The sequence below is a fragment of the Labeo rohita genome, chromosome 17, assembly GCF_022985175.1.
Source record: "Labeo rohita strain BAU-BD-2019 chromosome 17, IGBB_LRoh.1.0, whole genome shotgun sequence".
Lineage (NCBI taxonomy): Eukaryota > Metazoa > Chordata > Actinopteri > Cypriniformes > Cyprinidae > Labeo > Labeo rohita.
Window position 1 is genome coordinate 7,855,320 of NC_066885.1, and position 144,179 is coordinate 7,999,498.

The following is a 144,179-nucleotide window of genomic DNA, read 5'->3' on the forward strand; positions in this document are numbered from 1 at the left end:
TAATAATTACTAATATTATGCATTTTATTTTATCGTTAGAATTTTTACATTATTAAAAATATATTAATAAAATATTACAAGTATAAATTATTTTTATTATTGTACATTACATGCACCATCATAGTTTATGCAATATCAAAATTATGGAAAGCATCTGAAATTTATATGCATGTTTCTTTCAGCAAAAAGTAAATAAATAAATAAATAAATAAATATTATTCAAAAATTATAATTATAAAATTGTTATAATTATAATATAATTTTAAAATTAATATTAGTAATAATTACTATTATTATGTGCTTTAATAATATAAATTTATAATTGGAATTATAAAAATTTTAGAATTACAAAAATAAAACTATTTTAAGATTTTTAATATTATTATGCACCGTCATAGTTAATGCAATATCAGAATTATGGAAACCATCTGAAATCTACATGGATGATTTAGCATGTTTCAGCAATAAATAAATAAAGCATTAAGAAATTCTAATTTTAAATTTAATATTAGTAATAATTGCTATTATTATGTACTTTAATTATAAATAATTTTTAAATTATTATAAATCTAATTATAAAATATAAAAAAAACAATTATTTTAAGATTTTTACTATTATACATTATATGCACCATCATAGTTTATGCAATATCAGAATTATGGAAACTATCTGAAATCTATACGCATGATTCAATATCTTCCAGCAAAAATTCTGAGATGTTTGAACATGGGATTTTTTGCAAACCACCAAGGTACACTTTGTGATGTTTTGCACTAAATATTTTCTTTTCTGACACAAAATGTTTAGGTTTTTTTTTCTTTTCTTTTCACCCGGCCTGTGCAGGATTCTGGAATATTTCTAGCTGGAAAAGTCTGGCTTTCAGTATTACTGATCTGATAGTGTGTTTAATGAAGCAGAAAAAAATTCCCCAACTCCTGGCTCAGTTAATTCCCTGTAGACACAATTCAGACGTCAATCACCCTGGAAATCCCCCACCCTCGGTGAAGCTCCGCCCTTTTCTTCAGTCTCTTTTAACGCTCCTGAAAGTCTCACAGTCCACAAGAGCTATACACAGACTTCCGATACAAACATGGAGCTTTACCGAGGCAGCAACGCCAACCAAATGGATTATAACGATGATGGCCGCGGACCCAAATCTGGGAAAATGTTTGCGAACAACGACGACCGTTTAGACAGCGGTTTGGATTCGCTTAAAGAGGAAGAATTCACGGACGTGGAGACTCAATTCTGTCGGATGAGTGTGGCCGAGGACGAACCCTGGAGGAAAGTGCTCACCGAAGACGGAGACACGTAAGTGCGCTGAGATTTTTAAAAACAATATTATGCAGCGCATGCAAAGCATTTATGTGCATTTGCTTTTTTTTTTTTTTTAAAAAAATAAAAATAAACGGCATAATATATAATGCACGAAAACTACTTTTAGGTTGCAGAGAAGTGTTTATTTATTTATTTATTTAGACCCCATTGTTGTTTTACGCAAGTTATTAGTGCAATGCAAAAAAGTCCTTCGGCACATTTAAGTAATTTTGAATCATAAAAAGACTAGAATAGCTACTTTTAGTTTGTAAAAAAAAAAATAAATAATAATTTGATGTTTAATGTTTAATTAATTTAGGTATTTGTTTTTATAAAATGCTTATTGTACTGCAAAAGAAACTTAAAATAAAATCAAAGGTTACGATTGTTCTTGAGCACATTTAAAGTCCTGCTCATTCCATTCACGAAGCGTACTGCGCATGCGCAGACACCCTACAGTCATAATGGGCTTTATGTAAACAGAAACGCTGCATCAGTACGGACTGTTCTCTGGCGCTGCCTCAAAGTGGGCGGGGCTTCGCAGGTCTCTGGCCTGGCGTCAATGTGGGCAGGGCCCTGCGAACTCGGAAAGTCCCGGGCTGCGCGCCACAGTCAGACGCGCAAGAGCTGCGCATGTCCCTACTAGGAAAAATACTGTGCTTTGCACACCAAAAAAAGTTGTTTTATCACCACAAATGATTTACAGTTGCATAACAATGTTTACTTTCTATTTTAAAGGTATCTACATCTTGCTGTTATACATGAAGCCAAAGAAGCTGCACTGAAAATAATCAATTTGTCCTATGGTGCCCCCTTCCTCAACATCCAAAACAACCAGAGACAGGTACATCATGATTAGTTTTGTACAAACGATCACATTTTAACTCTATTTATGACTATTTAGCTCATACTAAATCACTCTCTTCTCTTCAGACTGCTTTGCATTTGGCCGTCATCACAGACCAGCCTCTTATAGTGGAGCAGTTACTTAAAGCCGGCTGTGATGCGACTTTAGTGGATGACCATGGAAATACTGCCCTCCATATCGCCTGCAGAAAAGGTTCTCTGGCCTGCTTCGGCCTCCTAACGCACGGCTGCCGGCAGCAGCTTCCAGCCATCCTCCAGACACCTAACTATAATGGTAAGCTGGTGTTTACCATGCTAATTTGCTTCCAGTGATCTTCTGTGATTTTCATCAACGTTTTTGGTCTGATTTGAACCTGTGTTTACTCTCCAGGTCAGAAATGCATACACGTGGTCGCCATCCAAGGCTACCTGTCGTTGTTAGAAAGCCTCATCCAGCTTGGCGCAGAAATTGACGCACAGGTAAGAATGAGTTGTTTTTTCAAGTAAAGCTAAATTATTTGTACGTCAACCGCATTGGCTAAAATGCTTGTTTATGTCTTTAGGAGCAGTGTAATGGACGAACCGCTCTCCACTTAGCAGTCGACCTCCAGAACTTTGAGCTGGTTAAACTTCTAATCAGCAAAGGCGCTGATGTTCACAGCTTCACGTACGGCGGTCACACGCCTTATCACCTGACCTATGGCCGAGCCAACACAGAAATCCAAAAAGTCCTGTATGAGCTCACAGCACCACACCTAAGGGAACTTCCAGATAGTGAGTCAGAAGATAGCGACGAGGATTATGAAGAACAATGTATATCTGGTGATGATGATGATGATGATAATGTAAGCATTCCTTTTCTTATGTTCACTCAGATTCAAATAGTAAGCGTGTTTATGTGATCCTAATGTCATTTTTGTTTTCATTTCACAGATATATGATGATATTAAAATGATGGGGCAGGCGTAGAAGGACTTGTGGTGAATGGAGAAAGAGATTGATGTTCTCACTCAAGGTGCCCAGGAACGAGTCCGCGGTGGAGCCCGCAGGGTCTCAGGGGTCTCGGGTGGCTCGCGGCTCACCGGCGGCGCAAGTACAAGACAGATGTAAAAGGTGTCCCGGAAACGAAGGGTGTATTAGAGCAACACTGGAGAGAGTCCGACTAAAGTGTACCGTCGGCTCTCGATGATGGACCGTACTGTCAGCTGAATGACTGGCTGTGTTTCTGTTGTACTGTGATGTAAAATATTGTGTATACAGACAGATTTATTTTTATATTAACGTGTACATGTGTATATAAAAGATTGAAACTTGCTTTGTTGTTTTGTGGAAAGATATAACATTTTAAATTAAAAATTTCAACTTGATTTTGTCTCTTTCCTTGGAAATGCATGAGAACAAGAGAAATGAGGAAGTTAAATATCCTTTTGTGTCACTGAGGAGAAGTGTTTGCAACTGAAGAACTTGTACTCTGTTTTCCGTCAGCTGAGTTCACTGGAATTTCCTGAGCAGGAAGGGCCATTGAGATAAAATTGGCAATTCTGAAAGTTCCCCTACTTCCTGAATTCCCAAAATAAGGAACGTTGTGGATTACACAACGCTGCTTTATGCAGAATTTTGTCAGGGATGTACCCACATGGAACTTTTTGAGTTTTGAAATACATTCCTAGAAAGTGTCTCCCAGGCTGATGTTCTTGGGAAAGGGTGTAGTGTTTGTTAGCGTTTGGCATGTTATTTGAACTCTGATCTGATTATATTAAGGCAAACTTCAACATTATTAGCGTTTGCAATTTAAAGTCACATTTAAACCACCAATGTGAAGTGAAACTCCTTGAAAATTTCCTCAAACTTTCATATTCAAGTCATGCAGTTCAACTCACTGTCACGCTTTGCTTTCGTCTTGCGCTTTACAGTAAAGGAGAGCCGAGAAGTGTATGTGGTTTTCTCGATTTGAATACAAACCTGAGATGTTTAAAGGGAATCCACCTTCAGCTTAACCCTGCTTATTTCCGAACGTGAATCCGGACTGCACGCCTTTCTGATTTTGAGATACCGTTGTGTGTCTTCAGTCCCTGAGACACCTCTTGAAAAGTTCCATGCAAATGATGTAGTCATAGCGCTCGCTTTTACTGAGCCCTGAGGAGTCTGGTTAGGACACGTAGGGCTCTTGACGGCTCCTGTAACTGCAGGAGAATACTTATATGATTCAGCCAGATCCGAGAAATGACAGCAGGCCGGCACTTGGAAAATCCGACTTTTTTTTTTTTTGCTCTCTCTATGAAGCACTACAACTATGCAAATACTTTGTCTAGAGGGGATTCTTAAAGTGAGAGTTTTGGAAATGCTATTTACTTCTTGAAAAGAGTGTAAGAAAACACTCACTGCTTCCCATAAATGGAGACTGAAAGACCCTTCCTGATGATTGAAAAGATAAACTAGTGATATTTTATTGGCGCCAATTGGAATGTACTGTAAAAAGCAGGAAATTGATTCAGGCAGCAACACATTTCCTCGTAAAAGGTGACAACATGCAATATAATATGGTGACATAATTTCAAGTTAAAGTTTAATGATTTTAAATAACACCAGCTTGAAGTGCTAATATATATATAATATATATAATACCAGTCAAAAGTACTATTTAAAATAACCGTTTTCTATTTGAATATATTTTAAAATGTAGCTCATTTGTGTCATTTCAAAGGTACATTTTCAGCATCATTACTCTAGTCTTCAGTGTCACATGATCCTTCAGAAATCATTCTAATATGCTGATTTGCTGTTCAAGAAACATTTATTATTATTATTAATATTATTATCAATATTTGAAACACTCGAGTACATTTTTTTCAGGATTCTTTGATGAACGTAAAGATCCAAAGATCAGGATTTATCTGAAAGTCAGTATAATTTTTTAATATAGAAATTAATATTTACTATTTAGCAAGGATGGTCTAAATTGATCAAAGGTGATAAAGACATTTCTAATGTTACAAAATTTCTATATCAGATAATATTTCTCAAAGAAACCTGAAAAAAAAAAAAAAAAAAAACTCAGCTGTTTTCAACATAATAATAATAATAATAATAATAATAATAATAATAATAATAAATGTTTTTTGAGCAGCAAATCAGAATATTAGAATGATTTCTGAAGAATCATGTGACTGGAGTAATGATGCTTAAAATCACAAGAATAAATTACTTTTTAAAATATATTCAAATAGAAAACAGTTATTTTCAATAGCAGAAATATTCCAAAATTGTACTGCTGTGTTGCTGTACTTTGGATCAAATAAAGGCATGGTGAGCAGAAGAGACTTCTTTAAAAAACATTAAAAATCTTAACTTTTGACTGGTAGTGTGTGTATATATAAGAATTTTAAACTATTTTGTTAAACTGAGAGGTAAAAAATTTAAGCAATAAACACTGAAGGTTTAGCATCATTTCTTAATGCAATTTGTAAATTAAAAAAAAAAAAAAAAAGCATTTTCATTACACATTACAAATTTCTGAATTAAAGAAAGGAAGAACTGAAAAGACATTTTCCAAAACATTATTTTTTTATTGTACTGTTGCAAGAAAAAGCTACATAAACAGCAAAAAACATCAGTTGACCTGAATATTGATGACATGATTGTGATTCTCAGACTTTTTTTTGTCACAGGGTAAGACTCGTGCAGATCTTCTCAATCCCGTTCAGTAAGAGCCATGAGGTGGGTATCAATCTCCGACTCTGACAAAATTCTGAAAAATATAGAAATATACATAACTACCAAAATGAACATCATAAATGTACTCAATCATTTTACATAGCAAAAGGTATAAGAACCATGTGGTTTGAAATACATAGACTACTGTTAAAAAGTCTGGGTTTGGTAAGATTTTTTAAATGTTTTGTTTTTAAAAATGTAAAAAGTATTTTATATATTTTAAAATGTAAGCTATTCCTGTGATGGCAAAGCTGAATTTTCAGCATCAGTACTCCAGTCTTCATTCTAATCATTCTAATATGCTGATTTGGTGCTAAAAAAAGTCTCTGATGACTACAAAGACCTTTTGTAACATTCTAAATGCATTTACTGCCACTTTTGATCAGTTTCATTTGCCTAAAATTCCTATGACTCTGAACGTTTGAATTGTACTGTATGTAGATAATATGAAAGTACCAGCCTGCAGTATTAGTTACTGCTAGCACCGAGTGGGGATTTTTCACCGTTTATCAACTACGGTTTGGTGGTTGACAGACAGGACATATGTAAATGCTATGTAATGATATGTAAATATTACATCCTGTTCTATGTGCAGTGTACAAACTCACCTGAACTTGGGCTCCTCTGTGGTAACAACCCCTATCTCCAGCTCTGAAGGCTTGAAGTCGATAGCCAGAACGGTAGACAGGCAACTTATCGCAGTCTGAAAAAATAAAAGGTGCACAAAAAACTCAATGTAGAAGGATACAACCACAACAAAGGGTATTAATTCCATTTGGGGTGAACGTATCATACCTCTACTGTTTGGTCAAAGGTCCAATCCAATTTCTTCTTCACCTTTTTCTCCAAGAAGCTGGTGGCTTCTGTTTGTTTCACCCCTGCAGCAGTGGCCTTGAAGCCGCAGTAGTAACCTGCAGGATCGCATTTGTAGACCTGCGGCCCTAGCTCCTCATCCACGCCAACCACAATCATACCTGACGGGTTTTAACAACACATTATATTGACATTGCCATCCATATTGTTAAGTCATAAACATATGATTTAACAATAACATTCCTTAGTATGGAATTCTGGTATGTTCTGAATGACCTACTATGCTTTTCTTACTAGGCATGCGGTATGCTTACAATGCAATGCGTGTGTAATTTTTGCATGCTTAAAATACATGGATTTCTTACTAAATCTGTCATAATCTGAAGTATGAGAATACTACATTTAATACTCCATTGCACAATGCAATGATGATCTTAGGTTGCTATCTACTTCAAGAAATATTTCTAATTATCAATTTTAAAAACAGCTGTGCTGCTTTTTGTGGAAACCATGCTATTGTTTATCCAGGATTCTTTAATGAACAGAAAAATTCAAACATTTATTTGAAAGAAATATTTTGTAACTTTCTTACTGTCTTCATCAATGCAATGCATCCTTGCTAAAAATTGCACTGACCGCAAACATATGAATGTAGATAGTATGACAGTACCAACCTAGTAGTGGTAACAGGTGGTACCAAGTGGGAATTTTTTTATAGTTCACATATAGATTATGGTTTGGTGGCTGACATACAGGACATATGTAAATAAATATATGTAAATGCTATGTAATGATATGTAAAAGGTATATTGCACAATGCAATATGTTAGACTTGATATTCGATATTATCTATTTCTAGGCTCATTATTTAATTGAAGTATTAAAAGTTTGGGTGTTTTACACACACATATTAGATTAAACATAGCAAAAACTGATATTTGAGATTGCTGTAAGCTCATATGATAATATTTTAACATACCACACTTTAAATATTTATTGTTGCATGCTACAGATTGTTTCACAATCTACATTATATAATGTGTAATAAGTAGTTAATGAGTTGAATCAACATTAAGCAGACTTTAGCTTAATACTTACATTTTATGAATTTTGCAAACTTGACACTGTTATTGAACTAAACTGAATCAACATTGAACTAAACTGAGCTGAAAAATGACATTAACTTCTGAAAAGTTGAATCTAATTAATTTATAATTGATGTGAAAGTAACAGTCACTGAACTTAACTGAATCTACATTGAACTGACTAAAGCTGAATATTTCTACTATTTGTCTTCTGTTGAGCCGCTTTGAGCTGAATTGAATTTATTTCATAATTAATGAACTTTGCCACCTTAACACTGTTATTTTCCAAAACTGAGCTGAATTATGACACTATTGTCTTCTGTAAAGCTACTTTGAGTTGAAATTGGATATTTAATAAATCAATGAAATTTGCAAGTTACATGGTCGTGTAAAAGTCAAGTTTTTGGACAGTATGATTTTAAAAAGTCTCTTTTGCTCACCAAGCCTGCATTTATTTGTACAGCAAAAACAGTAAAATTTTGAAATATTTTACTATGTAAAATAGCTCTTTTCTATTGGAATATATTTTAAAATGTAATTTATTTCTGTGATTTCAAAGCTAAATTTTAAGCATCATTACTCCAGTCGCATGGGGTCCTTCAGAAATCATTTTAATATTCTGATTTGCTGCTCAAAAACTATTATTATGTTGAAAACAGCTTAGTAGAATTTATTCAAATTTCTTTGTTGAATAGAAAGTTCAGAAGAACAGCATTTATCTAAAACAGAAATCTTTTGTAACATTATAAATGTCTTTATCATCATTTTTGATTAATTTAAAGCATCCTTGCTAAATAAAAGTATTAATTTCTATCATTCCTTCATTTCCCTTCATTCATTCCTATCATATTTCAGATACATGCTGATCTTTGAATCTTTTTATTCATCAAAGAATCTTGAAAAAAAAAAAATGTACTCAACTATTTTAAATACTGATAATAATAAAAAATAAAAAATGTTTCTTGAACAGCAAATCAGCATATTAGAATGATTTCTGAAGGATCATGTGACCATGAAGACTGGAGCAATGATGCTGAAAATTTAGCTTTAATCACAAGAATACATTTGATTTTAAAATATATTCAAGAAAGCAGTTATTTTAAATAGTAAAAATATTGCACAATATTACTGCTTTTGCTGTATTTTGGATCAAATAAATGCTGGCTTGGTGAGCAGAAGAGACTTCTTAAAAAAAATAAAATAATTAGAAACTTTATATATAAACTTACATATATAAACTTTTGACTGGTAGTGTACTTTATATTGTATAACCCTCTATACACATAAATGTGGCTTGATTCCATTCAGAACACACAGCCCTCAATCAGACCACATTCTGATACTTACAGCATCCCAGTGGCCTCATCTCTGCGTTTTGTGTGTACACCTGTGAGATGTCAGCAATGCGCTTGCACAGCATGTCTACTGGGATCTCATAGCCGTATTTATACTTCCAGTTAGCAGCTTCGTATCGCGCCCTCTGCACCTGCGACCTGCTGTCAGCTTCACAGAGAAACATAATACATCACATGTGGTGTAAAATAATACATAGTTTTACATTTCACCATACAAAAGAGCTGAAGATGATATTCTAAAATTCACTTAAGCTGGACAATAGCTGTGTGCAGAGGTGAGTTTACCTGTCATGCCAGACATCACACAGCCAATGTTTTCTGTTATTCTGAATAAATGGGTGACAGTGGACGCATCAAGAAGCTTATCCTGGGTGATAAAAAGAGGAAGACTTAATAAGAGCATTCACAAACATCGCTCACACAACTGCAATTAAGTCACTGAAACATTTATATGCATAAATTAAATACAAATTCAGTTTATATTTAGGAGCGTGGCTGACAAATAGTAAAAAAACTTACTGGAACTTTCTTTTGAGTAATAACAACCGCACAGTCTTTCCCTCGAACAGCTACTGATGTAAGACCTCCCTGATTAATGGCCTTGAATGCATATTCTGTGAAAAATAAAATGAACATGTTAACTATAATAGTAAATATTTAATAAAATGCATGGCAGAAAAAACTTTTTTATATTTTATTATTAGCATTTTATTAATAAACGAGAGAAATGTAACCATACATAAACATATAACATATTTTCCAATTCAAATATATATATACTTTCAAAATTATTCCAAATATATATACTTATAAGTGCAATATAGAATATATATGGGTGAGAATAATTCTAAAAATGTACTGACTTGTACAAGACAGAACCTGGATTTAGAATAAGCTGCTTAAGTGAAACGTGAACAAAATTATATAAATCTCTGCATGCATAATATTCATAATTATAAACATGAAACCGAAAGTGCTTTTATCCATACTGATATAAACAATGAGTTGAGAAGAATCTATCATGTAACCAAAATCTGATTCATACGATAACAAATTAATGTTTTAAAACGCTAATTAATTTTAGCAAAATACTCCGCTTATATTTTTTTTGCATCCATTTTAACTAAATGAATGTTAAATGCTGCAATAAACACATTAGTCTGAGCAAGAGACAGTGCAGAATGGTCCTGGTGCAAAATGACTGGGCATTTATTCTTTCGATTTAATAAAGATACACTTTCTTCGATACGCACCGACTTGATAGAGTCTCCCCTCAGGAGAAAAGATGGTGATGTGTCGATCAAACCCCGCGCTCGAGCCTCGGGACATAATGCGACAGAATTACTGTTTAATATTGAAGTTTGTAAACAGATCTAACCACACAGCTCTGCTGTACACCGGAAATGATAGCACCGGCTCCAGCATTCATATCCGGGTGAGATGGCGTGACGCGTCGCACTCAAACAGGCCCAAGCTTGGTAAAAGCACTTGTTGCAAACAAAAATAGTTTTATTTAGATATAGTCGATGTTTGTATATTAGGAATCTTTTGCAAAGAGAATAATATTTACAAAGAGCAGTTAATTACATTGTTTTTTTTAGTATAGTTTTACACAATTCATATATTTAATTTTATGAACCTTTTTGTTCCCTTAAGAGTGGGCGTGGCCATTCATCCGCGTCCAGATATTTTTAGCTGTACAAAACAGCTCGTTTTGCTGCTTGATATTGCAAATATATGTCTTACCATATTGTTTTAATGTATTATCTACATTTAAACACTGGTTTATAGCCCAAACAGTTTTACAGTTTACTGTACGTTGTTATTAAGTTGGCTTGAAAAAGCCAACTTACTGATATTGTATTTAAACTTCTTCTTCTTCTGAGACCCTTTTTTAAAACGTATCTCCTCCTAGAGCTTTTAAGCTACAGCCACCAAACTCGGCCCAGACCTGCAGACTGGTCTGACTCGGGTTGCTATATCTTTATCTTTTTCGTAAACCAGACTGTCAAAACCACCAAAAAATCCCATAGACTTACATTGATGGAATGTTCAAATGAGCCAACTCCAACTGTCAAAATTCAAATGTAAACTCCAAGAATCCTTTGAGACTATGAAGCTTCACTAATCCATTTAGACTCATTCAAACTCATCTAATATTTCTAATCTATTTAAATCATGTTAGCAGTATGCTAATCATGCTAATTATGCCAGCAACATTCTAGTAACATGTTAATCATGCTAGAAACATGCTAGTAACATGTTAAACATGCTAGAATCATGCTAGTAACATGCTAATCATGGTAACTACATGATAGTAACACCTTAGCGACCACCCCGGGTACCCTAGCAACCGCCTAGCAACACCTTAGCAACCACCCCTGAGTACCCTAGCAACCGCCTAGCAACAACTTAGTAACCATCCCTGGAAGCATAGCAACCGCATAGCAACACCCTAGCAACCACCCTGAGTACGTTAGCAACCGCCTAACAACACCTTAGCAACCACCCCAGGTAGCAACTTAAATAGCAACCACCCTGAGTACTCTAGCAACCACTTAACAACACCTCAGCAACCAGCCTGAGTACCCTAGCAACCGCCTAGCAACTGCCCTGGATACCCTAGCAACCACATAGCAACACCCTAGCAACCACACTGAGTACCCTAGAAACTGCCTAGCAACACCTTAGCAACCACCCCGGGTACCCTAGCTACCACATAATAACACTCTAGCAACCACCCTGAGTACCCTAGCAACACCTTAGCAACACCTTGGCAACCGCCCTAGCAACCACCCTGGACACCCTAGCAACCACATAGCAACACCCTATCAACCACCCTGAGTAACCTAGCAACCACACAGCAACACCATATCTATCTGTTTTTCTAATAGACTGTATTGCCTTTAAAACATTCAGACTTTAATCTTTCAAACTATTTTAAACTGAAAACTATTTTAAACTGAAAACAGTCAAACTTAAAACTTTTAAAACTTTCTGGCTAGGCTTTTTCAAGCCAACTTAAAGTTTGTCTACGAACTTTACTATCTAGTTCTTCTTGTTATTTCCCTACAGTGGGTGGCGAATGAACCAGAAGTCTCACCCATAGGCTTTCTTCCGCATTAAAAAGTAATGCTCATTTTAAAGAAATACGACAGATGGATTTAGAGGCTTTTGCATCTGAGCTCTTCAAATATTAACCCTTAATGGAGTAGTTAAATAAGTAAAAAAAAAAAAAAAAAGTAAACCTTCTACTTCTAAATGCAGAACTGGTTTAGTCAGTGTTTGAAATCTTACACAGAACAGCCATTTGTGAACAGACATTTCATCTTTGGTCCAACGAGATGTAAAATTTGTGACGCTCCGAATTTGTGCTGCTAACTCACAATAATCCAAGCAAACACTTTACATAATGGCAATATCTTTTATGAGTGTTTTAAGGACTGCTCATGTATACATCTAATATTTTACTAGGATAAGTAAAGAGCACCAAAGAGCATGTTTAATTACTCTTAATTTGCCACCTCCTGTCAGTTATGAAAACACCCAAAAAACACTGCAAATTGTCAGTTAAAATCTGCCTTCATAATATAGCTGAACCTTGCCTTAATGAATTGTCACAACTTTTTAAATTTATTTATATTAAAAAACCTGAAATAGGTTAATGGCACAAGTATTCATACCCTTAGCTGAAGCATCTTTATAGCGTCAAGTTTTTTTTGGGTATGATGCGACAAGCTTTGCACATCAGCATTTGGCAATTATCTGCCATTCTTCTCCTCACGTCTTCACATCTCAAGTTCTGTCAGGTTGGATGGGGGCAGACGAACAGTTTCAGGTTTCTCCAGAAATATTTAAATGCGTTCAAGCCAAGGCCCAGACAATTCTTCATAATATAGCTGAACCTTGCCTTGATGTTGTGACAATTCTTGAGTATCCTGGTTTGATAGTGCATTAACTAGAAACCGACATGGTTAACTTATGCTAGTGAAAAAAAAGCATTTATGCAAATGGACTCACAGCCTTATAGTTATAGATATAGCTCTTGTGACTTAAAAATATGGGCCTCAGAGGATGTTTTTTTTTACATGATTATAAAAAAAGCAGTCAACATTACATCCCCTGCAACTGTACCTGTTATAAAATAACATAGAAGTAGATGTGCAATAAAAGAAACAGAAGTGGATAGCGGGTTTTACATTTTTTTTACACTTTAAATTTTATTTAAAAATTATATATATATATATATATATATATATTTTAATTTTTAAAATTTTATATTAATTTTATAGTATATTTTCAATATACAGTGCCTTGTGAAAGTATCCATACCACTTCATTTTTTAATTTTATGTTGCTGCCTTATGTTAAACTGCTTTAATAACTTTTTTTCCACATCAATCTACACTCCATATACCATAATGACAAAGCAGAAACAGAACTGTCACAACTTCGTAAATGTATTAATAATAGAAAACCTGAAATAAGTTAATGGCATAAGTATTTATACCCTTAGCCAAAGCACTTTCAGAGCCTCAAGGCTTTTTGGGTATGATGTCACAAGCTTTGCACATCAGCATTTGGCAATTATCTGCCATTCTTCTCCTCCCGTCTTCACATCTCAAGCTCTGTCAGTTTGGATGGGGGCAGACGAACAATTTCAGGTTTCTCCAGAAATATTTAAATGCGTTCAAGCCAAGGCCCAGACAATTCTTCATAATATAGCTGAACCTTGCCTTAATGTTGTGACAGTTTTTGAGTATCCTGGTTTGATAATGCATTAACTAGAAACCGACATGGCTAACCTATGCTAGTGAAAAATAAGCATTGATGCAAATGGACTCACAGCCTTATAGTTATAGATATAGCTCTTGTGACTTAAAAATATGGGCCTCAGAGGATGTTTTTTTGATGATTATAAAAAAACAGTCAACATTACATCACCTGCAACTGTACCTGTTATAAAATAATATAAAAGTAGATGTGCAATAAAAGAAACAAAAATGGATAGCATTTATTTTTTTGTTTTTACATTTTTTTACACTTTAAATTTTATTTAAAAATTATATATACATACATCATTTTAGATTATTTTCATTTTAATTTTTAAAATTTTATATTAATTATATAGTATATTTTCAATACATAGTGCCTTGTTCCTTCATTTTTTCACATTTTATGTTGCTGCCTTATGTTAAACTGCTTTAATAACTTTTTTTTCCACATCAGTCTACACCATAATGACAAAGCAGAAACAGAATTGTCACAACTTTGTAAATTTAATAATAATAGAAAACCTGAAATAAGTTAATGGCATAAGTATTTATACCCTTAGCCGAAGCAGTTTCACAGCCTCAAGACCTTCTGGGTATGATGCGACAAGCTTTGCACATCAGCATTTGGCAATTATCTGCCATTCTTCACATCACGTCTTCACCTCTCAAGTTCTGTCAGGCTGGATAGGGGCAGACGGACATTTTTAGGTTTCTCCATAAATATTTGCTTGCGTTCAAGCCCAGGCCCAGACAATTCTTCATAATATAGCTGAAACTTGCCTTAATGTTGTGACAATTCTTGAGTATCCTGGTTTGATAATGCAACTAGAAACCGACATGGCTAACCTATGCTAGTGAAAAATAAGCATTTATGCAAATGGACTCACAGCCTTATAGTTATAGATATAGCTCTTGTGACTTAAAAATATGGGCCTCAGAGGATGTTTTTTTACATGATTATAAAAAAAGCAGTAAATATTACATCACCTGCAACTGTACCTATTATAAAATAATATAAAAGTAGACGTGCAATAAAAGAAACAGAAATGGATAGCGGTTTTTAAATTTTTTTACACTTTGAATTTTATTTAAAAATCATATATATATATATATATATATATATATATTATTTTAGATTATTTTAAGTTGAATTTTTTACATTTTATATTAGTTTTATAGTATATTTTCAATATAAAGTGCCTTGTGAAAGTATTCATACCACATTTTTTTTACATTTTATGTTGCTGTCTTATGTTAAATTGCTTTAATAATTTTTTTCCACATCAGTCTACACTCCATATATGGGTATGATGCGACAAGCTTTGCACATCAGCATTTGGCAATTATCTGCCATTCTTCACATCATGTCTTCACTTCTCAAGCTCTGTCAGGATAGGGGCAGACGGACATTTTCAGGTTACTCCAGAAGTATTTGATTGCATTCAAGTCCTAGTCCTAGTTGTTTCAAACTTCTTCCATTATGAGTAACGGAGACTACATGATTCTGTGAATCTACCACCGATGTGTGCCTTGATGCAATCCTGACTCTGAGCTGTATAGGCAGTTTTTTAACCTCAGTGCTTTTGCCCTGATATGTATTTTTAGCTGTTAGACCTTTCACTGAGAGGTGTGTTCCTTTACAAATCATACCCATTCAACTGAATTTGCCACAGGTTAACTCCACTCAAAGTGCAATAACATTTACAAGCAATACGAATGCTTCTGAGCTAAATTTTAACTGTCCCAGATATACTTATGCAATGGAATCATTTTAAGTTTTTTTATTTTTAATTAAGTTGCAATGATGTTAAAAACCATTTTTTTGCTTTGCCATTATGATATATGGAGTGTAGATTGATGTAAAAAAAAAAGTACGGTTATGAATACTTTTGCAAGGCACTGTATAAATATATATATAGACGAGGTAGAAGAAACACAATTGGACATTTTGCAAAGCATTATTTATTTGACATTTCTCAGCCAGCACACTAGTACCAACTCCAGCCTCAATGTTCTTGAGTGAGGCAGAGCCATTTTTGAGGAACTTCATATGTGGCTCTATCTCCTCTATTCTCATCATACGGAATGTGCCAGGAGCTGCCAGAGGTCTGAACGATGGTGTCATAAGCCGAGATCCTCTGAAAAACACAAAGCAAAGCCAACAGTCATCCTAACACTCCTTGATTATATAAGATCTCTCCATTTCTAAACCTACCTGAAACCGAACTCTTTTTCCTGGGACGTAATGACTGATCACCAACTGATGGCCACGTTGCCACTTGAAGAAGAGGCGTCTGGTTGCACTGTCTGGCAAGCAGGCTTTGTGATCTCTCATCAGATCACGACTAAGAAAGTTGCAGTGAACGCCAGAGTGCAAAGCAGCGTACAGCAGAAACGGGTCATCCTCAGATCTGTGGCAGCCATCCAAAAATATCAACACACTCTATCAAAAATACCTTTCATACTTGGTGAATGAAATCATTGTGGGTTTATATTGACTTACGCAGAAAGGGGAAGTGTTCAGTACATGCGTCACTAACACACTTGACTGTTACAACTGTTGCAAAACATAGTGAAGCCTCAATTGTATCAGGATAACTATACAGGCAGCATGTCTTTACATCATTTTATACACACACATACACACTCTCTACTCTCCACTCTCCACTCTCTAGTGTGGGGCCCTATGATTTCAGTCATAAAAATTTTTACTTAGAATGTAGAATTAGAATTTACTGTATAATACAGAATCTCATGGAAGTTTTCACATTTTGGATGAATAAATTAAAGGAAGGTCAGTACACTTGAATCAAAAACGCAATATGGACTAGCGTATCACGCAAAAATACAATTTAAATATGAATCCTACATGTCCTGATTGCCTCTGTGTGAATGAATGGCACAGACACACTTTTTCATTTACTACACACATACTGAAGTGTGTACAGAGTACATGAACACATGAAAATAATCTCTAGAACTGCTCTGATAGTCACTTCATGGGCATTTAACTGTTACTTTTGATAAAGTATCAGAACTAAACTAATTCGGAAAATTCGAAAAAAATTCGGAAAAAAAAATAAAATGAAATGGAATTTGGGAAAAAATTAAAAAGATTTCACAGGGCCTTACAAATGTTAGGATTTTGTAATGTAAAGCTACAGTATTAAAATGGTGAAATATTACAATTTAATAATTGTTTTCTGTTTGAATATATTTTAGTTGTAATTTATTCCTGTGATATTAAAGCTGAATTTTCAGCATCATTACTCTTGTATTGAGTGTCACACAATCCTTCAGAAATCGTGAAACTGTGATGACTTTTTTCAGAATTCACTAATGAGAATTTTTCAGATTTATATCATCTGAAAGCTGAATAATCGCCTTTAAAGTTCTCCAAATGAAGTTCTTAGCAATGCATATTAGTAATCAAAATTTTTTGATATATTTACGGTAGGAAATTTACAAAATATCTACATGGAACATGAGCTTTACTTAATATCCTAATGATTTTTGGCATAAAAGAAAAATCAATAGTTTTGACCAATACAATGTATTGTTGGCTATTGCTACAAATATGCCCGTGCACCAGGGTCACATATATGATACTCTAATTAGCATAAAAATAGGAAAAATATCCCAGATTGAACTGTTTTCATTCATAACAATCTTGGATAAATTGTTCACTGAGTTTGTTGCAATGCATTATGGGATTTTTGTCTCCACAAAGCACAGAATTTAACCAAAAAAGTAATTAATTGCTTCAATTGTACCTGCGATCCCTTAAAATGCTGTCTACGTAGGTAGCTCACTAGGTTTTGGAACAGCGTGTACAGTATGTGATTGAGGAAAGAACGGTCATACTAACATGTTCTCGGTGAAGAAACAGTGGGCTTTCTGCTTGATCTTGTTCATGTTTTGTCTGTCCCAGTTCCGGGAAGGTTGTAGCATGTGCTTCCTGCCAAGGACCAGGATGTTCAGACCTTGCTGTTCCAGCTCCAATACAACTGCCAGCAACTGCGGAGATAATTCACATTCTAGGTGACCTTTTATAATTTCTACTTAGATATTAGATATGAATGAGGTCATTCATGCTTTTTTCATGAATGAGAGACCTCAGTTCATTCAGGATGTTCTCTATGAAGTGAGCTGCAGCTTGTGACTTTTTTGGAGGAATTTCCCTTGGCATTACAGATGAATTTGGGACCTTTAGCAGGTCAGCTGTAGGGAAATTATTCTTGCTCACATTGTTTTAACCTACTTGTGTACCACCCACTCACATACATATGAGGGGGGAGTTTCCTGATTACACAGGAAGTTGTTTTTTCCAGTACCCCCCATACAAAGTGAAGACAGTAAAGGTTACAATGGCATGCTAAATATATCCAAGGGTCTTTGTATGCAAATGTTTAAATTTAACACCACGCACTTGCATGAACTATTCATGAGATAGGCGTAATTATTTTCAATATAGTTTGTAGGATTTTTTTTTTACTCTTACTTACAGGAGTTGCAAAATTCTATTGTAGCCTGCACCAGGAAGTTATGACTAATGAACATTTCATTTTTAGATGGATTTTTTTTAAAATACTGACAATATGTAAATTAGTAGACAAGCTAAAACAGTAGTGCATAATAATAATACATTTTTAAGTAAATCTATGTTTAATATTAATTATTAAATTAAATGATAAAACAATAAAAAAATTAAAGTTCTTTAAATTAAGATTCCTTTCCCAGCAAAAAAATAATGTACTTCATACATTGACTAACATTAACCTCAGAACCATTTAGTTAGAAAACAATGCAATTATTAAGAAAAGCAATTATTATAAAAATACATGTAAAGAGTGTATATATATATATATATATATATATATATATTTATATATAAACGGGTATTAACAGTATGTATACAGTTGAGGTCAAAAGTTTACATACACCTTGCAGAATCTAAAAACTGTGAATTATTTTACCAAAATAAGAGGGATCATACAAAATGCATGTTACATTTTATTTAGTACTGACCTGACCTGAATAAGGTATTCAGGTCCCACAAATTCTTTGGTTTTTCAGCATTTTGTGTATTTGAACCCTTTTTAACAATGACTGTATGCTTTTGAGATCCATCTTTTCATGCTGACGACGACTGAGGGACTCATATGCAACTATCACAGAAGGTTCAAACGCTCACTGATGCTCCAGAAGGAAACACAATGAATTAAGAGCTGGGGGAAAAATCAGGGAAAATTCAACTTATTTTGTCTTCTGGGAAACATGTCAGTATTAAGTAAGTTCTGTAGCTTCCGAAGGGCAGTACTAAATGAAAAAAAAAAAAAAAAAAAAAGATATTTAGGCAAAATAAGAAAAATCTTCATTCTGTTCAAAAGTTTTCACCCCCTGGCTCTTAATACATTGTTTTCCTTCTGGAGCATCAGTGAGCGTTTTAACCTTCTCTGATAGTTGCATATGAGTCCCTTAGTTGTCCTCAGTGTGAAAAGATGGATCCCAAAATCATACAGTCATTGTTGGAAAGGGTTCAAATACACAAATGTGCTGAAAAACCAAAGAATTTGTGGGACCTGAAGGATTTTTCTGAAGAACAGCGAGCAGTTTAACTAAAAAAAAACACAGCTGTGGATCATTCAGGCAACAACACATTATTAAGAATCAAGCGTCTGTAAACTTTTGAATGGGGTCATTTTTATAAATTCAACTGTATGTAAATGTCTTTTATGTGAAATATCTTATTCAGGTCAGTGCATTTTGAATGATCCCTCTTATTTTGGTAAAATAATTAACATTTTGCAGATTCTGCAAGGTGTACGTAAACTTATGACTTGCATATATATACACACACATGCACGTATAACTTTACTGCAGTAACCAACGGCATTGTATTTTACTTCCTAAATATATTTCTCACTCAAATTTAGATTACCGTAATGTCATTTACAGTTTGAATATGCAAAGTGAGTCCCGGTGAATTCCAGTTTATCTTGTATCCCTCATTTTGCTATTTCAGACATGAGGAAGTGCTAAATGTGGAATCGCAGGTGTGATCATTTTTTGCTTATTCATGATAAGGAAGTATACAATGAGCCACAGATGGGCCGCGTTACTTTGGAAAGCACCGTACACACCATACACCGTAGCGCCCTGTTTTACAACCTAACCTAACCTTAACCTCTCCCTTTGCTTAAGAATTTCTAGATAAAGCCATCCACTTCCTTCCAGCATGTTAGTCTTGCAAATTTACAGTCACTTTCTTGCATACAGTCTGCTTACTTAACCTGTAAACAAACTATATAGGCCTACTATGGCCATAAGTTCACTCAGGCCTTCATTTTCACACAGTGTGCAGACAAATCTGGTTAATACTAGCATGTCAGTGAATGCGCCAGTTAGCGAGGAAGTGGGGTAAATGTTACCACCAAAAATAAACTTGACCACAAAAGGCACATGTCTGACTTAAAATACAGGGTTAGTCATAGCAATATGAGTGTAAATCCCCTGCCTCGGTGTACAATTGCTATGGGGTGCGTCTGTGTTAATAATGTGTGACTGTGTGACGTGCAGATGGAAGCCATGGATGAGTGGGCAGAAAGCAAAAGGATCGGATCGAAGGTCAATGGAGTTTGTGTTGCATCATAATTTGTAGCTTAATGTCAATTATTAGATGTTCTCATATCTGTTGAAGCAAGATGCTACAGGAAGAAACATTGTTGTTGTTGTTGTTATTTTGGTTTATTTTGCTTCCATAACTTGTCTTCTTTCAGTCGAGTGGAAAGAAGACATGCCAAATACACATTTAAAGGGAAAGTTCACCCCAAAAAAGGAAAATTCTGTCATTAATTATCCACGTCAAGACCTTTGTTCATCTTTGGATCACAAATTAAGATATTTTTGATGTAATCCTAGAGCTTTCTGACCCTGCAGTGACAGCAATGCAACTGACACTTTCAAGGCCCAGAAAGGTAGTAAGGACATCGGAGGAAAAGAATTGTTGAATAAAGTGCACAAAAAAATGTCCTTACTACCTTTCTGAGTCTTGAACATGTCAGTTGCATTGCTGTCTATGCAGGGTCAGAAAGCTCTCGGATTTCATCAAAAATATCTTAATTTGTGATCCAAAGATGAACAAAGGTCTTACGGGTTTGTAACAACATGAGAGTGAGTAATTAATGACAGAAATTTCATTTTTGGGTGAACTATCCCTTTAAAAGTAGCCAAACTATTGACAGTAGCCATTGACTTACATAGTATGGATAAAAATACTATGCAAGTCAATGGCTACCGTCAAATGTTTGGTTACCAATGTTCTTCAAATATCTTCTTTTGATTTTACTTAATTTTTACTAATTTTAATTTCTGGGTCAGCTTTTCTGTTGCTCAAATGGTCCTAGGCCATTGAAAAGTCATTGGTTTTCAGATTAACAAGCGGTTGAGGGCGTGTTAGGTGGGTGTGGGTACTTATCTAAAAATATTAGCCTATTTGTTGGCAAAAAATCCCTTTGGTACTGTTATAATGGAGCACAACCAAATATAAAGCCACTTCTGTCTGGGACTGACACCATCTTGTAGGAGGGCTGATGCGTAACACATTCTGTGTAACATTACATGGACACTGAACTTTCCCTAATTTTTCGTTTGAGTAACTGTGGGTTTCATGGGTTTTGGGGTCTTTCAGGTTGGAAACTATGAGAAATTGGGGCTGTTCCCTAAACCTGTTCTGGTGCACTAAAAATAACTTTGCTTAGGCTCGCCCCCTGGTGGAACCTCTGCTACTCAATGTCTTTTTTTAACTTTAAAATGCCTACTGGTTGAATACTCTAGCATGAAGGTGAATAAACATATTTTGAGCTATTCTTTTCACCTTTAGAGCTTTAAATCAGAGTAGGTTGACTGTCTAGTCAGATTAGTGATTTAAAAGGTCAGAAAACAAACCTGCCCCTTCTTGGAACGTCCAAGCAGTTAAGTTACCATCACTCACCGTCTCAGAGTGGGTGGCCTTGGGTGTTGTGTTAGCCACATTAAGACCGTCAATGACAATATCAAAGGGAGGTCTCTGCTTCACGAAACTCTTAAAGATGTTAAGCTCCTGTACAGAACACAAACAAGTGGTTATTCTCAAAATCGTCAAATGGTGGTATTTAATTGGTGTAGACAATATGCATTGCAAAAAAAAAAATGTAGATATAGCCAAACATTGCAATATTTCCATGTTGTTTGTTCTGATGCTAAAACTTATCAGACTTTGAAACAACAGGCATGCACTCTTGTAACCATTCTTTCGTTTTTTCAACTAGAGAAACAGACGGTTGTTTAGATAGACGGGGGTCTATGTATATTTCCTCACTTTGGTGTTGTGCAGCACATTGCACAAGAGAAAAGCTACCGGTGTTGCTCAAGACAAGGAGGATAGCTAAAAACATTACAGTTGGTTCATAAAACAGACAGTAATATCAAACCAGTGTTGTTACTGTTAACAACAACCATTAAAAATCATTAAAATATCTGAAATAAAACAAATATAAGATGACAAACTGAAACTCAAATGGAAATTAGAAATGTTGTCTGGACAACTAACTAAAATAAAATACGTTTTAAGCACATTCAATAACATTTAAACATGCTGAAGTACTAAAATTACAACTAAATTTAAAAATAAATGAAATACAAAATAAAATACTAAAATAAAAAAGGGGAAATGCATGCTTAGTTCAAAGCTAAAATTTCAGCTTCATTACCCCAATTATTATAATTATTTTTTGGGGGGGAGAAATTATAGAAATTAATACTTTTATTTAGCAAGGGTGCTTTAAATTGATCAAAAGTGATGATAAATGCATTTATAATGTTACAAAGGATTTCTATTTCAGTTAAATGCTGTTCTTCTGAACTTTATATTCATCAAAGAAACCTGAAAAAATAATATTAAATGTATAATAATAATAATAATAATAATAATAATAATGTTTTTGAGCAGCAAATCAGAACATTAATGATTTCTGAAGGATCATGTAAATGATGATAAAAATTCAGCTTTTAAATCACAGGAATAAATTACATTTTCAATGTATTCAAACAGAAAACAGTTATTTTAAATAGTAAAAATATTTCAACATTTTATTTTATAATAAAGTTTATAATTAAATCTAAATAATTAAAAAAAAACTAATACAAATGATAAAATACATAAAATGATTAAACATTTTTAAAAGTTAATTCAAAATAATATTGCGGTAACACTTTACAATAAAATGTAATTTGTTAACATTAATGTATTAAATAACATGAACAAACGATCAATACATTTATTATATTATTTATTAATGTTTTGTAATATTAGTTAATAAAAATACAGTCGTTCACTGTTTCTTCAAGTAAGTTTACAGTGCATGTTAACTAATGTTAACAAACACAAATTGTGATTTTAATAATGCATTTGTAAATGCTGAAATTAACAAGATTAATAAATGCTGTAGAAGTATTGTTTATTCTTACTTCATGTTAACTATTGTACTTAACTAATGAAACTTATTGTGAAGTGTTATCATAAACCAGATAAAGGAGGACTGCATTCACTAATTTAATTTCTGTAACAGCTGAGGAATCGTCTGTTTGAGAAACAATCATATTTTTTGCATTTCCGTTTGGTGATGCTAGCAGCACAGAAATTGCACATTTCACCTTTAAACTCAAGATTGTTTCTGGAAAATCATGAGGCCTGATGGGTGACATTTATAGCAAACAGATATGTCATTGTATGTGATCCTGCCTGAAACTCTACATATCAGATTAAGTCAAGAGCTGAGATATGTGCAGTCATGAATGTACAGGAAGTATAAGAGCAAAGCAAGCAACTGTGAGATAAAGCGGTGTGTTAAAAGATAGTCTGACAAGTACCAGCCAAGAACTGAACATATTGTGTTCTTTCTGTCAGAGCATTGTTCAAAAACAACTTTGCTTTCTACCAATTCTATTAATTAATCCCTGGACAGTTAAAAAAAATGCTTGAATTTTCCTATCTGTCTTGTTACAGGCATACAGTACAATAGAGCTTCAAACAGAACTTGACCACACCTGGCTCACCTTCAAAAGCATTATCAGGTTGTGTTTAGCTGAATAACACAAGAACATGAAGGCTGCTAGAATTCCAGGGCTAGAAAAAACAGCAAGAACTTCCTTGTTCTTTGTTGTCGTTCAAGAAGAGGTTAAAATACCTCCCGAATTGTCCTTGACACAACATGTAAACAAAACAAGGGAATTTCCAGCTGGATTGGGGCCAGGTCACTCCCTCACCTGTCTGTCCTCGAGCCTCAGCGCTGCACATGGCTTTTGATTTATTAACTTTAAGTCATGCACACTCATGCCTAGAGCTCATCCAAGGTGAACAAAGTACACCAAAAACTAAGTTAATATGCATATACCCTGATAAAGTATTACATAAGTAGTAGCCAAACATTAACTTAGTTTAAAAATAGTAATAATTATATATATAGACAGAAAGATTTGTAATGGTTTTTTAAAGAAGTTTTTTCTGTTCACCAAGCCTGCACTTATTTGATCCTAAGTACAGCAAAAGCAGTAATATTGTGAAATATTTTTACTATTTAAAATAACTGCATTCTAATTTAATGTATTTTAAAATTTAATTTATTACTGTGATCAAAGCTAAATTTTCAGCATCATTACCCCAGTCTTCAGTGTCACGTGATCCTTTATCTAAAAATAAAAGTCTTTTCTTTTACACTATACTATTCAAAAGCTTGGAGTCAATATTTTTTGGGGGAAAGAAATGATAGAAATGAATATTTTTATTTAGCAAGGGTGCTTTAAATTGATCAAAAGTGATGATAAAAGCATTTATAATGTTAAAGGATTTCAGGCAAATGCTGTTTTTTTTAACATTCTATTCATCAAAGAAACCTGAAAAAATACTACTAGCAAAACATAATAATAATAATAAATGTTTACTGAGCAGCAAATCAGAATATTAGAATGATTTGTGAACGATCATGTGACTGGAGTAATGATGCTAAAAATTCAGCTTTGAAATCACAGGAATAAATTACATTTTAAAATATATTTAAATAGCAAAACAGTTCTTTTAAATAGAAACATTTTTCAGCATTTTACCATTTTTGCTGTACTTTGAATCAAATAAATGCAGGCTTGGTAGAAGAAGAGACTTCTTTAAAAAAAAAAAAAAAAAAAAAAAAATTGACTGCTAGTGTATATATAAATGAACATTGCATATTATTATTTAAAGTGCTCCTATTATGCCATTTTAAAGGTTGCTAATATTGCTTTATGAGACTCCCAAAACAGATTTACATGTATGCAAAGTCAAAAAACACTTTAGTTTTCTCCAAAAATAGATTTAATTTTACCTCATTTCTAAATTATCCGTAAACGACGCGTGCAAAGCAGTTCGAAGAATCAGTCTTTCTCATTTTGAACGAATCTTTAATGTGACTCACGAAGAACGAGTCGTCTCGGGGAGTGATTCGTTCAGTCGTGCATGCGCAACATCCTATTAGGTTCTGGACTGGAATTAGTTCACCTGTTTCGAGTCTTCTGGTTTTTCGAGTCATTTGTTCATCTTATGGGGCTGTCACGTGACACTGATTCTGCTAAATTTAACGAAATGACTCAAAAAAACATTTGTTCATTTTGTTGAACGAGTCGGTAAAATGATCCGAACTTCCCATCACTACTACGAATCATGTCTAAGGTCATTGTCTGTGTTCTTCGGCTAAAAAAGGTAGAGTACGGTAAAAAAACTCCACCTTATTTTCTCCTATAACTTCAGAATCCTCCGACATCGTTGCACCTTTTTGTTTGTAAACAACGTTTGACTTACTTGCACTTTCTTAGTCGTTGCGCATTCGCTTTGTAAACACTGGGTCTGTAGTTCCTACGTTCCGCGTGACCTTTCGACGTGATTCAATAGTACGTCAAGAACGTGCATGCCAGAACCTGTGCTACACGAGCTTTTGTGCTTAAAAAGTATACACATTTTTATTTTCCGAAAAAAAATGACAGATCGTTTCGCTAAATAAGACCCTTCTTTCTCAGCTGGGATCATTTAGAGTCCTTTGAAGCTGCATTTAAACTACATTTTGGAAGTTCAAATTTGGGGGCACAATTGAAGTCCATTATATGAAAAAATGATATGCTTTCCTCAAAAAACGTAATTTCTTTACGACTTTATAATGTACGTGTAAATTTCCATGTGACGTAAAACACATGGAAATTTTACTCTGTTTATGGGCGGGCAAGTTGTTCGCCACGTAGAATGTGGGCGGACACTATGCAAATGTGTTACTTTGTGACGTATAGCCATAACAGAAAAAGATTCAAATTCCTTACGACTTGTTCAGGCGATTGTGAGCCGACTCTTTTTTTATAGACAGTAACTTTATGTATCGTGCACTTTCGGCTTCACAACTCACATACAGCTACATGACACACTGCATGAAAGATCATATCTGAAAAGGCATGATAGGAGCACTTTAAAATATTAATTATTAACTCAAGATTTGCTCTGACCGGATCATTACATCAGTGAGTGATCTGAGTTCTGAAACTAAAACTAATAAAAATGGTTTCCGTTAACTGAAATAAAATAAAACACAAAAACTACATATACAAATATTAGAACTTAAAATCCTAAATGAAAAGTCGAAATGTCGTTCTGGCAACTTACTGAAATAAAATAAGTTGAAGTACTAAAATTACTAAAACTACTTAAATTACTAAAAATTACTAAAACTACTGAAATGATTGCTACTACTGAAAACAAATTGCAAGTAGCAGTAAACTAACATCAAATTGTGAAGTAAACTAACACTGAATCTTATCCATCGAATTCACAAATGAATCATTCTGCAGAATCCGTAAACCAGTTCAACAGGCATATCGATTGAAAAGAATGATTCATCTTAAAATGGAAATGACATGTCGTTTTCATTTTCTTCACTTCTAAATAACATGCAATAGTACATTTGTACTAAAATATAGTGGAGGAAAAGTACATTTATTATGCATTGAAATGCAATCAAACTAATTTATTTCCAAAATTAAAATTCTCCAATAAATTAAAGATATTTAAGCAATGAAGTTTTGTCATGGAGGAAAAAATACTTGTATAATTGTGTTGAGTGAACTGCAAACTTCTGCATGTTCTTCCTCAAAGTTGCGGAAACAACAACAACAATGTGGTAAAGTCCGACAGCTAAATACACAATCCTCTGTTTAATACACACAAAGCTGTGTTTGTCAAAACCACAGGTATTCCTGGACTGTCAGGTGTCTGGAAACCAGCGGTTTCAGTTCTGCCAGAAGCGTGAGAATTTTTCCTTCTAAAACTCCAATTTCCACTCCTACAAAGCACTAATATTCAAAAATAGAAGATTGCAACCCACAGATGAAAACAAGACATCAAGTGCAGCTATTTTGCATGCTAAAAATCCTGTTAAGTGTGTGTTAAGTAGCAAGTCTGTGCTACTGGGTGAGAGGATGCATGACTGGGGGAGGGGTGAGAGCCACGGACCGCAAGAAGGGGGAAGGGGAGCTGGATATTTGGGGAATTCCTTTTTGGTTTTGGTGGGGGTTAGCGGTTGGCGATCAGTTGTTTAACTCTTAAAAAATCTTGCAGCATTGGGTAGCGTTAGTACTCTCAGCAAGGAAAGAAATAAATCCAAACATGCAATTTCACCTGGTTTTCACTATATGCATGCAATAAGACGGGCTAGCATTGTAAATGTACTGTATGTACTGTGTTTTGGTTTCGCTCTGCATCCTCTCATGGCCATGGAGAGGTTATGTTGAGTGGGAACAGGAACACCGGGGAATCCCCAATGGTGTGGAGAGGTCACGTGCATGTGGTACCAGCTCGCCGTGCAGAACTCTGTGTACCTAATGGGTGTGTTGGGAATACGCACGTTCAAAACACATTCAAGTTTAATCCAGATTTGACAGTAATCACAGGCTAGTTGTTTCTTTTTGGAATATACACAATGGCCCATAAAAATCAAAACATGCTCCTTCAGCCTCAAGTGATTATTAACACCATGTACAATTACAAGCTTTTGCTTGAATCGTTTAAAACAAATGAGTAGCATTTGTAAATCCTCAAAAGTACCTGCTCCGTTTTGTTCAAAGCATGCATGAAATTCCAATAAAATGAAAGGCAGCCATGCAAAAATGGACTGAGAACAAAAACATTAGATGAAGTAGAGTATGTGAAAACCACACAGTGCCCCACGGCAAACATTAATGAAAAGGCATCTGCAAGTCTTGTACTTTTCCTTATTACAAGCTTGCTGTTTTTGAAACGGGAAAAACAGGCTCCCCCAAGCTCACGCTTGACCTGAAAAACTGCAGGCCACTAATTGTAAGGAAACTAAAAAAGGGGCTTTTTCACTAATGGTTGATATGCTCATGTGCATATTATATTTGGGTTTCTGAATTGGTTAATAACAATATAGTGCATTAACCAAACACCTTGGCCACATTTAAAGTCCAATGACAATTTAAAGTGTGAAAAATGTTTTTTTTTTTTTAAACAACTTTTTAGGATTTATATATAACTTAAAGAAATACTTATATATATATTTTTTTAAATATATTAAATTTTTTAAATATTAAGAATTAAATAAGGATATATATATATATATATATATACACACACACACACACACACACGTTTGTTTTTGTGAATTGTGGGGACTTTCCATAGACTTCTATAGTTTTTATACTGACAAAACAATATCGTTTATCCCCTAACCCAACCCTAACCCTAAACCTACCCCTTACAGAAAACACATTTTCATCGTTACACTTTTAGATAAACATCATTTACTATTTTTAATAATTTTTTAACATTGTGGGGACCGCAGGCCGGTCCCCACAATGTCAAAAATTTCAGGTTTTACTATCCTTGTGGGGACATTTGGTCCCCACAATGTAGCAAGAACAAGTACACACACACACACACACATATATACATACAAATGTGTGTTACAATTCCAAATTACATTACAAAAAATTGTAGTTAGTAATGTAATCCCTTACATTACACATTGACCTACACATGACCTAACTTGTTTATCACATTGATTTAAATAGGATAGGCAAAGAGTAAGAAAATATTTTTAATACAAAGAGTAAGAAAATATTTTCCATTTGTTGTTATTAACAACATAAAGTGCATTAAACATTATATTACGTCAAGGTTTTCCAAACTGGTGTTTGTGATGGAACTGCAGGGGGTTTTATGAGTTTAATGAAAGGCTAATAATGAACTAAATCATAAAGTATTAATTTAAAAAAATATATATTTTAAAATCAATCAAAAAAAAAAAAAAAAAAAATATATATATATATATATATATATATATATATATATATATATATATATATATATATATATATATTTGTTTACCTGCATGTCATGTGACCATAACCAATGTCAGAACCACTGAACATGCAAACATGATAATTATAACATTATTATTAAAACATTTATTTTAAAATCCCGCGGGTTAATATATTAGTTGAAAGAAGATTAGGTAACAAAAAAGTTTTTTAATTTGTGCAATTTATTGTGTTTAAAAGACAAAAGCTATCCAAAGATATTTTCAGTTTTCAGTAAAAATTCAGTAGTTGATGTAATTTTGATATTCCACATTCAAAAGGTCAAAAGCTTGTGGTAAGTATTATTATTATTTTTTTTTTTTTGGAAATATTAATACTTTTATTCATCCATTATGCACTAAATTGATCAAAAATGGCATTCTGTTCGAAATAAATGCAATGTAAAAAAAAAAAAAAAAAAAAAGTATTGTGATTTTCACAGACACATTATGCAGTACGTTTTCAAGACTGATAATAAGATAAAATGTGTTTTGAGCAGTAAATCAGCATATTATAATGTTTTCTGAAGCAAACATAACATCTTAAAATATCTTAAAACAGAAATCTTATTTTAAATTGTAATACTTTTTTCTTTTCGTAATAATACTTACATACAGTAGGGAAAAAGAACATTTTTCATGTTTTAAAATACAAATATTCCATGTAATCTAACAGTTACTATGGGGTCATGTATAATAACATAATAAGCTATTATTTAAAACATTTCAAATGTTTTTTTTCATTTAGTATAGCAAGTATAGTCACACAGTAGTCACTTTTTGGCATGTCACGCCAACCACCCAAAAGCAGCACTTTTTTTCCCTTTAAAGGCAAAATGATCTGTCTAGGGGTTGTTAAACGCTTCTGCAGAGTTTAGACTGGGGGTGTTTTAACTGTCTGCACTGGTTTCATAAGGCGCTGCTGCAGCGATGGCGGGGGGCTGGAGTCCATGCAGCGCTGCAGACAGACAGGCAGGGACTTTCCAGGGTCACTCATGTGAGAGGCTTTTGAGGGCTGAAATGTGAAAGCCCATTGTGTTGCGTTTTACGACAGCAAAAAGCACACAGGCAGTACACATGTCTCAGCATCAATCATGTGCACGACCAAATTAGAGATTGTTTATGGCTATACTGAGTACTTTGTTTTTCCAAGACGTACTGTATAAAAATGCCCCTTTCTGAGACTTGGAAACTGAATGCGTTTCCTAAGCGTGAGAACAGTGTTTGCAAACAAACACGACCGTTCTCTCTGGGAAATGGAATTTCAGAGGAGTTGCTTGCCTTGTGACCTTGTGTCTTCGGTTGGACTGCATTCACGAGCTTTCTAAACCGGGGACCCGACAGACACATGAAGGAACATGTGTTGGAAAGCCCCTGCATCATATCTAAATGTGGAACTAGACAGGATCACATGCTTCTGACATCTATAGACCCCACGGCCTGAAAAAAGCAGCCCTCCGGACAACAACATCATCTAATTCAGGGGCAGACTCCATTTAAGACGGAGCTCAAAACTGCATGGAACATCTTCTAATTCTGGACGGCTACCCAACTTGCCTACCATGTAGTTGCAGCCTATTTGGTGCAACACAGAAAGTAGCTTTAGTTTTTAGTTCAAGTGTCCTTATTGTTTTGGTATTTTCAAAGAGAAATGATCTAAAACCATTTGAAAATTGGGTCATGTTTAACATGCGTAACATACATTGTGCAACATATATCACATGTTTAATCTGTCATGTAGAAAAAGTCTGTATATAGGATGCTATCGCCACCTAGTGGAGTCAAACGCAAATACATAATAAAGCCTTACTAAACTTCAAACAACACACCCTGTACATAAAAGGTGAATTTCGTAAAAGCACATCCAGGTCACACTTCACCAGAAAATCAAAAATAATAAATATCTAGTAACATTTTACAATGAGGTGTCATCAGTTAATGTTTTAGCTAACATGAACGAACATTAAACAATACATTTATTACGCTATTTATTAATCTTTGTTAATGTTAGTTAATAAAAATACATTCGTTCATTGTTTGCTCATGTTACTTCACAGTGCATTAACTAATGTTAACAACACGTGATTTTAATAATGCATTAGTAAATGCTAAAATTAATATAACTAAGATTAATAAACGCTGTAGAAGTATTGTTCATTTTAGTTCATGTTAACTAACGTAGTTCACTAATGTCAACTAATGAAAGTGTTACCAAAAATTTTGTATAAAGATTAAACTTGTTTTAAGACTACCAAGATTATTTGTGATATGATTTTATTTGTGCCAGTATATTTTATATTTTAATATGCTAACAAATTCTGCTAATAGATGATAATATTTATTAAAATATATTACACAAAAATAATGTATTGTGCTTGTATAGTATTTATTGATATTTTGAATATTTTGCCTTTTATTTTTAGATTTCCTGTTATCATTGTAATTTTAGTTTAAGTTTTAGTAATTCTATTATTTTCTTTTTTTGTTTCTTTTTAAAAATATTTCTATTTAGCTATAATTTATTTTTATTTCACTTTTATTTTTAGACATTTTGCCATTCAAAAGTTTGGGATCTCTGAGATATTTTTGATGTTTTTTTAAAAAGTCCTCTATGTTTACAAAAGCTGCATTTATTTGATCAAAAATACAGAAAAAATGTATATTATGAAATATTATTACAATTTAAAATAATGGTTTTCTATTTTAATATAATTTAAAATATGATTTATTTATGTGATGCAAAACTTAATTTTCAGCAGTCAATAGTGTCACATGATCCTTCTGAAATCATTCTAATATTCTGATTTGTTGGAAACAGATGTGCTATGTAATATTTTGTTTGGAACCTGTGATACTTTTTTAGGATTCTTTGATGAATAAAATGTTAAAAAGAAGAGCATTTATTTAAAATAGAAATCTTTTCTAACAACTCAAGTCTTTACTACCACTTCTTTTATCAAGTTAACACATCCTTGTTGAATAAAAGTATTATTTCTTTAAGAATTGTAAAGAAAAAAGTACTGATACCTTTTGAATGGTATTCGTTCATATGAATACTGTTACAAAGATTTTTCGAATTCAAATAAATTCTGTTCTGTTCATCAAAGAATGCTGAAAAAACTATCACTAAGGAGCAAAAAAACACAAAGGAGCACAACTGTTTCCAACATTGATAATAAATAAGCATATTAGAATGATTTCTGAAGGATCATGTGACACTGAAGACTGGAGTAATGATGCTGAAAATTCAGCTTTGCATCAAAGAAATAAATTATATTTTAAAGTATATTAAAATAGAAGACGGTCATTTTAAATTGCAATAATGTCACTTTTAGTTTAGTTTTGTTAACTACTGGTATCTGTCTATCTATCTATCAATCTATCTATCCTTAACTTTGGTAAATCTACTCTGGTGAAAGAAAGCTATAATGTAGAGACAGACCTCTGTAGTGGTTTTCTTGAAGACGTCACTTCCTTCTATCACTTTCTTCATCACTTTGTCCTTCAGCTCAGCATACTCTTCCTCAGTCAGTTGAATGGATTCCAGCGAAGCCTTGCAATTTTTGCACTCTCCACTAAAACACAACATATTTTCAGACCAATAATCAATTAAGAATAGCCTTTATTGACAATATATTTGATTAAAATTTAAATTAATACCTGGGGACCACATATGAGAACTTTCCATTCCATTTCTGATCCGGTAAACTGCGCAGATTGAAAAATAAAACAGCTGAAACAAAGATTTGCAATATGGGAAAAATTTTGAAAACATACATGCTTACATTTTATAATATAAAAATGATATTTATATTTTAAGGTCTTATATATTACATTTACCTCTCAAACCAAGCTTTGATAGTTTTAATCAGCGGCTCCTCTGGGTAGATCTGATTATCTCTCATATATGACAGGACAGAAAAGAGTTTGTCTTCGTGTCCTTGCTGAGTGATGCCGCTCTGAAACAGGCACTGCCAGGTGTCCTGATTCGGTACCAGACCCAGTTCCAGGAGCTCATCGTACAGTCTCCAGCTCGTCTCAGTATCACCATGAAGTGCTGCCCCAGTGATGGCATCACTATAATTACGAGGAGACGGCCGGAGGGCCTTTTTCATCCCCTCCAACACCACAAGCGCCTCCCTCCAGCGTTCAGTTTGACTGAAACCTTTAATAAACAAGGATGAGGCTCCAGTGTCAAGAGTCTTAAAGCAAGTTCTCATGATGTCGTAAGTGTCAAACACCTCCGAGTGATGCCCACCCGAGACACACAGCGTGAGGTACCTCAACAGGAGTTCGTAAGAAAGGGTGCCTTTGTCCTGAACCACATAGGCCAAAAGAGATTTGGCGATGTTGACGTCTGCATTAGTCGCCAGCAGTCCTTCCATTATTTGCATCTCGAAGCGTTCAGGTTTGGAGGAGCTCTCTTTGAATTTTGCCCATTCGGATGGGGTCAGTGGATGATCAGGAAGGGCAACTTTTACAGATCCTCTGGCTCTCAAAGGTGACAGCTCTTCTGTATCCACCCCAGCTCTCTTTTTCAAATATTCAGCAGTTCTTTTGGCCGTTCCAGCGGTGAATACTGAATTTGGAAATGCACGCCTTGTTCTGGGAGTGAACCCTTTTTCTGTGCCTTGTTTGTCTCCTTTTGTGCTGTAATATTGTGTGTGTGGATTTATGATTAACCTGACAGCATGCATAATGTTTTGTTGTGGTAAACAAGCCAAAGCTGGCCTGAAATACAAGGGGTTGGCAACCCATGGCGTGCAAAGATGCTGTATACAAGTCCTTGATTTTGACACAACAAGAGACCCCATTACCCTACCAGTCTATTTTACTTTTCAGACTACACACTACTTTAAAGGTGTAAAACGTACAATCACTTATTTTGTTTCAAAATCTAATTTTTGTATGAATTAAGGCCCGTTTTAGTGTTTAACACACATGCAATAACACACACTATCTTTATAAAGTTATATTTAATACTATTTATATCTGAAATTAATAGAGATAAATAATATTCAGCGACTTATGTGCTAAAGAAATGTCTTTTTGTATTTAAATCACACAATTTACAGTTCCTCAGTCACACTAAGAGCTCGCATTATTTTTTTTAAACACAGTTTTGTAATTGCAATCATCGGTAATTTAAACAAGAACACCTAACTTACAGGATCCAGTCAGAAATTCTTGAATTGTAACCAGAAGGCAACTACATGCCAGTGCGAGCAGCCATTCACGCTCCTGTGTAGTCGCACGTCGATTACGTCATTCATGCGCCGTTAGGTCAGAGATGTAAACAGTTGAACATCCGCCTTGGCTACTCAAACATACTGCAATTGTTTAATAAATAGTAATTTTGTTAGTTTTAAATATATTATGATCAAATAACGTTAATAATGGCGAACGATAAAACGGCACATTGGAAAGATTTACTACGGAAGAGACTCGCCTCTGCGAAACAAGGTAAGATGATAAATGTTAGCTAATCAGTAACTATAGAGATTTAAAACAAGATAAAGTAGAGGTTTTAAATAACACAAAATGCATACATTTGTATATAAATCTCCCAGTCAACTGGTATAATCACTCTAGAAGGAACAAAAATGTCGCTTATGAAAATGTACCGTGATTTTACTATAGTAAGTCTAACTGTGGTGAACTTTATATTTAGTGGAAATGCTGTAGATTTAGACTATACTAAATACTTTATATTAGAAGACTAAAGGATTACGGATTAGTTTGGACAAATATATAGTTTGTTGTATAGAAACCATAGTAACCCTGTCCACTGTGGGTAGTTCCTGTTATACAAAATCTGTTGAAAAATTTCTATATTCGTGTTATAATTTATAGAAGTACTTCTAAAGGTTATACCAGACTTTCAGAAGTATCATTTGGTCAAGCTTAGACAATTGCACTACCAGTCAAAAGTTTTTGAACAGTAAGATTTGTAATGTTTTTAAAGAAGTCTGTTCTGTTCACCAAGCCTGCATTTATTTGATACAAAGTACAGAAAAATCTGTAAAATTTTGAAATATTTTTACTATTTAAAATAGCTGTTCTCTATTTGAATAATTTTCAAAATGTAATTTATTCCTGTGATTTCAAAGCTGAATTCTGAGCATAATTACTCAGTGTCACATGATCCTTCAGAAATCATTATAATATTCTGATTTGCTGCTCAGGAAACATTTATTATTATTTTAAAAATGGCTGAGTAGAATTTTTTTCAGGTTTCTTTGATGAATAGACAGTTCAGAAGAACAGCATTTTTATCATCACTTTTGATCAATTTAAAGCGTCCTTGATAAATAAAAGTATTAATTTCTATAAGTTCTTTCCCAAAATGAAAAGAATATTGATGAATGAAAAGATGCATATTTCTATTCATCGAAGAAACCTGAAAAAATTGCACTTTTTTGTTTAGTATTTATAATAATAATAATAATAATAATAATAATAATTTCTTGAACAACAAATCAGCATATTATAATGATTTCTGAAGGATCATGTGACACTGAAGTCTAGAGTAATGATGCTGAAAATTTAGTGTTGATCACGGGAATAAATTACATTTTAAAATATATTCAGATAGAAAAGGTTAGTTTAAATAGTAATAATATTTCACAATATTACTGCATTTGCTGTATTTTTGATCAAATAAAAACTCTTTAAATAAAAATTCTTTAAAAAAAACATTAAAATCTTTTGACTGGTATTGTAAATTTGCCTTTGTAAATGTATTTGTTTATTTATTTAATTGTAATATTGTGATGAATAAAAACTTGTAAAATCGTAAAATATTTGATTACGCTTTTTTACAATGTTCTTGTTGCAGTGTAATTATATATTTTAGTACTGAGTAATAATAGTTAACTACTATGTGGTTAGGTTTAGGGTTTGGTACATGGTTCGTTGAATGTAATTATGCATAATTTATTATTATTACTATAGTAAGTAATGTAACGTGTAACAAGCTTTACCTTTATGTTAAGCATTATTTAAATGCTTAGTAATTTATCTAGTATATTAAGACATAATGATGGAGACATGAACATGTATTACATAGCTGAAATGACTCTGGTAACGAGAAGCCATCCATTTTTTTGCTAATGGTTACTTTGAAATTTACTGTGCATAGTAAAATATGGAGGAAGTTTGTACAGTGTGAATAATCATAATGTGTGTGTTTAAATCCTTGTTTGTATTGAGCAGATGGCAGGACGGAGGAGGAGAAGAAAGTAGAAGAAACTGAATTGTTCACCAAGTATTATACTGAATGGAAAGGAGGTGAAAAAGGAGAAGATGATTCATTTAAACACATCCCACGCTTTTACTACAGGGTGAGCTGATCATGCTCTAATCAGTAATGACAAGACAATGTTATCACATTTATTTGATCAAAAATGTAGTAAAAACAGTAATGCTGTAAAATATAAAAATTTAAAAGAACTGTTTTCTATTTTAATATTTTTTAAAATGTAATTTATTCCTGTGATGAAAGCTAAATTTCAGTTTTCAGTGTCACATGGTTCTTCAGAAATCATTCTGATATGCTGATTTGCTGCATAATAAACATTTTATTATTATCAGTATTGAAAACACTTGTGCTGCTTAATTGCTTAATCTTAACTCTTCAATATTTCATATCAGCTTCCTGCAGAAGATGAAGTCTTGCTGCAAAAACTCAGAGAAGAATCGAGGGCAGTGTTTCTCCAGAGGAAAAGCCGGGAACTACTGGACAATGAAGAGTTACAAGTGAGAGAACATTTTATTGGGCCTATGTCCCAAACTAAATAGTCATTATCTGCTTTAGTTGAATTATTAAATGTGTTTGTGTTTTGTTTTTCTTCTTCTAAATGTTTTTTTTTTCCCTTTTCTACAGAACCTTTGGTTTCTTCTCGATAAGCATCAAGTGCCGCCCACCACCGGTGACGAGGCCATGATCAGTTATGAAAGTTTCCTAAAGGTTGGAGAAAAAGCGGGCGCCAAATGCAAGTAAGTACATCATAGAAAAGTGTATAGCGTCATTCCGTGTCAAAAACAACCAAATTTCAAAAACTTCCCCAGCTCAGATTTTTGATTTTGCTAACATTTTGTCAAAGCCATAACTGGCACATAATGCAACAAAGATTGCTAAAGTCAACAGATTTTACTAACAGACCTTACAATCTCTGCCATTTTTCTGAAGTCATTTTTAACCCCCTGTAATTTGGCTCTGAATCTCAGGTGAAAATGATCATTTTGACCATAAAAAAATTGTGAATTACTCAGTAAATATTCATTCATGACATATAATATTATGGGGCTTTCATCACTATGCATGTCTGTCTTTCTTCAGAAAAAAATTAGCAAAATCAGACAATTGGTTTAGTTGACATGAAATGAGCCGATAGTGATCAGTTTCACTCAACACCATGAGTATGAAGAGCTGATAACTATTCTAAGTCAATGTAATTCATAGGTGAACACTGCTCGTGACTCACTGATGTTTATTTCGTGATCATTACACCCCATCAGGCTTTTCTTCACCGCCAGAGTCTATGCCAAACTGCTTCATAATGATCCATATGGGAGGATATCAATTATGCAGTTCTTCAACTATGTCATGAGAAAAGGTAGCTTTAAATTCTGTGCTCTCATTGCGTTCTCATCTCATGATGTCAGTTAATTATGTCAGTGTTTAAATGACTCTAAACATAGTAATACAGATGTGTAGATGAATCACACATTCATCTGCGTTTCTTCTCTGGCAGTGTGGTTGCACCAAACCAGGATTGGTTTGAGTCTTTATGATGTAGCAGGTCAGGGTTATCTTCGTGAATCTGTAAGTAATATGATTTTACCCTCATAAAAACCACTGTTTTTTTTTAAATCACTGTTATTGTTTAACATAAACACTTTATTTCTGCAGGATTTGGAGAACTACATTCTAGAGTTAATTCCCACACTCCCCCAACTAGATGGCCTGGAGAAATCCTTCTACTCGTTTTATGTTTGCACTGCCGTTCGCAAGTTCTTCTTCTTCCTTGATCCTCTACATACTGGTAATCCTCCTGTGCTTGTGCTGTTACAATTTGCTTTTTAATTGAAGTTAGAGCACCTGCAGACATTATTTAAATTTTACCCTGTGGAAAAACTGGAATGAAAAGAATCATTGTAATGTTTTGTACTCGCTCTGCAGGGAAGATAAAAATTCAGGACATTCTGGCTTGCAGTTTCCTGGATGACCTACTTGAGGTAGTGTATTCTTGCTCGAGCTTATGTATAAATATCTTTATACACTGCTTTTAAAAAGTTAGGTATCGGTAAGAGTTTTTCTGTTTTTTAAAGAATTATGCATGCCAAGGCTGCATGTTTGAAACTGCAGTAAAATGGTAATATAGTGAAATAATATTACAATTTAAAATAATTGTTTTCTATTTTAATTTATATTCTGATTAAAATGTCATTTATTCCTGTGATGACAAAGCTAAATCTTCAGCATCATTACTCATTACAGTCTTCAGTGTGGCATGATCCTTCACAAATCATTCTACTCATTTGCTGCTCAACAAACATTTATTATCATCAGTGGTTGCTTAATATTTTTGTGAACATTTTGATATATTTTGGAATAATAGAAGGTTCAAAAGAACAGGATCTATGATATTGTGCTAATCAGATTTATTCATTTATAGCTTCGAGACGAGGAGCTGTCCAAAGAGAGTCAGGAGTCTAACTGGTTCTCTGCACCTTCTGCTCTTCGAGTTTATGGTATGCCTGCAAAATATACTTAAACAATGTTATACAAGTTAAATCTCATGTGTTAATCATCATGCGTCCTGTTTACAGGTCAGTACCTCAACCTGGATAAGGACCATAATGGGATGCTCAGTAAGGAAGAGCTGTCTCGCTATGGCACAGGAACTCTAACTAGCGTTTTCCTAGACCGCGTCTATCAGGAATGCTTAACCTACGATGGTGAAATGGTATAACCCTCTGACTTAATCAATGATTTGCATTACAATAAGAGTTAAAATCCCTTAAAACACTAATGCTTGGGGTTGGTAAGATTTTGAAAGAAGTCTCTTATGATCACCAAGGCTGCATTTACTTGATCAAAAATGGAGTAAAAATTGTGAAATATTATTACAATTTAATATAACTGTTTTTAATATAATAAATTCCTGTAATGGCAAAGCTTAATTTTCATTAATTGTCATCAAAAAACATTTCTTATTATTATCAATGTTGAAAAAGTTGTGCTGCTTAATAATTTTGCGGAAACCATGATTCATTTCTTGAAAAAAAATCTTACTGACCCCCAGCTTTTAAACCATAGTGTACTTTTATATTTTGAACATGAAAAAACATAATATTCTTATATGCATGGAGTTTCCTACAGGAAATCCATCAGCATTTTCAGTATCTAAAAGCATAAACATGCATTTTTTTTGTACATTTTTTTTCAACATCCCCATTTAGGACTACAAGACCTATTTAGACTTTGTGTTGGCTCTAGAGAACAGAAAAGAGCCTGCGGCCCTCCAGTATATATTTAAACTGCTGGACATGGAAAACAAAGGTTATCTCAATGTATTTGCCCTCAACTACTTCTTCAGGGTAAGGAAACATTTTTGAAATGAAGCAAAAAATTTGCTTGCGTTTATATACAGTTGAAGTCAAAAGTTTACGTACACCTTGCTGAATCTGCAAAATGTTATTTATTTTCCAAAATAGGAGGGATCATATAAAATGCATGTTATTTTTTATTTAGTACTGACCTGAATAAGATATTTCACATAGAAGAATTTTACATATAGTCCACAAGAGAAAATAATACTTGATTTTATAAAAATGCCCCATGTTCAAAAGTTTACATACAGTTGATTCTTAATACTGTGTTTTTAGCTAAATGATCCTAAGTGACTCAAATGATTTCACCCCCCGGCTCTTAATGCATTGTGTTTCCTTCTGAAGCATCAGTGAGCTTTTGAACCTTCTGTAATAGTTGCATATGAGTCCCTCAGTTATTCTCAGTGTGAAAAGATGGATCTTAAAATCATACAGTCATTGTTGGAAAGGGTTCAAATACACAGTGCTGAAAAACCAAAGAATTTGTGGGACCTGAAGGATTTTTCTGAAGAACAGCAGACAGTTTAACAGTTCAGGACAAACAAGGGACTCATGAACTACTATCACTAAACAAAAAGAAAAAACGCAGTATTAAGAATCAAGTGTATGTAAACTTTTCAATGAGGTCATTTTTATAAATTCAACTATTATTTTCTCTTGTGGACTATATGTAAACATCTTTTATGTGAAATATCTTATTCAGGTCAGTACTAAATAAAACATAACATGCATTTTGTACGATCCCTCTTATTTTGGTAAATAATTAACATTTAGCAGCTTCTGCAAGGTGTATGTAAACTTATGACTTCAACTGTAAATATGTATTTTATATATTTACACTAAGCATAAACTAACCTATTCATCTGTGCTATCAGGCCATTCAGGAGCAGATGAAAATCCATGGACAGGAGCCAGTTTCCTTCCAGGATGTTAAGGTAAATGGCCTTTATATAGTAATAAAGCAATCTATCAACAAGTAGGGAAGTAGGTGTTTGAGTCATGAAATTGTGATTACATTTCTGTGTCTACAGGATGAAATATTTGATATGGTGAAGCCTAAGGATCCTTATAAGATCACACTACAGGACCTGGTGAACAGCGGTCAGGGTGATACTGTCACTAGTATCCTCATTGACCTCAACGGCTTCTGGACTTACGAGAACAGAGAGGTGCTGGTGGCTAATGACACTGACAGCAACACAGCTGATTTAGATGACACATGACATCTGTTGCCAAACCAAGTTGTGTTGTTGGACCAGTTGTGCTACTTCAGCCAAGAGAAATACACAGATTAGCTCAGTTGTATATTGAATAGTTTATTAAGTAATATGTACAAAACAAACTGTATTTTTTATCACCTACATTATAGAAAGCTAGGTGTGTTGTCACCTACATAATACAAAATTATTGTACACAAATAAATTACACACTTTTCAAAATGAAATGCTTTTCGTGTGTGTGTGTGTGTGTGTGTGTGTGTGTGTATGTCAGGGAGTGGACAAATGGGTAAAGCACACATTTACATACACACAAACAATAATGTGCTCACATAAAAAGAATATTTGGTTAGAAAAATAACTTCTTGAATGTTGTCAGCTCTGAAAACACTGACTTTTGAAAGAGGGAATATTCCCATCTGACAGTTTACGTGATTTTTGACAACTCCTAGCATTATCAGTAACATAGAAATGTCTATTATAAGTACTCACATTTTACAGCATTGTAAGAGATTGCTAATCCATGCAGTTGTTATAGTGTTTAGCCTTTTAGGGGTTTATAATTATTAAAATGTACAATGAATTGTTGTAGTGACCAAGAGAGGTTTTATATGGAACATTATTTCCACCACAGAAAAAAATTAAAAAGGTAATTGTGACTTACAATTGTGACTTTTTTTTATATTTTGCAGTTGCAGATTTTTTTTCTTTCAAAATTTGGGTTAGGTGTATAAAAACAGAACTCCAAGATGTAAACTTAAATTTTAAGAAAAAGTCAGAATTGTGAGGTGTAAATTTGCAATTACCTTTTTAAAAACATTTTTATTCCGTGTCAAAAATAAGCTTCCACATTTATATGTATATCTTTGTAAATGATTATTAAAACAGTTCCGTGTTCTTAGCAGAATCATTGTCAGCTATGCATAAACAACATGTTACCTTCATGTTCGACTTCATGTAAGATTAAGTTTCTTCTCCAAAAATGAAACCTAACATAGTAAATATGGTAACAACCATCTAACGTGCTCAAATCAACTAAACAGTATTTTAGGAGGGAATGGGGGCAGGCACTTTATTTACATCAGGTGTAGCATGTGATTCCTGCTCCAGTTCAAAGGTCACATTCACAAAAGAAGCAGTTCCTTCTGGTTGCTCGATCTTTGGCTGCTGGCCCTCCTGATTGTGCTGCTCCTCAAAACGACGTTCTGCCTCCTCAGAGAGACGGTTCTCCTCCTCTTCTTCCTCCTCCTGCGGATTACACATTGTTAGGGTCTCACTATGTGAATGCTGTTCAAATCTTTTAAGAATATCAGCTAATAAGTGAAGGCTGTAGAATTATAATAGCAGTGCACGTACCTCTTTCTTCATTCTGTAGTACTCATCAATTGCGTACTGATATTTTGGTGTCGTGATTCCCAGCAGCGAGGCCATTTTTTCTCCAAGATAGTCACAAACTGTAATTTTTGGGTTGAAATGTTAATTTTGGACCGTTTTTGTACTACCAAATGGCATAGGCTGGAAACAGTTTTATTACCTGAGATGGTTGAGGTTGCCACTCTCCACATTTGGAACCAGACGTATGGACCCCAGGTTAGCTTTGACTATAATCAGAGATGCAAAGCGACTATAAGTTGAAGATGTTACGAAAGCTAAAGCAATTAGACTCATATTTAATGATTTGATGCAACTTACCGGATCCACTTTGCTTATAGTTTTCGCTTTCTCTGGTTCTTCTTCCTCCTCTTCATCAGTACTGTACTCTTCCATAGTTTCACCAGATGCAAAGTAGATTGTTCTGCGAGGAATCTTTGGCTTCTTTTTGCTCAGATCTCCAAGTTCCACACTTTCAAACTCCTTCACCACTGTAGAACTCTAAACCAGCAGATACATTTATAAACTTAAATTTAATTTACCAAGAACATTACACACTCTTACACAGAGATAGATAGACGTATATTAACTACATTACACTATATTTCACTAATATTCTATCAATTAAATTAGATACGTAGACTTCCGTACATCACATTATTATATTATATATCATTAATACTATATCAATTATAGTATTACATATTTATACCTTATTTTGGGCCTATGTTTGTTATGAAACTACTTTCATCGTTAGAGTAACGAACAAGGAAGTAGAATGATAAACCTCGACCGTTTTCTATATCGAAACGAAGTATGTAATTCCATGGCGACTCACTTATTATATTAAAAAATGACTTTACCTTCTCTGTGTCCATAGTTTGTCCTAGAGACACGTTAACATTTGTGAGGTACAGTGACAGTTCAGCCATGTCTTCTTCAGCCCTTTCTGTTGCTTTCTTCGAGCTCTTCCTCCTAGTAGCGTCAAGCAGGAAGTGACGTCACATGTAAACAACGTCTATTTAAATAGATTATCAGAATAGAAAACGTTATAAAACACGGTAAAACCCTGAAAATTTTACAAACTATAAAAGATAGATATAAATTAGTATTGATTTTTTTTTTTTTTTATCCAAGCTGATTCCATAACGTAAATCACATGCAATTTACACTTATTCGGAATTTTGAGTTTACATCTCACAGTTCTTACTTTTTTTCTGAGAATTCTGAGTTTACATCTTGCAATTCTGATTTTTAGAGTCTGACTGAATTTTTCAAATGGATGTTAGTTCTGTTTCAATGTAGTTTCAAGCATGTGAGATCGTCTCATTTTGTAGTTGTATTCGTACTTAAGCTTAAATATGATTTCATATCTATCTCTAGTTAAACATATAAAATGTAGCCTCTTCTGGAGTATTCACAACATAATCGACTACATAAGCACACTGTAGTTATACTGTGATTTCATGTTTTAGGCATCATTACATGCCACTACTTCTTTTCCTACTTCATCCTTTAATTAAAATATTTTCTTTAACCTTTTTTCTTTCATCTTTTAATGTGTTAATTATTTCTGCAAGTATGAGGCTCATTTTGGTCAGCGTGATTAATCTTTGACAGGATTATAATTTAACACAAAATAATTACCAAGACTGATTTCTCTTTCCTCACCCAGATCAAGTCCAATCAAAAAAGAATGGCTTACTGTTGTTTGCACTGCCAGTAAAACTTGTCAGTAGTGTTTTTGAAATGACTAATAAATGAGAGCTAGCACCACCTTACTCAGGCATTTTGTACCTTTTTCATGTTTTTTTAATGTATTTCTGTTATGCATTTTGTTATACACTTTATACGCTTTAAGTATAATTGAAACTGAATTCAGTAAGCTAGAGTCTGTAAAACATACACTGTTTACAAAGTAAATTTTTCCTGGATTATTTTAGAACAACATACAGCCAATGGTTTAATTTAATTTAAAAGAACATTTTTTTTTTTTAATTATATGTGTCCCTGGAACACAAAACCAGAAGTAGCACGGGTATATTTGTAGCAATAGCCAACAAAACATTGTATGGGTCAAAACTCCTTATATGAAGTAAAATGTTCCATGAAGATATTTAGCAAATTTCCTACCTTAAATATATCAAAACTTAATTTTTGATTAGTAATATGCATTGCTAAAAACTTCATTTGGACAACTTTAAAGGCGATTATCTCAATATTTTGATTTTTTTGCACCCTCAGATTCCGGATTTTCAAATAGTTGCATCTCAGCTAAATATTGTCCTATCCTAACAAACCATACAGCAATGGAAAGCTTATTTATTCATCTCTTAGAGATTAAATCTCAAAAACGACTGGTTTTGTGGTCCAGGGTCACATATCATTTTTTGTCACATAGCATAATCATAATACAAATAAAAATATTTAAATCTTTGTATTTTAAGAAAGGGATCCCTGGCATCAGATTGATTGAAAACCCCTGTGTTTCATACCTAAAGTCATTTTTGGAGTCATATCTACAAGTCTCCATTTATTAGAATATGCCATTTTTTCTTTTCAGGTCTCTACAAGTTATTTTCCAGTATTTGTATTTAGTTATTTATTTTTTTAATGAATTCCAACAGTGAAATCATACAAGTCATTAAAATTATATGTGACCCTGGACCACAAAACCAGTCTTAAGTAGCACAAATATATTTGTAGCAATAGCCAACATTACATTGTATGGGTCAAAATGATAGATTTTTCTTTAATGCCAAAAATGATTAGGATATTAAGTAAAGATCATCTTCTGTGAAGATATTTAGTAAATTTCCTACCGTAAATATATCAAAACTTAATTTTTGATTAGTAACATGCATTGCTAAGACAACTTGATTTTTTGCACCCTCAGCTTCCAGATTCTCAAGTTGTTGTATCTCTGCCAAATATTGTCCTATCCTAACAAACCTATCCAAACATACCTCAATGGAAAGCTTATTTATTTAGCTTTCAGATTATGTATAAATCTCAGTTTCAAAAAATTGACTCTTACGACTGGTTTTGTGGTCCAGGGTCACGTATCTTCATCTTGCAACTAAAAATAAATGTATCATTAAATTTTTAAGTCAACGGAGAATAGCCTACCATTTGGCACAGCTGCCATATATCTTGATTTATGTATATAATATTTCCCAAATACGGTAAGAATTTGTATTCTTTTCCCATATTACCATTTGCACATGGTTACTTGATTCCAGTTATAAAAGCGTCCGAAAGAGATCAGAAATTGGTGGAGTGGTTATAAGGAAAATTCCTGCGCCCTCTTTCGGCCACTCGTTGTATGGCAAAAATAAGGCATTTTCGGAAGGAACCACTGCAACCACCTAATTGACTAAAAATGCATTACACAAAACAAACAGCTAAATAACTATTACCAGACGCTAGTTGTGTCTAATAGTATGTACGTTTGAATATAATATATTTACATTTAATTTTCGATCAGGACGTGCGCATTATCCGCTGATAGACTTCTTGCGGCCCCTATTTGGAAATCAAAAGTGGACTGATCCAGTAGTATTGAAAGCAAAGCTTATCGCGCAGTTGTTTGTTTTCACTCAGCGCAGTAGCAGGGCGGAGAGGAGAGGCACGGAGTTGTGTAACGGTTACGTTTTTAATCTTCATAGCATCTTTCCAGCCTCTTGCCATGGCTCTGTGCAGTAGCGTCGGAGCCTTGGCGTTACCCAGCGAGCTTATCGTTCACATCTTCTCCTTCCTGTCAGACCGAGACAAGCTCCGGGCCTCGGCCGTATGCTCTCGCTGGAGGGAGTGTCTCTTCTACCCTGCGCTGTGGACGGAGCTCAAGCTGCGCGTCGGTGGCGGATCCAACGGCGGCGGATCTGGATCAGAACAAACCCCGCGGTTAGAGTTCCTCATGCGCAAGTTCGGCTCCTTCGTGCGGGAGCTGCAGCTGGAGTTCGCCCCGCTGGACGGCTACTTAAGCCCGCTGCAGCACGGAATGGAAGCCGTCGAGAGCGACCCGCAGTTCGCGAAGGATGCGATGGTGACATATTTGGATCAGGTGTTGTGTGTGCTCGGCAGTCTGCGTAATAACAGGTATATGGATCTGGACACGATTTGCATGCGTTGGTGTTGACATTACACCTTTCTGGGCTGTTTTGCTTTGCTTACATTTGATGAGCACCAGCAGCCATAAACAAACCCTGCGCATTACGTAACGCTCATGTCTCAAGCATCGCATGGCTGCCTGCTTTGTGCTTAACTAAACTGCTACCACCACCTATTACACGCCAAACTAACTAGTACCTATTTTTGTTACTAGTACTGTATATTGCCGATAATACTTAATTTACTAGTAAGTAATCCAATAATGACTCATATCTTTCTCAGTCTCACTAGTACCTCTTCATTGTAATCTAGTACTAGTCATTGTTCCGATAGTGGCAATTTTTATTTTTTTGTTTCATTTATTTTTTTATTATATTATATTATATTATATTATATTATATTATATTATATTATATTATTTATTTATTTAAATACCATTGCGTTCTGGGGGAATCTATGGTTCAGATAACTTTTTTTTTTTTTTATTATTATTTAACTAGTCTGTATTCAAATTGTTGCTGTTATCTCTGCAGTTTTATCTGGTTGACTTTACTAGTACTTGTTTTTAGACATGAAACAGTTGGGTAATTTTTTTTTTTCTTTTCGAGATTCTTTTTGAATAGAAAGATCCAAAGATCAGCATTTATCTAAAATAAAATTATTTATTTATTTATTTTGGAAAGAAATGATAGAAATTGATCGTTTTTTTTTGGAGCAAGGATGCTTAAAATTAATCAAAAGTTATTATAAAGACTTCAGTTACTTTATAAAGATTTCTATTTTAGATTAAAAGCTGTTCTTCTGAACTTTCTATGCATCAAAGAAACCTGAAAAAAATCTATGCAGCTATTTTCTAACACATTTTTTTGAGCAGAAAATCAGAATATTAGAATGATGCTAAAAATTCAGCTTTGCAAACATAGGAACAAATGACATTTTAAAATGTATTTAAATAGAAAACTGTTTTTGCTGAACTTTGGATCAAATAAATGAAGGCTTGGTAAGCAGAAAAAACTTAAAAAAAAATCTTACTGTTCAAAAACTTTTGACTGGTACTGTATATATAATGAAATGGAAGAAAATAAAATATACAAAAATGTTACCTTTAGCTATTCCAGCAACATTTGTACTATGTACTAAATATGTTCTAAAATAACCAAAATATATTATTTATTCAGTTGCTACTAGGCAAACATATTTTGGTTAATAATGAAAAAAATGACTAGTACCTAATAAATAAAATAATTATTAGTAAAACAAGTGGAATACATTCTAATCTAAAGCATTTATCCTTAATTTGATGACAAAAATTGCAATTTGTGACTAGTAGCAATTGTAATGGGAGGACTGTGACTAATGAATATTTGCTAGTGAAACTGAAAAACATTCTAGTTACTTTTGGAACTAGTCTGTTTTTGGAAAGAATAAGCACTTTACATAAACCGCATGCTAGTTAGTTCTGAGGGCTAAATGTTAAAACCACTGTCTAGACTCCCACAAGCCTTACTGCATTGTTAACATTCTAACAGAATCTTTAGAATCTTACAAAACAACAAGACTGGCTTTGTGTTTAATGATGTTTCCTGATGCTGATTGTAACCTGCATTTCTGTTTATGCACAATAGAAAAGCACTAGAGGGACTCATAGCCCAGCACTTGCCATTTAAACAACAGGCTTTAGTTTGAAATGTGCAAAGAACCAAAAAAAGAGCTGAATATAGATTCTTTGGTGTAGCGAGAGTTTAATAATTAATTGACTGATTCTTGTATCAGACACTTAAACAAGTTTAATACATAATAGTCTGTAGTTGTCAAGTTCCAGGGACAGTGTTTTTGTACACTGAATTCTAGTTTGGTATCACAATGAACTAGTCCTTATCATGTGATTTCAAGTCATGTGTGGATTGAAAATGGATTATCCGATATCTATTGCTTGTTTGCTCTAGTTTGTTTACATTTGCAAGACGTGAGACTCACACTTCCTCTTTTTCCTCTCTAGAAACCTCCAGAAGCTGAGTCTCTATGGGGACACATGCATTCTTCAGGATGATGGGATTTTAGATAGCTCTTACCTCAGCCAAGTCGACCAAGGGGGCAAGAAAATGAAAGAGTATGTTTTAAAGCTACCTTTCACTCATGTAAACTGATTACAATCTTTTACTGAAATGGCAAACTCAGCAGAAGAAATCTAATCAAGGAAGCTGGCTTTGCAAATATTCTGACTGTCGTGTTAGTTCTAGCTAAAGGAACTAGGGCTGTCACGATTGCTCGATTCGAGTACCCGATTTTAAAGAAAATCCTCGGTTGCATTTTGAAGTGACTGTTTTCTAAAAGCTGCATGATATATTAAACCCATTTAAACAAGTATAGGAAACAAGGATTAGATCATGCAGTAAATGTACATTAGTTCTATTGTTTATAATTCATTGTGCATTTTAACAGCTTTGTTCCACAAAACCATATTATTACTTGCTTTTGATACTTTATTTAAACTAATTATTATTGCCTCATTGCTATTATATGCATTTTAAGTCATTTTAAAGGCTTTTGTTCACTTAGATCTCTTTTTATTACCACAAAAACATTAATTATAATTATATGATTACTCGATTAATCATCAGAATAAACGTCAGATTACTCGATTACTAAAATAATCGTTGGTGACAGCCCTAATAGGAACTCAGTGAGTTTTGGACTGATCTGTGAAGCAGGTTTTATTAGATCATGCTGGTTTTAACCCTGTGAGAAACCTTTTTTTACTCGGTTAACACTTTTGAAGAAATTAACAAAGTTAAGCCAAATATAGTTTTGGAATTTTTAGCATAAATAGACTGTAAAAGCCATACATGTTGTGTTACCATAAACATTTCTCACTATGAAAATAGCCACGGAAGCTGGCGTGGCATTAAAAAACAAGCAAATGTTTGTTTTGGGCTGTGTTCAGATTTGAATACTAGCATACTGCACAGTGTATATATGTATATTTCCTACTGTATAAAAATAGTATTGCTACTGAAAACAATGAATACAAAAAAACTGTTGTATGTTACATGACATTTCTACATTTTGTTTATTTCAGTGTTTAGTTTTCTGATTAAGCATTAACCTTTAGGAAATTAAGCATTTTACCTTTAATTAAGCTGTTTTTCAAAGGTTTATGCAAAGGTTATGACCCTGTTCAAAAGTTTACATCCCCTTGACTTCTAATACTGTGTTGCTACATGAATGTTTTTTTTTTTTTTTTTTTTTTTTTTTTTAATTAATTTATTTTTTCCAAGTGATAGTTGTTCATGAGTCCCTTGTTTGTCCTGAATAGTTAAATTGCCTGCTGTTTGTCAGGTCCCACAAATTCTTTGCTTTTACCATTTTGGTGTGTGTGAACCCTTTCCAACAATGACTGTATGATTTTGAGATCCATCTTTTCACACTGGGGACAACTGAGGGACTCATATACAACTATTACAGAAGGTTCAAACACTCACTGATGCTCCAGAAAGAAAAACAATGCATTAAGAGCCAGAGGGTGAAAACTTTTGAACAGAACGAAACTGTGTACGTTTTTCTCATTTTACCTAAACATCATATTTTTTCATTTAGTATGGCACTTCAGAGGGTACAGTAGATACTTGCATGTTTCCCAGAAGATGAAATAAGTTACATTTACCCTGATCTTCAAATTCAAAAAGTTAATGCATTGTGCATGTCATGAATAACTATAACTAAACAAAAAAACACAGCTATGGTCATTCGGGTAACAACACTACTAAGAATCAAGAGGATATAAACCTTTTAACGTGGTCATTTTTATAAATTCAACTATTATTTTTCTCTTGTGGGAGATATGTAAACATCTTATTTGTAAAATATCTAATTCAGGCAATAAATAAACAATAACATGCATTTTGTATGATCTCTCCTGTTTTGCGAAAATTAACATTTTGCAGATTCTGAAAGGGGGATGTAAACTTTTGACCTCAACTGTTTGTCTTTTACTGTTATTTTTGATCAATTTAATGCATCCTTCCTGAGTAAAAGTATTAATATTTAAAAGTAAAAATGACTGCCCTCAAACTTGCGAATGATAGTGAGTGCTGTTATCTCATTGTGCTGCCTTTAAGTTTATTGAACTTTAAAAATTAATGCCGTATTGCACTGATTCTAATGTCTTCTACTGCAATCTGTTCCTCTAGGATTCAGCAGCTCTTTGAAGAGATCCTGTCCAATAGCAGGCAGTTGAAGTGGTTGTCGTCTGCGTTCATGCTAGGTGTGGTGACTCCCTGCTCTCTGGCCTCGCTTTCCAACCCCAGCACCAGCTCTCTCGAGCACCTCAGTCTGATCGACAACCAGCTGCCCAGCCTGATTTCCACCGTCGAACTGGAGAGGCTCACTAACCTGCGGTCTCTGTCGCTAGACTTCTGCGATTTCACCTCAGACACGTGCCGTCTCCTCGCCGGCGGTGACCGAGCGCCCCTCCACCGCCTCTCCCTCTTGCTCAACGGCGCTGCTTTGGACGTCAAGCCTTTGGATGGTACCGCAACCGAGGATGATTGGAAAGCCCTGGTCCGTCGCAGCACCAACCTGCGTGTCTACATCATGGCGATGGATGTGTGTAGCCAGGATCTTCTGCGTGTGCTGAAGCCTAGCGTGCCACTGGAGCGGATCCATCTGGACAGCTACAGCACACTGGTGACGGATGGGGTCGTGGAGCTCATCTCGCAGCAGTACCACAAAACCCTCAGCCACTTCATCTTGATGAGAGACGACGCTGGATTCCCAGACCTCAGCGTCAACCGCAACGAGGACCCGCTGGTTCTCCTTGCCTGGCGGTGTGTGCACCTCGCTGTCTTGATCATCCATGGTAAGTGGACATTTTTAAACTTTTTCACTTGCCTTTGGCAATTTACTGATTTGAGACGTGAGAAATTTAATTTTAATAATACTGCCAAAAGAATTTTTTATTCAGACACATTTTAATATTTTGTAAAGTATCACATGAATGTATTTGTTTTTTTTTCTTATGTCTTTCTTTATTTCTTATGTTCTTATGTATTTTCTTATAAGAAAATACTAATAATATTGTGAAATATTTTTGCTATTTAATATAACTGTTTTTCTTTTTGAATATATTTTAAAAATGTAATTTATTCCCTTGACCAAAGCTAAATTTTCAGCATCATTACTCCAGTGTTTAGTGTCACATGATCCTTCAGAAATGATTCTAATATGCTGATTTGCTGTTCAAGAAACATTTTTGTTTATTATTATTATTATTATTATTATTATTATTATTATTATTATTATTAATATGTAAAACAGTTAAAGGAGAAGTCGACTTCCAAAACAAAGATTCACATATAATGTACTCACCCCCTTGTCATCCAAGATGTTCATGTCTTTCTTTCTTCAGTCGTAAAGAAATTATTTTTTGAGGAAAACATTTCAGCATTTTTCTCCATATAATGGACTGATATGGTGCCCCGATTTTGAACTTCCAAAACGCAGTACTCCTTTAAGTACTTTTATTTAGCAAGGATGCTTTAAATGGATGTGGTCATGATATGATAAAGACACTTATGTTATAAAAGATTTCAATTTCAGATAAATGCTGTTCTTTTGAACTTTCTATTCATCACAGAAATTTGCAAAAATTGTATTTGGCTGTTTTCAGCATAATAATGATGATAATAATAATAATAATAATAATAAATGTTTTTTAGCAGCAAATCAGAATATTAGAATGATTTCTGAGGGATCATGTGACTGGAATAATGATGCTAAAAATTCAGCTTTGAAATCACAGGAATAAATGACTTTTTAAAATATATTCAAACAGAAAAGAGTTATGTTTAATAGTAATACTATTTCAAAATTTTCCTGTTTTATTTTGGATCAAATAAATGCAGGCTTGGTGAGCAGAATGACTTACTGTTCAAAAACTTTTGACTGGTAGTGTATGTGTGGGGAAAAATAATTGATATAAAATTGATATATTTTGTTTTATTGTATTTAATAACACAATTTATTGTATAATAATTTTTCTTAAATTTTTCAGCTCTGTAACCTTTTTCCTGTTTTTAAATAATTCCCCTCTTTTTAAATCGGTGACAAGCAGGAAAACAAAATGGCTCCTGGATTTAAAACGTGAGCTGGGCAACATACTATTTTCTGTCTGAATTTAATAGATTAAGCTAAAACAAATATGAAATCATCCTGTAATCTATTTATTCATCAATCTGAATACAAAATTAGCGATATTAATAATACATTTTTGACATGGGAGTACACATTGTTTTTGTATCTGACTTACCCACATGATTTATTTTTTATTATCATATATATATATATATATATATATATATTTTTTTTTTTTTTTTTTTTTTCAAAAATCAGTCGTTAAAGTAGCTTTTACCGTACTTGTTCTCTGGATTAATTTGCTTCTCATGCTCTGCAGGCTACACTGTGTGGTCGCACAACCTGGTGGCCATCTCTCGCCTGCGTGGGTCCAACCTCAAAGTCCTGGAGGTGTCCGAAGAGAGCATTGACTTTGACCCAGACCAGTCGGTGTACATGGAGGGCGACCCCGTCCACAATCTAGTCAAGGAGGTGTCCCTGGGCTTGGGCCGCGTCTGGCATCCCTCCATGGACAACAGTGTGGTCCTGAACGAACCCACTCAGCACTTCCACCGCGAGATGCAGAGTTTCAGCGCGGGCATGTAGACGCACCACGGGCCCCGTTACCAAACGCCCTCTCTAACCCTGTGCTTGGTGATCTTTCACTAAATGGGCCCTTCTCATTTTACACATTGTTTTTTCCTTTTGCTTTTTGATTTTGTTTTTGTTTATTCTTGTAGTGTGAATTTAATCCTTTATATGTGCTGTGTTTAATCAGTATTAGCTCTATATTTATATCTATATCTATATATCCTGCTTATTACTAGGAAAGTAGAGTTGGGTATTGGTTTAGTAGCTAATGGAGTGAATGGTAGAGAGGGGCTTTTATACAGCTAGCTTACAAGTTGTACAGTGAGTTGTTCATTCTCTCGCTTTGTCTGTTTGTTGGTTTCCCCCTAGAAAGTGTGGAGTTACCTCAAACTATCAGTTGATCCTTCTTGGCTTCTGCAACGACGAAATCCCACATTGACGTTGACCTTTTTATAGGGAGATTAGTCTTCCAGCCAAGGGATAGGACTGATCCACAGCAGTTACGACCCTTCCTCTTTGTTCCTCAGTATGTAATTGCGATTCAGAGACGAGGATTGGTGGAAACGACGTGTTCGGGACGCAGATCCCGCTGGTTTTTCTCAACCTGGAAGTAGACGCGCCTCTGCTGGTGAAACCAATCGTAGAGGTTCTCAGTCTGGTGTATGACACCTGCATGCTGACCGCCCTGCAGCACAATATCTGGGCCCAGCCATAGGTGTTTTGTTCTTTTTCTTGTTTTCTTGTGTGTGTTGTTGTTGTTTTAAGAAGTCCTTCCCGTCTGTCTCAGGTAGGCAAATATTATATGACAAGGAAGATGAAGATGAAGGTTATGATATTTTGGTAAGAGTGAAAACAATCAGCTGTTCCGTCAGTTTTAATTGTTCTTCTTGAGTCACAGTTGCCTTGAACTCCCCCCTTACTTCTTCATAATCAATGTGTTTATGGCCTCGGGCTCGGTCGGTTGGGAGTTTACGTTGTCGTAATTCCCTACCAAGGTGCGTCAACTTCAGAGCGCATCCAGGCCGTGGTATTTCATCTGTAAAGCATTAGTTGGCGGGAGACAGACGTTTGCTTGTTCCATATCTCAGGATTCCTGCACTTGCGGTACTTTTCCAGTCGAAAGCTTTTGTTGAAGCTTTGTTCAAAGGGTTGGCGTGCTCGAAGGGCAAGACTTTGTAGTGTTTTTGGAGGAAAGAGAGCTCTTCCAAAAGAAGTTGCTGGTTTTATTTTTTCTTCCTGTGTCTAATTTCCCTAGTTTAGCAAGGTGTTGTTTGCTTTTACATATATTGCTCTTTTGTTTTAAAAAATCATAGTCGAAGGAGGTCGTGAATGCTTGCATAGCTGAAAAAAAAGTGAATGTCTAAACTAAAGCCTTCTTGAAAGCGGCAGCGTTTTTGCTTTTTGCAGAATCCCCTTTCATGAGCATATCTTTTTGAATAACGAAGCAGAACCGTTAAGTTGCCTCGCTAACCGTTACTCTGTCAGGCCTCAGAACTTCCTGTTATTTGGCGGTATCGACTACCGAAGCCAAACCAGGTTTGAAATGGAAGCCATTACCCCAATCTTCCTGGAAGATCTGCGCTTATGACAAAACCAACGTAGAGCCAAAGCAAACCTTCGCGGCATGAAACTATCTTTATATGCAAAGTGAGGGGCAGTTTAGCTTATGATCTTGTTTGTGGTCCAAAAAAGGTTTGAAGCAGTTAACCAATGAGGTCGAACAACTCTTGGCACATGCACGAAGAGTTGACGTAGTTCGACATTTTATAAATGCGAAGCGGAGATCCAACTTGACTACATTTTGACAAGTTTACAACCTATTGCGGTACCCATGTCAACATTGGTGAAAACGGCAGATTTTGGTGGTTGGCGGCACAGGAGGCAAAAAGGATGTAAAATCTGTTCAGTTCACTCCCTTTTTGAATAAACCACAGACTAAAAATGCCGTTTTCAGGTGCGTTGACATGGGTGCCAAACATGCTGTAATGAATATGTCGGAATGCTCTTAATCGTGTGCCAGTAGTGGGATTCTGTGTTTTTTATTAGTTCATTTCAACTTCAAATAAGTGTGTTCTTAATTCGGAGCTTTTACATCGGTTTTGGCGCGAGTTGGAGAACGACAGCGTACGACACGTTACAAACTGCTAAAGCATTCATACCGTGCCTAAAACCCAGAATAGCTTTCATTTCAAACCCGCGTCACCGTACGTTCCCGGTCGACCAAGCGTTACAAAGACATAGCATCAGTGTTTTCGTCTCGTTTTTCTTTGCAATGTGTGAGTGAGTGTGTCGTGTAAACGTTCAAAAAGTGCATCCATCAGAGAAGGAGGTGTGTGTCAGTACAAAGCGTACCACTTCCTCAGCAGTGAACAGGAAACAGCCATTCTCAGGGTTACTGTTAGACGTGTGGAGGAAACAAAACGGAGTCCAATAGCTCAGGCCTCTCACCATGAAAGTTTCCATTAATGAAGAATCTTCTGAACAAAGTCACTGGATATAACTTCTGTCAGCGCATCATCTGCGTCAGCTGCCAAAGATAATGGTGATACGACTCTTTTTTTTCGAAGTGCCCGCATGCTGGCAGAGGGCAGGGCCAATGGCTGATGGGCCGAGATGTACTACTACTATCGTATTACGACAACTACTATTAGATAAATGTACTAATGGTTGGACTTGGTTGCGGTGGTCCACAGCTGTGCTGTGGCTTTGGTCAACATACGTTAGATCTCTCTTACAATGCACCTGTTTCACTGTGAAGAGTGAATGTAATTTAACTATTGAAAATCAAGGTTGGTTCTATCAGACCTATAAGCTGCTATGAGACGTGTTAGGAACATTCCACTGGGGAGTTAAAAACAAACTAAAATGGCCAAATGTCTGCATGAGATGATTATTTTTTTACTCTTTTATTCTGTTCTGTTTCGGTTCGGGCAGGGGCGGGATCCTGGAATCAGCGTTCGACTGGTCCTACGATGAAATTCTTGAGCCATTTGAGAGCGAGCGTAGGTTTTTATTCGCGATCGATGCGACCAGTCGGTTGTTACAACTCAGTTGGATCCCTTTGTTTTTTTTGTTTTTTTTCTTTCAGAAACGTTATATGCATTTCACAATCTCGTAGTAGGGAGAAAGAGGGCTGCTTTGACCCCATCTGAGACGGTCAGTGTTTTACAGCTTTTGTTTTTCTGACAGCTACCTTACCTATTATCAACCTCACGCCAGCCTTTGGTAAAAACGAACAGTCCGAGCAGGTCCAAGCTCAACACGGGCCTCTCTTCCTCTTTCTCTGGTCGGCTTGCGTTAACGGCAAAGTCAAAAAAACTATGCAAACGGAATGCATACGATCCAATGGCTCTTAACTTTGTTTTTTTTTCTTTCTTTTGGTTTTTCCTTTTATTTCTGTCACTCAAATGGAAATAACCTAACTTGCAATGATACTTGGCCTTATTATTGTTATTATTATTGTTTTAAGATCTTGATTCTTCGGAAGCCAACTCAGTTTCAGGGGCGACCGTGGGTTACAGACATGGTCTCTATGAGACTGGCCAGAAGGCCCCAGTTATAAGTGGTACGAATGTTGTGCATTTGTTTAAAATCAGGACAGTTTGCAATAAAGAAGTGGCCATCATGGGGCACCAGCAGTGCTAAGACCACGCTGCTACCTTATAAACTTAACGGGGAGTTAAATAAGATAACACAAACATGCATATGCGTATATATATCAGTGTATATACTGTTATGCAACACATGTCCGGGTTCTATTTATGAACATTGAAAAAAAAAAAAAAAGTTTATAAGCGTTGTTGTTTTGCAAAAATGGTTTTACCATCTTAAATGTTTAATATTTGGGCAGGTGTGTTCTGTCTACTTTTTTGTCTCCGGTGAGCACATAGCATTGGATTTTATATGTACATCTGCAAACAGGAAGTACTCTGGCACAGGTGTGAACATGCCAGGTGGGAAGATTTTAATGAGAAAAAGTGATCTTGAGGTTCCACGATAAAGAAGGAAAACCTTTGAAAAACTTAACTGACAGATATTGGGTAAACCAGCCGAATGTTGATTTGAATTAATGTTGAACGAATGCATTTTCTTTTAATCGGTAAAATAAAAGCATAAAAAAATCTATCTTGCCTCTTTGGATTTTTATTTATTTATTTATTTTTTAATTATTATTATTTTTTAATACAGTTCTGATGTACTGATAAGTGATTACACTTATAAAGCGCCATTTCTACTAATTAAAAAAATACTTTAGAGCTTATTAGGGATGCACATAGGCATTAGGGCTGAATAAAAAATATGAATTTCTCGATTTTAATCGACTTTAATTCTTAAGGAACGATATCGAATCTCAAATCCCAGGTATTGATTAGTCTAGCCTGTTTTGAGTTAATAAAGGAACGTTCTAGTAACCTTTCTGCTTTGTTACTTTTAATATGAAAGTCTCAGAATTCAAATTCTGTCCGTTATTACAGTATTTAAACAATAAATGCCATTTTGGCGCCGTTTAATGTGGAATGAAAGAAAAGCGGGAAACGGAAACGCACATGAAGTAATCATCATCTCCACTTTAACACCAGTTTCAGCACGAAATAAACTGGAATGAGCGTCCAAAGGTATGTTAAAAGTGAGTTCAACTTACCGAAATCTGTATCCTTACTTATGTAACCGCTTATTAAGTGTTTCAACCGAGGAAAGACGCCAATATTACAGTATGTAAACAACATGTCTCCTAACGTCACATTTACCACAGAATAAACATATTCGGTGACCATAAACTTGTTAGGCAGCTAGAAATGAACTCTAGAGAGGAGCACTTTTCTAAATATTTGCCTTTAATTTATGTTTGAATAAATCCATCGAGTTTTTGACAGCCACCATTTAAATGTTCACATTTTTAAAAACGAACTGGAGCAGAAATGTAATGTAATTGTAAAGAACTTTATTATAAAAACTTAATTTAAGTGTTTGTATACAAACCAGTTAATTGTAACCTTAAATATTGTAGTAATGTAGTACCAGCTGACTCTCTAACAGCATTAGCTGATTGAGATATATATATATATATATATATATATATATATATATATATATATATATATATATATATATATTATATATTATATATATATAGTTTTGTTTTTACCTATTTGCCATATATTGTACCTGATCTATATCCGAAATAATCCATATTGAATTGAAATCGTAATCGATATGAATAGAATAGAATAGAATTGAATCAAATTGTAAAATTTGTGTCAATACCTAGCAGGCAAGTTCTTGCTCATTTCTTAAAATGTGAAAAATATGTTTCAAAAATTGCTCTGTTATGAACATCATTTCTCTCAAGTAATTCCTAGCACCACATTACTCACAAAGATCATTTAATACTTTGAAAGTCCTTAAAGCAAGTACTTTTGATTGCTTTGTTATGGCAGTTTTTTAGAAGTGTCCCTTAATGGTCATCGTTCAGCATAAAACAAATTAATAGTTCTCATGCTGCAATTTTACATATTCAGAATTTCATAACTTTATAATTATGTAATTTACTTTTTTGTCAGGTATGCATAATATATTGGTACTGTTTTAACTGATATTGGATTTAAAGGAGAAGAACTTCCAGAACAATTATTTACAAATAATTTACTCACCCCCTTGTCATCCAAGATGTTCATGTCTTTCCATCTTCAGTCGTGAAGAAATTATGGTTTTTGAGAAAAACATTTTTCTCCATATAATGGAGAATACATTGGTGGCTTGATTTTGAACTTCCAAAATGTAGTTTAAATGCAGCTTCAAAGGACTCTAAACAATCCCAGCCGAGATCTCTGAGTCTTGTTCAGCAAAATTAACAAATCTTTTTTTGAGTCATTTCGTTCATTTTAGCAAAATATAATTAAAATTGTTACGTGTTACTTCCCTAATACAGCTACTGCTTACTCAAATGTTGATCACACTACAAACAAAACAAAACTATAATACTGTAAGAAACAGAAAAGATGAATTCATTGTTTACCTGGGTCTTTAGTCTATGATTAGCTCACCTCTTATCTGACAAGTTTTCGTGTTTGAGTCGTTCGTCCATCACGTGACAGCCCCATAAGATGAACAAACGACTCTGGAAAAACCCGAAGACTGGAAACGGGTGAACTAATTCCAGTACAGAACCTAATAGGATATTGTGCATGCACGACTGAACAAATCACTCCCCGAGATGACTTGTTCTTTCCGAGTCACATTAAAGATTTGTTCAAAATGAAAGAATCGTTCAAGAACGACCCATTACTAATTGTAGCATCGTGGATGCGCATCCCAGAGCCTGTGCTACACGAGCTTTTGTGCTTAAAAAGTATACAATTTTTTATTTTTTTTTTAAAATTACAGATCGTTTTGCTAGATAAGACCCTTCTTCATCCATTTAGAGTCCTTTTAAGCTGATTTTAAAAAGCATTTTGGAAGTTCAAAATCGGGGCACCAATGAAGTCCATTATATGGAGAAAAATCCTGAAATGCTTTTCTCAAAAGCCATAATTTCTTTACGACTGAAGACAGAAAGACATGAACATCTTGGATGACAAGGGGGTGAGTAAATTATTTGTAAATTGTTGTTCTCCTTCAATCGTGGAAATCGCCATATATTTTGGGGGCCTAATACATTTTGTGATGCCTAAATTCAATTTAAAACACTTAAACGATTAATTTTCATTTTTATTTATTTATTTATTTTTTTGTTAATTTATTCAGTTACCAGGCATAGCATGAAAACTATTATTAAGATCAACCAGAATTTTAACATCTGTGTATCTCTACTGGAAATTACACATTTTATTTATTTTTGACATTTTCAAGTGTTAACACCAAGAAAACATGAAACGAATGCAGTTTTTTTCAAATGACATCTTTATTATTAATGTACATAATATCATCAGACCACCTATTTTTAAGGCATGAGTTGTTATTAGAGGAAACTATAAATATATAAGCTACGTGGACGGTTCTCTGGATTGAGTTGTAGGATTTGTCAAGTTAGTTACCAAAGTCTTGTTTCAACAGCATCCTATTCACAATATATACTCAGCAGACTTTCTATATATACAGTTTGACAAATATGAGGACCTTTTATCAACTACCTTCAATTAAAAAAAAAAAAAAAAAAAAAAAAAAAAGAACATGACAAACCTGAGCACCTATAATCCTGTTAAAAGGCAGTCTCATTGACTTTTTACAGTTTACCTACAGGTTCACAAAGGCTGCACACTTACACTGTACCTGAAAGACAGAAATCAACTTCCTCTTCATAATATTATAACCAGTGGCATGTGCTGCACCCTTTGCCATGCTTGCGCTTTCAGCTAAGACAAAAAGTAAGAGATAACCACAAGGCTACTGCGGTTACTTATCAAAGGAAACACCCCCTGAGCACAACAACAGGAAGTCGGAAACAGTTTGCCGGAGAGGAAGAGAGCGTGGGAGATCAGATGACATCATGAGGAGAGGGCGACTGGTTGGGGGGCTGCTCGCTGCCGGGTGGGGAGGGTCTGGGTGGCGGTCCCGGGGGAAAGCTGTCAGATTGAGGTCTTGGTGGTAAATAGCCCATATGTTGAGGGAGCGGCATTGGAGCTCTAGGAAACATTCCCGGGGGAAGTGGCCCTCGCACTAGTGGAAACGGTAATAAAGGTTATCAATTTGTACTAGGACACAGTATCAAATAAGTAGACTGAACAAATTCCCATAGATATATTTATAGATTAAAGAATTAATTTAATAAATAACACAAATGTTCAAAAAAAAAAAAAAAAAAAATCCAAATAGCTGAGTCCTATCTTGTAATAAATGAAAAACAAAAGATATGTATTTATTTTTTTCATTTTTATATAAAATCAGGGGCAAATATAAATATATAAATAAAATGACAAAAATGTAAATATGTAATTATAATAATGCTACCTCAAATTTGAAATATATCTAGAAATTAATATTTCATTTAATAAATCGTTTAATGTATTTCTAAATATAAAAGTGCAATTAGCTGAGTTCTATCTTATGATTAACCATATGGCAAACATTAAAATTTATAATAATAATAATAATAATAATAATAATAATACATTTGTATTAAACCACATTGTTTCAAATAATCAGACAGAAAACAGACATAAATATATCCAGAAATTAATAATTCATTTAAGAAATTATTTAAATGCTTTAATAAGTTTGTAAATAAAAAAAATCATAGCTGAGTCATATTTTGTAAAAAAAAAAAATCAAATGGATAAAAAATTAAGTATAATAAATAAAATGGAAAAAAATACAACTTGTAATAATAATAATAATAAAATAAATAATTAATAATAATTTGTATTAAGACACATTGTTTTAAATAATCAGAAAACAGACATAGACATCTAGAAATTAATAATTCATTTAATAAATAATTTAATGCTTTAATAAATTTGTAAATAAAAAAATCCTATTTTGGATTAAATCAAATAGGAAAAATTAAAAATTGTAATAATAATTTTAATAATAATATTAATATCAATTTGTATAAGACTCAGTTTCAAATAATCATACAGAAAACTCCACCTAAAATTTCTATAAACATATACAGAAATTAATAATTAATATAATAAATTATATTAAATTATAATAAATTAATGCTTTAATAAATTTGTATAAAAATCCAAGTAGCGAATCTTGTGATTAATCAAATGGAAAAATTAAATGTGTAATAACAACAATAATAATAACAACAACAATGATACATTAGATAATGTGTAATGATATTCATAATTATAAATTATATGATATAATAAATCACAAAATAAAGTCTTTACCTAAATAATTTTACACTAAACATGATTTTAATTAGCAAAAACATTTATTATCAATATTGACCAACATCTTAATATTTGTACATCATTACTGGAAGTTATAATTCCAAGTTCATGTGGGAAACATGAAGTCAACAAGTGTTAATTAAATTTGTAAATAAAAAAATAATATAAAAATTATCTGAGTCCTAACTTGTAATAAATCAAATGGCAAACCTGGTATAATAATAATAAATAATAATTTAAATACATAACAATTATTGTATCACTGAATAAATATATATTGTATATATTAATAAATATTAATGTATCACTGAATAAATTTCTCTTAATCATGTCCCAATAAATATGCTTTTTATCTGTGAAAAAGTCACATTGTAGAAGTTAAATGTGCTTCAAATGCACATTTCAAGTGGAAAGAGTTAACTTACTGCCTATGGGGGGACCACCAGGCCCACGAGGGGGAAAGAACTCCGGAGGTCCATATGGGCCCCTGGGTGGGAAGTGTGGGTCCCTGGGGTCCATCAGTGGGGGCATTCCCATTAACCGGGGACCAGGAGGAGGCCCCATTCTTGAATCTGGATCAGGGGGCAATCTCATGTCACCAGGCATTGAGTGAGGACCCTGTGAGAAGACACATTCCAGTTATGCTCATGTACAAAAACTGCACATTTTTCTCATCAATCCAACGTTTACTCACTTCTCTGCTCTCATTCTCACTGATGGATGAACTGTTTCTTAGAAATGATGAATCTGGGGAAAAAAGAGAGGGAAAAATACTCTTAGGATCTCTGAGCCAAACTCCCACTCTCACATTTTCATTTTAATTTAATTCTAGAGGATTCCTGAAAAGAGCGCTCATTCATGCCTTGGTAATGCTATTACATGAGCTAGATTAGCAGGGAGTTTCTGCCACACATTATGTTGCTCCATTTACTATGAGAATATGTACCTCAGTTATTCAGTTACTATTAGGCTTGTATTTGTGAGTCTTATGTCCTATTTATAATTCCACATGTACAAATGACCTTTAAGAGAAGCAGAGGAGAGGTCAAAGAGGAGGTCATATGGAGAGACTCACCTGATTTGTCAGCAAAGTATGGCTCAGGAGGAAGTGGAGGTCTAGGAGGCAAAGGACCCATAGGATACGGACCTGGAGGAGGCCTCTTAAAGGGCAAACCTGGATCTGGGAGAGGGTGACCTTTCATAAACACATAAAAAAAATAAAATAAAATTAAGATCCATATATTATACATTTATTAAGATATCTCTTTAATCAAGATTATAAAAGTAATATTACATTTTTATATACATTTCTTTATTATAAATAAACTCAAGCCTTTTAAACATTTTATTACAAATAAAAACAAAATAACATTTTTAAAAGTAAATAAAAAAAGAATTTAAAACCTTTTGAACATTTTATATGGGATCAGAAAAATTATTTGTAATTATTCTTCTCAATATTGTAATATTCTAAACTTCTGGAAAATGTGTAATTTATTAGAATTAAAAACCTTCAGAAAAATCCTTCAGGTCCCACAAATTCTTTGTTTTTTCAGCATTTTTGTGTATTTGAACGCTTTCAAACTATGACTATGATTTTGAGATCCATCTTTTCACACTGAGGACAACTGAGGGACTTGTATGCAACTATTACAGAAGGTTCAAACATGGATCTGAAGGATTTTTCTGAAGAACAGTGGGCAGTTTAACTGTTCAGAACAAACAATAGACTAAACTATAGAACAACTATCACTAAACAAAAAGTGTATGTAAACTTTTGAACAGCGTCTTTTTTTTATAAATTAACTATTATTTTCTCTTATCAACTAAATGTCTTATGTGAAATAGCTTATTCAGGTCAGTACTAAATAAAAATAACAAGCATTTTGTATAATCCCTCTTATTTTGGTAAAATAATTAACATTTTGCAGATTCTGCAAGGTGTATGTAAACTTTTGACCTCAACTGTATATAATCACACATATAACTAATTCATACGATTATAGCTAAATTCAAGGCCCTTTTTTTACATTACAAATAAAAACAAAACTAAACTTTAAAAAATAATTGGCCCACGGACACAGAGGATGTAATGGGAATGATGCACTACACAAGTTAAACAACCACTGCTGAATTGGGGATGATGATAATGACATAAAAAAAAAAAGGTGATGTTCTGTGCTATTCACGGCTCATAATGAAATAACTTATCACTGCGCTGAACATTTAGTCCACAGCCCCTGAACTGACAGTATTTAGCCCAACAGTGAGGAGCAGCAGGGGGCAGTGGGACAAAGCTTGATGCACAGGCCAAAAACACAGAAACGTCTAGAACAAAGAAGGCCCAGTTCTGTGACTCTTCAATGAGTTGTACGGCTGAGTCAGCGCTTCTCAGCCACCTCTGAATAACTGAGTCTGAGCTTCAGTAACACCTCTCACTTTACACAGTTGGCTAAATTACAGGCACAAGACAGCTTAGTACTTAATATACATAAATCAATATCAAACAGATACTGAATTGTGCAAACAAGCCTAAAGCTTTTAGCATATTATTTTATCTTACATTTCTTGCATCATAATGTAGTTTCACACCACCATTTCCTCCCTCTCTCTGATCATTAAAAATAAGCAGGAGTTTTTTGCTGTACTGTACCTTCAAGACCATGTAAAATACCTGCTATGACTGGCTAAATTATTGATATGTAAAAATGGGAAGTCATGTTAATATGCTCATGATTTTTTATCAATAATTCCTGATCTTTGAGAGCTAGAGAAGTATTTCCTCCTGCTACAGGGCAGCCACAGCAGTGGGAACATCACTGTACCTGTAGGGGGAGGAGGGCCCCTGCGTTCTCTGTCCCAGGAGGGAGACAGTGAGCCACTATCAGAGTGAGGGCCACTCCGCTCAAAGTCTGGCCCACCACTAGGGGGCTCTACCATGCCACGGGATGCTGATTATGTGACAGTGAAAGTGAAGGAAGATGAATGAGTGCAGAGAGACGGCACATAAAAATGTTTGAGGAAAATTAAGAATGGAAAAGGGAGGAAAGGGAGACAACCAACAAAATATTAACGAGGGTAATGAAACACAAAAAGACTCATCTAAATGCAAATGTGAAGAATGGTTTGCTACCCACAGTTCAGTAATCATTTAAAAATGAAAAAATGGTAATAGTACATCTTGCAAGTAGGGCTGTCACAAATGATTATTTTGGAAATCGACTAACCGGTCGATTATTCTGATGATTAAACAAGTAATTGGATAATTATATTCATTTTTTTTGTGATAATAACAGACCTAAATGAAATTTACTTGCATGTACAAATCTACCCTATCATGATAAAAATCCATGCAGTGTTTTTTAATTAATCTGCAAAAATAATATCCCCTTTTTCAAATCGAGCCATTCTCAGCTGCCTGTATTTGTGGAGTCACACCGACAGAGGCCACTCCCACGATAGTTAATTGACATGAGTGTCTGACCTCAGATCAGCTGTCACAGTCAGACCTCCATTGTTTTGATGCCGGAGCAGGGATGTAAGTTAGACAAGAATTGAGCGATTGAGGTGTTGTGTTGCTGGATGTAATAATGAACATAGTGGTCGTCATTTACTCCCGACATCTGAGCTGCTGAAGATGCAGTAGATTACATTTATTTGTGAAGGGAATGCACCTCCCGATTCTACATATATCCGTCTATGTTCGCGTAAATCATTCATGATCCAGCTTCACTTACAGCAGAAGTGAGTACAAGGGTTTTTTTATGAATATTTGCGATCGCCTTTCCTAATAATGTGCTAGTTAGCAAGTTTAGCAGCTAAATGCAGCTAAAGTAAACAGGCTCGTCACTCCAGAGAGAGAAGAGAAGGGCGGGGTGAGCAGAGCTCATTTGCATTTAAAGAAGCCTCAACCAGAATAGGATGATTTTTGCAGAGCTGATTTTGGCAAGATAAAAAGGGTGTTATTTTACACAACCATTGAGAATTTTTAACCAAAGTATATTATAGACTTTTCATTAAGACCCTAAAGAATCATATCAGCTTGTGGAAAATGGGCATCCGATGGCCCCTTTAAAATACATATGTTACCAATGAGGCAATAATAATCAGTTCAAATAAAGTATTTAAGGATTACTTAGTGACCCTAAACTTTTACAGTAATATATAGGTATATACTATCCTAAGTATTTACCAAACCATGCTGAAACTGTGTCGCAAACCAAACTGTGAGAAATCAAACCTGTTACACCCCTAATGTAAACATGAATTATATCTCATGGGAACTGAACAGAATTCATGCATGTGATACACAAACACACAAAATATTGCTAGATAGCCATGCTAAACTTAAGACACCACCCTCTTTTTTTAAATTTCCCAAATTTAAAAAGAGAGGGATGTGTGTAAATCACCTCTGCCTGGACCCATAAACTGCGGTGAGAGTCGAGGGGGTCCGTCCATTAGTGTAGGAGGAGACAGGAAGGCTCGCGTTTCTGAAGATGGTCGGCTAAGAGGAGAGGGTCCATATGGAGATCTTTCACCTGTGAGATGATAAAATGCAAAAATGTCAAAGTTAATATTTTAAACATAGACATGTACTAGCTAAAGGGAAATGGAGAGTATCTAACCTCTAAATAAAGGTCTGCCCTCTCGTACATCCTTTTCAAGAATCTCAAACTTGAATTGAGAATCAGTCAGCCTGAAATTGTAAATGCATTAATATGTATAGATAAATACAGCTTCTGCTGTATACAAACTATAACACTGTAGTAGAATCCTCTCTAGTCAATCCCACCTCTGGCGGAGATGAGCGTTTTCTCTCTTGACATCAGCCAGGTCTCGATCCGCTGCTCTTGCAGCTAGCTATAACAGACAATAGAAACAGTATAAAAATAATATCTGAATAACAGCTACTAAAGACTGGTGTGGATCAAACATAAGTGATCTGAAAACAACTTACCCAGTTATCATGAGCCTTTTTCTCATGAGAAACAATCTGGTAGAAAAAAAAAATATATATATTATAATAAATATTCATATATAAAAATAATTAACTGATGTATCATCAGTATTTGAGAGATTCCACTCTCATTTGTGGTGGTAAATAAATAATTTGGTGTTAAAAGAATAATTCACATAATACATTTGTATACAAATTATGTATTTCTTTTATTTTAATATAATTTTATTTATTATAGATCCTTGTCATACAGAAGTCTTATTTGTGGTACTTACAAAAATGCTTTTTTTATTAATTATTAATAGTAATTATTTATGAATTATACATCTTCCTATCAGTCACATGGGTCTATGATTAAGGATGTATAATGTCTCCCCCTAATGTCAGTTCAAACAATTTCATCAATTTAAAATGCATATTTTGTGGTTTATATGAGAGTATTTTGAGTAAATATGGTATAAAAATAATAATAAGCCATAATAAACATCACATTCAGAGTAGGTTTCATTTGCACGTGTTACTGAAGAACTTTCATCAATATAAATCATGTAGAGATGTTGTAACTCTATATAGCATTACTAGAGTGTCACCTGATTCTTGTAGGCCTGTGAAGTCCGTTCCAGTTCTTCCTCTAGGTCTTTGGCTCGTTGTCTATATAAACAAAGTGAAAGAGACTACAATGTAAACTTCCTGTTTTGGTGAACGTTCATCTTGCATCATGTTTCCTGCACTTCTCAAAGCACATTTCCTTTGATTTTTATCACATACTATATCACACTTAACTCAACTTCCTCATATGTGCTCTGACCTGTAAGTGTTGAGCTCCTCTGCAGCAAGACTGATCTTTTTGCCTGCCTTGTTGAGCTTCTCCTCCTTTTGTAAGCGCTCCTTCTCTTCTACTGTTAACATCCTGACAAGAATCCAAAGAAATAATTGAATTATTCGCTTTAGTACTTGAATTTTCAATAAAAAGACACAGCAAAATACAATGAGTGAAAGATGTAGATTATCCACGGTTTAAACCTGTGTAGTTTGAGTTCATTCTCCTGGTACATCTCTGTCATGATCTGGAGTTTCTGCTGGAGTTTCTGGCTTTCACTAGCATAGTTGGCACTCTCGGATTCCAACACCTCCTTCTGCTCCTCAAGCTGTTTGATCCCCTCTGAGGATACAGAGAAACAAGAAAACAAGTCTTCATTTACAGTCTGAATGGTCATGTTTGATATAATCAGGCCAAAGCAAATCAGATCCTCTTTTATTACTCATAATATTTGCATAGGAGGTGTTTTCCTAGAAAGTCTTGTAGGAACACAAATATGTTGTGATGTTATGATTAATTCAGCAAGATAAGAATATAAATCAATTGAAAATAAAATTATAAGGTGCCTAAAGATTTCCACAATAGATGAACAGGTCACATTAGCTAGGTTTTCATCTAAAGTTGAATATCACATAAAACATTTGCAAATAAGCACCGTATCGAGTCAAAAGAACAAAATCGTCACTTCCTGATAAACTGGCACTAAATATTACTAAGAAATGTAGGAGAAGCCACTGAATATAATAATTTTCATATATATTAAATTACTTGTGCCTCAGAGTGACCACACGAAACAATAAATGCGGCCATTACTTTCAGAGGTTGATGTCAGACAGTTCTGGGAGGCAATTTGACAGAAATCCTTTGATGACAGACTTTGCTCAGGCATTTCAGAATGACCATAACAACATTTCAGAGGCTGTGCAACAGCCTTGGTTTGCTGGTTTGTCAGGTTATGCTGTCCCATCGTGCAAAAGACATGCTTTTTTGATGTGCATGGGTGAATTTATTCAGCAAATGTTTTTCCATTTCCTATTATTTGCTTTTAGTTTTTCGCACAAGTCAAAAACCACAGGCGAGTATAAAAACTGATACTTCAAAATGCACATAAAACAGGGTGATGGAAACATAACTATAGTCTTTCCACAATCAATCAAAACAATAATATATCGAATTAAAAGGTTCATGCATCAGCAGCTGTTTCAACTGTAGTGGAACCAAAGTTTTACCTTGGAGATCTTCTTTGGCTTTAATTTCATCTGCGAGTTTGGCGAACACTCTGTTCTTGTCCTCCTCCATGGACTTCAAGTCTGCACTCATCTGTGACAAAGAGAAAAACAAACTTATCTATAGCATCATATCTGCATATTCTGGAACTAGACAGATGTTATTTATTTAATCTGACACATAAGGGTTGTGTTTTAAACCCTGGTGAGCTGCCATACTTGACAGCATGTTTGGCAGTCATATGTGGTACCTAGGTGTTTCACTAGGTTTCAGATTTGAATCGGAATACCTTGGCTGCTTCGATAAGTTTCTGTACTTTTTGCTTTTGACGGAAATCTGCAAGCACAAAAAAAAAAAAAAAAAAAAAAAAACGCATGAGATGATACTTCCAAGACCTGACTTCAAATCCAATCAAACTATATTCCCAAATGAACCACAAGAGTTTGAACCTGAACTGTCTCCATTCTCAGCTCCAGCTGTATTAGTGCTGCCATCAACGCAGCTCTCGTCCTCCGAATCCCAATCTCGCATCTTCAAAAGGCACTCAGTCAGTGACTGAAATAAGAAAAGAAAAAAAGAATAAGAAAGAGGTTTTTAGAAATGCAGTTTTACCATGCTCCACACAGTTTCCTGTTTTCAAAAAACTTTGAGAAAAGTTTAAGAATTGAACATTTAAAAAATGTGTGTGTGTGACCCTAGACCATTTGTAGAAATTGCCAAAAATACATTGTATGGGTCAAAATTATTGTTTTTTTATGCCAAAAATCATGAGGATATTAAGTAAAGATCATGTTCCATTAAGATATTTTGTAAATTTCCTACTTTAAATATATCAAAAAAATTTTGATTAGTAATATGCATTGCTAAGAATTTCATTTGAACAACTTTAAGGGCGATTTTCTCAATATATAGAATTTTTGGCACCCTCAGATTCCAGACTTTCAGATAGTTGCATCTCGACCAAATATTGTCTTATCTTATTTATTCAGCTTTCATATGATGTATAAATCTAAATTTCAAAAAATTGACCCTTATGACTGGTTTTGTGGTCCAGGGTCACACACACACACACATTATATATATATCAGATACTGAAAAAATAAGTTTTATATTTTCTGAATCTGGTGTCATTGTGTTTTTACCTTGATGCGATCATCTTTATTAGCACAGTCCTCCAGCATGCCAGTATGAGACCTTTCACACATTTTCATCTCTTCCTCCAGCTCACCGAGACGTTCACCCCAGTCCTCTGCTTCCTGCACCAGCTGTATGAGTGATGAACACATTGGTACTCATGTTAAATGTATGTATGGTTTTCATTACAGTGATTTTATTGATCCATTCATCTTCTCTAAACTAAACACACTGACACTGATCTCACCTGTGCTTTACTCTCAAGCAGCATTGCATGCTCTTCTTTGGCCGCCTGCAGGTTTTTCTGCAGTCGCTCTGTGTTGATCTCATGGATCTTCAGTGTTGTGTTGTCCTGCAGATGAAGAAACATGTAACGTTATAGAATTACAAACTGTGGTGTTTTAAAAGAAAATCTGATTGATACATGCATCATATGCATAATCAATACCTGTTCTAACTGAGACTTTCGTTCTTTAGCTTCCTCTTCTAAATTTCTTAAAATCTGCTCGAGTTCAGCAAGCTGTAAAATAGATATAACAGCTATTAGGACAGATGTAGACAACATAAAGGGCATCAAGCATGAACTAGGCAGTTTGGATATGTAAAGTGAGTCTATGTGTATAAAACATTACCTGATCCTCTTGCTGTTTTCTTGCTTTGTTTTGTTGGGACAGCTCTTCTTGCAGCCTCTCTATTTCCTTTTTCATTTGTGCATTTGATTGTTCAAGCTTCTGTGACGCCACCTAAGGGTAGTATAAGATCAGGTAATTGGTGAAGTAGTTAAAGAAGACACATTTTATAAACATTAGTAAGCTAAGTAACTGCATGTTTTTACAGGAAGATTTAAGATCATAATGACCATTTTTACCTCTAAACTGTCTTTTTCTGCAGCTTGTGCAGACATGCCATTGTTCTGTAGTGTGGACTCTAGTTTGTCAAACTATTGAGACAGACAGAAATTGTTTAGAGGTTCATTTATACAAGCATGGATGTGTATTAAGTGTTTAGAGCATATAATAGCACTTCTCACCTTCTGTTTAACCTCACTGAATGTCTCCAGCACTTTGCACTTTTCATCAAGCAGTTCAGCCACTTTCTGCGCCATTTGCTTCTCTTTACCTGCAAACAAATCAACAGACAAGATCAGTTGAGAGCTGACAGTAGGGATCAGTTAAAATAGATAATGAGAATAGGTTGGAAAAAATCACTCACTTGCATATAGTCGACTTTTGATCTGCAGAACAAAACAAAAAAAACATTTAGTGAAATGATGAAGATTATAAAAGTGTGCATTTTTGTGTCGCAGTAATGCATGACTTACAGAATGAATGAACCTGCAGCTGAACAGAAGCAGTGTGAGTAAACCTAAAAATCCAGTGAAAACCACAGCTTCCCATGGCAGTCCATATAAGTCAGGACCAGGCCGGATATCATCAGGAAGTGATGACACAACCTAAGACACAAAAGTTAAACGATTATAATGAAGTCTCAAGAAAAAGAGAAGTATAAATTAAACAACTGTACAAGCTTTCATATTATCACACACAGACACAATTTTTAGTAGATTCACATAAACGTTCATTATTATTTCTTAAATGTAGTAGTAATAATAATAATCAGTTATATCACGTTTTAGTTCAAATGTTTTAGCTCTTTTTACTTTACTGTTGCATAACCTGTCATTTTTACAGTCAAAAAGTCAAAACTATTAAAATAAAATGTATACAGGTTTCTACCAAAAAGTGTTTTAAAAAAATATATATAAAAATACAATCTCAGACATCCTTCTTTGCCACTGATCTACAATAAATGACCAGAACCAATGCCAGTGTAAGATAAAAAAGACAAAACACACTACACCTCTCAATAAACTAAAGCTAAACCGTCATAAACTGGTAAACAAGGTCAGTAAAGGGCATCTAGAGTAATTGTAGATCTATAAATCAATAAATTTAATACAATCACCCAAATCAATAGTAATATAAGATGAAATAAGCAACATGTACCAGATGCTTCAATGCTAACAAGCTATGTTTTCATACAAACCAGTTTACGCAGTACACATCTAAGTAAACACTAGTAAATACTGCACTAGAGTCAATTATGTGTGCTATGATGGATAACTTAATATAAATATTTATGACACCTGCTGACAGCTGCCATACACACTAACGCTGTTTCATCATACAGACTATGCCACATACATCTTTGATTTTCTCCACGGCGAGTGTGTAGTAAATCTTCGCTGCTCCTTTCATGTCAGTCGCCTCTGTGACGACCGACTCGGCTTTAAACTCGTCTGCCATGATTATATTCAAACTAAGTTACTCTATAATCTGTAATCTGTTAATTTATCTGTTGTTATGCCATGGTGCCGGATGCTGCTCTACTCTGACTGCTAGTGCGCACTGCGCTGAGAGGAAGAGCGCACTCTTGTGTTTTAGGGAGGATTTGTGAAACGTAGCATTTTGTGTCTCAAAAGTTTAAACCGAACATTAGTGATATTTGTTTTTAATATTTTTTTAAAATATCAAAAATATGTGTTTTGTTATATAAAGAAATAATGTTTTGATTTTATGCGAAAATGTAAAATTCACAAAATGTAACACCCCTACATAGATCATGGTTTCTTCCACACGTCACCAATTGCTGAATGCCACAACGTTCCGTTCGAGTTTTAAAGAGACAGACGTATCGATAGTAAGCATAAACCCAAAAATATTTGTCATGAGCTAGTTTTGAAACGTCATAGTTTAAAATGTGGGTAAGTATGTTTCATTAGTGGGTGTGTCAGTTAAATATATATATACATACAAAAGTCACTGAGACCGGCTGAGCAGCTTCAGTCTGGATTCAACTCAAAATTACTACTTTAAGTTACCTTTGTGTCTACATTAATATTTATTTATTACCTACTTAGCAGGTTTATAGGCTATTTAGTTGTAGAGACAGTAAACATGTTACAGTATCCTCAGTTTAGCTTGAGTGCAAAATATGACACTTTTTGGCGAAATGTCAAGACAGAAAATAGACTATTGTCATTTACAGTTTCCTTGAATAGGGTATAAAATATTACATGAAACACTTTTAAATTTATTTTGAATATAAAGTGGTTACATGAAACACTAAACATAAATTTATTTTGAATTAATTAATCTGAAGTGGCTTCAGAAAATGTTGACTGTCATCCTCAGGAGTTTAAATATTATATAAATCATTTTATTTTCCGGGTAAAATTTGGGAAATATGTACTTTAGAATTACAAACAGGTAAAAACACAGATTTAAATGTAATTTTCTAAAAAATAAATATAAAATAAACAAAAAAGGTCAATAGTAAAAAATAATAATTTAGTAATTTACTACAATTAATTGATTATCAAATCAATGTTTTAATTCAAAAATATGACATACAGTGCTATTTTCCAACATGAAAGACTCACCTTGTCTACTATAGATGCAATTTCATTAATTGTGACTTCAACAAAAACTGCCATCTGATAAAATTGCCTTAAACCTGTCAAAAAGAACAAAAAACACAAGTTTTTACAATTTACGATGAATATATAATGTGTGAAATGTCACCCCTCAACATGTAATTTTCACACAGTGGGTTTGGACCAACAAGAGGATGAGTAAATGATGACAGAATTTTATTTTTAATATAAACTATTCCTTTTAAAATATATAATTTTAAGTACAAAAATGTGATTACCGTTCAGTGCTTCAATATGCTCCTCAGAGATAAGACCATCGTTTTGGAAAGTAGTTTTCTTGGTTTCAGAAGATGCCCAATCCTCATGCTTTCTTATTTCCTGCTCATCAGTGTGAACATCCTCCACATTATCTGTGATTCCCGAAAGGTCCTTTTCTTCAAAGACTGGCTCATTTTGAGGATTGCCCAAGACAGATGTGTCTCCAGAAACTTGATTGTTTTCAACCTCTGTTGTGGAGATCATCTGTTGTGTATTCTTATTCACATCAAGACATGCTTCATGAATGCAGTCATCTTCTCTGACCCCTGTGAGGAAAGAGAGGGAACATTATAGAAAATTATAGGCAACTTTTACAGCATCATCACTCAAAAAGCAAGATCACAAAACCTAGATTTCCCATCAATCACATATGCAAGTTTTATTCACCATAATTATGAAATTCATTATCTGTCATGCTCTTATTATTTTCGAAAGTGATCATTGCGAATCATCAGTACCTGGGCTTTCTACACTGTTATCTGTTATCACTGGTGAGTATTTCTTTCTTAGAGAAGATAAGAGGGTAAACAGTTTTTGTAGTGCTGAATATTCTTTAGTATTATCCTTGCCAGGAACACCATTATCTTGTTGAATACGTCCCAATTTTGTGTTCATCTTCATATAGTATTCCAACAGCTGTTCAATGTCATCAAGTTCATCAAGGACATCATTATCTTGACCTGCATTTGTGTTTCCCATTTTGGAATCCAGCCATGATAACTTCTGGTCTCCAAATAAATCTAAAAGATCTTCAATAACCTGTTTGCTCAGATAAGGATATAAGTTTGCATATTCCGTAGAGGTTTCTGTAGGATGACTGACAGTATTTTTGTCTTGAATTTCAGGGTTTCCAGGTTGTTTTTCATTACCATGTTTTTTCTTATCTTCTAACTTCACCGCTGTGTCACCATCATCTCTTTGATCCCAGATGGCACCCGTGTCACTTTCCTCCCTTCGCTTGACACTTTCTGAATCGGTTTGACGATCCTCATTATTTGCTGTGTCAGTCTCCTCTTTGTGTTCAGCACTTTGAGTTTGATCATGCATGATATTAATATTTTCGTCCTGAACTGAGTCATTCTTTGAGAAGAAATCATTTGTCAGTTCTGTTTCTGTGGAAGTTCTATAGCCATCTGGGTCTTCAGTCATGGCGCTAGGAATATTATCAATGTCTCCATGTTTTAGTGAACTGAGATCGTGACTACCGTCTTTTAAATCACCAGATCCATCAGATGTGTTTAGCAATGGGCTTTTTGCTTGTGTTTCCTGTGTCAGAGATTCATTTGTGATTTGTGTGTCATCCTCTTTCTCTTTTGTTTCAAAATAATTCTCTGTAGGTTCAGAAACTGTTCCTGATTCCTCTTGCTCTTCATGAACTACAACCTCATTGTCATTTTTACCTACTGAATCAGTATCCTTAGAGTTTTCTATCACCAGTGATTCATGATGCGATTCCCTGGCATTATAGTTATAATCTGTGATGTTTAGGGCTGAATTTGACTCAAGCTCTGAATGCAGGGTTTCTTCACTAGTTACAAGAGTGTGAATATAAGAAGATCTTTCATCAAGGGGATTTATGTTTGTGTCCAATTTTTGCTCATTGCTCATTGGCGTTGCATGTGCTTCTGAATCTGGTAACTTTTCTTCATGAAATGTGATATCGTTTGGTAATGCTTCATCTAATTGTGCCTCATTTCTGTTCAAAACTAACTCATCATTTTCTTTCAATATACCTTGGTCGCCTTCAGCTAATTGTTTTTCTTTATTATTTTCTGAGAATGCATCCAAGGTCAGTTCAGAATTCACATCTGCATTTACGCTTTGATCAGTTTTGACACTCTCAATATGTGAGTCAGCGTTCAAATCTGCAACATTTGATTCTTGTGTTTTTTCATAATGTAACTCAGTATCTGTCTGAATATCTGACTCTGACAGTTTAGATGTATCCTCACCAGTTACAGGATCTGTGCTAATTTCATTAGAATAATTTTCTTGCTGTTTGATAGTATCTAAATTGGCTTGATCAGATGGACTTTGTGTCAACGTGCCTTCTAAAATGTCATCAACTGAATCAGTCAAGTTGTTTTCGCTCTGAATAACTTCATCAGTTGTATTATTTGCAGACGTAACGTCATCACTATGTTGGGTGTTAGATTCTTTAGAAAAGCCATCTATATCTGTAATGTCATTAGATGCAACGCTGTCTTTTAAAATCATTGTTTCATCAGATGAAGCCTGATGAACATCCTTTGTGGTTGATTCTTGTTTGACAGACTCATATATTTCTTCGTCTTTCACATTCTGTTGCTCAAGAAAGTCCTCCTTACCTGAATTTACCTCCTTTCCTGTCTTTTCTTCATCACTTTGCACATCTTTCGCATCTTGCTCAACAACTCCCTCTAAAACCTCATCGTTTTCAATTTTAATTTCTTCATTTAAATTATCTGCTGACTTGATTTCAAGGATTTGTGAATCTGTGCTGTCTTCCTTCACATTAAATTCTACCTCTAGTTGTTCAGTGCTATCAGGTGCAGTGTTTTCCTTCAAAGTCATTGTTTTATCAGACAGCGACTGAGTTTCACTTAGTACGTCAGTGTCTATTGGGTTTGAGACTTTCTCATTAATATCAATCAACATTTTTACTTCTTGATCCTTGAAATTATTTTGTTCCTCATCAAAGTCTTCCTTGACTGGATCTTCTTGCTTTCCTGTCTTTTCCTCACTTTGCACCTCTCTTGTATCTTGGTCCATCTTTCCCTCAAGGAAATCAGCATTGTTTTCACTTTTAACTTCTTCACTTAAATTATCTGCAGACTTTTTATCAAGGATTTGTGAATCTATGCTGTTTTCTTTCATATTAGATTCTACATATAGTTGTTCAGTGCTATCAGATGCAATGTTTTCATTTAAAGTGATTGTTTTATCAGACAGCGACTGAGTTTTACTTAGTACATCAGTGTCTATTGGGTTTGAGACTTTCTCATTAATATCAATCAACATTTTTTCTTCTTGATCCCTAAAATTATTTTGTTCCTCATCAAAGTGTTCCTTAACTGGATCTTCTTGCTTTCCTGTCTTTTCCTCACTTTGCACCTCTCTTGTATCTTGGTCCGTCTTTCCCTCAAGGAAATCAGCATTGTTTTCACTTTTAACTTCTTCACTTAAATTATCTGCAGACTTTTTGTCAAGGATTTGTGAATCTATGCTGTTCTCTTTCATATTAGATTCTACATCTAGTTGTTCAGTGCTATCAGATGCAATGGTTTCTTTTAAAGTCACTGTGTTATCAGACAGCGACTGAGTTTCACTTAGTACGTCAGTGTCTGTTGGGTTTGAGACTTTCTCATTAATATCAATCAACATTTTTTCTTCTTGATCCTTGAAAGTATTTTGTTCCTCTTCAAAGTCTTCCTTAACTGGATCTTCTTGCGTTCCTGTCTTCTCCTCATTTTGCACATCTCTTGTATCTTGATCCATATTTTCCTCAATAAAATCAGACTTGATATCAAGGATTAGTGAATCTGTGCTGTTTTCTGTCATACTAGATTCTACATCTAGTTGTTCAGTGCTATCAGATGCAATGCTTTCTTTTAAAGTCAATGTTTTATCAGACTGTATCAGAGTTTCACTAAATACATCAGTGTCTATTGTGTTTGAGTCCTGCTCACGAATATCAACCAACGTTTTTTCTTCTTGATCCTTGTGATTATTTTGTTCCTCATCAAAATCTTCCTTACCTGGATCTTCATCCTTTTCTGATTTTTCCTCACTTTGCACATCTCTCGTATCTTGATCCATCTTTCCCTCAATAAAATCAGCATTGTTTTCACTTTTAACTTCTTCATTTAAAATATCTGCCGACTTGATTTCAAGGATTTGTGAATCTATGCTGTTTTCTTTAATATTAGATTCTACACCTAGTTGTTCAGTGCTATCAGATGCAATGTTTTCCTTTAAAGTCATTGTTTTATCAGACAGCGACTGAGTTTCACTTACTATGCCAGTGTCTATTGGGTTTGAGACTTTCTCATTAATATCAATCAACATTTTTTCTTCTTGATCCTTGAAATTATTTTGTTCCTCATGAAAGTCTTCCTTAACTAGATCTTCTTGCTTTCCTGTCTTTTCCTCCTTTTGCACATTTCTCGTATCTTGATCCATATTTTCCTCAATAAAATCAGCATTGTTTTCACTTTTAACTTCATATAAATTATCTGCTGACTTGATTTCAGTGGTTTGTGAATCTGTGCTGTCTTCCATCATATTAGATTCTACAACTAGTTGTTCAGTGCTATCAGATGCAATGCTATCTTTTAAAGTCATTGTTTTATCAGACTGCATCTGAGTTTCACGAAATACATCAGTGTCTATTGCATTTGAGTCCTGCTCACGAATATCAACCAACATTTTTTCTTCTTGATCCTTGTGATTATTTTGTTCCTTGTCAAAATCTTCCTTACCTGGATCTTCTTCCTTTCCTGATTTTTCCTCACTTTGCACATCTCTCATATCTTGATCCATATTTTCCTCAATAAAATCAGCATTGTTTTCACTTTTAACTTCTTCATATAAATGATCTGCTGACTTGATTTCAAGGGTTTGTGAATCTGTGCTGTCTTCTGTCATATTAGATTCTACATCTAGTTGTTCAGTGCTATCAGATGCAGTGCTTTCCTTTAAAGACAGCGACTGAGTTTCACTAAATACGTCAGTGTCTATTGTGTTTGAGTCCTGCTCATGAATATCAATCAACATTTTTTCTTCTTGATCCTTGTTATTATTTTTTTCCTCGTCAAGATATTCCTTCCTTGGATCTTCTTCCTTTACTGTCTTTTCCTCACTTTGCACATCTCTCGTATCTTGTTCCACCTTTCCCTCAAGAAAATCAGCATTGCTTTCACATTTAACTTCTTCATTTATATTATCTACAGACTTTTTTTCAAGGATTTGTGAATCTATGCTTTCTTCCATCATATTAGATTCTACATCTAGTTGTTCAGTGCTATCAGATGCAATGCTATCTTGCAAAGTCATTGTTTTATCAGACAGCGACTGAGTTACATTTAGTATGTCAATGTCTATTTGGTTTGATTCCTGTTCATCAGAATCAGTCAACATTTTATCTTCTTGTTCCTCATCAAAGTCTTTCTTACCTGGATCTTCTTCCTTTCCTGTCTTTTCCTCATCACTTTGCACATCTTTCGCATCTTGCTCCACCTTTTCCTCAAAAAAATCTGCTTTGTTTTCACTTTTAACTTCTTCATTTAAATTATCTGCTGAATTTTCCTCAAGAATTTGTGAATCTGTGCTGTCTTCTGTCATATTAGATTCTTCGTCCAGTTGTTTGACATCATCAGATGCAAGTACATCAGTGTCTATTTGGTTCGAGTCCTGTTCATCAATATCAATCAGCATTTCTTCTTCTTGATCCATATTATTATGTTGTATCTCTTCTTTACGTGTATCTTCCTCCTTTTCTGTCTTTTCCTCATCTTTCGTTACTACCGTATCTTCCTGAAAAGGAAGCTTAAGCATTGATTTCAGGCCACTGACTGAAAATATGGACTGTGAACTTGATTCTGACTCTTTGGTTTTGTCCTCAGTACTGGTAGCAGATGCAGGGTTTTCTGACACACTTGCTTTGCCTTCATTATCTTCTTTGTAAAGGTTTGTAATTCTGTTGTACATATTTCCATACCACCCTGCCTGTTTCTCTTCTTTTTCATTTTCTGTTATCCTGTCGTCCAAGGAACTGTCATTATTTTCTGCAATGTCATCTGGGGTGTTTTCATCTCCCTGTATGTTGTCAGCCACATCCATGTTCTGACTGGGGTTCAAAGTGCTCTGGTCCTCCATGTTTGTGTTTTCATCTTCTTTCTCAGCTTCAGGTTTAGTTGCAGCATCAGTGTTTTCTTCACTAAAGCCCAAGACATCTCTACCCATGCTCATCCAAGAGCTAGACTGCTGAGATGAGGTATCTTCATCATTTGTTGGGTTCTCAATATTGTCCTGAGCATCAGTTTTTAGCTCCTTGTTTCCAAACCCAAAAGCATTGGTGAGTTCACCACTGATCCAGCCAAAAGTTCCAGAGTTTGTCTTCTCTTCCATGAGGTTCTCCTCAATATCCATGACTATTTTCCTGCTTTTGAAGGATTCTTCACTGCTCTCATCCTGTGGTTCATCATTGCTTTGTTCATTCCTGCCAAACCATCCATTAACAGCAGAGCCTATCCAAGAAGACCCACCTGTTTCTGTTGTCTCTGGGGTGTTTTGATCAGAAACATCTTGAACAGAATTCTGGCTGGGTTCACGCTCTTCTGTTTCAGTAGGTTTATCTCGGACTTCATTGAGATCGGTTTCTTGTGTTTCTTGTGACAAATCTTCCAGATCCTCAAATTCAGTGCTATGCTCAATCACCAAACCTTTTTCATCAAAGCAGATGAAGTCATACTCCTGAGGAGAGAATTTGCACTGATTAATATTTATGTTCTTGGTAGACACTTTTCACATTTTTTAGGTCATCTAAAAACATTTGTTTTTTAAAGTACATTAAAAAACCTAATTTTTTAAAATGTACATTACCTGGGTCGGCACCTGGATTTCCTTTTTCTCATCAATAAACAGTTGATCAATTTTGATGGCATCCTTTGGGAACAATCCAGACAGCTTTTCCATCTGAAAAATGCAAAATATTCTGAACATGATTAAACAAATTAACAAATAATAGTAATGGTTTTTCTTGTTTTATAGTAATGGTTTTTCTTGCTTTATTAATTTAAACATGCATATGTGACCATGGACCACAAAACCAGTCATAACGGTCAATTTTTTTAAAAATTGAGATGTATACATCATCTGAAAGCTAAATATAAGCTTTCCATTGATGTATCGTTTGTAGATAAGGACAATATTTGGCTGAGATACAACTATTTGAAAATATGGAATCTGAGGGTGCAAAAAAATCAAAATATTGAGTAAAAAGTTGTCCAAATGAAGTTCTTACCAATGCATATTACTAATCAAAAATTACGTTTTGATATATTTACGATAGAAAATTTACTAAATATCTTTATGGAACGTGATCTATAATGATTTTTGGCATAAAAAACTATAATTTTGACCCATACAGTGCCTTGTTGGCTATTGCTACAAATATACCCGTGCTACTTACAACTGGTTTTGTGGTCCAGGGTCACATATTTTTAATCAAGACAGAACCAGAAAAGAGTACTCACACTTCCTGCCCAGAGATCATTTCTTTTTCCAGTGAGTTTGTAGTAAACAGTGATGATATCCCCTTTTTTGAAGTTTAGAAAGCGGCAGTCTTTAGCACTATGGTCTCTCTGTGCTTGCACCCGACTTATCATGCCTGAAGAAACGGACAAAAAAAGGTAAGAAAGCAATAACTTGCACATGAATCACATCATTGACGTATTTTGCATGCATCCATACAATCATAGTTTTAGTCTAATCTCTTCTTTTACATTATATGAGCATAAATAATGATCTTACTTTCACATTCGGGGTCTCCACATAGTTTGTAATCTGAAATCAAACCCAAACTCTGGTGCAAAAAACCAAAGACAATGTGAAACAATACAAGTGCATGTACAGCTGCCATGTTTGGATTTATCCAGCAATTCCCTTCATGTCATTAGATCAGTTCCTTTCCAATCCAATAGTCAGAGGGAAAGAGAAGCTAAATCCCGGCGAAATGTCATTCCCTCTGTCTTGTCACAGAATGAGCCAATCCATGGAGATCACAGTCTGACAGGCACAGATTGGATTAGAGGTTACTGTCAGTAAATCATTAACCTCAACACACGCCACATCACAAACTCACATTGGAACCAAAGCTACATTCAAACAGATAAGGTTTCACAATGTAAGACAACATGAAGCAGCAGTATTTTTACATTGTTTGGATTTTACATGAGATTATAATGAGTAAACCTAGGCATAAGAAATACTAGCAGCATTACATTATCATTGTGTTAGATTATAACTATGCGACTAGCCACTTAGAATGCATAAAAATATGAATACAGAAAATATTCTGTATATTTCATTCCAGTACACTATTTTTAAAAGTGTAAGATACTTATGTTCCATACCAGTAATTGATTAACAAGATACAGGTTTGAACTTTTTCATTCCAGTCTTGAATATAACAGATCCGAGTGAAATAAAGGTCCCAAAAGGGGGTTTGGCCATAGAAGAACTGTCTTTGGTTCCCCAAAGAATCTTTCAGTGAACAGTTCTTAAAAGAACCATTTTCACTTAATGTGAAGAACATCTTAATAACCTAAAGATCCTTTTTTCCACTATAAAGTAACTTTGGCGCAGTTGAAAAGTTCCAATGGATGTTAAAGGTTCTTCATGGTTCCATAGATTCTAATTAAGAAGCTCTATTTTTAAAAGTGTAAGATGCTTATGTTCCATACCAGTAATTGATTAACAAGATACAGGTTTGAACTTTTTCATTCCAGTCTTGAATATAACAGATCCGAGTGCTTTTTCCAGTACAAGAATAACTATATAGGACAAATTAGATGCATCTGGGTAACATGTTAACTCACTAAGTGCTTTTTCAGTGTTGTTAAATGAGAGATTACTGATAGGAGTGAAAGACTGAGCAAAGGTCTGCAGAGTCTGAAGTTCTGCCAGAGGCACAAACCTTATTTGAGATATCAGTCTATAAACAAGGTGGATATTTCCATGCCTAATTTCATTTTACTGCATCAGGATAAGTATTTGACAAAATATAACATGGCTGATAAACAGTGGTCTCCTCATGAAAGAATAATTACCTTATTAAGTTATTAGGATGCCCTTGAAATCGCTCCTAGGGGGCAAATGTTGCCCCTTAAACATGTAAAATTCTGACACTACACATTGCATGCATAGAAAATTATTTTTTAAGTTCTGTCATCCTGTTCACAATATCTTTTCATGTTCCTCCTAAACAACAGATGTCACTAAACATCTATTCCGTCTTTCCTTCCGTATCATAGTGAACGAATAAGAAGAGTCACCACGGTAACCGTCGCGTCTATTGCTCGTCATCATGGCCCATGTTTTCAATATTGAGAAGTTGACAAGCACATAGAGAACGTGTAGCAGCGATTCGTGAATGCTGACTTGGTTTTGATGGTCGCGCATAGAAAATAACGCAAAGACATGAAGTCAGACGTGGAGGAGTTGATGCCCAGACTTCTGCCTGTGGAGTCCTGCGACGCAGAGGAATTTACCTCAAACGAACCGCCAAGAAACCCTCAAGAATATCTCAGACAGGTCCAGTAAGTCATTCTTTAACTATTCATTTTACGCTTTTAAAGTAGACGCAAGTAGAACTTTATTTACCTGTATATAAGTACCGTTGTTTACGAAGTGCTTCACATACGTACGGTGCATTAATGTTGTTATACACGTATTGAAGGAGAAAATAATAAAATAGAAATAAAAAAGAATAAACAAAATGCAAAACCAAGTAAAGACAAAAGAAAGATAAATACCGATTCAGGAAATGTCACAGTGACACTTTTTTTGTTTGCAAGTTGTGTGATGATTTATCTTGTGTTCATTTAGTCATGTTCATATTAAAATGCAAAAGTAAAAAGACATTTCATTATTATTATCTAAAAATGAATTTAGTAAGCCTGAGGCATGGACCATTTTTAATGAAAAGCTGGTTACAAAACTTTGTACTTTATCACTTGGTTATATATTTTTGTTACTTTTTTACCATGTTTTTTTTTTTTTTTATATAAAAATACTTTTATTTATTTATGTCTGATGATTTTTCAGATGCTCACTGTAAAAATTCATACAGTTGCATTATGTTTTTACAGGAGGGAAGCGTCTCTGTGCCCAGATGTTGTTGTGGCACAAATTGATCCAAAGAAGCTGAAAAAGAAACAATCTGTAAATGTGTCTGTGAGTGTGAAAAGTAAATAGTCACTACTAAATAGTAAAACTTGTTATGCGTGTAATAATTTTGCATATTATTATTTTATTTTATTTTTTTGTCACAGATCACAGGTTGTCTAGCTGCACCTCAGGGTTTCTCTCCCAGCTTGAAATGGCAGCAACAACAAGTCAGCAAATTTTCAGAAGTCAGACAGGTGTTTAATTTTAACTTTTACTTGTACAAGTACTTTTACAATAGTGTCTAGAATGTGCCTGTTTACTTTAAAATTAAGTACTATTAATATAATTCTTTTTTTTTTTTTTCCTTTTTTTCAGAGTGTTAACAAGCATCGCCAGCATTGGAAATCTCAGTTTTTGGATGATAATGTTGTTATGGTAAGACAATTGCTATCTGGACAGAAGTTTAACGTGATATGATATGATTGCTCTTATTGTCAGACTAAAAGTATCATATCATATATCATATATCTTCTGAGTCTGAAATTTTTATCGGATTATAGTATCCATGTTTGCAGTTATTTAACAAACAATCAATATACTATTAAACAGCTGCATACACGCAATCCACACAATATTTCTTACAATCACAAATACAAAATTCCACACATTGTAGATTATTTTCACGACACGTCATCAATCGGCCATATTGGATCACTGAATGTAAACAATGCTACTCAACTGAACAAAACGTGCATATTTTTCTGATTATTGCTGCTGGAAATGGTCAATTATTGTCGTGTTTTGGGCTGTACTAATCGGTCGAACCAAGAAAAACAGTTGGAGTAATATAGACTGACAAAAGTTATAACAAATCAAGGAGAGGAATGCAAAACTGTCTGAGGAACAACAGGCATTTGTGGTTGGTCAGACTGAACCAGGATGTCCAGGGCAAGAATGACGACAACATTCATGTTTGTTCTTATCATATACGTGCAGGTAGATGAAATATTAGGCTAATATTTTAATTAATACTGCTTATATGTATCTTTACCACCTATTAACTTTAGTTTGTCAAAATATTGCACCCTTTCCTGCTTACTAAATATGACTTTACATTCGAGTATCGCCAGTATGGCCACACATCTAAGTAACTGGCTGAACTGTGACTTAAGTGCAAACCCTCTATATATTATGCTCGCATAAACATTACATTATATATTATCCATTACATTCACATAAAACATACTTAAAAAAATCCAATCCTAAAGTATCTTAAAGTACCATACTTTTGATTTTTGATAAATAATGAAAAAATCACTTTAAAAGCAAAGTCTTCTCCTCACTTTAGCCTAAAATGGAGGATGAGGATGGATGGAAGAGGTTCTGCTTGGGTGAGAATGTTTGTCTTGACATCCAGCTGAAAGAAGACGACAAAGTTAACCCGGGTCTTGATTACGTCAAGGTAATAATTCTTCCCTTATCAGATTATCAACACACTGTGCTACTTGTTGTCAGTATAAGTAGATTGCATTGAGTTACAATGAGTAGATTTATTATTAGAAAATGTTAGCATCCTGCCATGATTTGATGTTTATGAACCTCTTTTCATCAGACTGGTTTCCCACCTTTCCTAAGCATTGTCAGCAAACTAAACCAGGTAACTGTTATTTGACATCAGATGTGATTATTATTCACATATAAATCACAGTTTCTAATATTTAACTGTCATTTTATTGCATTCTCTATTCAGTCAACCATCTCAGCTGTGCTTGAGTATTTAATCAATTGGTTTGAGGAAAGAGACTTTGTACCACAGTTGGTAAGTTTAGTTGCTCCAGTGTGTCACATCTAATATGCATTGATATATTTAATGAAAAGGGCACTCTAAAAGTTTATATAAATTGTTTTTTTCTTTGTCTCTAATAAATTGCACATTTTGCAATTTTCCTTTAACATTTAAAGGTATATTATTAAACTATTTTCTCAGTTTAGCTGTACATTGCACATTTATCATCACAGGGCAGATGGCTTTATGCATTACTAGCGTGCCTTGAGAAACCGCTGCTTCCTGAAGCACATTCCCTTATCAGACAGTTGGCAAGACGGTGCTCTGCAGTGCGTGCCAATCTGGTAAACACCTTTTGGTTTGCTTTGAATTAAAAGCTGGGGTATCATTATTTTCTCCCTTGCTTCCGTTGCAGTTGCACAGGGTGAAGGCTTGTTTGTTGACAACCTAAAATAGGTTGCCTAAAATAAACTGTATGTTATTTTTCTCTTCCAGGAGAGCAAAGATGATGATCGTTTGTCAGCTCTTAACTTGATGATTTGTATTGTTGCCAGGTAACTAACATGGCGCTGTTATTGCCAGAAATATGTGCAGGTGTTCTTATGAAGTATAATCACGCTTCTGTCTATTAAAGGTATTTTGAGCAAAATGATTTGGCTGACAAAGAATGAGAAGAACTTGGAAACGGATGGAAGAGCTTTTGCGAAGAGGAATCATGGGAGATACTCAGGAGATTTTGTAAAATATAGAAAGACCGTATGCAATATCTTGCCCAATTGCATTGAGTTTCATGTAATATTAAACTGTTACAGCTACAAATTACTGTCCTTTAAAACAATGTTATTGCCAAATAAAACTCAATTTCTGACATAAAACGCAAATATCTTTGGCTTCTCGGTATTTCATTGTTGTCAACTGTGTCTGGCACATAAAACCATGTCAGATTTATTAAAGGACTAACTGAAAATCATATTTGTTTTTATTTAATATTTAATGAAAACTATGATTACATATGGTAATCATAGTTTCATCTAACCTTAAATAATTGATCATAATAAATGTTAAGTAAATATTAAGTAACATAATCTAAAAGACATTTCGTATTATTAAAACATATTTCCCTTGCAAATATACTATGGTAATCATAGCTCCAGTTAAATTGTACTAAATATAAAAATTAATCATTCTTATTTTTGAAAATCATTCTTATTTTTAGTAAGAATTGAGAATAATAGAATAATATTTCCATTGCAAAAAAAAAAAAAAAAAAAAAAAAAAAAAAAATAGTATGGTTATCATATTTTTAGCCAAACTTGTGAAGTATCTCATAACATCATAAGAAAAGTAAATATTAAGTAACATAATCTGAAACACATTTCATATTATGAAAACGATTTCACTTGCAAAAAATACTGTGGTAATCATACTTTCAGGCAAAATTGTTAAATAAGTAACAAAATATGAAAGATATTTCATATTATGAAATATATTTACCTTGCATAAATAAATAAATAAATAAAATCAGCCAAAAATTGTTAACAACTCAAAAGTAACATAAATTTGAAATACAAATTATGTAACATCATTCAAAAATGTTGTCAGAGAATTAAAAAAAATTAAAATTAAATAATATTTAAATATATTTACGTCAATAGACGTTTGTCACCGTGTTATATGAGAAAATTATTAGAAAATTATTTTTATTAGCCATAAAATAAACTCTGATATAGCAAATGTTGCAATTGGGGTACAAATTTAATTAAAAATTAAATTTGAGACACATTTTTTTGCATCGGGCAGAAAAGTTTAACACTAAAAATACATTAATTTGTCAATCATCTGTTACCTCGGTGTTCCTGTCAATCACAGGGGCGGTACTTGCGCGCCACCTGTGTGTGGGGTTTCGCGCTGCAGGCCCGCCCACGTGATCAGTGCCCGCGCCTTCATTGATCCGAGCACGCGCACGACACTCCACGCGCTGCTGGAAGACGAAGAGCAAGATGGCGGTGGCCGTGCGAAGTTTGCAAGACCAGCTGGAAAAAGCCAAGGAAAGCTTAAAAAGCGTGGACGAAAATATTCGAAAACTAACCGGCAGAGACCCGAGCGAATTAAGGTATTACTTAACGAACGCGTTTTGATTAATAACATATCTGTTTGGGGAGGAAAATAAGCCCGGGCCTGTTAGCAAGCTAAGACTGCGGCTAGCTTGCAAGCTAAAGAATCACATGTGTTTCATTTCAGCGATTAAAACAACGATATGTTACACTAATTAATCTTTATATTTGTGCAGTGCTATCTCACAGCTATTTAAAACTAACCAGACCGTCATAGATAACGTTAAATATGTTGGAGAGCTAACAGCAAGTCTTCAGTTTATGTTTGAAAAGCACAGTGACACGCCTCACAAACCCATTCTGCGCCTTCATTCTTCATAGTGAATGCTGTTTTTAAAACTAGCCTCAGAAATATATTAATTGGATTTTAAACGAGGTTCCCTTCGAAGATTGATTTTTAGATTTAAACCGTTTGCAAATTAAGGTTACACATGAGTCCTGCAGGGACTTCCTGCTTTGTTTGAATGGGAAATGAGGTTTGTTACTGGATTTGCTTTAACATCTTTGTTTTGGATAGCAGCGACCCAACACAGTTCCATAATTGTGTATCATACGAAAGTAACAAATGATCTTAAGACTCTTCTGGATAGCTTTAGAAGTGTATGTTTATTTCCAAGACTTTGCTTGGACAGGGAAGTCCTTTTTAAATAGCCAATAGGGTTTTAGTAAGTCACAGCAATGTCAGGTGGTGTTAAGGGGATGGGCTATTCTTATTCTAGAGAGAATTTGGTTGGATAATAATTACTTTTTTTTTGTTGAGCATGATTATTCAATAAGAAGTTGAAATAAGATTGGCTTGCAGCTTTAACGAAAGCATATACCATCAATTAAGTCTGGAAGTACTAAATTATTGTGTATTTAGTGTTGTCCATGTCTATGACCATTATATTGAATATTAATATCTACTGATCTATAATGTGATTAAGAAAATTGTGTATGCAGCTCAGCAAGAAGTCACACAGTCATAGTTGGGTTTAGATATGCTGTTCTTTTATATAATGTTATGATTATTAACTGCATCTTCTACATTTTGCCTTTTCCAGACCGGGTCAAAATAGGAGATTAACCATCCCAGGCCCAGGTGGAGGTAGGGGGCGTGGAATCAATTTGCTGAGGTAAGATTCTGTACGTACGCTACCAGTCAAAAGTTTTTGAACAGTAAGATTTGTAATGTGGTTTTTTTTTATCTTCTGCTCACCAAGCCTGCCTTTATTTGATCCAAAGTACAGCAAAAACAGTAACATTCTGAAACATTTCTACTATTTAAAATAACTGCTTTCTATTTTAATATATTTTAAAATATAATTTATTCCTGTGATTAGAGCTAAATTTTCAGCATCATTACTCAAATCTTCAGTGTTACATGATCTTTCAGAAATAAAAAAAAAACAAAAAAAAAACAACTGTTGTAACATTATACATTATACCATTCAAAAGCTTGGAGTCAGTAAATTTTTTTTTTTTTGGGGGGCGGGGGGGGGGAAGAAATGGTAGAAATTAGTACTTTTATTTAACAAGGATGCCTTAAATTGATCAAAAGAGACATAAAGTTACAAAAGATTTCAGAAATCTAAAAAACAAACATTATCCTCGGCTGTTTTCAGCATATAAAATAATAATAATAAATGTTTGTTTTTGAGCAGCAAATCAGCGCATTAGTATGATTTCTGAAGGATCATGTGGCACTGCAGTAATGATGCTAAAAATTCAGCTTTGAAATCACAGGAATAAATTACATTTTAAAATATATTCAAATAGAAAAGTTGTTTTAAATGGTAAAAATATTTCAAAATTTTACCGTGTTTGCTGTACTTTGGATCAAATAAATGCAGGCTTGGTGAGCAGAAGAGACTTCATTAAAAACATTAAAAATCTTACTGTTCAAAAACCTTTGACTGATAGTGTTTATCGGCAAATGCTTGTAGTAATTTCCTGTTGGATTTGTTTTTAATGTCTGTCAACCCCTATTAGGCGTGGACTTTCAGATAGTGGTGGAGGACCCCCAGCCAAACAGAGAGACATCGAAGGGGCACTCTTGAGGTGAGGCTTCTCTTTGCCCATTACCTGATTTCTGGATATGCTATTAAATAAGTTCAGTTCTGTGTTTTTTGAGTTTCTAAATGTATTTACTACTTTTTTCCAAACTAGGCTGGCAGGGGATCAGCGAGCCAGGAGAGATTCACGCCATGACAGCGACGCTGAGGATGATGACGATGTCAAAAAAGTATGTTGACTAATTTTTTTGTTCAAGTAGATTTGTCCCCTTATGTTTTTAAATTAACCTTGCTCTTTTCATGTACAGCCAGCGTTGCAGTCATCTGTGGTTGCTACCTCCAAAGAACGTACGCGCCGAGATCTTATTCAAGATCAGACTATGGACGAGAGAGGAAAGCAGAGGTACTGCTTTTGCTTTAGGCGATGTCTGCGAAGCTATTTATCATTTATTTTTGTGTTATGTGGAACTTAAACCATTGTTCTATCTCCTCATTCAGGAACCGGCGTATGTTTGGCCTGTTGATGGGAACATTGCAGAAATTTAAACAAGAGTCTACTGTGTCCACAGAGCGGGTAGGCTTATGCTTTGAATTTTATTTATTTTTTCTTTTAATGCATTGTGCTATTTCTTGGTTCTTTTGAGGTTATGTTTTTGATTATATGGGTAGAAAAAGTATTTTTAATGCTGAATTATTTCCGACCCACTTTATTTGTATTCAGTTCAAGTTGAGATCAAGTCAGCGAATTGCACACAACACTAAGCAAAACCACATCTGAAACAAAGTGCTGCTTTAATTTTAAAACTTCATGTTTTTTCCTCCCCTCCAGTTAAAGAGACGCCAAGAAATTGAGCAGAAATTGGAAGTGCAGGCAGAACAGGAGCGTAAAAAAGTTGAGAGTGAAAGGAGAGAGCTCTTTGAAGAAAGACGTGCAAAACAAACAGAGCTGCGTCTTCTGGAGCACAAAGTGGAGCTCGCTCAACTGGTATGTCTCACAGCTGCAGGGAGACAGCAGCTCTTATTGTATAGCTACAGTAGTTTTATTTGGATGGATTGTCCTTGGTCTGACTTTTCCATGCATCATGGTGCTCTCATGTGTTTCAGCAAGAAGAGTGGAATGCACATAATACTAAGCTCATCAAGTTTATTCGCACAAAGACCAAGCCCCCAATCTTCTACCTGCCCGGTCGAATGTGCTCCGCTACTCAAAAGCTCCTGGAAGAGTCTCAGAAAAAATTAAATGGTAAGTTTAATTTTGATAAGTGTAGGTTTTCTGGTTATTGATTGGCTTCTGCTGTCTTCCTCTTTTTGTGTAGATTCAGATATTTTAAATTGTTTACACCTGGTATTTACATTTTGTGTGGTCCAGAACAGGCGTTTGACTGCATTACATTTGTGTAAATGTATCTTTATAGTTCTGCGTTTCCTTTTGGTTTTGTTTTGTGACTTGCAATCCTTGGGTTTGAGCACCTGTTAAGAGAAGGTTAACAAAACTCGGTGGGCCTGTTTGAGTCAAAGGCGCCAAAGGTCTGTAAGAAATGTGAAAATTAAAAAAAAAAAAAAAAATTGACCAGTGGGGGAGGCGATATCAGATTTTTCAAGGGCATAAACGGTTGTACATTGCACAGGTTTTGTTCATTCCAGACAACTTTGCCTCTAAAACCACTGCAGTCAATCAAATTGTTTGTTAAATGATTAAGATATTAAAAAACCCTACTTTTGTGAACTAGTCCTAGGTCAAAAACACTGCGGTACAATTCTCTGGACTCTCTAGGTTAATAATTAACCATTGGGTAGCTATAACAGGGTCATTTAGAAAAGGAGCCTGTCCGAATTTACCCAAAATCCTGTAAAGCCTAAAGGACAACTCAAAACTTCACGAAACCTACAGAGCACATGTGACAGGTGATTCTAAACAACATGCAAAGTTTTAAGGAGATTGGACCATAGCTGGCGCTATAACAGTCATAAATGTTAAACAAAATTTTAAATAATGTGGTAACCTAATACTGGTTTTATGTCAGATAGCCCACTCTAAGAAATTGGTATTGGGCATTAAAAAAAAAAAAAAAATCAGATCTGATAATTACCAACTAAAACAGCTGTGAGTGTTTTTCCTGATTGAATACAGAATTTGGCGTCCTGTGGTGTGACAAGCAATATTCCATCTTGAAATACTTCATACCGCGTTTTGCTAATTCTTGCAAAACTATGCATGCAATTATGGGGAAAAAAAAAAAGCAGAATGAATGATGCTTGAAATATATACTTTTCCTTGGACATTCATCTCTGCAACATTCAAAATTTTCCCCTATCTTTTTCCATTGTTGACTAAGTTCATAATTTTTTATTTTTTTATTTATTTTTTTCTTCCTCCCTCCTAATTTCCAAGGTGTGTTTGATGAGAGACGTGAAGCCTTTGCAGAGCAACTCAACAAAATGGAGGCTCGGCCAAGGCGTCAGTCCCAGAGGACAGGTGACAAAGAAACGGAGGATAGCCGTCGGGCTGAAGAGACGAAGAAAGAAGATCAAGAGGAGGGTAAGGCTGGAGTAGGGCGGACAGGTAACAGGCATGATGTGGAGATGGAGGACGAAGAGGAAGATATAGTTGAGGAGGAAGCAGAGGAGAGCTTAGAGATTAGGGAGAGGGAGGGGGATCAAGAGCAGGAGCAGGGTGAGGAGAAGGATAAACGTGAGGAGAGTGAGAGGAAGGCAGAGGAGGAAGATGAGGAGGAGGACGAGGAGGAAGTAGGAACAAGTGGGGATAAGGAAGAAGGGGAAGAGCAGATGGAGGTTGCAGAAGTTGTAAGGGAGGATGAGGCACAGGGTAAGCTGCAGGTTGAGAGTCCAGAAGCCACAGTTGAAGAGGTAGGTAATGTGCAAAAGGAGGAAGAGCAGGAGACAGAGGTCGAGGCTCAGCAGGACGTTGTAACAGACTCTCAGCAAACTCCCGAGAGCCAGATGGAAATGCAGCCTGAGGAGTGTAAACAGCCTCAACAGGATGTCCCAACCCCTAGCGTGACAGAACGTGACACCAAACAAGATGACACTGCATCTGATACCCAACAGCCACAGCTTGAACCTGACCCAGAAGTCCCTTCTAAAGAGCAAAGCCAAGAACCGGCAGTTCAACTGCAAGAAGCCAAAGCAGACACAAAGGAAGCTAGCGAGGAGACAGATGACGCTCGAGGACGGGCCAAAGTACGCGCCAAGAGGAGCAAGAGCCGAAGTAGCAGCAGTTCCTCATCCAGTTCCTCTTCAAGCTCCTCTTCCAGTGGATCCAGCTCCTCTTCCAGTGGCTCCAGCAGCAGGAGCAGCTCCTCTGGCTCATCCTCGTCGTCTTCCAGTTCACGCTCCCGTAGTCGCGGCAGGGACAGAGATGGCCGAGACCACAAACGCCGCAGGAGACCGTCAGACAGGGAGCGCAGAAAGAGTGGGAGCGAGAGGGGACACAAGTCGTCAAAAGGCAGTGGACGAGAAAGCAAGAGCTCCAAAGACAAGAATTCCAAACCTGATAGGAAGAGGACGAATTCTGAAGGAAGCAGGTCAGGGAGGAGATCGTCCAGAAACGAGAGGGATCGGAAGTCTGACCGGAAGGAACGACGTTGAGAAGATGCTGCAAGATGTCTTGCATAGTTTCTTCAAGGCCATTGTGTGTGTGGTTACCCTAGTTTTTTAAGGTGCAGTTGCCTTGCTATTGTTTGAGTGGGTTTTACTTTTGAATTCTCCATCTCCCAATCTTTTTCTTCTAGTTTCATCTGGCAACTAATTATTTCAGTGTATCTTGGAATTTTTAAGATTTATAAACTGCTTTTAAGAACCATCACTCTAAACAACCTTCAGACCCTCTACGTTGCCTGATGGAAATAACCCTTGAAATGTGCTTCTTGTGCTGATCCTTCATCTGTTCCCCAACGGTGTTGCCAGTTCTTGTCATACAGTAGCTTAGCCACTGATGTTTTCAGTTAAGCGATGCCATACTAATGTGATTTTTAACATTCAGTAAATATAAAGCATCCATTCTGACAGTATCTTACAGTGATGCAGTTCTTTTTGTTGGAGCAAAATTGTCTGCTTTTTTTTTTTTTTTGTAAAATCACACATTAACAGAAAAAAGACATTAAAGACAAATTTTCATGTAACTAGTCTTGGTTTTTCATATTTGAATGTTTGAATTTTATGTAATCTTAACTTAAAATTGTGTATGCAGACAACACTTTGACAACTGGTAAATTTATGTGGAATTTTTTAGTGATAAATTGTTTAATTGAACATGAGTTTCAACACATTTAGTTGCATTAAATCCCATTTTAAAACTGCAGATTTCAGTGTTGCTGCATTTAAATTAAACAAAAAAAATAATTATAAAAATGCCTTGCTTTCAGATTTTTTTTTTCTTCCAGGTAATTTCCTTTATGCTTTTTTGTACAAATTGCTTTATTTGCAACTGTTTTACTGAGCAGCTGAGCAAATTTTGACTTATGACTTACTATGATTTAAACTATGATTTACTTAAAGCACATTACTGGTCCTATTTAGATAATGATGCTGATAATAATAGCAAGTAATAACTTGATGTGATTTAGAATTGTCTATTGCATCAATAAAAAAGGTCATTGTGTTATTAACCCCTTATTGATAAAATGTGACCCTGTACAACAAAACCAGTCATAAGTAGCACTGGTGTATTTGTAGCAATAGTCAACAATACATTGTATGGGTCAAAATAACTGATTTTTCTCTTATGGCAAAAAATCATTAGGATTTTAAGTAAAGATGTTTCATGAAGATATTTTGTACATTTCCCACTGTAAATGTATCAAAACTTAGTAATCTGTATTGCTAACTACTTCATTTGGACAACTTTAAATGTGATTTTCTCAATATTTTGATTTTTTTTTTTTGTTTTTTTTTGTTTTTTTTGCATGGTCAGATTTCTGATTTTCAAATGGTTGTATTCCAGCCAAATATGCTATCCTAACAAACCATATATCAATGGAAAGCTTATTTCTTTATATATTACTTATCATCATTATTTAATCTATATAACAGATTTATTCAGATTATGTATAAATCTCTATTTCAAAAAATGGACCCTTATGACTGTTATTTTATTTTATTTTTTTTCCTTCAAATTAGTGGGTTAAGGGGGTGCATCAAAGATCCAATGAACAAATGTCCTTCTGTGTTCAAACCCCACTTCTTGTAGTTTGAACAAGTACAACATGTGAACAATCAGTTTCAGAGTGCATGGGTCATTGATGCCAGTCTTGATAGTTTAGTGGTTAAGCTGTTGGCCTTAAGATCCAGTGGGCAAATGTTCTTGTCAGTTCAAACCCTGTGAGGCAAGATTGTGCCTATTCAACAGTTAAAGTAATTGCTTGTGTCATGAATTTGTAAATTTCAGTTTTAAGGAAGAGTCTATGTGTATATATTTATTAATTTTAGTAATATGTTCTGTTGTTCACCTCATGGTGGCAGTAGTGGTTTGCAAAACACCATGAGAAGAACATACTGTCTTTCCCCAGGTATTCTGCAGTGTTCTTGTCAGCTGAGTGAGTATCCGGTTGTTTCCACACAGTTACACTCAACATCAGTGCAACAGTGCATAAAATTTCTTCTCCTCTCAAACTTGGTCGTATTGAATTGGATATATAACTTTGTTTGTAAATGGATATGTACTCTAGCCTTCCTTGGCCAATTAGATCACTAAATAATTAACTCGAGAACAAATGACCACTTATTATTTATCAAACACATTTACATTTGAAAACAATACTCAACAAACAACAACAATTACAGTACTCATTTGCAGTTCAAGACAGTTAGGGTATGACAAAAAAACTTGTTTACTTTCCCAACTTCAAAATCGTCCTACATCACTGTTTTACCTTTGTAAAGTGTGTTTGATGATGTTCACTTTGCAAACACTGAGTTCGTACTTCTGCAGCAATGTAGGACAATTTTAAAGGATGAGAAAATGAGATGGGAGTTTTTCGACATACTCGTATTGACCTGGATTACACAGACTAGACTACGCATGCACGTCAAAGAGACAAGACAAGCATTTGAGGTTAAAAAGTATATAAATTGTCAATTTGTTTCGAAAATGATTGGTTGTTTTACTAGATAAGACCCTTCATCGGCTGGGATCGTTTAGAGCCATCTGAATCTGCATTTAAACAGCATTTTGAAAGTTCAAACTTGGGGGCACCATTGAAGTCCACTATATGGAGATAATTCCTCCATAAGGAAATGTTTTCCTCAAGAAACATAAATTCTGTATGACTGAAGAATGAAAGGCATTAACATCTTGGATGACAAAGGGGTGAGTAAATTATCTGTACATTTTTGTTCTGGAAGTGAACTAATCCTTTAATGCACATTCATGTTATTGTGAGGGATAACTGGATAATGTTACATATTTATAGACCTATCCATATTCACAGAAGTACAATAGGTTGCAAAAGCAATTCACATCGACTTAAACTCTGTGATGAGTGGTGATTGCACCTCGTGTTGCTTGGATCTCTGTTCCTCTTCCCAGTGTAACCCTGCGTGCCCCCTATGGTCCTTCCCGCTCAGTGGAAAGTGAGCAGTCAGCTGTTCTGGGCCTCATTAGTGGTGTCTGTCTCTGATGAGCAGGATGATGAAGCCTTTCTATTGATCCGTCTCCAGAGGAAAAAGTGCTGGGTAAACAGGACAGAGTTACAGCTCAGAGGGGACCGGCTCGGGCACCGCGCTCACAGAGGTGATGCAGGGGAGAGAGGAAAAACTTCATCATGCTGTCTACATCTTATTTTAACCTATGCGTGTCTTTATTTAGTTGTGTGGTACAGCCATTACTTTGTGTGAAAGGTCATGACACATGAGACTTATGATTTATAACGAGAAGAATAACAAAGTTGCGTGAACATAAAACTGTTTGCACTACAAACCAGCATGCTCATAATTAAGATAATAGATTAAAATAAATGTTAAGACACCTATTTGCAATATCAAGCAGCAAAACGAGCTGTTTCGTACAGCTAAAAAGAGACCAGAAGCCAGACCCATAAAATTTACAAACCCGCTTTTACAGGAAGAATAAGGTGTTGGAATCTAAAGATATTTGGAAGTTAGACTGTAAATTTGATTAGAAATTACACGTTTCTAATGCTGAACTTCTCACAGGGATCTTTAGAAGGCATGAATCTTTCTGTATCTAATTTAGTTTTTTAGTTATGCTCAGCTCTCTCTAAAATGATCTCCTTTAAAATCCATATTCAATTACAGTGAGCAATGGGAAATGTTACGAAAGTTCATTGCGGTCAAGAATTTCTAGTTTGCTTTTTCACAATAAAAGGTGATATAAAAACAATAAGCATGTAAGTGTGATATGACAAATATAATGTTTAAAAAAGAATTTGATATTGAATTTCATAATTTCACTAAAGTAAAAAATATTTATTACAATATTATCTGGAAAATGCAAGGTTATAAAAATAATCAATTTGCAATAAATATTGTTCCAAAGCAACTATATAAGAACAACTCACCGTAAGCAGCACTTTTGAAAAGGTCCTGCTCTGTTACTGTTAAAATTTAGAAAGCAGAGCATTAATTCAATTCAGTAAAATTAAAACATTTCTTTTTGTCTGACATTTTCTCTGAGAGTCTCCAGAGCCCAGTTTGAGTTTTAAAAAAGTAGTAAGAGTTTGAGATGTTCAAGAAGTTTTAAAGAATTAACTGAAAAACCGATATAGAAAAAAGTTCTTCATAAGAAAAGGATTCTTTGCGGAACTATTGAAGAACCTTTATTTTAAAGAAATGTTTTATAGTAACACCTGCTTCTAATAAGATTAGCAATAAGAACACAATAATAAAAGAATCAATGTCCTTATTCAACTTACTTAAAATAATATAATGGTAAGTTACCTCTTGATTGTGAACTGAAAGTTTTTCTACACTAAATGAGTCTGAAAAATGGCGCTATAGATGAAAAGTACTCTTGAATAAATGATTTTGTTCCCCACTTTATCTGTGGGTGATCATGCAGTGCTAGCGTTCTGTCAGTGGCCAGTGTTTTTTCTCAGCGGTCATGTGAGAACAGTTTGATTTTTAGATCAATAGCAAGATTCCTTCCCCTAAGCATCAAAGGCAGAATGATTGAGCACAGCTCAATGAAACCAGGGTCTTTTAATAAGCAGGTGTGGGAGTCCCTTATAAATGGCTTAACTGACTTGTTCACTGACACTAGTGTGTGTCACTTAGGCTAGTTTAACAGTTTGTTCTTTCAGAAGCTGAGTTGTGAGGCTCACAGGGGATCGGAACAGACTCCAGTCTCAAGAGTGCATCTCTCCGTGACTCTCATTGTAATGGAGAAATTAAACTGACTGGATTGGTGTTAAGTTTGCTTTGGTGAGCTCAGTCAACTGGTGAGTTACAACTAGATGTGTCCTCCTGCATTGATCAAGGCTAATTTTCACTCTTTATGTCAACATCCATTCTGCAACTTGTATTTACACAGAAATAAAAGCATTTATGCATTAATGTTACATTTTAAATAGCATTTTTTATTATTTTTCAATGCTGTTGCTAATTTGCAGGTGAAATAAGTTTGAATCCTCTTCACATTATATTCAGTTCCTTCTTTCTTTGTTTTCTGCCATTCTTATAAATGATGTAACAATCCAACAGATGCAGATATTAAGCATTATATTGATTACGAAAATGTTGTAGTTGACCAGGATCAATGAGTGCGTTAGACTTAAAATCTAATGGACAAAGTCCATTGTAAATAATGCAGAGTGAAGACTGTAATTAAGTAATAAGTAATTTGTACTGTCTTCCGATCAATATCAAGAAAATTGCAAAAAGCCTTTTAAAAATGGTCTGCATGTCTGTGTGGTTAAGTTTTCAGACTTAAGAGCCAATGGATGCATGTCTTCATGGGTACAAATCCCACTCTTTGTAGTAACTACCATAGTTTGTGTATGAATTAGTGCAGAAAATCTGCTTTATCTTAAAGGGATGGTTAAAAACAGGTGCTTGAAATGTTAGAAGAGCAATTTCTACAAATCCAACTGAGTAAAAAGTGACCAGGATGGCTGAGTGGTTAAGGTCTTGGACTTAAAAACCGATGGACAAATGTCTTCGTGGCTCCAAACCCCACTCCTGGTAGTTTAATAGCAGTTTATATCATAAAAAATGAATGTAGAGTACATTTGCTGACTGCACAAGTTGCTGTTTTATAGCTGTAAAAAATAAATGAAGGATATAATCTCTGACTGCAGAAGGTGTTACAAACCAGGTTTAAACCAGGGTGGACAAGCGCTTAAGGCGTTAGACTTAAGACTGAATGGGCAAATATCCTTGTGTTTTCAAACCCCACTACTGATAGCAGACTTCTGTTCTAGCATGCTAAAAGTACAGGAACCTGCTTCACCTTATAATAATGAGATAAAATGGACACCTTGTCAAAACAACATGAAGACATACAGGGATGGCCGAGTGGTTTAGGACGACTTAAGATCCAATGGGAACCCATTCCTGGTATTGAACAACAATTGAATTGCTGCATATGTTTTTATAGAGATGAGACAAGACCAACTTTTAAACACACATCCAAGCAGGCATTTGAGAACTACAATCTGTTTCAGCAGACTAGGGTGGATGAGTGGTTAAGGCGTTAGATTTAAGACGATCTAATGGACAAATGTCCTTGTGGGTTCAAACTCCACTCCTGGTATAAAACCTCAGGCTTTTAATTTGGTAATTAAGCATTTAAAATTACATGCATATGAAGGGTAGGTGCAAATTTGAGGGTCTGTTACAGTGACATTGGTGTTGCCCAACCTGGATGGCCAAGTGGTTAAAGTGTTGGACTTAAAATCCAATGGACAAATGTCCTTGTGGGTTTAAACCCCACTCCTGGTATTAAGTTTGATAAATCAGTGTTTAAAATTACAGCGTGTGAAGGGAAGGTGTACATTTGAGGATCTAGCATTTTGTTTTGACAAGGATGGCTGAGTGGTTGAGGTTTTGGACTCCAATGGACAAATGTCCTTGTGGGTTCAAGCCCCACTCCTGGTATAAAACTTCAGCTTTTTAATTTGGTAATTAGGCGTTTAAATTTTCATGCATATGAGGTGCAAATTTGAGGGTCTGTGACAGTCCCACAGGTGTGCCCCAACCAGGACAGTAGCATCACTGTGTCCTAACCAGGATGGCCGAGTGGTTAAGGCGTTGGACTTAAGATCCAATGGACAAATGTCCTCGTGGGTTCAAACCCCACTCCTGGTATCAAATTTAAGGCTTTAATTTGGTAATTAAGCACTTAAAATTACAGCGTATGAAGGGTAGGTGCAAATTTGAAAGTCTGTTACCAGAGTACCTGAGTTGTTAAGGTGTTGGGCTTAAAATCCAATAGACAAATGTCTTAATGGGTTCAAACCCCACTCCTGTTATTAAACTTTTTGTTTTAAATTTTGAGAGTCTGTTAAAGTAGCATTGTGTCCTAACCAGGATGGCTGAGTGGTTAAGGCATTGGACTTAAGATCCAGTTCAAAACTGACTCCTGGCAGCAAAGTGATTTTAAATTGAAACTGGCTTTGGTCATTGAATAGTTGGGTCTAGTAGGTGCTACACACACTTTATCTTTATCTAATGGGTGGCTTTCTGCACTTCCATTGGCAGTTTTGACACATTTGCATATGGAAGTTGACCACTTCCATATAATGATATGGCAGAAATAGTAAGAGTAATATGTTAGTATGCTATTCCGAATTCAGACAATGAGACCCGATCACATGGCATTTAGTGCAAGTGGCATTTTTATGTTTAGATTTATGTGAGATGCACTGTTGATCTCAGTATTTGCAGTCATTTGAGTGTTAAGTGTGGCGCTGCGGCAGTTGTGTTCCAGTGGGAGATGGCATTCAATCTTTCATTTTGATGTAGTGTGGAAAACCCTAAGGCACAGAGCAGAAATCTACACCATGTTTGCACCACCGCAGAGCTTTGCGGTTTCTGATCTCAAATGCTATGAAAGATCCGGTATGTTTTCCTCAAAGACTACCCTAAATTGTTAAATAAAATGCAATGCTGAGTTTGCCTCCTAATTGCTATTCTGCAGGGCTCTCTTTATATTTCTTTTAGACTTTGTTTTTTGGCTTGTTTGGGTTCCTGCACCACCATCCGGTCGAGATCCTTGAACCGGTTTGGAATGCACCACACAGATTTAGACGTCATGTGAAGCACCATGGCAACAGCAAGTCTAGCAAATCTGCAGTGCAAGTTACACTTAGCCAAGCAAATGCACAGAATTTTAAAAATACCAAAACGCTCATTTCACTTCTCATCGCTTCCTGTGTTTTGTTTAAATGACCTTACTTTGAAAGCTGTCCAGGAAGTGATCTTAGACTTCATCTGTGAAGATGAAAACCTCTGGTTTTACCTTGAAAACTTGTGTTTGCTTTTCCAAAAACGTGTTTGAAATGCCATCAAGTGAGGCATGAAATTAAATGCAGCTTAAACTTTTAATGCTGGCTGTTTAATTAGAAAATTTGCAGTACTTCCACATTTAGCAAATCAGAGTTTGTACTAATAATACACAAGTGATTCAATGTATTTATATGCATATATCCTCAAGAGTCACGCACACCTACATGATGTCCACAGATGCCCACACAGAAAATAAGAGAATAATATCACATTCAGCACACTGAGACTTAAATATCTCAGTCTTTTTTGCCTGAAGTGGGCCTGAAACTCTAGTTCTCTAGTTCTCTCCCACACGGGCCTGCAGAGCAAAGGACAAACTCATGCTTATATTGTTCTTCTGACAAATCCTACTACAAAGCTCTGGCCTCCTCTCCATGCTGGCCTAAGGCTTAGACTCTGGATTTAACTCCAAAGCCACTGGCTCAAGTAGCCGCAGTCGATTGCCGGGTCTCCACAACCATGTGCGCTGACACGCATCCCGTAGGAGGCCACTGAAAGGCCAATTCTTTCACCCGATCTTGCACCTACCGCCTTCCGCAGTCCCTCGAGCCGTAAAGCAGACAAGCCCGTCATTTGTTCTGAAGTACAGTAATCTCTGTGAAGGGCCGGAGCAATTGTGTTGCAGTTGTTCAATCTTGGGGGAGACTCCAAGTGGACTGCTCGTCTTTTTGGGTGGAGGAAAAGCACTCAGACGGATGCTCTGCTCTTCCATTGAAACACTCTGACAGAGATGAACTGAAAATAGACAGGCTGTTTTATTCACCTGGACAGTCAGATTTTAGTACTTTCCCCCTTGTGATGTGACTGTGTATATATATATATATATATATATATAAATAATATTTTTTTAATATTAGAAAGGGCAGCTGATTCCTTTTTTGAATGCATGTAATTGCATTAATGTAATGTAATGTAATGTAAAGTATATTAGTATAATCATAATATAATTATAATAATATATACTCAGACTGCTACCGAGACAATATCACCATAGAGTGCCATTCAACCCTCACAATACTCCAAAATCTTGGTCTTAATTTCCCATTCACTTTATGTCATGTCATAAATGGTAAACACTCAAGTACTATAGAAACATATTAGCTGAGTTCCCACACATTTTTTTAGATAATTACGGGCCATTATTTGAAGCATAAACAATAAGATCCATAAACGATGTCCACCCTGTCATGGACATATATATTACTGCTAAATACGTTTTCATTGCAATATTAAGATGCAAATGATATTTTATGAAAGGTATAATGTCCCTTTCATAAACAGGGTCGTTTATTTGCTTTCAAATTATAAATACCTAAAAGATTTTATGTAAACCATGCATTTTTAAAAACACTCACATAATTCGCACATGTGTTTTTTCCTTATTTGGAGAAAACTGTGATATTTATATGTAGTTTTTTGTTGGCAAGTTATTGCCCCCACACTAGATATTGAACACACTGGATTATATAAAAAATGATTGAATTATTATTTAAAATATTATTTTAAAATATCAAGATTACAGGGTGGATGACAGGGTGGACACATAGAGCAGAACACACAAAGCAAGACAAAATATGACAATGAAACATTTTGAAAAAAATAAAATAATAAGAAGAAATATATAATTTCATTCTCAATCACATTGATTCATTTTAGTTTTTAGCAATAGTCACTACAAAAATAAATGCTATGTCCACCCTGTCATGTGTATGTCTTAATGGCTGACAGGGTGGACATTTTGGAACAACGACAGGGTGGACATTTTGAGCTTTAGTTAGCATAGTAGCTTACAACAAACTGTGACTAGCTAAATAGTTAGTCTGGTTGTTAAAGAGAATTTGGTTTATTTAAACTTACGTATTTTGAAAATACTGTATTCTGATCACATTTTATGCCGACAGGATGGACATGTTAAGCTTAGGAAAAGCAAGTAAGCAAACTCATACAAAGAAAATTTGTCAATTTAAAAGTCACCAAATTACTCACCTCAGCCGCTGAAATTCCCGCCACTGAAGAGACAAAAAATCTGTTGTCCAGATGTCACTAAAGGGGCGGATTCCCCAATACGACAGGGTGGACAACCATTCAATGGACATGGACAAACTCTTCTTTTTTATTAAATCGAAATATTGTTTTTAATACTAAATGGTCAATACATTTAAATGGAGAATTCTGTTATTTAACAAATATTAATAGGAAAACAAAATTTTACAATTTTATGATTTTACTATATTCTACTCTCATTCAAATTTAATGAGCAGTGCATGGGACATAGCAAAATAACATGCATTCTCCTACACAAAACTTAAAAAAATCTAGAAAATGTATCCAATGAGCCAAGTAATGCTTTTGTTATGAATATAAAAACTTAGCCTAATATAACACACCCTTTCATAGTCATTTTTATGTTATCATGGCAAATTAGTTTTTGATGTACAGGACAACAAAAGGCACCCTACAGTGATATTGACCCTACCAATTGTATGCTAAATACTGCACACTGCATTGAAGCTATTAGATTTTTATTTATTTATGTATTTATACATAAAACAGTGACTGAATAGTCGACTGATTGGATGAACGGTGAGGATTTTAAGTGACTCTTTCTGCAAATTACATAACTATAGGCCAGTAGGGATCGACACGTGACTGTCTTTTTAAATTGGTCAATAATTTATTCATTCAACCGATTTGTTCAAATAGGCTGATTCATTCAGGAAGGAAACAGTTGACTCTCTTTATGATTCATTTGTTCGTTCGTTCATTCATTTATTCGATTCCATGATTCAGTTCGCTGTTTGTGAATCATTGATTCATTCAGTCATCCAGTTTTTTAAAAAACACGAAACATTTAGTAAAATAACTATTTTGGGCATCAGATATTTTGTAGTTTGAAGGTTATTGTATCTAGTAAATAGGTAAATTTGACCGCACCTTAACAGGCAAGTGTTTAAAATGTCAGTTTCTCATTATTAGCTCGTTGTTTATTGAATATGAGCGATATTATTCTCAAGTCGTCGAGGATTTCAGAGCAGGTGTTCTGACAACTTGAAAATCGTCAACAGGAAGTACTAAAACGGAAGAGAAGCACAACCTGAGGAGATTCAAGGAAAAATTCACCACATTAATCTGGTAGCTTATTGTTAATAGTGTAAAAATCATAAATTAATGAGGCAAACTTAAAAGAATCTTTCTCTCAGTATGTATTTGTATTGGCAATAGCTTAAGTAACTTTGGTGCTGTGAAAGAAACTATGGTTACCATGGTACATTTTTGTAAGGCAAAGTTATATTTATTTTAAGCCACTGTGCCTTTTTTAAAATAACACTTTTGTCATGAGTCATACAGATAAATACAAGTTAGAACAGACTAATTGAAATTAAAGTGAGGATAAATTGCATTTCTGTTGTCTTATTAAGTCATGTGTACCTGAAACTGTGATTATAACACATATTTAATTTTCAGATTGTGTCAAAACAGTCCTGCATATTGTACTTGTCAAAAAACAACCTGTTTTGTCATTTCTCAAAACAGGCCTTATTAAGTAGACATTTAGTTTTTGACTTTCCTCGAGATAGCTTTGCACCCTGACAATTAATTACTTCACGACAAACACAGATTTCTCTCTCATCCAGTAACCTCACCCACGTTAAGATCAGATTCTGCAGCTCTTGTTTTCTGCTCTGCGACAGGTTTCACGTACGGACGCTAATTCGATGGTTTCTATTTTTAAATGCCTCAGAGCCTCAGGTGAGGTTTATTCCTGCACAACGAGGTTCCAGTCAGCCAACTCCTATCAAAGAGATAACGCCAGTTGCTATGGAAACCCGCTCTCCGCTCAGGTTATAAATCACAGACACGTGTATACACACTCACACTTGATTCTTTGTGGAGTGCAGGTTCACAAAAGCGCTATCTTCGTGACACCTCTCCCGGCAGACCTGCGTTTTGGGTATAGCGACTACGAAACAAACTTTCCAAACCGCCCCATGCAATCTTCTCTGGTCCTGCATGAAGAAAAAGGGTTGCTTGTTTGCAGTTTTTTGTGGTTATAACTCAACAAAACTAGCTTTGCGTTTCTGTTTGCACTTTGTTCCTAGGCTTCCTGGCCCAATAAATCAGGTCCTCCGTCGCCACAGAGAGAGACGGAGACACAGGGACTGTTCCATGTGACAAGATTGCAATTCTGGCCTCTAATCACATTACTCTTCCCATTCTTTGCCACTGCTGTTCCCGGTCTGTCATTACCGATACTGCCAGGGGGCCTACACTGGCTAAGGCTGTTGGCTTTAATTGCTTGCCTGTCACTAGGTGAAAAATCTACACGTTGCATGTAGGCAGTTGGACTGGAGATGTAATGCTGAATCAGTGGGTATAGTATGTTTCCCCTTCCTTCCATAAAAGCGAGATTGTCTAACGTTGTGGCCACTGCGCTTTGTGGTTGAGGCCGTTTTCCTTAACTGCCGCATTGCTTTGCGCGTTTAACCGGTCAGAGTGCGGTCACTCTCTGTGCTTTGGTGTTGCTGCCAAAGTATCTCTGTTGTTTTGGGGAAGCACACATTGTACATGTTCAGTGTTGTGAGTTAAGTACATTTAGCTTAATTCTGCTGTTGTTTATTTTTTAAAAATAAAATGAAATGCTAAACTCTATTTAAGCTCTGTAATTTGGTATTTAAAAATGTTTTAAAAAATTATTTTGAGATCAAAGATGCAGTGCGCAGCAGAATTAGACTTGTATGGGATACAAAAAGTGCACTCTTCTGCACAGTTTGGGGTTTATGAATATGTAATGTGGCTATTGTGCTCAAAGCAGTTGCCAACTGATTCTCAGAGTTAAGTGCAGTTTTGTTAAATGAGCTGAATCGGATTGTCTGTTGAGTCACAAAACGTTCTAGTGTGGATTGTTGTTGCATGTGAACAACTGATTAGATTAGTAATGTGAGGAAATCATGAGCCAAACTGAATATGCAATGAGAAAAAAAAAAAAATCCTTATAGTCATAAAAACATTTTTATATTAAGTAAATAGTTCTTAAAAATAATTGTAGTTATTTGGTTTACCTACTATTCTAAAATTCTAACAACTTTAAGGAGAAGTTCACTTTCAGAGCAAAATTCACACATATTGTACTCACCCACTTGTCATCCAAGATGTGCATGCGTTACTTTCTTCAGTTGTAAAGAAATTATGTTTTTTGAGGAAAACATTTTTAGGATTTTTGTCCATATACTGGACTTCAATGGTGCCCCTGATTTTGAACATCCAAAATGCAGTTTAAATGCAGCTTCAAAGGGCTCTAAATGATTCCAGCCGAGGAAGAAGGGTCTTATCTAGCGAAATGATTGGTTATTTTCTGTAAAAAATTACAATTTATATACTTTTTAACCTCAAATGCTCATCTTGTCTCGTCTGCCTGAACTCTGTGTATGTTCATGACAGCTAGCGTATGTCGAAAAACTCCCATCTCATTTTCTCCTCCAACTTCAAAGTCATCCTACATCATTGTTTTACCTTTTTTTGTAAAGGCTGTTTGATCTTCTTTGCATGTTCACTTTGTAAACACTGGGTTTGTACTTCTACAGCGATGTAGGATGTTTTTCAACATACTCCAACTGTCATGAAATAGAAAAAAAAAACAGAGGTCAGGCAGACAAGACAAGTCGTTTAAATTGTAATTTTTTTTTAGAAGATAATTTCGCTAGATAAGACCCTTCTTCCTCAGCTGGGATAGTTTAGAGCCATTTGAAGCTGCACCTAAACTGCATTTTGGACATTCAAAGTAAGCATCTGTACTAAACTAAGTTCTCTTTCATGTCTTATTGTGCTTAAACTGTCAAACACACAGAAGTGTAATATACAGTAAATAAACCAATAAATCAGCTCCTCACTTGTCTCCTCTTAGGCTGGGACTCTAAATAGTGTTCTGTGTTTGTCTGTGCAGCCAGAGACAGAACAGTTAGCGTCCTGTGCTCGAACTTTCACCATGGCATTAGAACTGGTACACAGTTGTTGCTTGAAAAGAAAAGAAAGCTACTGGGATTTCTGTGTTGGTAGATGCACCAGGGACCTCATTATAGCACTTAAACTCAGAAAAAGTCAAATTTTCATGATATGTCCCTTTTAAGTGATTCATTTTTATGCAGCTGTTTAATTTATTATGCACTTTTGTTTCATCCATTCAAAAATCATAGCAGGTGGGTTAAATGAATGCATTTTTGTGTGTTAAAACAGGCCTACAAAAACAGCTTTGTTAAGTCCCATTTGGCTTCCTCCCAGCATGTACTGGGGCTTGAATATTTAACATGGTTGAATCGACTGTTTGATAGTGTTGTTTCCTTTGTTGTTGATTTTTGTGTTCACATTTAGTAACTTGTTGTCTTGTGATGTCAGGATGAGTTTGTTTCACTACTCAAAAGGATGAGTTAGTTTGTTGTTACCTGTTTGCTGTAAGATCTCTGTGGTGTTTCAAGGTATTTCATCAGTTATTTATGGCTTGTGGGTTTCTTGTGATGTAGTTAATAGTTTGAGACAGCAAGTGCGTTGCTTTTCAAAATGTTTGTCATACAGTGAGCGTGAGCTGAAGCACATATTGGACAGTGAAAGTCCATGTAAGTAGAGTGAACAATTTTAAAGGGGTCATGACATGAGAAATCAAATTTGCTTTGATCTTTTGGCGTGTAAGAGGTCTTTGCGCCGTTAAAACATCCTTTGTTTAATCAAGCTCCAAAAAAACGCTTGTTTTGGATCCGAGGTGCCAGGTGATGTCAACCGGGCGCAGTCGTTAAACTGCCTCCAGAGCAAGACATCGACGAATAGTCTTCTTCTCACCATAGGCAGCATACAGATGCCCGCTCGCTTTCTGACACAGTCCACACGATTGAGTCTGTTGTCAGTAGGACACATGAAGTGAAAGAACATTTGCTTTAATGCATTTGGTTTAAACAGCTTGTTTGCGTCTTTGTACAGATATCAGAAGGATCTCAGGGTAAGGAACAAGTGGATAGTTTATTTTAAATAGCATCCCAGATCGTGTCAGAGGATTGTTCAGAGGATTTTGTTTTGTTAATAAGGCATGGTAAATAAGTGTCATGGAGAGTTCACAAATTAACATTTGTTGAAAGATGAAACACTTTACCTGCCTGCAGCTGCATCACAAACGGTAAGTAAATGATTTCATAATGCCTTGTCTGGAAATTACCATTTTTTTTTTATCATTTTGTCAAAACACCTGCATGCAATAGTGAGGGGGGCGTTACAGTTTCCTATGCAGTGACATTAGCCAATCATAACAGTGGCCGATTATTGACAAACCTTAAAGGACCCGCCCCTTAAAACAGGCTGCTTTAGACAGAGGGTCAGAATGAGGTTTGATAATAATAGTTTTTCCACATATTTGTTTTTTGGTGCAATTTCTGTTTATTAATATTATAAGTAAACTTCAAGGAACATATTAAAATAACAATTAAAAAATCCATGACATGACCCCTTGAGTTGCAACTAGATTTTTATATACGCAAATGAAGTCAATTCAGAAAAGCCATGCAATTTTTTGTGCAATGTTACTGGATCATGAAATTAAAAAATGAAAGATGGTTTAGTATCAGAACAATCATTTTGGGTTCCCCAAAAAACCTTTTAGTCAACAGTTCCTTAAAAGAACCTTTGTTTTCTTAGTTTTTAGAACATTTTACAACTCTAAAGAAACTTTTGTGCAATGGAAAGTACTCATGCTTATATCAAGCAGATGCTTGGGAGTTTGGAAATTATCCATCAGAATTGTGTATTTTAGAGGTCGACCGATGTATCGGTTTTGCCGATTAATCGGCACCGATAGTTGATCTTTACTTAATATCCTAATGATTTATGGCATTAAATAATTAGATAAAAGATCTGAATGGTAAAACTTGAAACTGACAGTAAAAGTGAGAATAAAGTTCCTCGCACTAATTACTTTTTTAGAACTTACATATTTTTATATTTTGATTAGATAACCACAAATGTTCTAGAATAGAAGCAGTTAAATTGTGAAAGTACACAATATCCATATGTATGCAATTTCAATACTGTGGCCTTTGTGTAGATATTTAAAGATGGCCATCTTTAGCTTGATTGTTGATGTAATGGTAACACTTTACAATATGAGTCCATTTGTATTAAGATTGATAAAAGCTGTAGAATAGAAGTATTGTTCCTTGTTAAAGTATGTTAATTTCATCATTTAATTATATATTTTAACATTTTTAACACATGCTTTTGTTAACATTAATGAGCAGTGAACTAACTGTAATGATCAATTATAATTAATATTAATATTTTTATTAATTTACAAAGTATGGTTCAGTAGGCTACTTTTTTATAGTAGAGCACTATTTATTTTCCGTTCAGTATCCATTTTATCGGTCGATTAATCTGTATCGGCCGGTGTGGTCCAACCTAGATATCAATAGTGTATTTGTGTTCTGCACTATAGAGGGATATTTCTCCACTATAGTCTTCTCTCTTTTCCTTCTCTAAAATGCTTGTCAAACATTGATTTTCAGCATTGGAGGAAACTCTGAATCAGCCATTAGCTTCAGTCTGTCCTGAGAGGAGATAAGTGTGTGTGTGCACGCTCCTGCAAGTATGTATGATCTGTTTAAATCCAACGTACATTTCAGAAGTGAAATGTCTCCTTTCCAAGTAACATTTTATCCAGCTAACTGTGAAAGTGACAACTTATTAAGGGAAAAGGGAACTGCATGCTCTGATGGTTCTCTGGCTGTGGTAAAGGTGCCTATCAGTGTAAAAAATGTAAAACAAGAGACATCATAAAATTTCGACTCTCTGGAGTGAAAAGATCATTACGTGTTAAGGAACATGAGATACGAATATGTAAAGTAAGGCATGGTGTGCTTAACATAATGAGGTGTAAAACTACTTCTTATGTAAGTTTTAAAAAAGTAATTAGTGCGAGGAACTTTATTCTACTGTCAGTTTCAAGTTTTACCATTCAGATGTTTTATCTAATTATTTAATGCCATAAATCATTAGGATATTAAGTAAAGATCATGTTCCATGAAGATATTTTGTAAATTTCTCACCGTAAATATATAATAAAATGTAATTTTTGATTTGTAATATGCATTACTAACTACATTTGGACAACTTTGGGCGATTTTTTTCAATATTTTAATTTTAATTTTTTTTTTTTTTTTTTTTTTTGTACCCTCAGATTCCAGATTGTCATCAGTGGAATGCTTATTTATTCATACCTTTTATATGATGTATAAACTGACCCTTTTGACTGGTTTTGTGGTCCAGGTCACATATTTCAAAGTTAACTGCCAAAAGCTTTTGTCATTAAATTTCAGTCAGTTCCTAATACAAAACTATTGCAAATTTTTGTAAATGAATAATATATGACATTTTTATTTTATATGTTCATTATCACTCCCCCATTTTTGCATTTAGATAACTTTGCCATCATCAAACTCTTACTTGCAGATTAATGTTCAAAAACACTAATAAATGTCATCTAGAAAATCTTAAGTTATTATATATTTTTCGTTCTGTATATTACAATATTGTGGTGCCTAAATTACCAGTAATTTTCAACTACAAATTTCAGTTTTTATAGTGTAGAATTTTAATATCAGTCATATCGTGCCATAATATAAATAATAATTATTGGCAGAAAATGTATATATAACTTATATATATTCACAGAAGAAATTCTGAATGACATGAGGTTGAGTAAATATGACAGATTTGTTTTGGGAGAAAGATACGTATTATTTCTTTGGATTTTAGCACTGTACACACTAGATGTATCCTTCACATAACAGTGAAATATATGTGATATGTATGTCTGTGTATAAACAGTGTGTCTGTACCAAGCATCCCAGACTGTCACGCTCCAGTGGGAGCCTGAGGGGATTGTGTACCTCTTTTTCTTGTGAATTTCTTTTTCTGCCTTGAAGAAAAACTGATGATCTAGCAACATGCCACTCAATTCGATGCCATATGCTACGTTACATGCCAGTCATGAAATCACAGACTATATAAACCTCACAGACTCTCTATAGAATGAAGAAGTGTGCACTGAATGAAGCTTTAACAATCATGTATGGAGTCCGAAGAGCGGTTTGTGTTCCCTCTGATCAACAGCAGTTCAACAAGGGCAAATTTAATGGTGGATTGAAACCATGCTATTTTTCTTCAGGCAGCAGGGTATTGATCGACCCCATTTCTCCTGCTCTATTAATCTTGGTGGCCAGAGGTCATGTGATCTTCACCGGCCAATCCAGAAACAAGTCTTGCCTCCAAGACGAGACTCTACAGCTCCAAATAAGACGCTCTTAGAGCACTTGAACCGGCGCTCTCCTCCTCAGTCCTCCAACCTTCGCTTTTATAAAGACGTAAACATCCCTTTGATCAATTTATCTCATCTTACAACCCTGAAAACTCTTAGAGGTTACAGGCAAAAATACAAATCTAAATTGAGATTGAACTATCACAAGTTTTTATCTGTGTTTGGACACATTTGAACATCCGCAACACAAACAGTTTTTGACTGAGAGTTAAAACCGCAGATGAACCCGCTGATAAATTCCACTCATTTTCTCCTCGCAAACAAACAAAGTGCTGCCAGGAGTTTATCGGAGCACTTGTAACAAAGCCAATCTCATTCGTGACGGCAGATGTGGGATATGGCAGGGGAATCCACGTGTTCAAACAAAAGTTTTCCGCCACCCGAGGGGGAGAACGCTCGGCTCTGTTTAAGAGTCTGCTCCATAATTCTCAGCGGTTTCAGGCTGTTCAGGCACCTGGTGGCAGACATCTGCAGATCTGCCAAGGTTGGCTTTGTGGCTACGGTTAGAGCGTTTGAAAATGTGCCATTTGTGGCAGATCAAAATGCTTGATGTTTAAGTCCAACTGGCCTGAGGTTTTCAGGTGCTGCCTGAAAGTCGAATAGTTCAGCATTTTCTTTGTAGTTTTCTGTGTGCAAAACAATGTTAAAATACTTCTTTTCTCAGCCCCAAAAAGAAAATTCTTTACTTTCTTTAGTCTTTATTTATTTTATTCCTTATCTTAAAGGGTTAGTTCACCAAAAAATGAAAATTCTGTCATTAATTACTCACCCTCATGTCGTTCCAAACCTGTAAGACCTTCATTCATCTTCGGAACACAAATTGAGATATTTTTGATGAAATCCGAGAGCACAAAGACAACAAAAATAACGACTTATTCCACAATTTCTTCTCTCCTGAGTCAGTATTCATGCTTAAAAATGAAGGTGATTGCCATAGAAGAACTGTTTTTGGTTCCACAAAGAACCAAAGGATGTTTAAAGAACCATCTCTTTCTTACTTTTTTATAATCTGAAGAACCTTCTTCCGCCACAAAGAACCGTTTGTGAAACAGAAAGGTTCTTCAGATGTTAAAGGTTCTTTATGGAACCATTTAAACAAAAAAGCTTCTTCTGTGGCATCATGAAGCACTTTTATTTTTGAGTGAATGCATTCATGAGTACCATGACACATGCTGATGTTGAACCACTGATGTCACATGGACTATTGAACGTGGTAGTTGCATTGCTGTCTATGGAGGGTCAGAAAGCTTTCGGATTTCATCAAAAATATCTTCGCTTGTGTTCTAAAGATGAACGAAGGTCTTACGGGCTTGGAATGAGATGAAGGTAAGTAATTAAATACAGAATGTTCATTTTTGGGTGAACTATCCATTTAAACCTATGTGACTTTCTTTCATCTGCAGAACATAAAAGAAGAAATTCTGAAGAATGCTGGAGTCTAAATAACATTGGGTGCCATTGATTTTCATTATATAATTGCATTTTTTTAATACCTTTTATGTTTTACAGAAGTCATACAGGTTTAGAACAACTTGAGGGTGAGTAAATGATGAGAGAATTTTCATTTTTTGGGGCGAACTATGCTTTGACTAGTCTACTTACAAGAGGTAATTAGGTAGAAAATCTTTTGATAATTTTTTAATGGATGAACTATTTTCTGTATTTAATGTTCATGACTATAATATAGCAGCAAATTAAAGCTCTTTATCTCTGTTTCAGCTCTTTTTTTGTCAAAGATAGAACAGTCTTGTAATAATAAAGGCGTCTACACCTAGCACTTGCAGTACAAACAGATTTTTGATTTTAACAACTAATTTTGTCATGCTGCTCACTTTTATGCAGATTTTATAGTATTTCCGTTACGTTGTAATTTATCAATAAAATCATCAATGTTCTGGTCTGCCTGCTACTCTGTTTGAAGTCTCAAATCAATTGAAAGGCACGTCTACCTTATTTTATTTTTATTTATTTTTTTCATTTTACAGTGACAAGACTATACGCTTCCAAAATCCAAAATCAGTAAGATGTTTTTGAAAGAAATCTCTTATGCTTACCAAGACTGTATTTATTTGGTCAAAAATACAGTAAAATCAGTAATAGGGTGAAAAATGTAACTCTTTTTTATATTAACATATTTAAAATATAATGTATTTCTTTGATATTAAAAGAATAGCTCACTCAAAAATTAAAAAAATTCTGTCATTAATTACTCTCCATGTTCATTCATCTTTGGAACACATTAATAAAGACTGACATGGAAGAGAAGTTGAATAAAGTCATTATTTTTGTTTTATTTCGCACAAAATGTATTCTTGTAGCTTCATAACATTAAGGTTGTACCACTGATCACATGGACCATTTTAACAATGTCCTTACTACCTTTCAGGTCCTTGAATGTTGCTGTCTATGCAGGGTCAGAAAGCTCTCATATTTTATCAAAAATATCTTCATTTCTGTTCCAAAGATGAATAAAGGTCTTACAGTTTTGGAACAACATGAAGGTGTTAGGAAAAAAGACTAATCTCAAACTGAACAGTATATGTAAATTCAAGCGTTTGTTGTGCACCTCACTGATGGGAGAAGCTCAAACAGTGTCTGTACAACAATGAACTGACCGTAAAAAAACTTTGTTGTTAGACTTAGTTGTGTCTTAAATTTCAGGCCATGTTACGTGTCTCTGAGGCTGTTCAACCTTTTGATTTAGCGTCCAAATGCCGTCTCACAGTCTCTATCCGCTACACACATTTTCCTCATTTCATCTTTTTAAATGTCAAGTTTTGCATAAAGTCCAGAGTGATGGGCAAATTACCACAGCAGCTTTCAGGGCTCCAAAATATCTCATCACAATATAATCTTTTTCAAATGTCTCCTCCTGCCAGCTTTGCTTCTCTCAGCGGACGGGTCACATCAAGTATAAAGGACTTGAAGAGGTGTGGATAAATTCTCAAATTGTTTCAGAATTGCAAATGTGTTACCTTTATTTCAAGAGGTGTTGTAATGGTAAAAACTTAAGGCTTGTAAACACTAATTTGCTGATTCATTCTCCACAAAAAGTGAGTCATGAATGGTCAGAATGATTTGCTTATAAATCAAATTGTACTCTGTGATTCAGTGTTAATGTTTACAGTCAGCAATGACTTGTATTTAAATCTATTTCTCACAGAAAGCTGGCTTCAGAAGACTTACGAGAAAATACAAGAGAACAACATTTATGATGCTTTTATGGTGCATCTGCGTCCTTTTAGAAGTATGAAAAGCTTCATTCATTGTAACAGCCCAGCACTTTATTTAAAATATAAAAAGTCTAGAGAACAACATAAGTGTGAGTAAGTGAGGCCAGAATCTATACGATCTTTTGAGAAGATCATACAGATCATAACCTGTGCCACCTAAGACTATTAATTGTCTTTTCTCTTTGAATTTTCCATCTTCTCACATTGTGTATGTGTGAACTCACTCAACCATCAGGGGTTACAGAGGTCAGATCCATAATAGTATTATTTGTCTGTTCATATATGGTGTTTTTTTTCTGTGTGGGTGTGTGCTTGTTGTTTCACTGTAGGAATCTTTAAGGTTAAAGGTGCTGAAGGAGCTCTTGAATATCAGAGTAAGAACCATGCCGGCCAATGGCAATTCATTGATTTGTCTAATGCTCAGTGTCCATGTTGGACACAGAGGTGCAGGTGTGTTTTTAAGAGCACAGGGTAAAAAAATTGCTATTATAAGACGGTAGGCAGTTTTCTGAAAAATAACAGCACAGTTGAAGAAAACCTGAGCATTTCAGAACAGAAGTCACAAGAATATCACAACGCATGTGACTGACACGAAAAGAGAAGAAATTGTTGTATAAAGTTATTTTTGTTGTATAAAGTATTCTTGCTTCATAAAATTACAGTTCAACCACTGATGTCACATGGACTATTTTAACAATGTTCTTACTACCTTTCAGGGTCTTGAAAGTTGTAGTTGTGTTGCTGTATATGCAGGGTCAGAAATCTTTTGGATTTCATCACAAATATATTAATTTGTGTTGCGAAGATGAACAAAAATGTTACAGGTTTCACGGCTCTGAAAATAATTTTAGCATTGCTATCCGTATTAATTTTTATAGCTCTATATTCTTGCTGTATGTCAAAAGTTGTCTCATTTGTGTCTTCTATTTCTCCAAAGGGATTTAAGAAGAAACATCTGAGAAAACCTTGACACCTAGATGAATCGGAGATTCCTGCGCAATGAAAACTTAACTTCTGAGCAATTTCATTCTGCTCTCGGTGGGTCCACAATGCTTTTAACTTTTCTTATGTTTCTTGTTTGAGTTGTTAAAGATTCCCCAACTTGCAACGTGCACTTAGAGATTTTACTCAGCGTGTCTTTCCGCCAATGTAGGAACATCTAACTACAAAGTAGTGACCCTTATCTGGTTAGTTCAGACTTGACACAGAAAGTTCATTTCATTGTCTTGATGCAAGAATAGCTGTGACTGGAGAATGTCACTCCCACAAATGTCTTTTGAAAAAGGATACATTCATTAGGAAGGGTAATTAAGCTAACAGCGGGAGATACATTCAGGTTTCCGTCCTCTGATGTGGCTGTAATGAGGGAGAGGAGGAACATGCCATGTCCTGTGGCAAGCGTTCACACGTTCACCACCAGATTGGGCTCCTCTGATGTTCTCTTTTGTCTTGTCCCGTCCTCCTAAAGCTTCATGGTGCAGAACAGTAGATAAGCAGCCTCTGTTGTGCTTTGTCTCTTAGAAAAATAAAGTCAAATTTAGATTCCTCCTAGTTTTATGTAGGTCCTTTGGAAGCAAACTAGAACGAAAAGCATGTGTTGGCAGCCATATAAGAATAGCACACCTTTTTTCATTTTAGGTTATTGTTTTTTTTTTTTTTTTTCTATCATTGCTATTTTTCACCCTCATCCAGGGGCAGGGCAATAAGAATCTTTCAGTCAAGGCTGGAGAGTGAAAATATTGCGGAGGAGAGAGCAGTAACGATTTCAATAAGGCCTATCATCTCTCATTCCCAGTGTGGCTGAACTCCGAATGGGGACAGCTCTCAGGGGGATGGATATTAGAAAAGATGTGTCAAGGTCTCCTCCGCTGGTTCTCGCTAGCTCTGGAGCAAAGGGTGCCGGAGAGAGGGGAATAGAGGGACTGGCTTGGGGAATTGTGTGTAACCTTTTCTGGCTTTAAAACAATCAAAGGCAATATCCATCTGGGCAGGCTATAATAATCAGTTTCTGATCTGAAATGACTCCATCATCGACGAATATAGCTTGGAATGGTGACAACACAGTTTAGCTAATCTTCAGCATTTGTTATGGGAAAGTCTACAGGTTTGTGGACAGAATTTTAGCTAGTTTACTTGGCTTTTGCACATTTTAGTACCAAATATGGCATGTTTTTCTGTCTTGTTGGCTTTTTAAGAGTTTAAATATATAGAAGATTTTAAGCAAGATAATTGTTTGTAAGATATTAATCCTTTTATTCAGAAGGTGCACATTAATGTGATCAAAAGTGACTATTTATAATATTACATTATTAATAATTCCACACAGCAGCAAAGCTGATGTCAACACTATACACATAATAAAAAGAAATGTTTTTGAGCACCAAAATGAGCATATTTTTAGCATATTGGCACATGAAGGATCATGTGACACTGAAAACTGGAGTAATGGCTGCTGAAAAATTAGCATTGCATCACAAGAATAAATTATATTTTAATACATATTCAAATTGAAACCTGTTCTTTTAAATTGCAATAATGTTTCACAACATTACTGTTTTTACTGTATTTTTAACAAATAAATGCATCCTTAGTGCGCATGAGGCTTCTCAAATACATAAAAATAAATAAATAATAGTGCTGTGCAATGATTAATCACAATTAATTGCATCCAAAATAAAAGTTTTTGTTTACATAATATATGTGTGTGCTGTTTTTTTTAATTATGTATATATAAATACACACAGAGTATATATTTAGAAAATATTTACATGTATATATTTTATTGATATAATTAATATTTTATATAAATATATTTCATATGTAAACATTAAATATATTTTTTAAATGTGTTCATGTATGTGTGTGTTTTTATTTATACATAATAAATATAAACAGTAGACAAAAAAATTATGACATAAGCACATTCTGGTGGTAATTGTTTGTCAGGGTGATGTCTATAACAGAACATTTGCATGGCTCATGCGTGATAAAACTGCATTCGTAGGGCAATTAATTCACAAGAACGATGGAGTTGCATTGTAATTTTTTATTCATATTCATATACTGTAGGCCAAGTACATCCTGCTTTCATTACGGTCCAGTGAGAGCATGATATTGAAAATCAGGCAGCTTAAACAGCATAATTAAAACGCGCCACCTCTGTAATGCACATTTGGCCGCTTATATTACTTTAATTAGCAACATCCTACATCAAAGGGTTAAACTGTTGCCATTCATGTCTCCAGCAGGTTCATTTGTCTTGAATTTGCTGTTATTGTTAGATAAAGTAAAATTAAAATAATTAAACAAACAAAAAAAAGGTTTTGGCAATTGAAATAAAATAAGATAAAATATAAATATTAGATGAAAAACTTTTTTATAATGTTAGAATTAGAATTTTAGAGTTTTTAGAATGTTAATGTAAAAACTTTGAAATGTTGATTTAGGTTTCTGTTTAAAAAGCTTTTTAAAGCTAAATAGAAATACTAAAAAACAATAAAAAATGACAAAAAAAAAATTGCTATAATGAAAACCGAAAATATAAACAGTAAAAGCTAATTCAAAATGTTGACTCTGAGATGATAATAAAGCAAATTGTTTACCATTCGACCCCTGGTGTCAAAACAGTAGGTAATTTTTCTGGGAGTATTTGCCTGGGTAATGCAAGGAAAAACAAAATCAGATTCAGACAGCAATAAAATTGCCTGCTAGCGCATATAAATGCAGAAATTACATCAGTGTCTCTAAATATGTCTATGGACACCTACGAATCAATTTACAGCTCCCTGATGGTGAGAGTCAGAGGTGCAGATTGTGAATTGCAGCCTTACAAGTGCTTAATGCTACCAGTAAGATTTTATGCCATACATTTAGCAATTGTTTACATTGTTTTAAAGCATTTGGCATTATACTAATGCCACACAGGTCTTTAGCAAGCTTTTGAGGTCAGCACAATTTCAGTAATGACCTAGATTGCATACTAGGAGTGTTTCATGTACAATGCTACTGTGGCTCTCTAGACAAAACATCCTTTGAAACATGATGATACAGGTTTTGTGCAGAGAACGAGCTGTAGTCTGTGAATATCTCAGGTCACTCTTAAAAAATTTTTTTTTTTTTTTTTTTTTTTTGGCATATATAATTTCATTAAGAACATTTAACATCAGTGGTTCATTATAATGAGAAAAGCATTCTTTAGATTCTTAAAATGTTATATAATATCACACAAAGAATTTATTTTTTATGTTTTCAATAAAAGATTCTATTGCATTGCTGCGAAAAGCACAGTGTATTGGTGAGTATCTGTGAGTGTTTTAGTCTAAAATAATGATTCAGTCTTTCATAACTGTCCTATTTTTGCATTTAGGTCCAGAAATGATTGGATCAAGGAGAAAACTAAGAGGTTTAATTTACCTGAAGAAAGCTATCCATTAGGATTTTCATTGATAGCAATGGTGCACTCAGCCCCGTAAGTACATTTCATGCTTTTAAGAACCCTTGATAAATATTACTGGTAAAGTATTGACTGTTAGTGACTTAATGCTAAGAAAAAAAAACTTAATAACTGTCCACAGAAAAGTTCTTTGCGGAACTTAAAGTGGTTAAAAAACTTGTTTGGAACCCTTATTTTTAAGAGTGTATTGGTGAGTATCTTGGTCTAAATGATTAAGCCACTTGTAACTGCCCTTTTTTGGCAGTGTTTTAACAATTTGCGTCTTTCGTGTCACCCAAAAGCAAATTTAATTATTTGCGTGAGTAGATTACATACAAAGTCAATGCAAAGATCCAAATAGATCCGAATGTGCGCTGGGCGAAGTGAATGGCGCAAATTGGGCAACACGATTGCCTCGAACACAGGATATTGCATCATCCGTGCAAGTTGAAAAATGTAAACTTGAATGGAAATTTTGCATGATGCGTTGTTGCACAAGCGAACAGAGAAGAATTTACTGACACGTCCAGTTTGACACATCCGGTTGTATCAGAAAATGAAGGAAAGCATTACATGATGAATATTCACGATATTGTTTGTGCGAATTTAAAAAGTGAAGTCAATTATTTGCACGAGTAGATACATACGAAGTCAATGCAAAGATGCGAATAGATGCAAATTTGCGTCGGACAACACGAATGACATGAATTGAGTGACGTGATTGATGTAAACGTACGTTATTGACCTGCACAAGTTGAAAATTTTCAACTTGAGTGGAAAATCTGCATGACGCGATGTAGCGCAAGCCAATCAGCAAAGAACGTTTTTGACACATCCGGTTGTATCAGAAAATGGAGGAAAGCATTACGTAATGTATATTCGCTTCGCGTTTGGTGTTCGAATTTAAAAAGCAAATTTAATTGTTTGTGCAAGTATATTACATACAGAGTCAATGCAAAAATGCTAATATATGCTAATTTGTCTCAGACAATGAAACTTTTCAACTCAAGCAGAAAATTTGCATGACGCATTGTTATGCAAGCTAATCACCGCAGAGCTTGTTGCCACATAGGGGCAGTCATGGCCTAATGGTTAGAGAGTCAGGCTTGTAACCCAAAGGTCGCTGGTTAGATTCCTGGACCAGCAGGAATTGAAGGTGGGGATTGTGAATGAACAGCACTCTTTCCACCTTCAGTACCATGACTGATGTGCCCCTGAGCAAGGCACTGAACCCCCAATTGCTCGCCGGGCGCTGGAGCACTGCTCCGGGTGTGTGTTCGCAGTGTGTGTGTGCGAGTGCGTGTGTGTTCACTTCTCACTGCTGTGTGTGTGCACTCATGATGGGTTAAATGCAGAGGACCAATTTCGAGTATGGGTCACTATACTTGACAATACGTCGACACTTTCACATCCGGCTGTATCAGTAAATGCTATAACTGGAGAAACAGTTACGTTACATAAAGGTCCAGAAGTGATTGGATCAACAAGAACTGGTCTTTTAAGGACAAAACCGAGAGGTCTTACACAACAGGTACGCAAAGATACTTAGAATACACAGTACTTTTAATGCTTTTAAGAACTGGTAAAACATCAACTATACCATAATAAAATATTTGCAATTCATTTAGAAAAACATGGCTACTTTTGAATGGCCATCAATGTGAAAAGATGTTTTTTGGCCACATAATAATGTATTTTATAGAATCAACCAGCAGGAGTTCACCACTGCAGCTAACCAGCCAAAGCATGACCCCTGAAATAACACGATTTGTAATAATGAAAAACCGCACCTGCTTTGTGTCAGTGATTGCACAGAGATGAATTCCCACCTGTATCCTTTTAAACTCCAGGGGTCACTGTTGCTCTTTATTCAGTTCAACCTCATGCTGGTCTAATGTTCCTGAGCACGAAGCATTTATGACACTCAGCCAAGACAGACAATTTGATCATTTTATGCATTTTGTAAGTACTGTAGAAAAAAAGTAATTGTGTAATTTTTAACGAAAGCTGTTTTACACAATCCTGGTATACAGGAAAGGCCAGACTAACAGTAAATTATGGACTAAAGACCTCAGTGGCTGCCCGCCGAGCCGTCCCGCCTCTCTTTCTCAAGAACAAGGAGAACTGGGAAACAGCAACATAATCTGGAGGGAGTGCTTGTTTCCTTGAGGGAGTTGAGAGTTAAAACTGGCACCTTTGTCTGGGCTGAGATAACAATACTTTTTCTTTCACTCTTCCCACAAAGAATCATTGCCGCAAGTTTCATTCGGTGACAGAGGCTGATGAATCTTTAATAAGAGGATATGTCTTTATCTGATTCTGTAACCCCTGCGGCAACTCAAGCATCTAAAACTAAAAAGATGACATTTTGCCACACTGATGTTATCTGTCATGATCTTTATCACAGTCACTGTCTCTCAAAACAGTCTCACAACTTTTGAGAGTTTTGGGTTAGTGCTGTAAAAGCATTAGCTTGTCTTGCTGCATCTGTGTTTGTTGCAGAAGTCAGTAATCAGTGGATATGGATTCATTTTTTTTCCAACACAGCATATGCATAATTTATAAAGACTATTTAATGCACAGATGCTGCATAAATGTATTTACATATGCATCACAGTTGTGTGAGTCAGTGAGTTTAATATATAATGGCACTTGTTTGATTCACTTGAATCGACTGTTGAATAGCTGTGAAATTAATTTTACGAAAATGTATTGTAAATATTTACAATGACAGCCATTATACCTTACATAAATAAATAAACAAATAAATTGTATTAAGTAGTCAGAATAGTCTCTCTGGGACTGATAATTCATAATGAATTTAAAGTAAGAAATAATAATAGACAAAAAATAAGCACTGCATGCTTAGTTGAATTATGAGTTTGTGAGTCAATACTGGATGAATCATAAATCTCAGTGCGACTGTTTTGAATATTTAGGGCTATTTTTCGACAGCTTTATTAATTCTTTAACAATGGCTGCCAACATGAAAATCATAAGTGCAGAAAATGAGGTTTTCACCTCATAAACTTTTTTCAGTCTTTTTTAATCTAGTCAAATCAGTTTTGAAGGTTTCTAAGCTTTTAAGCGTAGAATGTGTCACAAGACAGGAAGTCTGCGAGCCTTTACTAAAAATGTTTAAAGATGCTGTCCAGCCGATTTTCTTAAAATGTTTGCGTATTATAATAATGGTATTTTTCAGTGTATGTACCTTCAGTTCTCCTGCATTCAAGAAAGCTGAATAGCGTGGATTCGAGAACGACACTGTCATGCTGTAATTTGTGCCGCATCCATTTTAAAATTATAAGCTTGAGTTACAGTGAAGAAAAATGCACTCGGTTGGAGTCTCGTGCGATTATCCGAGGAATCGTTTAGCAATGTGTGCGACGGTCCGGCTTTTTTGCGAACACATGTGGGCTGATCATTGTGTAAAAATGCCTGTGAGTCAGAGACACAAGCCAGTCATCAGCCTTCCCACAAGCTCTCCCATTAAACTCTTTCGACAGGAAAATACCTCAGACATCATATTGACAATTTATCCCTCCCTTTCAGACTGGAACTGCAATAAATGCTCTCTTCAGTCCATGAAAGAGGTTTAGCTTGAGACATCTGAGGTGTACGGGCGGGCAAATCTGACAGTAAGAAAGAAGAGAGGTTTTCAAAGCATTTCACTTCAACTGACACGTTGCAAAGTAGATATTACTACAAATCAGACTTGTGGATATCTACTAGTGCTTGCATTGTGGCATGAAAATTTCAAGTTGAGCTCTTCATGTACACATAAACTTCTTATGATGTGTGAAATCTTTTCTGAATAGCTGCAGTGGATTCCTAAAAGCCTGACAAAGTTACAATATCCACTCATCTTTAATACACAAGATCAAATGATTCACTCTTTACCTTCACAGAGATGTGGCTCTGTATGTGCGTTTTTGGCATGGATGAGTGTTTTTTTCCATTGTAACTGTTGGCGATCTGACTATGAGTCACTGAACTGCCAGCTACCCGCTGAAGAAGCAGGTGTGATGGTGTCACTGCAGCCCTGGCCGGGCTCCATGCTGCCTCTATGGGGAGTTAAAGATGAGTAGTTCTTATGATTTTGTAGTTAAGGTCAGTCGCAACGTGCTGCTGGGCAGAAAGAGCGTAAAATGAGGGCAGACTATAGTCAGACCATAGACAGCGAAAAGCAAGCATTAGCCTTGGGCGTTTGTTAGAGGTCTTGTTTTCTGTCTTTTTTAAAGAGCTGTTTGTATGTTAAGGTGAAGTGTGATTTTTAAAGTACTTTTTTTTCATCTCGGTTTAAAATGTAGAGACAACTATGTAAGCTGTTCGGAGGTTGAAAAGTCTGTTGCATTGTGGTGTTTGAGTGGTCTAGCTTCTGGCTCAAATATTGATGCAGTGATATTTTAATTCTGGTAATTATTTATATAGCTGATTAATGGCTAATATTAAATTGTTTAGCATTATGTCTAAATAAATGATTTGTTGTTGATTTAATATATGGATTAAATATATTATTAAATTTGAATTAAAATACAGCATTAAAAATCAGTTGTTTTTTAAACTGCAAATGAGTTTATGGAATCAGAAAAGTATAATGTAATGTATGAAAAATAGATATTCATTTTTTTATATTCATTAAAGATTACATTTATTCAATTCAATGATTTATTTAAAATGCAAGCATTAAATGACAATGTAAAAATGGGGAAATCGGCCAATATACTGTACGCATCCAATATTGATACATTTCATATTGCATAATTTCTTAATTAATTTTGAGAGAGGGGAACTGTTCTTTTCTCTTTTTCTATTATTGTCAGGATTTTTTCTTTTGACAAAATCTCTTTTTCGTTTAGTCAGCATTTTGTATGTTGTTTTTCACTCTGAAATAGCATGCAATTTTAGTTTATGAATATATTTGTTAGAAAAAAATGTCTGTATATATTATATAAATTAATTAATTTGTTAATTAATTAATATATCAGTATATATGCATTACCAGTCAAAAGTTTTTGAACAGTAAGATTTTTAATGTTTTTTTTTAAAGAAGTCTCTTCTGCTCACCAAGCCTGAACTTATTTGATCTAAAGTACAAACAGTAACATTTTAAAATATTTTTACTATTTAAAATAATTGGTTTGTATTTGAATATATTTTAAAACGTAATTTACTCCTATGATTTCAAAGCTGAATTTTTAGCATTATTAGTCCAGTCGCATGATCCTTCAGAAATCATTCTAATATTCTGATTTGCTGCTCAAAAAACATATTATTATTATTATATTATTATTTATTAAATTATTATTATATTAAAAACAGATGATTAGAATTTTTTACAAATAAATAAATAAATAAAATTAATGGTATAATGTTACAAAAGCTTTTTATTTCAGATAAACGCTGATCTTTGGTTCTTTCTATTCATCAAAAAATCCTGAAAAAAATGTACTCGACTGTTTTAAATATTGATAATAATAATTCAGCAAATCAGAATATTAGAATTATTTCTGAAGAATCATGTGACACTGAAGACTGGAGTAATGATGCTGAAAATTTAGTTTTGATAACAGGAATAAATTACATTTTAAAATATTTTAAAATAGAAAGCAGTTATTTTAAATAGTAAAAATATTTCACAATATTACTGCTTTTGTTGTATTTTGGATCAAATAAATACAGGCTTGGTGAGCAGAAGAGACTTCTGTAAAAAACATTAAAAATCTTACTGTTCAAATACTTTTGACTGGTGATTTGTATATACTATTAATATGCTCCAAACTTTCCTTTGGATGATGGTGTGGGCTAAATTGATGAGTGTAAAGTAATATTTTGGAAACGTCTGAACATCATTATTATTTGTTGCTAGTGATGCAGAAATGACATATTTCACCTTTAAGAAGGATGTTAATTTGGTCATATGGTCATTTGTTAGCATTTATCTCATTTATTAAGTCACTTTAAAAAAGAGTGCATAATTACTACATGACATTGTTTTGCAGAAAGCAGAGCTCAAAGGTGGTAAAATGAATACAATTCACCCTCAGTCTTCTAGCAACTGATTCTGAGCTGTTGACGTTTTTGTTCCATTCTCTTTTTTCTTGTTTGTACTCTTTGACCTTGCATGTAAGTGATGTAAACAAAGTATGTGGGTGCAACACCTGTTCTTATCACAATATAAATGTGGCTGTAAGTGCTTTCTAATGCAGCCGGTCTGCAGGGAAATAAGTGCATTATTGTACTTCACTTTTTGGAGTTCATATTAAGTTGATTTAATTCAGGGCTGGTTTGTTTACTGCCAAAAAAAGAACTTCTTAAAAGTGTTTTATCCCCCACTGGTCTCGGTATGAACTGTACAAAATGTTTGTACATCATAACAAATGGCACCCACTCGCAGAGAGTTAACAGCAGAAACCTCACTAGCACTCCTTTGCAGTTTAGTCACCCAGCTTGCACTTTTTCCAAAGTTTTGCCCAAAGACAATCCACCTGGAGTGACCTGAGAGGTGGTGTCTTGCTCAAGGACACATTTCATGGAATTTTGGGGGGTTTAAACGCATGAAAATACATAGCAATCCTTTAATAGATAGCGTTTATCCGAAATTGGAATCAACACATTTAAAACTTGATTCACAAGACTACAAAAACACCTGCTGCTCACCATGGCAGCTACTGAAAGTCAGCATCTGTTTTGTGCTTTTCTATGCCCCTTTCAAGATTTGAATGCTTTCTATGAAATGAGCGCTGTTGAATGTATGCTGAATGCATCCAAAGAGGGCATTTGATGCAGGTGGATGCCATTTCTTCAGCAATTTCCTGCTGTCGGTAATGATATAATTGCATGAGAGTCACTGTAAGCAATCTATATACAGTATGATGCATGATGTCACAGCTTTAAAGTGATTCACGGTGTTCATATATAGAAGTGATTCAATTATCCTTTGACGGTATATTCTTAAAGGCGCATTCTGTGAAAATGAATGTACATAAACACTCTTCTTGGTTTTCTGTGCCACTTTTAAGGTTTAGCTAAATTATTTTTTTTATCTGTAAGTGTGAATTACCTCACGCCAGCCTTGCACTGCAATTTGCACTAAAAGTGTTTGTTGGCAGAGATGTTGTTGGCCGCGAGGCAAGAGGGAGAAAAAAACCATCTTCTTTAATATCTTCAATGCAACACTTCTCCAGGGATCAGGCCTGTAGCTTATCATTGAACCCTGACAACTTTTCATTTCCCTGGAAGGAGCTCACAGCAGCATGACATTGTTGTCTTTATTTACACATTTGTCTGGCGCTGCTTCTCTTGTAGAATAGATACATTTTGACTGTGTTGTTACAGAATGTCAGTGTTGTTATGCCGGAAAACGTATGCGAACATGACAGCGAATTACTTTCATGTGAGTTTCTTTTTTTTTTTAAGTGTCCGCCTGGATGTATTGGAGTGTATACACATAACATTTGCGTTTTACTAACAAAAGCTGAACAGTTTCAGTGGTTGCATAGCATAGCAAGGGTGGGTTTTCCTTTTTTCATCATTGTCATGTTTTTTTTTCTTGACAAAATATAATCAATATTTTGTCATCTTTTTTACTCTGGCCCTGAAATAGCATTAAGTTTTAGTTTACGAATAAAATATGTGATTAAACTTAAACTCAATTTTCAAACATTTTGAAGAATATCTAAAAATTCATTAATGATTAATTGAGGCCTTGAGACGAAGAACCATACAAGTCCATATTTTCAAATTTTGAGTAATAAGATTTTTTTCATTTGGATTGTGAACATTATATTATATATTTTTATTTTACTTGAAAATAGACAACAAAAGCTTCTCAATTCTAAGGAGATAACATTTTTCAGTGTCAGTATTAAAAATCAAAAGTTATTGTGATTTATATTTCTGAAATGTGGAAGAACGGTATATGTCCAGTTAGTGCGGAATAACAGTATAACTCCAGTTCATCATATCACTTTAAACCAATAAAGATCTGATTCCTTTATTTTAGTTTTAATACAGTAACAGAAACTTCATGTTAATATTAAGCATTTCTTTCAAGTTTATTATTATTATTATTATTATTATTTAAAAACAGAAAATACAGTATGAACAATGTATAATACATAGACATTCTTACAGTACAGGCAATAACAATGAATTATTAACAAAAAACAATATATAAATAAATAAATAAATAAAGAGGACAGTTTTCTGTTGTTTATCATGATGGGCATATTCTCTGAACTTTGATCACTTCTTAGATAGCTCCAATAGTGCACCTTGTCGTTTATTTAGAAATGCAGGCGCAGCGCACCTGTGTATATACTACTTCAAACTGTTCTCGTCCGCCATCTCACGATATAAATAAATATATAAACAAATAAACTGTGCTTGCCGTACTTTACACAGGACTGGCGGGAAATATGAATGAATACAGCTTTATTATATATGGTATGTGGTTTATTTTGATAGGTTAACTGTTTATGCGGTGTTTAGCGCTCACGGCGCGTTCAAAGAGAAAGAGATCACATCACATATACGGTTCTTCCACTCACATCTTTCGGTGGATTTTTCCCTGGTTTTTGTTCTCCTCTTCGAGTCAAATATGGTTTTACAGCATCCCTCAAAGCCTTCCTTACTCTGTCCTTCCATTTGGTCATGTCGGCTCTCTTTTTTTTTTTGCGAGGTTTTGCCTTTTAATGTCCGAACATGACAGCAAGCGGCATCTCCATTCTTCTTTGTGGACATAAACGGTTTTTCCGCGTGAGGCTATTTTAACGTTTAAAATGCGGACTCTTGGTCGCGCGAAAATATCCCCAAACTGTTTCTGTATACAAAGTTCACACATACAATTAATGTCACATGGTTATCTCATTTTTTGTTTTTTTGGACTTATACGGTTGTTCGTCGCACACACTCAATTGATAATTGATCTTGACTAAACTCCACCCCTCAGTTACCAAGGGGTACCAAGGCTACCCCTTGGTACCAAGGCTCGCCCCAATTGGCCTGATGGGGGCACTACAGTGATCAAAATTTCGAAATCGCTCATAATTCCTAAACCTGGCGATATTTTGGGGTATTTTAAATTTTTTGAAAAATGTACTTTTGCGAACTAGTCCTAGGTTTTTCACCCAATCAGAACCAAACCAGTGCAGAAAGATTCTGTGGAGAGTGAATATCAATAATTACCTAAAAAGTTGAGCTTTCAACTTACAAAGGGGCAGGGCTATGTTTAGTAAAATGCCTGTAACTCCTGAACGTAATGAGATATCTTTGCCAAACTCACAACACTTATGTAAGATCTCAATCTGAGGTCACAAAACAAAACTTGCTGGTGCTATAAACATAAAAAAAAACATAAAAATACCTACACAACCATTTGTCCTATGAAAATGAAAATTGCTATGCACGGTCTTGGTCCAAAGTCAAAAAAATCACTAATTTATAAAAATCAATCTCCAAAAAAAAAAACATGGCCACTATTGGCCAATGAAGTTTAAGCACCGGTTAGACAAGGTTAACGATTGTAATGAAACTCGGTGGGCTTGTTTAACTCACGGCCCCAAAGGTCTGTGAGAAATTTGAGAGAAATGGGCCATTGGGGGGCGATATAACATTTTTCAAAAGTGTAAACGATTGTACATTGCACTGTTTTTCGCACATACATGCAATATTCGTATCATATAATAGAACTCCTCATTCTGGACAGCTTTGCCTCTAGAGCCTCTGCTGTCAATCAAATCATTTATTAAATGATTGAGAAGATGTAAAAAAACCTACTTTTGCGAACTAGTCCTAGGTTTTTCACTCAATCTGTAAAGAAACACTGCAGTACAATTCTCTGGACTCTCTAGATCAATAATTACCTAAAAATGTTAAAATTTACCCATTGGGAGGCTATAACAGGGTGTTTCTAAACAAACATGCAAAGTTTTAAGGAGATCGGACCAAAGCTGGTGCTATAACAGTCATAAACGTTAAAAAAACCCCATAATATTTCTATGGTAAATTACCTGGATTTGCCAAAATGCTTTTTTAAATCATTGATTTATATGGTTACAGGCTTGCTACATAATGTCTTTTTTTCATATTTGCTTAAATACCTTAAAGCGCTTTAACCCCAGTAATCGCTACTTGCAACTATAGTTGGATATTATTCCTGCTTGCTTGAATGAGTTGTTACATTACAAAGCATTTCATCTGTATTTTTCATTAAAGAAACATCCAAGAAATTTCGAGCGGCTTCTCATTAAATAAATAAAAAGGTGGGTGAGAAATATTGATTTTAGTTGAAATATTTTAGAATTTTACCTCTAAATGATCTCAAATCTTTTGTTCATTACATTGTGCAATATCAGAACAGAAGCAAGATGAGTACTGCAACAATATTAAGTAATATTAATACTGAAGTCCTCTGAGGTCATTTTCATTATGTTTGATAACTGAGATGCACGATGGCTCAAGGTGCGTTTGTATTAAACTCGAAAAGGTCTTTGGTGGGATATAAAAAGTTATTTAGATGAAAGATTTTATATACAGCATTGCCACAGTTGACATGAATATAAAGAAATATCAGATAGTTGGGGTGATCGACCAATTGAGTGGTTATGTATGCATCTTTTTTTATCTAATCTTTCCTTTTGAAATGAATGACGAGTAATTTGACTGGATTGCAATTCTATGACTTTTTATCTTTATTTTACACGCAGTTTCTGTTAGAGAAGTTGCATCAAAAACACAAGAGCTTAACAAGCATAATTCTAACCAGCCCTTAAAACAAAGTACAGCTTTGTAGCATAAGAAATGACCTGGCAGTCAACCGAAAAATCACTTTGATTCAGCCCTAAACCCAATTTGTGCATTTTTACCAGCATTATTTTCTAGTGTGTCTGGCCAGGTAAGATAACACACTTTCCGTTGTCTAGCTAATAAGAATATATGAACACTGTTGGCCAGAACTGGTTTAGAGTATTGTCAAGGGGCTAGAACGCTACTTGGGTAAATAAAAACGTGCAGACAAAAATGCCAAGGCACAAGATTCTCCTGGGTAAAGTCGTCCTCTCATTGTATCCCTGAGTACACTGGTTAACATGCAGTACAAACAAATACTCTATGGGATAGAGGAGAGCAACCGAAAAAAGAAAATCCTCACTTCAAAGACTGTGCATGCTTTAGACGGCAGCGTTCAAGGTGATTTAGTTAATGGTTAAATAGGAAAGAAAGAAAGATATAATGTTATGCACTATAAAAGAACAACATGGCAGATAGGCTGCATATTTTAAGCATTATTGGCTTGGTGAAAGTTAAGTATGTGGGAATTTCAGTTTTAAGCCCATTTTTATCTTGTTAGTTTTAGAAGCGTAGGAGCTGTCTTTGCCAATTAAGGCAGCAACGTTTTACAGCTTCACCCAACTAGAGTTCAAGACATAAGTTTTACAGAAAGCATTTAGAGTTTATTTTATTGCCACACAACCGGGAACGCAGAACAGCAGCATGTTAAGTGATTGCTAGTATAATTGCTAATACTGGTACAAAGCCCTAACCTTAAAGGAATAGTTCATCCAAAAGTGAAAATTTGCTAAAAATTTTCTCACCCTCAGGCTGTCTAAGATGCAGCTGCAGATAAACAAATTCATCGTTAATTTGTTTCTTCAAACCTTTGCTTCCGGCTAAAGTCTGAGACCTCTATCCTTGATATTTCTTTCTCCAGTGAAAAAGGTGTCTGAAATCTGCCCAGATCATGCACTGTCTACAAAGAAAAACAGTCCAAAACAGTTTTAAAGAAATTAGGGCTGTCAAACAATTAATCGTGATTAATCATATACAGAATAAAAGTTTGAGTTTGCCTAATATGTGCGTGTACTTTGTATAATTAATATGTATATATAAATACACACAAATTAATGTATACATTTAAGAAAAATATGTTATTTATGTACAAAATATTTGTAATTCATATTAGGGCTGTCGCTTAATCGCGATTAATCGAATACAAAATAAAAGTTTGCGTTTGCCTAATATATGTGTATGTACTGTGTGTAATTATTATGTATATATGAATACAAATACATTCATATATATATATATTTAAGAAATATTTACAAGTATATGTATTTATTTATATTTTTATATAATTTATATTATAGAAAAATACAAATATTTTGTACATAAATAACATATTTCTAAAATATTCCTAAATATATACATTCATTTGTGTGTATTTATATATACATAATAACTACACACAGTACAAACACATTTAGTAGGCAAACTCAAACTTTTATTTTGTATGCGATTAATCGCAACTAATCGCGATTAATCGTTTGACAGCACTAATTTATATATATTATAAATCATACAAAAATTCAAATAAATACATATACTTGTAAATATTTATTTAATATATATATATATATGTATATATATATATTAATGTTTGTATTTATATATACATAATAATTACACGCAGTACACACATATATTAGGCAAACTCAAACTTTTATTTTGTATGCAAGCAATTGCAATTAATTGTTTGACGGCTCTAAAATAAATATTTTGGTAGGTTTTGATGTGAGAGGACAACATGGACACTTTTTTCCACATTATTGTGGATAATAGCATGGCATTTTGCCCATGAAATGACAGTTTAAAGTTAAGACACCTCACAAAACATTAATTGATGGATTGGTGTCTTGTGGATTGATGTAATATGTTTATCAGCTGTTTGGACTCTTATTCTGATGGCACCCATTTACTGTAAATCATGTAAATCACAATAAATCGTACATAAGCATAACACCAATAAATCACATTCACATTAATGTCACATGCATTTTTAATGGACAAATTAATAGACGGATGGAAAAATAAAACCCTCATCATAATGTTATCATAAAACATTAACACAATTCTAATTATGTGGCTCAAGTATAAAAGATCAGAAACAATATCATTAAAAAGACCATAATGGTATCATTTACACTCAAAATGGAAAAACAAGTTTGAGTGAGCTTAATTTTGCATGACAGTAAATGTTGTAAAAAGCGCCTGTCTGCTTTTGTAGCTCCAGCATGTTCAGTAACTCCCACCAGGGCCATGCAAACAGCTTGTATCGCTCTTAATCGCTAAACAATAGCCTACATCCATAAGCTTTACAAACTGAGTGCTAAGCGGCAAAATATCACTGAACCACAAAGCTTTTGTCCGGCAGGATGTTTGATGAGGAATCTGCCTTGACCCACACAGCCCTGCGCCGGAAGCCCATCTAAATCCACTTGTGTGCTTCAGATTGATGAAAAGGCCTGCAGGTGAATGTGTTGACTGATTTGTCTCCTTTGTTTAATATGGAAAGGGCCATATGCAGAGAAGCGAGAGGTTTATCATTGTGATTAATGCATTTTTGCCTGTGACAGTTTCTCTCTCTTCTCTTTTCGCTCACCCTCTGTATTCCCTCTGCGGCCATTCTTTATCCTAATGCTAATGAGTTGGGCTGTCAATTTAACATGTTAATTTAGTGTAATTATTTATATATTTAAAACAAAAACTCTAAAAATGTGCCAGAAGTTGGCATGTCAGAACGCTTAAACAGTCAATGCAATGTTTTAGGTCACTCTTTAAAGCAATAGTTCAGCCAAAAATGAAAATTAGCTGAAAATGTACTGTTTTTCAGGCCGTTCAAGATACAGATGAGTTTGTTTTTTCATCTGAACCAATTTGGAGAAATGTAGCATTACATTACTTGCTCCCCAATGGATCCTCTGTAGTGAATGGGTGCCGTCAGAATAAGAGTCCAAACAGCTGATAAAAACATCACAATAATCCACAAGTAATCCACACCACACTAGTCCATCAATTAACATCTTGTGAAGTGAAAAGGTTTTGTGTTTGTAAGAAACAAATCTATCAGTAAGATTTTTTTTAACTTCAAACTGTTGCTTCTGGCTAAAATACAAGTCCTTTATCCATAATATTGCTTTCTCTTGTGAAAAAGGCATCTTGTCTGAATCAGGAGAAAAATATGCACAGATCAAGCATGGATTTGTTTGTTACAAACCTGCAGCTTTTCAGTTCACAAGATGTTAAATGATAGACTGGAGTGGTGTGAATAATCTGTGGATTATTGTGATGTTTTTATCAGCTGTTTGGACTCTTATTTTGACGGCACCCATTCGCTCCATTGGTGAGCAAGTGATGTAAGGCTACATTTCTCCAAATTAGTTCAGATGAAGAACAAATCGTCTACATCTTAGATGGCCTAAGGGTAGGCGATATGGACAAAAAAAAAAAAAAATCACAATAATTTTTCTCATATCAGTCGATATCGATATTTATCACGAAAAATGTACAATTTTTATTTCTTTCAAGTTTAAAGGCAGAATTTTGCTCCAATGTGAAATTGTAAAAACCAGATGATTAATTGTGGTTTTAAACTATTCCTTATGGTCACAACATGAAAAAACACTTTTTCAACGTTTTTGAATTTTTTACACTTTTACAATCATTTTTCTTTAACAGAATAAATTAAAAATAATAAGAAAAAAAATATTTCTTAGTTCTAATAAGATCAAAGAAAAGAAACAGGTTTGTGTTGCCTCATAATATTAATAATAATATAATTTTTTTTTTGTCTCTTAGAAATACACATTTAATAGTAGCTTGAGGTAGGATGCAGATGTAGATTTATGTTCAAAATCAGTCATATCTGTAAAAAAAATGTAGCAACCTCATTTTTATATGGTGAAATTTAATTATTCTGACTGTTTAAGTTTTTTTTTTTTAAATTAACCATTGCTTTTCCATAGTAGCGTACATGTAGATCCTGATAATCACAGTTAAAACCACAAATATAGCACATCAATACCATGATAAAAATGTAATATGGTTTCTTTGTATTAGTATGAAAAACAGTAGTCTAAACAGGCCTACATTTAGTATAAATGCATAAACGCTATAGCCTAATCATAAAAAATACTGTATTTATATTCCATTACTCCTTCAATATATTTAATACATGTCTCCATTAATAATATAATAAAATGTGACATGAATACCCACATTTCTGACACAATACCATGGTGCAGTTAGTGCTACTACAATAAATATATAGTAAATGACGGCAATTTAGATTAAAAAGCCTCCTGACTTGCACACAGCATTTCTTCTGTTTGTCAACACTGTATCATCTGGCTATAAACCAAGTTATTTGTGTTAGTTGCTGAATTCAAGCGCTTCACACTGGATCTCAAAGCGCTGTTTAGTGGTCGCGTGACCGAGATTTATCAGCGTGTAAACACGTCTGCTCTTGTAAACTTGCACCGCTGTTTGAACTTTGAGCCGAGCGGATAAACATTTATCGAACTCTTGTTGTCGTTTATCAAGTAAAGTTATGTAAGTAATTATCGTTATCGATTTATCACCCAGCCCTACCTGAGGGTAAGCAAATTAAAATTTCTGAATGAACTACTCCTTACTTTGAATGAACTCTTGCATTTGGTCCATGTTTACATTGCATCTCAAATGCTGTGAAGGTTTTTTACTCCACTGCCTATGAGATACGGGCACAGTGAAGAATCATTTGAGTCTTGGGACTGTTGAAGTTTCTGTTTCATTGCCTGTTCTCTGGTGTTCTCATTGTACTGTACTGCTGACAGCACTGCTTTCTAATGAAAACACCCTCATTTACTTCAGCTATAATTTATCCCACTGGGGCCCCTCTTTCCAAAAGGGCTTCGGAGACAGAACACCAAAGCAAGTCAAATATCCGTAAGCAAGAATGGCGTTAAAAACTTCGAGGGGCACACTTTGTTCTTTCAACAGTGTTTGGCTGAATAAATGACCTTGCTGGTGTCTGGAAGATTACTTTGTGAGGTACAGCCGATGAAGACTTGCTGTTTTGCTGTTTCTGTGTTTTAATAAGTTTTGTTATGCAAATAGACTTGCTGTAGTCAGCCAACAGCTGATTCATGGAACTAAAACTGGGTAGAGGTGATATATGTGAAAATTATTTGCAGTCTAACAGACTAGTGTGCTGACTTACAGTGTATGTAAAGACACTAGACATTTGCAAAAGCACGTTTGGTGTGAACGACCCCAAACAGAATTAATTGTAATGCACAGAAAATAAAATATCAAAAGATAAACAAATGCAAACAAATGACACTACAGCTTTTCTCAGAACATGTTTTATATATATGTCACCCTGTCTAAAGTAGCACAGGTATATTTGTAGCAGTAGCCAAAAATACATTGTATGGGTCAAAATCATAGATTTTTCTTTAATGCCAAAAATCATTAGGATGTTAAGTAAAGATCATGTTCCATGAGGACATTTTGTAAATTTCCTTCTGTAGATATATCAAAACTTAATTTTTGATTAGAAATATGCATTGCTAAGAACTTCATGTGGACAGCTTTAAAGGTGATTTTCTCAATATTTTGATTTTTTTGCACCCTTATATTCCAGATTTTCAGATAGTTGTATCTCGGCCAATTATTGTCCTATTCTAACAAACCATACATTTTATATGCAAACTTATTTTATTTTATTTTATTTTGTTTTGTTTTGTTTTGTTTTATTTTATTCTATTTTATAATGTACTGGTAATATAAAGGAATAGGAAAGGAATTTTATTTTACAATTACAGTACTATATTATATTATTATATTATGTTTTATTTTATTGTATTTATCATGTTATTATTTGAAAATTATAGTACTATATTTTGTTTTATTATTTTTAGAGCGGTCAAGCGATTAATCATGATTAATTGCATACAAAATAAAAGTTTGAGTTTGCCTAATATATATGTGTGTACTGTGTATAATTATTATGTATATATAAATACAAACACATTCATGTATATATTTAAGAAATATTTACAAGTATATGTATTTATTATAATGTTTATATAATTTATATTAAATATAAATAAAACATTTTGTACATAACATATTTCTCTTAAATATATACACTAATTTGTGTGTATTTATATAAACATAATTACACACAGTACACACACATTTATTAGTCAAACTTTTATTTTCTATGCGCGATTAATCGTTAGACAGCCCTAATTATTTTCAAGCATCAGGATCAGATGTTTAAATTAAAAATCTATAACTGTTTAAGTGTAAGTGTAAACTAAGAACTGACAAATTATTTGACAAATACCCAAGTGTGGAAACATCACCTTGATTATATCATTATTGTAATTATAACGGCTGAATTAGCAGCACTGCAGTTAAATGGACTAATGCTCTGTACTGCTTGATGAACATTAATTTAAACAATTTCTACAAAGTGAACACTTTTTTAATCAAAGTGCATTAAGTTTGGAGGCCTCAAAAAGCCAGACAGAGAAAGCGTTCTGGCAAGGGGACAGATCTGGCACCATGTGAGCGTTTGAAGCGAACTCACAGCGCTGAAAATAGAGCGGCTCTGCTGGTGAGAGTGCGGCGCCTCCTGTGTGAGAGGAGAATTAGACTCCCTGCCTAATTGAGTGAGGTGTTTACTGCAAATTAATTACAAAACAACCTCGTAATTAGATTCAGAATCATCCTCCTCAGAGACAAAGAGACAAATACAAGGAGAATAGTCGTACAGGAGCTAAGGGAAAATGGTGCAGATCATGGTAGAGGCGGGCGGCGTGCAATGATCCTTTGCAGAGGTGCCAGCAAAAGGGGGTGGAAACGTAGGGAGTAGATCCGTAGGCGGTGTATTTTCTGTAAGGACCGGGACCATCCATCACGGCTTGGGTGGCCCCCACCCTAAACACACTCTCTCTCACACACACACATTGACACACTCAACACTTATTTACCTTCTGCATCTGACAGCATGGGGCCATTGTTCTCTCTCGCTCGCTCGCTCTCATTATCACCCCCATGGGTCCCGATGACAGAGTGCAAATTTAGAATGGAGGAATGTTAGCGACTGTCAGCCTACCGCACACAGGCACCATAACTAATGTCCTACAACAACAAGTTTTCATCAGGACACATTGCTTTTTTTAAGAGAAATACATGTTTTAACACTTAGAGAGGACATTGTACGTTAACTAGTAGAGTAAATATTTCTTTTAGTGCTGTCAAAATTAGCATGTTAACACAGACATTAATTTATTTAATGTAGTTAATGCAGGGGCGAGCCTATGGTTGGCCACCCCACTCACAACTGCTGCTTCTGTCTCTTTTTTCTTGACAAAAAGTGTGTTTATTTACTCGCAGAATGTCTTTACGACCACATCAAATGAGAGACTTTTCAGACACGCATTCCAACTTCACTTTAGCGGCAGGCGCTAGTCAAACAAGCGCGGGAAGGTACAGGTGATGAGGGGGCTTTAGTAGAACAACAGTGAAATGCTGTCATATGAGATGTTGTCAGGCCATATGTCGGTAAAAATGAATTTACCTGTCCGTCAGCCGTTATATTGTGCTCGTAGCATGTGTGCTTCAATTGCACACACAAATGTGGAAGCACACTCTTGTATCATTTTATACAAAAATGCGAATGAAATTACGAGCATGCGTGTCAGATCTGCATCACGTTCAGCAGCGGCAGCTCTTAAAGTAATAGCAGCCAAATAACATAATAACCCAGCTGCTGTGATGTCTGGTAATCAAAGAACCCTTGTCATCCAAGATGTTCATGCCATTCTTTCTTCAGTCATAAAGAAATTATGTTTTTGAGGAAAACATATAAGGATTTTTCTCCATATAGTGGACTTCTATGGTGCCCACGAGTTTGAACTTCAAAAATGTAGATTAAATGCAGCTTTAAAGAGCTCTAAGCGATCCCAACTGAGGAACGGTCTTATCTAGTGAAATTTTCTTAAAAAATGTACAGTTTATATACTTTTTAATCTCAAACGCTCGTCTTGTCTAGCTCTGCATGAACTCTGTGTATTCTGGTTCGAGACAGTTAGGGTAGGTCGAAAAACGAACTGTTTTTGACCAAAATACACAGAGTTCACGCAGTGCTAGACAAGACAAGCATTTGAGGTTAAAACGTTTTTTAAATCGTTTCGCAAGAAAAGACCCTTCTTCCTCGGCTGGAATCGTTTAGAGCCCTTTGAAGCTGCACTAAAACTGCATTTTGTTCACGGTCACCATTGAAGTCCATTAATGTTTTCCTCAAAAAACATAATTTCTTTATCACTAAGAAAGAAAGACATGAACGTCTTGGATGACAAGGGGGTGAGTACATTATCTGTAAATTTTTGTTCTGGAAGTGAGTTTCCCATTTAAGAATGAATCTATATTTAATTTAGAATTTAGTTTATTCTTTATTCAATTTCTGTATATTTCCTACGTGCTGAAGGGCACAGGTAAATAGTTGGTTTATGTGAAGATTGTTTTAAGTTCACTTACAGAAGAAGTTGTCATTTTTAAAGTCTAATAAATGTAATGTTGAATGGCTATAATCAGTAGTTAAATATTAGGAAAAAAAGAACAAATTCCTAGAGACATCAGTAATATTGGTTATTAGTGATTCTCACCTTAAAGGAACACTCCACTTTTTTGAAATTAGGCTCATTTTCCAGTCCTAGTGTTAAACAGTTGTGTTTTACCATTTTCGGATACACTGAGACGATCTCCAGCTCATTAGTTCTTGCTCCAAAAATGACCAAAGAGTTTAGATATTTTTCCTATTTAAAACTTGACTATTCTGTAGTTACACTGTGTACTAAGACCGGTGGAAAATGAAAAGTTGCAATTGGCCGATATGGGTAGGAACTATACTATCATTCTGGCATAATAATCAAGGAACTTTCATTCTGTACCATGGGTGCAGCAGGCGCAATGTTTTAACGCAGCATCTGGAAATCCCTAAAAGGCCCTTTAAACAAATAAATCTCAATTTAAGTTCTCTGAAGTCATACATGATAGCTCTGAGCAAGATTTATCAAAGCATTTTCTGATCATCTTTCTTTCTACCCTCTAGACTACTTTTATGTTTTTGTTTTTCGTGCTCATTTGTAGCAACAAGCATGGTCACTGAAGACAGTCATTTTATGCATGAAGATCTCCAAAATATTCCTTCCATGCTTTACAGAAAAAGACCACCTTTGAAACAAGAGACAGAGAGTAAATAATTTAAAATATTGCGTTTTTGGGTGACCTGTACCTTTAAATGTTAGGTTTCTAGGGTTGGGAATAAGAGTTTACTTGCCTCATTGTAAGTAATGTAGGCCTGATGTATTTTTGATTGCTTGCATGCTTTGCTGCACAGACTAAACCTTTCTTATGAGTTTCCATGCAAAAAAGAAATTCATACACAAAGGTATGAATGAGCAATGAGACAGGCCTCATTACAAAGGTAGGAAACCAAGCCATTAATTCCCAAACCAATTTACAAGAGCATATGCGAAAGAAGAGCAAAATGAGGGTCTGAAAATATGCAATATGAACATCAAAGAAAACTAATAAGAGGGAGTATATTAGCATTTTTCGCAAACCTTTGTGAATGAGAGCAGGAGGAGGGCCGCTAGCTTCATTAGCACGGCTAGTGCACTGCTCTTGCGCTGATTTGCTTTTGCTAAAGAGCATTTCTGAGTAGTTAATCCTCTTGATTGAAAACGCAACGTGCCAGAGATGGTCTGTGTGAACAATTTGTGTTAATTAGCCCTTCCAGCCCTCATATTTTTTTCAGACTTTACTATGACTATTTATTGGCGAAGGTGCTTGCCCAACAGAAAATCATTTCTGACCCAAGGCTAAAAACACTGTAATTGAGCCTCTGTGGACTCTGGACTAGAAGATGAAGGTTTTATAGTGTTTGTTGGCAAGTGTTGGCCAATTCGAATCCATTTAGTCGTTTGTTGCCTGAACCAAGGTGGTCTATAATACCAAGAAATACTGTAGTTATCTGTTAGCATTACAATACATCTCAATGGCAGGAAATTTGATTTGAATATGTTGGCTTTGCTCATGAGAACTTTCTGAGTCAATCATCTCCACCTACATACATAGATTCATACATAAAGTGGGTACTGCTAAAACATCTTCTATAATATAAATAAATATTAGTGTTTTGTTGCTTGCAAAAAATGTATTTAGTCATAATGAGTGGCTGTCAGCGTAAAAAGATGCACTTTGCAGCCAGATGGTGTAGTTTTAACATCTACCAGCGGGGGCAAAAAAAGCACATGAAACACTGAACCCAATCTAAAATTCACCCATATCTGGTTTGAAATTAAAACATTAATGATTAAATCTGGATTTAATGTAATGCATTTTGGTTTCAGCAAGAAGGCAACATTTTATTTTTTCCTCAAATGGCTATGCCCTTGTTTAAAAACACATCTGAAAATACGTTTTTTAATTTATTTTAAAATATTAAAAAATTGCAAAAAATATATTACTAATATAAATATTCAATACATTCACATAAATATATTTTTGCTAAGTTTTAGTTATATTTCCTGATACATTCCTGTCAATTTTTAAATATATATTTTCAGTATATGTAAATAATCTAAAATATACATATTTTTGAATAAATGAATAAATTTTTTTAAGCTGCAAGAGAAAAAAATGCACTACTGCTCATATGTTTGGGATCAAAAATTTTTTGAAGAAATTAATACTTTCATTCAGCGAAGATGCATTAAACTGATCAAAAGTGACAATAAAGACATTTATGTTTTAAAAGATGTCTATTTCAGTTTACATGCTTTTCTTTTGAACTTTCTGTTCATTAAAGAATCCTGAAAAAATGGTTTCCACAAATATTATGCAGCACTTAATATTATATTAATACTGAGAAGAAATGTTTCTTGAGCAACAAATTATCATCTTAGAATGATTTCTGAAGGATCATGTGACACTGAAGACTGGAGTAATGATGCTGAAAATTCAGCTTTGCATCACAGGAATAAATTGCACTTTAAAAAATATTCAAATAGAAAATAGTTTCTTTAAATTGTAATAATATTTCACAATATTCCTGTTTTTACTGTATTTTTAATCAAATAAATGCAGCCCTGGTCAGCATAGGAGACTTCCTACCAATCATGCTATATTATTCATTACAATGGCAAGCCATTACATTTCCTGTAGCTCAAAAATATCACTGGTTCAAACTGATGAAATGTACACCATGTGATGTAGTTGCTTGAATAAATGCATCTTCCAAATGAATGTAAATACACTGAAAATTGCCTTCGCTGACTGAACAAACATTTCCAAGTTCATTACTTCCAAATGTCAGGGTGACCAGTCAGCCAGTCCGAAAAATCAGATTTGAAAAACAAATTGGCTGTGAAGTTGTCGATGTAAATTAGTTCTGAAAGGATCTGAAATGTGAAAAAATATTAATAAGAACAACAGAACCTAAATGCGATCACTTTGAGCAGGTGTAAAATGCTGATGTGGTGCGTTCAGGAACAGCCCAATTTCCTCCCCTCAGTAGCTCACCTGCTAAATTGTGACACAGATGTCTGGGCAGCTAAGTGCTTAGAAAAAAAGCTGTAGCTCTGGCAGCCTCAGACGTCCGTGCCTGGAATCTCATGAGTTCTGATTTTAGACGGCCACCTGTGACTGTGCTAAGTGGGACTAGCGGATGCTTCTGGATGTTAATGCTTGATGAAGAGCCACCGCTCTCTGTGTCACTCTCTGGCTTTCTAAGTGGGACCAGTGGCGGTTTTAGACCACAGAAACTGTGTGTTAATATTTATCTTAATGTACTTTCAGGATTATTTCAAGTCATTTTTCACTGTTATTTATCACTCTGCAATGTAGAAGCAGGTAAGCAAGGTAAGGCTAAAAGTAGTGTAATGTGTTGGTGCCAATAGCCTTGTGGGTAGCGCACCAACATGTGGTGCAGTTGCGCTTTTGGGTGTCATGATATCGAATCCTGCCTCATGGACCTTTCCCGATCCCAGCCCCCCTTCCTCTCTCTCCCACTCGCTCCCTGTCCTATCAAAGAAAATTGCAAAATGTCAAAAAACATAGTCTAATGTTAGTTTAATCTATTAACCATCCACATGATTAACACCAGATATGAAGATGAAAAATATTTTAAATACAATTGAATTTATATTTAACACGATCACAATTTAATAAAAGCATTGTTTGTTACTGATTTTAATGCTTTCATTTCCATGGTTATGCAAACACCAAATGAATTATATATAGAAAGCCAGCAAAGAACATTAACTAATTTTTATTAAAACCTTAATACACCACTGAAAAAAAAAAAGAAAGCAAAGGTAACTGCAACTTTTTATCTCACAATTCTGACTTTTTTTCTTGCAATCGTGATATAAACTCACACTTGCGAGTTATAAAGTCAGATTTGTGAGAAAAACCTGTAGTTTTGAGAAATAAAGTCAGAATTGCAAGATATAAACTTACAGTTCTGACTTTTTTTTTCAGAATTGCGCATATGTATCTCACAGTTCTGATTTCATAACACAGAACTATGAGTTTACATCACACGATTCTGAAAAACAAAGTCCAAATTGCGAGAAAAAAAGTCAAAATTGCAATATGCAATTTTAATTTCCAAGAAAAAGGTATGAATTGCGAGTTTGAATCTTTAATTTTTCACAACTGTAAGTTTATATCACGCATTTCTGACTTTTTAACTCACAATTGCAAGTTTAAATCTTGCAATTCTGACTTTATAATTGGCAATGGCGAGTTTATATTATGCAATTCTGACTGTATAACTGGCAATTGTAAGTTTATATCATGCAATTATGACTTCATAACTCACAATTGTGAGTTTACATCTTGCACTTATGACTATTTCTTGCAATTCTTTTATAACTGGCAATTGTGTCGCAATTTATGTCACAATTCCTACTTTGTACTCATGCAATTTTGACCCTATAACTGGCAATTGCGAGTTTATATTTCGCAATTCTGACTTTATAACCTCCAATTGTGATTTTATATCATGCAATTATGACTTCACAACTCACAATTGTGAGTTTATGTCACAATTCCTAGATTGTAACTCGCAATTGCGAGTTTTTATCATGCAATTCTGACTCTATAACTGGCAATTCCAAGTTTATATAATGCAATTCTGACTTTATAACTCGCAATTGCAGTATAAAATATCATGCAATTATGACTTCACAACTTCACAATTTAGTTTGTATCTCAATTCTGACTTTTTTCTCGCAATTGTGAGTTTATATCAAGCAATTTTGACTTTATACCTCGCAACTGCATTTTTATATCATGCTATTATGACTTTATAACTTGCAATTGCGAGTTTATATATCACAATTCTGAATTTATATCATGCAATTCTGACTTTTGAATTGGCAGTTCTGAGTTTATATCTCGCAGTTATGACTATTTCTCGCAATTCTGACTTTGTACGTCAAAATTGCAAGTTTATGTTTTGAAATTCTGAATATTTCTCACAATACAAACTCTATAACTGGCAATTATGAGTTTATATCTCACAATTCTGACTTTATTTTTCATAGTTCTGACTTTATAACTGGCAAGTTTATATCTCACAATTGTGATTTTATATCATGCAATTATGACTTCACAACTCACAATTGCGAGTTTTTATCTTGCAGTTATGACTATTTCTTGCAATTCTGACTTTATATCTGGCAATTGTGAGTTTATATGTCACAAATCCTACTTTGTAACTCGCAATTGCGAGTTTATATCATGCAATTCTGACTTTATAACTGGCACTTGTGAGTTTATGGCAGTTAAAAAGTTGCATTAACCTTTTTTAATTTTTTATTCAGTTGCAGAGACAGACTTCCAGAAGAATTCATTCAGCAAAAGCTGTTGTTTCAGTGATGACTCTGAACGCCTCTGATTGGTCATTGCATTCCGAAACTTCTGAAATCGG

At 34.8% G+C, this 144,179-nt stretch overlaps 9 protein-coding genes and 1 non-coding gene across 15 annotated transcripts; 6 read left to right on the forward strand and 4 right to left on the reverse strand.

The window, feature by feature from the left end:
• Positions 1–1,033: 1,033 nt before the first annotated feature.
• Positions 1,034–3,531, forward strand: nfkbiab (nuclear factor of kappa light polypeptide gene enhancer in B-cells inhibitor, alpha b). Its single transcript, XM_051133075.1, has 6 exons — positions 1,034–1,312; positions 2,057–2,162; positions 2,252–2,459; positions 2,556–2,644; positions 2,728–3,009; positions 3,098–3,531. The coding sequence occupies exons 1-6, from the start codon at positions 1,092–1,094 to the stop codon at positions 3,131–3,133; spliced, it is 942 nt and encodes a 313-aa protein (XP_050989032.1). The 5' UTR covers positions 1,034–1,091; the 3' UTR covers positions 3,134–3,531.
• Positions 3,532–5,716: 2,185 nt separating this feature from the next.
• Positions 5,717–10,551, reverse strand: psma6a (proteasome 20S subunit alpha 6a). The gene is made up of 7 exons (XM_051133077.1): positions 10,385–10,551; positions 9,651–9,745; positions 9,417–9,498; positions 9,124–9,279; positions 6,674–6,852; positions 6,487–6,581; positions 5,717–5,912 (listed from the first exon to the last, which is right to left on the reverse strand). Exons 1-7 carry the CDS (start codon positions 10,458–10,460, stop codon positions 5,855–5,857), a joined length of 741 nt encoding a protein of 246 aa, XP_050989034.1. The 5' UTR covers positions 10,461–10,551; the 3' UTR covers positions 5,717–5,854.
• Positions 10,552–15,845: 5,294 nt separating this feature from the next.
• prorp (protein only RNase P catalytic subunit) lies at positions 15,846–34,576 on the reverse strand. The gene is made up of 7 exons (XM_051133070.1): positions 33,172–34,576; positions 32,992–33,039; positions 32,774–32,906; positions 21,900–22,007; positions 17,775–17,923; positions 16,122–16,317; positions 15,846–16,044 (listed from the first exon to the last, which is right to left on the reverse strand). The coding sequence occupies exons 1-7, from the start codon at positions 34,143–34,145 to the stop codon at positions 15,913–15,915; spliced, it is 1,740 nt and encodes a 579-aa protein (XP_050989027.1). The 5' UTR covers positions 34,146–34,576; the 3' UTR covers positions 15,846–15,912.
• Positions 34,577–34,586: 10 nt separating this feature from the next.
• Positions 34,587–41,240, forward strand: ppp2r3c (protein phosphatase 2, regulatory subunit B'', gamma). The gene is made up of 13 exons (XM_051133074.1): positions 34,587–34,794; positions 36,547–36,674; positions 36,985–37,089; positions 37,217–37,329; positions 37,852–37,949; positions 38,088–38,158; positions 38,246–38,378; positions 38,516–38,571; positions 39,012–39,087; positions 39,166–39,302; positions 39,799–39,936; positions 40,824–40,883; positions 40,980–41,240. Exons 1-13 carry the CDS (start codon positions 34,728–34,730, stop codon positions 41,169–41,171), a joined length of 1,374 nt encoding a protein of 457 aa, XP_050989031.1. The 5' UTR covers positions 34,587–34,727; the 3' UTR covers positions 41,172–41,240.
• Positions 41,241–41,244: 4 nt separating this feature from the next.
• On the reverse strand, positions 41,245–43,554 carry fam177a1 (family with sequence similarity 177 member A1). Its single transcript, XM_051133078.1, has 5 exons — positions 43,400–43,554; positions 42,858–43,037; positions 42,700–42,766; positions 42,522–42,619; positions 41,245–42,413 (listed from the first exon to the last, which is right to left on the reverse strand). Exons 1-5 carry the CDS (start codon positions 43,466–43,468, stop codon positions 42,213–42,215), a joined length of 615 nt encoding a protein of 204 aa, XP_050989035.1. The 5' UTR covers positions 43,469–43,554; the 3' UTR covers positions 41,245–42,212.
• A 2,522-nt stretch (positions 43,555–46,076) lies between these two features.
• On the forward strand, positions 46,077–57,473 carry LOC127179512 (F-box only protein 33). Its single transcript, XM_051133072.1, has 4 exons — positions 46,077–46,634; positions 48,646–48,756; positions 50,837–51,504; positions 53,098–57,473. Exons 1-4 carry the CDS (start codon positions 46,225–46,227, stop codon positions 53,361–53,363), a joined length of 1,455 nt encoding a protein of 484 aa, XP_050989029.1. The 5' UTR covers positions 46,077–46,224; the 3' UTR covers positions 53,364–57,473.
• Positions 57,474–60,246: 2,773 nt separating this feature from the next.
• ctage5 (CTAGE family, member 5) lies at positions 60,247–81,806 on the reverse strand. 6 transcript variants are annotated; one of them, XM_051133057.1, is made up of 30 exons: positions 81,596–81,806; positions 81,319–81,452; positions 80,666–80,758; positions 78,544–80,536; positions 74,542–77,820; positions 74,044–74,349; positions 73,772–73,845; positions 71,651–71,782; positions 71,542–71,563; positions 71,360–71,448; positions 71,198–71,269; positions 70,962–71,072; positions 70,778–70,849; positions 70,577–70,681; positions 70,338–70,460; positions 69,645–69,750; positions 69,485–69,531; positions 69,198–69,288; positions 68,172–68,310; positions 67,957–68,058; positions 67,739–67,799; positions 67,149–67,184; positions 66,984–67,051; positions 66,817–66,887; positions 66,601–66,729; positions 65,014–65,139; positions 63,264–63,383; positions 62,883–62,935; positions 62,614–62,806; positions 60,247–61,004 (listed from the first exon to the last, which is right to left on the reverse strand). In XM_051133057.1, exons 1-30 carry the CDS (start codon positions 81,702–81,704, stop codon positions 60,823–60,825), a joined length of 8,238 nt encoding a protein of 2,745 aa, XP_050989014.1. In that variant the 5' UTR covers positions 81,705–81,806; the 3' UTR covers positions 60,247–60,822. The 6 variants fall into 6 exon arrangements, with proteins under 6 accessions (XP_050989014.1, XP_050989013.1, XP_050989016.1 ...); XM_051133056.1 differs by having other exon boundaries at positions 74,542–77,176; positions 77,861–80,536; XM_051133059.1 differs by lacking the exon at positions 74,542–77,820 and having other exon boundaries at positions 79,237–80,536.
• A 1,299-nt stretch (positions 81,807–83,105) lies between these two features.
• gemin2 (gem (nuclear organelle) associated protein 2) lies at positions 83,106–86,673 on the forward strand. Its single transcript, XM_051133076.1, has 10 exons — positions 83,106–83,382; positions 83,935–84,019; positions 84,118–84,207; positions 84,329–84,388; positions 85,302–85,415; positions 85,566–85,610; positions 85,704–85,772; positions 85,973–86,083; positions 86,235–86,293; positions 86,374–86,673. The coding sequence occupies exons 1-10, from the start codon at positions 83,264–83,266 to the stop codon at positions 86,408–86,410; spliced, it is 789 nt and encodes a 262-aa protein (XP_050989033.1). The 5' UTR covers positions 83,106–83,263; the 3' UTR covers positions 86,411–86,673.
• A 1,011-nt stretch (positions 86,674–87,684) lies between these two features.
• pnn (pinin, desmosome associated protein) lies at positions 87,685–94,475 on the forward strand. Its single transcript, XM_051133068.1, has 9 exons — positions 87,685–87,852; positions 88,897–88,968; positions 89,825–89,893; positions 90,002–90,077; positions 90,156–90,250; positions 90,346–90,421; positions 90,677–90,832; positions 90,952–91,090; positions 92,240–94,475. The coding sequence occupies exons 1-9, from the start codon at positions 87,740–87,742 to the stop codon at positions 93,454–93,456; spliced, it is 2,013 nt and encodes a 670-aa protein (XP_050989025.1). The 5' UTR covers positions 87,685–87,739; the 3' UTR covers positions 93,457–94,475.
• A 5,573-nt stretch (positions 94,476–100,048) lies between these two features.
• trnal-uaa (transfer RNA leucine (anticodon UAA)) lies at positions 100,049–100,131 on the forward strand. Its single transcript has one exon. It is a non-coding gene; the product is annotated as a tRNA-Leu (tRNA).
• The last annotated feature ends 44,048 nt before the right edge of the window (positions 100,132–144,179 follow it).

Excerpts from the sequence above, each read along its gene's own strand:
- pnn (XM_051133068.1), top strand. The coding sequence starts at position 87,740 with ATGGCGGTGGCCGTGCGAAGTTTGCAAGACCAGCTGGAAAAAGCCAAG. Across the intron at positions 88,969-89,824 it reads CGTGGAATCAATTTGCTGAG|GCGTGGACTTTCAGATAGTG; the intron begins GTAAGATTCTGT and ends AACCCCTATTAG. Across the intron at positions 89,894-90,001 it reads ATCGAAGGGGCACTCTTGAG|GCTGGCAGGGGATCAGCGAG; the intron begins GTGAGGCTTCTC and ends TTTCCAAACTAG.
- prorp (XM_051133070.1), bottom strand. The coding sequence starts at position 34,145 with ATGGGGTCTCTTGTTGTGTCAAAATCAAGGACTTGTATACAGCATCTT. Across the intron at positions 33,040-33,171 it reads ATCAAAGCTTGGTTTGAGAG|TTTACCGGATCAGAAATGGA; the intron begins GTAAATGTAATA and ends CAATCTGCGCAG. Across the intron at positions 32,907-32,991 it reads TTCTCATATGTGGTCCCCAG|TGGAGAGTGCAAAAATTGCA; the intron begins GTATTAATTTAA and ends GTTGTGTTTTAG.
- ppp2r3c (XM_051133074.1), top strand. The coding sequence starts at position 34,728 with ATGGCGAACGATAAAACGGCACATTGGAAAGATTTACTACGGAAGAGA. Across the intron at positions 37,090-37,216 it reads TGGACAATGAAGAGTTACAA|AACCTTTGGTTTCTTCTCGA; the intron begins GTGAGAGAACAT and ends CCTTTTCTACAG. Across the intron at positions 38,379-38,515 it reads CCTTGATCCTCTACATACTG|GGAAGATAAAAATTCAGGAC; the intron begins GTAATCCTCCTG and ends CTCGCTCTGCAG.
- LOC127179512 (XM_051133072.1), top strand. The coding sequence starts at position 46,225 with ATGGCTCTGTGCAGTAGCGTCGGAGCCTTGGCGTTACCCAGCGAGCTT. Across the intron at positions 48,757-50,836 it reads GGGGGCAAGAAAATGAAAGA|GATTCAGCAGCTCTTTGAAG; the intron begins GTATGTTTTAAA and ends CTGTTCCTCTAG. Across the intron at positions 51,505-53,097 it reads CGCTGTCTTGATCATCCATG|GCTACACTGTGTGGTCGCAC; the intron begins GTAAGTGGACAT and ends CATGCTCTGCAG.
- gemin2 (XM_051133076.1), top strand. The coding sequence starts at position 83,264 with ATGAAGTCAGACGTGGAGGAGTTGATGCCCAGACTTCTGCCTGTGGAG. Across the intron at positions 84,020-84,117 it reads AACAATCTGTAAATGTGTCT|ATCACAGGTTGTCTAGCTGC; the intron begins GTGAGTGTGAAA and ends TTTTTGTCACAG. Across the intron at positions 86,294-86,373 it reads ATGATTTGTATTGTTGCCAG|GTATTTTGAGCAAAATGATT; the intron begins GTAACTAACATG and ends TGTCTATTAAAG.
- psma6a (XM_051133077.1), bottom strand. The coding sequence starts at position 10,460 with ATGTCCCGAGGCTCGAGCGCGGGGTTTGATCGACACATCACCATCTTT. Across the intron at positions 6,853-9,123 it reads GATGAGGCCACTGGGATGCT|GTATGATTGTGGTTGGCGTG; the intron begins GTAAGTATCAGA and ends AAAACCCGTCAG. Across the intron at positions 5,913-6,486 it reads ACAGAGGAGCCCAAGTTCAG|AATTTTGTCAGAGTCGGAGA; the intron begins GTGAGTTTGTAC and ends TATATTTTTCAG.
- ctage5 (XM_051133053.1), bottom strand. The coding sequence starts at position 81,704 with ATGGCAGCTGTACATGCACTTGTATTGTTTCACATTGTCTTTGGTTTT. Across the intron at positions 71,783-73,771 it reads TTGCATCTATAGTAGACAAG|GTTGTGTCATCACTTCCTGA; the intron begins GTGAGTCTTTCA and ends TTTGTGTCTTAG. Across the intron at positions 69,532-69,644 it reads TGAGAATGGAGACAGTTCAG|ATTTCCGTCAAAAGCAAAAA; the intron begins GTTCAAACTCTT and ends TTGTGCTTGCAG.
- fam177a1 (XM_051133078.1), bottom strand. The coding sequence starts at position 43,468 with ATGGCTGAACTGTCACTGTACCTCACAAATGTTAACGTGTCTCTAGGA. Across the intron at positions 42,767-42,857 it reads CTATAAGCAAAGTGGATCCG|TCAAAGCTAACCTGGGGTCC; the intron begins GTAAGTTGCATC and ends CTCTGATTATAG. Across the intron at positions 42,620-42,699 it reads GGCAACCTCAACCATCTCAG|TTTGTGACTATCTTGGAGAA; the intron begins GTAATAAAACTG and ends CAAAAATTACAG.
- nfkbiab (XM_051133075.1), top strand. The coding sequence starts at position 1,092 with ATGGAGCTTTACCGAGGCAGCAACGCCAACCAAATGGATTATAACGAT. Across the intron at positions 1,313-2,056 it reads CTCACCGAAGACGGAGACAC|GTATCTACATCTTGCTGTTA; the intron begins GTAAGTGCGCTG and ends TCTATTTTAAAG. Across the intron at positions 2,645-2,727 it reads GCGCAGAAATTGACGCACAG|GAGCAGTGTAATGGACGAAC; the intron begins GTAAGAATGAGT and ends TTATGTCTTTAG.